This window comes from Heterodontus francisci, chromosome 4 (assembly GCF_036365525.1).
Source record: "Heterodontus francisci isolate sHetFra1 chromosome 4, sHetFra1.hap1, whole genome shotgun sequence".
Taxonomy (NCBI): Eukaryota; Metazoa; Chordata; class Chondrichthyes; order Heterodontiformes; family Heterodontidae; genus Heterodontus; species Heterodontus francisci.
In genome coordinates, this window is record NC_090374.1 from 49,022,293 (window position 1) to 49,166,471 (window position 144,179).

Consider the following 144,179-nt stretch of genomic DNA (forward strand, 5'->3'; position numbering starts at 1 on the left):
CATCATAATTTCCTTTCCCCCAGCTATAATTCTTGCCCTGCGGTATATACCTGTCCCTGCCCATCGCTAAGGTAAACCTAACCGAATTGTGATCACTATCACCAAAGTGCTCACCTACATCTAAATCTAACACCTGGCCGGGTTCATTACCCAGTACCAAATCCAATGTGGCATCGCCCCTGGTTGGCCTGTCTACATACTGTGTCAGAAAACCCTCCTGCACACACTGGACAAAAACTGACCCATCTAAAGTACTCGAACTATAGTATTTCCAGTCAATATTTGGAAAGTTAAAGTCCCCCATAACCACTACCCTGTTACTCTCGCTACTGTCGAGAATCATCTTCGCTATCCTTTCCTCTACATCTCTGGAACTATTCGGAGGTCTATAGAAAACTCCCAACAGGGTGACCTCTCCTCTCCTGTTTCTAACCTCGGCCCATACTACCTCAGTAGACGAGTCCTCAAACGTCCTTTCTGCCGCCGTAATACTCTCCTTGATTAACAATGCCACACCCCCCCCTCTTTTACCATCTTCTCTGTTCTTACTGAAACATCTAAATCCCGAACCTGCAACATCCATTCCTGTCCCTGCTCTACCCATGTCTCCGAAATGGCCACAACATTGAAATCCCAGGTACCAACCCATGCTGCAAGCTCACCCACCTTATTCCAGATGCTCCTGGCGTTGAAGTAGACACACTTTAAACCAAGTTCTTGCTTGCCAGTGCCCTCTTGCGTCCTTGTAACCTTATCCCTGACCTCACTACTCTCAACACTGGAACTACAATTTAGGTTCCCATCCCCCTGCTGAATTAGTTTAACCCCCCCCCCCGAAGAGCACTAGCAAATCTCCCCCCTAGGATATTGGTACCCCTCTGGTCCAGGTGAAGACCATCCAGGTGAAGATGTTTGGAACATCTTCCAAACCCGTGACCTCTACCACCTAGAAGGACAAGGGCAGCAAACACCACCACTTGCAATTTCCCCTCCAAGCCACACACCATCCTGACTTGGAACTATACTGCTGTTCCTTCACGGTCGCTGGGTCAAGATCCTGGAAACTCCCTTCCTAATAGCACTGTTGGCGTATCTACATAACAAGGACTGCAGCAGTTCAAGAAGGCGGCTCACCACCACCTTCTTCAGGGCAATTGGGGATGGGCAATAACTGCTGGCCTAACCAGTGACGCCCACACCCCCAAACGAATAAGAAAAAAAAATGTGAATCAACACACAATTTTGCTGTCTAGTCAAAAATAAAGCTATTCTTCACAGAAAAAAATAAACAATTTCTCCCTCATTATGGGAAGAGTTAGAGCTAAATTATATCGTACCACCTTATGCATCCGTATACACTAGCCCATAAATGGAATGGAATTTAAGATCAATGTAGTAATTTTAGAAGCTGAGTTTCCAACCAAGGTTCCAGCTTAAAAACTGAATATGCATATTTGCTTTATGTTTTACAAAAGACTTTTAATCCTTCAAAATATTAGTACACAGAAAAACGAAATATTAGGTGATGGAACATATATTTACAAAAGTCAGCTTGTGGCAGAGTCTTCAGTCTGCTCCCTTACATATTCACTTTTGACGCATGATGTTTTCACTTCTGCTGCCTTTTGACTTGTAGTTTGCTGAAAAGTTTCAGAAAATCTCTCTCGTGCTTTGGCCCAATTCTTCTGTTTTTTGGATCTGAACATCTGTACATCTTCAATGGAAAGTGGTGCAGTGGCTCCCAAACCAGCTTGTGACTGATGAAGTTGAACTTGAATCTGTAAAATAGTTAACAGAAAGAAAAAAGTGCAGTGTTTAGGATTTAACGAAGAAATGACATGTTAAGGGTGCTGTATTAGATACATTTTTCCAATTTCCCTTGGAAAGCTGTAAAATCAAACCTAAATGTGTTTTGAAATTCAAAGTCAATTTTTTGTAAAAGGATAAATGTTTACAGAAGTTACATAGCCCACAATCCTGAAATGTTTAATCACGTCCTTTTGAAATATTCTAAAATGCTCGCACCTGGTCAAATATTTTGGAACATCTGTTGCTGGGGTGAATCACCAATGCCAAGCCCAATTCTGTCATCACCTGATGTGCACATGTAATTTCAAGCACAGTTTACTCAACTGATCAGTAAAGAGAATCCTGGCTGATCCACTTTCTCACCTCTATTCAAGGGGCATTAGTGCTAACTATGGCATCCCTAGTGCCACCCAAGCTGAGATCTTCTAACTCAGTTCAGAACATGGAACCTTCCTGGTCTTGCTGAGTATCACACCATCAGGTACTTCATCTGCTGAACCATCAGAGGGAGCTTACAAAGGCCGTTATACTCTCAGTGCTTAAATCATGTTGGCAGATGGTGTTAAAAACGCAAAATTTGGGTAACATGGCAACTATGATGCAAGTTGATTTTAAAGCATATTAGCCTGGCAATATCATCTCTATTTGCATGGGAGGAATGTTCAGAAAACCCCAGCTATTTCCAACTGAGTTCTCTATTAAAGACCAAGTGCACATTATAGATCACTCTTTGAAAATGTAAGGAACAATTCATCGGTTTAGTTTAAATGTTTAGTTTTAATTATCAGTTTACTTCCTATCATCTTTTTGATCCACAAAAGCTATTTCTAACAGTTTCCTATGCAGTAAGGTCAGGACAACTTACCGGCTCTTTAATTCCACAGCTCTCTTTGCCAAGTCCTTCTCCTTTCTTCCAGCCCATCTTTTCCAACATCTTTCGCCCTTTGTTGTTGTCACAGATTTCCCTAAAATCAATAGAAAGGACGTTTGAGGACTCGGCTACTGAGGTAGTATGGGCTGAGGTTAGAAACAGGAGAGGTGAGGTTACCCTGTTGGGAGTCTTTTATAGACCTCCGAATAGTTCCAGAGATGTAGAGGAAAGGATAGCGAAGATGATTCTCGACAGGGGCGAGAGTAACAGGGTAGTTGTTATGGGGGACTTTAACTTTCCAAATATCGACTGGAAATACTATAGTTCGAGTACTTTAGATGGGTCAGTTTTTGTCCAGTGTGTGCAGGAGGGTTTTCTGACACAGTATGTAGACAGGCCAACCAGGGGCGATGCCACATTGGATTTGGTACTGGGAAATGAACCCGGCCAGGTGTTAGATTTAGATGTAGGTGAGCACTTTGGTGATAGTGATCACAATTCGGTTAGGTTTACCTTAGCGATGGGCAGGGACAGGTATATACCGCAGGGCAAGAATTATAACTGGGGGAAAGGAAATTATGATGCGATTAGGCAAGATTTAGGATGTGTAGGATGGGGAAGGAAACTGCAGGGGATGGGAACAATCGAAATGTGGAGCTTATTCAAGGAGCAGCTACTGCGTGTCCTTGATAAGTATGTACCTGTGAGGCAGGAAGGAAGTTGTCGTGCGAGGGAGCCGTGGTTTACTAAAGAAGTTGAAGCGCTTGTCAAGAGGAAGAAGAAGGCTTATGTTAGGATGAGACGTGAAGGCTCAGTTAGGGCGCTTGAGAGCTACAAGCTAGCCAGGAAGGATCTAAAGGGAGAGCTAAGAAGAGCAAGGAGAGGACACGAGAAGTCATTGGTGGATCGGATCAGGGAAAACCCTAAGGCTTTCTATAGGTATATCAGGAATAAAAGAATGACTAGAGTTAGATTAGGGCCAATCAAGGATAGTAGTGGGAAGTTGTGTGTGGAATCAGAGGAGATAGGGGAAGTGTTAAATGAATATTTTGCGTCAGTATTTACAGTAGAGAAAGAAAATGTTGTTGAGAATACTGAGATTCAGGCTACGAGGCTAGATGGGATTGTGGTTCACAAGGAGGAGGTGTTAGCCATTTTGGAAAGTGTGAAAATAGATAAGTCCCCTGGGCCAGATGGGATTTATCCTAGGATTCTCTGGGAAGCTAGGGAGGAGATTGCAGAGCCTTTGTCCTTGATCTTTATGTCGTCATTGTCGACAGGAATAGTGCCGGAAGACTGGAGGATTGCAAATGTTGTCCCCTTGTTCAAGAAGGGGAGTAGAGACAGCCCTGGTAATTATAGACCTGTGAGCCTTACTTCGGTTGTGGGTAAAATGTTGGAAAAGGTTATAAGAGACAGGATTTATAATCATCTTGAAAAGAATAAGTACATTAGAGATAGTCAGCACGGTTTTGTGACGGGTAGGTCGTGCCTCACAAACCTTATTGAGTTTTTCGAGAAGGTGACCAAACAGGTGGATGAGGGTAAAGCAGTGGATGTGGTGTATATGGATTTCAGTAAGGCGTTTGATAAGGTTCCCCACGGTAGGCTATTGCAGAAAATACGCAAGTATGGGGTTGAAGGTGATTTAGAGCTTTGGATCAGAAATTGGCTAGCTGAAAGAAGACAGAGGGTGGTGGTTGATGGCAAATGTTCATCCTGGAGTTTAGTTACTAGTGGTGTACCGCAAGGATCTGTTTTAGGGCCACTGCTGTTTGTCATTTTTATAAATGACCTGGAAGAGGGTGTAGAAGGGTGGGTTAGTAAATTTGCAGATGACACTAAGGTCGGTGGAGTTGTGGATAGTGCCGAAGGATGTTGTCGGGTACAGAGAGACATAGATAGGCTGCAGAGCTGGGCTGAGAGATGGCAAATGGAGTTTAATGCGGAAAAGTGTGAGGTGATTCACTTTGGAAGGAGTAACAGGAATGCAGAGTACTGGGCTAATGGGAGGATTCTTGGTACTGTAGATGAACAGAGAGATCTTGGTGTCCAGGTGCATAAATCCCTGAAGGTTGCTAACCAGGTTAATAGGGCTGTTAAGAAGGCATATGGTGTGTTAGCTTTTATTAGTAGGGGGGTCGAGTTTCGGAGCCACGAGGTCATGCTGCAGCTGTACAAAACTCTGGTGAGACCGCACCTGGAGTATTGCGTGCAGTTCTGGTCACCGCATTATAGGAAGGATGTGGAAGCTATGGAAAGGGTGCAGAGGAGATTTACTAGGATGTTGCCTGGTATGGAGGGAAGGTCTTACGAGGAAAGGCTGAGGGACTTGAGGTTGTTTTCGTTGGAGAGAAGGAGGAGGAGAGGTGACTTAATAGAGACATATAAGATAATCAGAGGGTTAGATAGGGTGGATAGTGAGCGTCTTTTTCCTCGGATGGTGATGGCAAACACGAGGGGACATAGCTTCAAGTTGAGGGGTGATAGATATCGGACAGATGTGAGAGGTAGTTTCTTTACTCAGAGAGTAGTAAGGGCGTGGAACGCCCTGCCTGCAGCAGTAGTAGATTCGCCAACTTTAAGGGCATTTAAGTGGACATTGGATAGACATATGGATGAAAATGGAATAGTGTAGGTCAGATGGTTTCACAGGGCGGCGCAACATCGAGGGCCGAAGGGCCTGTACTGCGCTGTAATGTTCTAAATCTTAATATGTTAATACAACATTTACTGGCTTAGTGATTTCCATTGTGTCTTCAGACAGAAACTCAAGTACAAACTTGAACATGTCAAAAGATATATATAGCTTCAAGAATATGCACACAAGTACAGACATAGATGCATAAACTGCTGGCAATATTCAGCTGCACAACTTCCTAATACCCGAATTCCACAGGACAGACGAGAGTAGCTACTTTTAACAACAAGATAGCATTTGTATAGCACCAAATAGCCCCAACAAAAACTTTAGTGACTGAAGTCATACCTGGCATGCAGGAAGATACTTTGAAGTTGCCAAGGCCAATCATGCAGACCCAGAATATTAAGACAGTATTCTTCAAATGGTATCCTCAGCCCAATCATCTTAAACTGCTTCAAGCTGCTTAAACTACCTATCCTCCAACTTGCTCACTGACAATTACATGGTGTTCGACTCCATTCATGGCTCCAGATAATGAAGGGCCTACTGCAGGGGTTGGGACATCAAAGTTTGAGCTGACAAATGTAGAGCAGGGCGGAGGTTAGGTACTATGTGATAAATGTCTCATCTCCTGACCCCTCAAAGTCTCTCCACCATCTGCAATACTCAATGGGTACAACCCAACCACAAAGCTCAACATTATCCAGGACAAAGTATTCTGTTTCAAAAACAAGAAATGCTGGATTCACTCAGCAGGTCTGGCAGCATCTGTGGAAAGAGAAGCAGAGTTAACGTTTCGGGTCAGTGACCCTTCTTCGGAACTCGTTTCTATTTGGTATTCTGTTTGGTTGGTGCCCTGCCATCATTGGGGCACTGGCTGCAATATGTACACTCTACAGGATGTACTCCAGCAACTCACACAGCTTTAAGTAATTCCCAACTCTGTGACTTCTTAATGCCAAGGAGGAAAATAGCAGATGGACGTAAAAAAAAATCCCTATGCACAATTTGAACAAAAGCAGGGAGATTTCCAGTCTCCTGACCAACAGCTATCCTTTAACCAACAGTGCTAAAACAGATTATCTGGTCATCACCTCATTGCTCTTAGTGGGACCTTTCTGCATGCATGCTGGGGGCTGCCATGTTTCTCTGCAACAGTAACTACGCTTTAAAACTAACTTCATTGTCTGTAAAGCATTTTGTGACATCCTAAGGGCGTAGGGATGGGATACAGAGTGGAAGCACAGTAGGGGGTGATGTACAATCAAATATAGAAGAGAAGCTAAGTCAATTTGGAGGGCAGGGTAAATGTGGACCTGTTAAGGCTCAAGCAAATAATGCAAGGCTGGTTTGTATTTATTTTAATGCAAGGAGTCTTACTAGTAAGACAGATGAATTGAGGGCGTCGATTAACACATGGGAATATGATATTATTGCTATTACTGAGACATGGTTGAACAAAGAACAAAGAAAATTACAGCACAGGAACAGGCCCTTCGGCCCTCCAAGCCTGCGCCGATCCAGATCCTCTACCTAAACATGCCGCCTATTTTCTAAGGGTCTGTATCTCTTTGGTTCTTGCCCATTCATGTATCTGTCTAGATACATCTTAAAAGACGCTATCGTGTTCGCATCTACCACCTCCGCTGGCAACGCGTTCCAGGCACCCACCACCCTCTGCGTAAAGAACTTTCCACGCATATCCCCCCTAAACTTTTCCCCTCTCACTTGAGGGAAGGGCAGGCCTGGTAGCTTAATATCCCAGGGTATAGAATCTTCAGATGTGATATGGGAGGGGGCAAAAGAGGAGGTGGCACTGCACTGTTGATTAAGGAGTCAGTAACTACAGTAAGGAGGGATGATATCTTAGAAGGTTCCTCTAATGAGGCTATATGGGTAGAACTTAAAAAGGGGGCAATCACTTGGCTGGGAGTGTACTACAGGCCTCCAAAGAGTCAGGGAGAGACAGAGGAGCAGATATGTAGGCAAATCTCAGAGGGGTACAAAAATAATAGGGTAATAGTAGTAGGGGATTTCAACTTCCCCTATATTAGAGAGGACTGTATTAGTGCAAAAGGCTTAAAGGGGGCTGAATTCTTCGTGCATTCAGGAGAGCTTTTTGAGCCAGCACGTAGAGAGTTCTACAAGAGGAGGGGCGGTACTGGACTTAATCCCAGGGAATGAAGCCAGACAAGTGGTAGAAGTGCAGTGGGGGAGCATTTCGGGGATCGTGACCATAACTAAGATTTAAGGTAGTTTATGGAAAAGGACAGAGGGACCGGAAATAAGAGTACCGAATTGGGGGAAGGCAGATTTCAATATGATAAAACAGGATCTGGCCAAAGTGGACAGTGAGCAGCTTCTTATAGAAAAGTCTACATCAGACCAGTGGGAGTCATTCAGAAAGGAAATAGTGAGGTTTCAGGTCCAACATATTCCCGTAAAGGTGAACAGTAGGACCAACAAGTCAAGGGAACCCTGGATGTCAAGGGATATAGAGGATTGGATAAGGAAAAAAAAGGAGGCTTATGGCAGATTCAGAGCACTGAAAACAGCGGAGGCCCTAGAGGAGTATAGAAAGTGTAGGGGGGAGTACTTAAAGTAATCAGGACAGCGAAGGGGGGCATGAAAAATCACTGGCAGACAAGATAAAGGAAAATCCCAAGGCGTTTTGTAAGTATTTTAAGGGCAAGAGGATAACCAGGGAAAAAGTGGGGCTCATTAAGGATCAAAGAGGCAATCTGTGTGTGTGGAGCCGGAGGACATTAGGTGAGGTTCTGATTGATTACTTTTCATCTGTGTTCACTATGGAGAAGGACGATGTAGGTGTAGTGATCAGGGAGGGGGATTGTGATATACTTGATCAAATTAGCATTGAAAAGGAAGTATTCGCGGGCTTAAAGGTGGATAAATCCCCAGGCCCAGATGAGATGTATCCCAGGCTGTGTGAGGCAAGGGAGGAGATAGCAGGGGCTCTGACACAAATTTTCAAATCCTCTCTGGCTACAGGAGAGGTACCAGAGGATTGGAGGACAGCGAATGTAGTACCATTATTCAAAAAGGGTAGCAGGGATAAACTATGTAATTATAGACCTGTGAGTCTAATGTCAGTGGTAGGGAAATTATTAGAAAAAATTCTGAGAGACAGGATTAATCTCCACTTGGAGAGGCAGGGATTAATCAGGGATAGTCAGCATGGCTTTATCAGGGGGAGATCGTGTCTTAACAAGTTTGACTGAATTTTCCGAGGAGGTGACTAGATGTGTAGATGAGGGTAAAGCAGTTGAAGTAGTCTACATGGATTTCAGTAAGGCTTTTGATAAGGTCCCGGATGGAAGACTGGTCAAGAAGGTAAGAGCCCATGGGATCCAGGGCAATTTGGCAAATTGGATCCAAAATTGGCTTAGTGGCAGGAAGCAGAGGGGGAATGGTCGAGGATTGTTTTTGCAAATGGACGCCTGTGACCAGTGGGGTACCGCAGGGATCGGTGCTGGGACCCTTACTGTTCATAGTGTACATTAATGATTTAGACATGAATATAGGAGGTATGATCAGCAAGTTTGCAGACAACATAAAAATTGGTGATGTCGTAAATAGTGAGCAGGAAAGTCTTAGATTACAGGGCGATAAAGTTGGGCTGGTAGGATGGGCGAAGCAGTGGCAGATGGAATTTAATCCTGAGAAGTATGAGGTGATGCACTTTGTGAGGACTAACGAGGCAAGGGAATATATAATGGATGGTAGAACCCTAGGGAGTACAGAGGGACCTTGGGGTGCTTGTCCATAGATCACTGAAGGCAGCAGCACAGTTCGAGAAGGTAGTTAGGAAGGCTTACGGGATACTTGCTTTTATTAGCCGAGGCATAGAATGTAACAGTAGGGAGGTTATGATGGAGCTGTATAAAGTGCTGGCTAGGCCACAGCTGGAGTACAGTGTACAGTTCTGGTCACCACACTATAGGAAGGATGTGATTGCACTGGAGAGGGTGCAGAGGAGATTCACCAGGATGTTGCATGGGCTGGAGCATTTCAGTTATGAAGAGAGACTAGATAGGCTGGGGTTGTTTTCCTTGGAGCGGAGAAGGCTGAGGGGGGACCTGATTGTGGTATACAAAATTATGAGGGGCATTGATAGGATAGATAGGAAGAAACTTTTTCACTTAGCGGAGGGGTCAATAACCAGGGGGCATAGATTTAAGGTAAGGGACAGGAGGTTTAGAGGGGAGTTGAGGAAAAATTCTTTCACCCAGAGGGTGGTTGGAATCTGGAACACATTGCCTGAAGGGGTGGTAGAGGCAGGAACCCTCACAACATTTAAGAAGTATTAGATGAGCACTTGATACACCATAGCATACAAGGCTACGGGCCAAATGCAGAAAAATAGGATTAGATTGGATGGGTGCTTGATGGTTGGCGCAGGCGCATTGGGCCGAAGGGCCTGTTACTGTGCTGTAAAACTCTATGACTCTAAAATGGTGCTACATAAATACAAGTTCTTTCTTACTATGATGAGATGATGTACGTTTCTATATAATGATAAGCTACTTTGGGCTAAATCTCATTCTCTCGTGTCCTGGACAACCACATGTACAGGAAGTGTTGTCAGCTGGAGGAGCTCGAGCTCCTGATTTCACAGTGCGAGTGGCAGCTGGAATCACTGTGGTGCATCTGCAAGGCTGAGAGCTACGTGGATTGCACATTTCTAGAGGTTGGTCACCCCACAGTTTAAGGGTGTACAGGCAGACATGGAATGGGTAACTGCCAGACAGTCAAGGAGGACCAGGCAGGTAGTGCAGGAGTACCCTGAGTGCATCTCGCTTTCCAAATGGTATTCAGTTCTGAATGTTGGCGAGGGTGATGATTCCTCTGGGGAGTGCAGCCACAGGCAAACCCACAGCAACATGGGTGGCACAGCTGTACAGGGAGGCAGAAGGAAGAACGGGAAAGCAATAGTAATAGGGGATTCTATAGTGAGGGTAACAGACAAGTGTTTCTGTGGCTGCAAAGGTGATTCCAGGATGGTATGTTGCCTCCCTGATGCCAGTGTCAGGGATGTAACTGAGCGGCTGCAGAGCACTGTGGGTGGGGGGTGAACAGCTAGAAGTCATGGTCCATATTGGCACCAACAACATAGGCAGAGAGATAAGGTCCTACATTCAGATTTTAGGGAGCTAAGAAGAGATTAGCAAGCAGGACCTCAAAAGGTAGTAATCTCCAGATTACTCTCAGTGCCACGCATGAGTGAGTATAGAAATAGGAGGATAGACCATTTGGAGAGATGGTGCTGGAGGGACGGCATTAGATTCCTGGGACATTTGGACCACTTCTGGGGAAGGTGGGACCACTGCAAGCCAGATGGGCTGCACCTCAACAGAGCCAGGACCAATGCCCTTGCAGGAAAGTGTGCTAGTGCTGTTGGGGAGGGTTTAAACTAATTTGGTGGGGGGGGGGGGGGGGATGCGAACCAGGATGTATTAGAAAGGAGAAACAAGGTGCATGAAGGATTGGGAGAGACAGGCAGCACCAGAGTCATAAATAGTAAGGTAGTAGGTGAGGTCAGACTAAGAAGGAATTCAATAAGCTCTAAATTAGGTTTACAGTGCATGTATATTGTCAATTGCAGCAGCTTGAGCTCCGGGTTTTGGAACTTGAGCGGCAGCTGGCGACACTGTGGTGCATTCGTGAGGATGAGAGCTATGTGGATAGCACATTTTTAGATGTGTTCACCCCACAGCTTAAGAGTAGGCGGGGAAAGAAGGAATGGGTGACTGTCAGGCAGTCAAAAAGAATCAGACAGGTGGTGCAGGAGACCCCGCATGCATCTCACTCTCCAACAAGTATTCAGTTCTGAATACTGAGGAAAGTGATGCTTCACCTGGGGAGTGCAGCCAGAGCCATATCCATAGCACCACGGGTGGCTCAGCTGCACAGTGGGGTACAGGGAAGACTGGAAGAGCCAGAGTGACAGGTGATTCAATAGTTAGGGGAACTCACAGGCATTTCGGTGGCCTGAGATGCGAATCCAGGATGGTGTGTTGCCTCCCTGGTGCCAGGGTCAAGGATGTCACTAAGCAGCTGCACAGCATCCTGAAGGGGGAGGGTAAACAGCCAGCAGTCGTGGTCCACATCGGAACCAACAACATGGGTAGAAAGGGGGATGTGGTCCTGCAGTCAGAATTTAGGGAGTTAGGCAAGTAATTAGTGAGCAGGACCTCAAAAGTAGTCATCTCCGGATTACTCCCAGTGCCATGCGCAAGTGAGTAAAGAAATAGAAGAACAAGACAGATGAATGCATGGCTGGAAAGATGGTGCAGGAGGGAGGGCTTTCGATTCCTGGGACATTGGGATCGGCTCTGGTGTAGATGGGACCTGTACAGGCAGGACGGGTTGCACCAGAACAGAGCCGGGACTGAGTTCCTTGCGGGACGTTTTGCTAGTGCTGTTGGGGAGGGTTTAAACTAGTTTGGCAGGGGCATGGGGACCTGAGGGTAGACTCAGTTGGGACAAAATCAGAAATGAAAATCGAAGGTAGAAAATTAATCGACGAGTCTGGAAGACAGAGGAAACAAAGTTGAGAACATAAAGTTTGGCAGTGCTCAAGGGTATCTATTTCAATGCAAGGAGTAGAGCAAATAAAGCAGATGAGCTGAGGGCACAGGTAAGACACGTGGCAGTATGATATCATAGCTATTGTAGAAACATGGCTTAAGGAGGGACAGGAATGACAGCTCAACAGTCCTGGTTACAGGGTTTTCAGATAAGGGAAGGGGGATAAGAAAGGAGGGGGGTTGGCAATTTTGGTCAAGGAAACTTTTACAGCTGTGAGGAGGGATGATATGTTCGAAGGCTCATCAAATGAGGCCATATGGATTGAGCTAAGGAACAAAAAAGGGGCAATCACACTGCTGGGTACTGTAGACCCCCAAACAGTCAGAGGGAAATAGAAGAGCAGATATGTAGGCAAATCTCTGAGAATTGCAAGAACAATAGGGTAGTAATAGTAGGGGATTTTAACTGGGACAGTTTAGTGTGAAAGGAATTGAGGGAGCAGAGTTCTTGCAGTGCATTCAGGAGAACTTTTTTGGCCAGTATGTAGCAAGTCCAGCAAGAGTGGGTGCAGTTTTATACTTAGTTTTAGGAAATGAAGATGGGCAGGTGCAAGGAATGGCAGTGAGAGAGCACTTTGGTGGCAGTGACCATAATTCAGTCAGTTTTAACATAATTATGGAAAAGGACAAAGATAGAACAGGAGCTGAAGCAATTGAGGCAAGGTCAATTTTACTAAACTGAGGAGTGATTTAGTGAAAGTGGACTGGAAACAGCTACTTGAAGGTAAAACAGTGTCAGAGCAGTGGGAGGCATTCAAAGGGGAGATTCAAGGGTTTCAGAGTAAACATGTTCCCACAAAGAAAAAGGGTGAGACAGCCAAATCTTGAGCCCCATGGACGTCAAGGAGCTTACAGGGTAAGATAAGGCAGCAAAGGAAAGCTTATGTCCGACACCAAGAACTCAATACTACAGAAAGCCAAGAGAAATATAGAAAGTGGAGGGATGAAATCAAAAAGGAAATTAGGAAAGCAAAGGGAGGGCATGAAAGAATATTGGCAAGCAAAATCAAGGTGAACCCAAAGATGTTTTATCAATACATTAAGAGTAAGGGGATAACTAAGTAGATAGTAGGGCCCATAAAATACTAAAAAGGTAAGCTATGTGTGGGGGTGGGGGGGGGGGGGGGTGGAGAGATGTTGGTATGATTCTGAATACTTTGCGTCTGTCTTCACAAAAGAGGGGGACGGTGCAGATACTGTAGTTAAGGAGGAGCAGTGTGAAGTATTGGATGTGATAAACATAGGGAAAGAGGAAGTATTAATGGGATTAGCATCCTTGAAAGTTGATAAATCACCAGGGCCGGATGAAATGTACACTAGGCTGTTAAAAGAAGTGACAGGAAATAGCAGGAGGTCTGACCATCATTTTCCAGTCCTCATTGGATACAGGTGTGGCGCCAGAGGATTGGAGAACTGCTAACGTTGTACCTCTGTTCAAAAAGGGAGCGAGGGATAGACTGAATAATTACAGGCCAGTCAGTCGAACCGCAGTAGTGGGCAAATTATTGGAATCTATTCTGAGAGACAGGATAAACTGTCACTCAGAAAGGCACAGGTTAATCGAGGATAGTCTGCATGGATTTGTTAAGGGAAGATCTTGTTTGACCAACTTGATCAATTTTTTTGAAGTAACAAGGAAGATAGATGAGGGTAGTGCAGCTGATGTGGTCTACATGAATTTTAGCAAGGCTTTTGACAAGGTCCCGCATGGCAGGCTGGAAATCTTATGGGATCCAGGGAAATGCAGCAAAGTGGCTACAAAATTGGCTCAGTGGCAGGAAACAAAGGGTGACAGGTGTTTTTGCGACTCGAGGGCTGTTTCCAGTGGCGTTCCGTAGGGCTCAGTACTGGGTCCCCTACTTTTTGTGGTATATATTAATGATTTGGACGTAAATGTAGGGGGCATGATCAAGAAGTTTGCAGACAACACAAAGATTGGCCATGTGGTAAATAGCGAGGAGGATAGCTGTAGGCTGCAGGAAGATATTGATGATCTGGTCAGATGGGCAGAAAAGTGGCAAACGGAATTCAACCTGCAGAAGTGTGAGGTGATGCATTTGAGGAGGTCAAACAAGGCAAAGGAATACACGATTAATGGGAGAATACTGAGAAGTGTAGAGGAAGTGAGGGAACTTGGGAATGAATGTCCATAGATCCCTGAAGGTAGCAGGACAGATCGATAAGGTGGTTAAGGCGGCATATGGAATCTTTTCCTTTATTAGCCGAGGTATAGAATATAAGAGCAGGGAGGTTATGCTGGAAAGTATAACTCATTGGTTAGGCCACAACTTGAGTACTGTACGCAGTTCTGGTCAGCTCATTACAGAAAGGATGTAATTGCACTGGAGAGGGTGCAGAGGAGATTTATGAGGATGTTGCCAGGACTGAAAAAATGCAGCTATGAGTTATGACTGGATAGGCTGGGGTTGTTCTCCTTGGAGCAGAGAAGGCTGAGGGGAGATCTGATTGAAATGTACAAAATTTTGAGGGGCCTGGATAGAGTGGAGGTGAAGGGTCTATTCACCTTAGCAGAGAGGTCAGTGATGAGGGGGCATAGATTTAAAGTGATTGGTGGAAAAATTAGAGGGAAAATGAGGAAAAACTTTTTCACCCAAAGGTTGTTGGGGTCTGGAACTCACTGCCTGAAAGGGTAGTTGAGGCAGAAACCCTCAACTCATTCAAAAGGGGACTGGATATGCACTTCAAGTGCTGTAATTTGCAGGGCTATGGACCAAATGCTGGAAGGTGGGATTAGAATAGGTGGATCGTTTTTTGGCTGGCACAGACACAATGGGCCAAGTGGTCTCCTTCTGTGCCTTAAACTTTCTCTGATTCTATGTAAACGCACGAAGCGTGGTAAATAAGGCTGTTGAGGTGCAGGCGCAGATAGCCACATGGGATATGATTTCATGGCGATAATGGAGATCTGGCTCAAGAAAGGGCAGGACTGGATACAAGGTGTTCAGCAAAGTTAAGGAAGGAAAGATGAGAGGGGCAGCAGTATTGATTGAGAATATTATAGTGCTGGAGAGAGAGGATGTCCTGGAGGGGTCAAGGACAGAATCTATTTGGTTAGAGCTAAGAAACTTTAAAGGTATCATTACACTACCAGGTGTATTCTACAGGTCATCAAATAGTGGAAAAGATATAGAAAACAAATTTGCAGGCAATTCCAGAGAGATGCAAAACTATAATAGTTATAATGGGGAAGTTTAATTATCCTAATATAGACTGGGATAGTAATAGTATAAAGGGCAGAGAGTGGGGTAGAGTTTCTGACGTCTGTTCAGGAGAATTTTCTAGATCAGTATATTTCTGACCCAATGAGGAAGGAGGCATTGCAGGATCTGGTTCTGGGGAATGAGGTGGGTCAAGTGGATCAAGTCTCATTAGAGGAACTTTTAGGGAACACTGATCATTGTATAAGGTTTAGGTTAGTTATGGAAAAGAACAAGGCGAAATCTAGAGTAAAAGTTCTAATTGGAAGAGGCTATTGGAATCAAAGACTGGCAGTCAAAACTGAAGGAACAATGGGTTGACTTTAAAGTGGAGATGGTTCAGGTACATTCCCACAAGAGGGAAAAGATAGGACAACCAAAGCTGGAGCTCCCTGCATGACGAAAAAGAGAGAGATTGAGATGAAGCAGAAAAGGGGCGTGTTATGATAATTTGATAATTAAAGTGAGAACGAAGCTGAATATTGAAAGTTCAGAGGGGAAGTGAAATAGGAAATAAGAGAGGCAAAGAGAGTATGAGAAGAGACTGGCAGCTAACATAAAAGGGTAGTAAGAGGAGTGGGGCCAATTAGGGACCAAAAAGGGGATCTACGCATGGAAGCGGAGGACATGACTGAGGTACTAATTGAGTACTTTGGATCTGTCTTTGCTAAGAAAGAAGATGCTGCCCAAGACACAGTAAAAGAGGAGGTGGTTGAGACACTAGATGGGCTAAAAACTGATAAAGGTGCAGACAGTAGTAATGGAGAAACTGTTTCCACTGGCTGTATTCACAACCCGAGGACATCAATCTAAGATGATTGGCAAATGACCCAACGAAGATATGAGGAAAGACTTTTAAACGCGAGTGGTTCGGATCTGGAATGTTCTGCCCGAGAGTGTGATGGAGGAAGATTCAATCGTGGCTTTCAAAGAGGGTTTAGATAAGTAGCTGAAAAGAAAACTTTGCAGGGCTACAGGAAAAGGGTAGGGGAGTGGGACGACGTGACTTGCTTTTGCAGAGAGCTGGCATGGACACGATGGGCTGAATGGTCTCCTGCACTGTAACCATTCTATGAAATCCAGTGTAATGTTGCCTTCCAACCAATGGCTCACTTGTGTTTCAGACACTGCATGTCGTAAAGCTGCTCAATTATTTATTGCAGACGTTTCAGCGTTCTTGTTCTTTTTGGGTCCTCAATGCAGCCACTTGCAAACAATAAACTAAAAGTGCAATCTAGAATAATGCCTAATAAAGGTGAAAGGCCACCTGAGTAAATAGGGCATGAATTTCTTAAAGGGATAATATCCTTAGTGAAAGCAAAATACTGCAGCTACTGGAAATCTGAAATAAAAACAAAGTGCTGGAAATACTCAGCAGGTCAGGCAGCATCTGTGGAGAGAGAAGCAGAGTTAAAGTTTCAAGTCTATGAAATTCTGATGAAAGATCACAGACCTGAAATGTTAGCTCTGCTTCTTTTTCCACTGATGCTGCCTGACCTGCTGAGCATTTCCAGCACTTTCTGTTTTTAATACCCTTAGTGACTTTTTTATCGATGGCATGATGGAAACATTCTACCTGAAGCCCCAGCTTTCAAAAAAAAAGGTCAAAAATCATTCTTGGTAGGCAATTTACATTCTGTACTGCAACTGGACTGAGGAGGGGGTAAAAGAGGAGGGGGCATTGCAATATTAGTTAAGGAGTCAGTTACTGCAGTAAGGAGAGATGATATCTTGGAGGGGGCATCAAATGAAGCTTTATGGGTAGAGTTTAGGAATAAAAAAGGGACAGCCACATTGCTAGGTGTTTATTATAGACCCCCAGATAGTCAGCGGGAAATTGAGGAGCAAATATGTGCGCAATTCGCAGAGGTGTGTAAAAATAATAATAGGGTAATTATATTAGGTGATTTCAACTTTCCCAACATTAATTGTAATAGTCATCGTGTTAAGGGCTTAGATGGAGTGGAGTTCTTAAAATGTATAGAGGAGAACTTTTTAGCTCAATATGTAGAGGATCCAACAAGGGAGGGTGCAGTGCTGGACCTAATTCTGGGGAATGAAGCCGGATTGGTGGTTGATGTGTTGGTGGGGGCGCATTTTGGTGATAGCGACCACAACATGGTACAATTTAAGCTGGTTATGGAGAAAGAAATAAACAAATTGCAAAAAAAAGGTTTTGGATTGGGGGAGAGCAAATTTTAGTAAAATAAGGCCAAGGTAGACTGGAAAGAGTTACTTGTCGGGAAATCTAAAGAAGAGCAGTGGGGGGCATTCAAAAAGGAAATGGGGAGGGTACAGGCCCAACATGTTCCCTCTAGGGTAATAGGTAGGAGCAACAAGCCCAGAGAACCATGGATGACCAGAAACATTCAGGGTACGATGAGAAGGAAAAGAGAGGCTTTTAGCAAATACAAGGAGAGCAAGTCAACGGAAGCATTACTGGAGTACAGAAAGTGTAGGATGGAGCTTAAGAAAGCAATTAGGAGAGCAAAGAGAGGATATGAGAAAGCTCTGGCTGGTAAAAGTAGGGAAAATCCCAAGATATTCTATAAGTATATCAAGGGAAGAGGATAACCAGGGAAAGAGTAGGACCCATTAGGGACCAAGGGGAAATCTGTGGGTGGAGCCAGAGGACATTGGTAGGGTGTTGAACGAATACTTCACATCTGTCTTCACCCAAGAGAATGAGGATGTAGATATGGAACTCAGAGAGAGAGACTGTGAGGTTCTTGAGCAAATTGTCATAGGGAGTGACAAGGTATTGGAGGTTTTGGCAGGCTTAAAAGTGGACAAATCTCCAGGTCCGGACGATTTGTGTCCCAGGATGCTGTGGGAGGCGAGGGTGGAGATTGCAGGGGCTCTGACCCAAATTTTTAATTCCTCTCTGGCCACCGGGGAGGTGCCAGAGGACTGGAGAACAGCTAATGTGGTCCCACTATTTAAGAAAGGTTGGAGAGATAAGCCAGGGAACTACAGACCAGTGAGTCTCACGTCAGTGGTAGGGAAACTATTGGAGAAAATTCTGAAGGAGAGAATCTATCTCCACTTGGAGAGGCAAAATTTGATTAGGAATAGTCAGCATGGCTTTGTCAGAGGCAGGTCATGCCTAACAAATTTGATTGAACTTTTTGAGCATGTGACCAGGTGTGTAGATGAGGGTAGTGCAGTTGATGTAGTTTACATGGATTTCAGCAAAGCCTTTGACAAGGTCCCACATGGGAGACATATCAAGAAAGCAAATGCACATGGGATACAGGGTAACTTGACAAGGTGGATTCAAAATTGGCTTAGCCGTAGGAGACAGAGAGTGATGACAGATGGCAGTTTTAGTGACTGGAAGCCAGTGTCCAGTGGCGTACCACAGGGATCTGTGCTAGGTCCCCTACTGTTTGTCATTTATATAAACGACATAGATGACTATGTGGGGGGTAGGATCAGTAAGTTCGCGGATGACACAAAGATTGGCCAAGTGGTTAACAGTGAGATTGAGTGTCTTGGGTTACAGGAAGATATAGACGGGATGGTCAAATGGGCAGAAAAGTGGCAGATGGAATTTAATCCTGAAAAGTGTGAGGTGATACACTTTGGAAGGAGTAATGTGACACAGAAGTATTCAATGAATGGCCTGACACTGGGAAGTTCCGAGGAACAAAGGGACCTTGGCGTGTTTGTCCATAGATCTCTGAAGGCAGAAGGGCAAGTTAATAGGGTGGTGAAAAAGGCATATGGGACACTTGCCTTTATCAATCGAGGCAAAGATTACAAAAGCAGGGAGGTCATGTTGGAGTTGGATAGAACTTTGGTAAGGCCACAGCTGGAGTACTGTGTGCAGTTCTGGTCGCCACATTATAGGAAGGACGTGATTGCACTGGAGGAGGTGCAGAGGTGATTCACCAGGATGTTGCCTGGGATGGAACATTTAAGCTATGAAGAGAGGTTGGATAGGCTTGGGTTGTTTTTGCTGGAGCAGAGAAGATTGAGGGGTGACCTTATCGAGGTGTAAAAGATTATGAGGGGCATGGACAGGGTGGATAGGGAGCAGCTGTTCCCCTTAGCTGAAGTGTCAGTTACTAGGGGACACAAGTTTAAGGTGAGGGGCAGGAGGTTTAAGGGGGATTTGAGGAAGAACTTTTTTATGGCATGTCATAACATTCAAGGCTATGGGCCAAGTGCTGGCAAATGGGATTAGGTAGACAGGTCAGGTGTCTTGAATGCATCGGTGCAGACTCGATGGGCCGAAGGGCCTCTTCTGCACTGTATTATTCTGTGATTCTGTGAACAAGGACTTACTCGGCAATTTCTGAAAGTTCTGATTTTCAGTGTTGATTCACAACCCTGTGTTCATTTTTGTACTTACACATTGACTGAAGCTGGAGCATCATCTCTTCTGTGCATGCCATCACTTCCAACCACCTGTCTGCGTTTTGCAGCTCGATCTTTGTACATTGAGTTCTTTAATGCTTCATCTCCTTCATATGCGCTATTCTAAATAAAAGGTGGCAGTTTTACGAGCTGCTTGAAAATTAACACAAATATAACATTTCCTAAAGACTGGGTATCACAGATTCTCTATTGCAGGTACAATTACAATAAACACCTAGTATATTTTAGGGAACTAAACTGAAAGCATTGTCAGTATCTTTTACACAAATTTCAATTGTGAACTGGTCAGTCAGTTTTAATTTACTTCACAGAGCTTATATTATACCAATTCTTGATCTCCCAGGAAGTCCAGACCAAGGGCACTAATCAGGCTAAGCAGGATTCGTGGACAAGGAGATAACTGAACCAATGGGAGAGGTCAAAGAAAGCAAGAGGAAGTGGAGAGGGAAGGGGGATGGGCAAGATATGATGAGAGACAGAGAAGATGGTACAGAGGAGGACAAAGAGTGAGGGTCATAAGGATACAGCGAGAAAGGAGGACAAGAAAAGGGTGTGAGGCACAGTAAATGGGAGCCAAAGTTACAAAAGGAACATAGACTGGGCTGGAATTTGTGTCGGAAGCGCGGCTCTCGGAGCCGGGCCGAAAAGGCAGTGGAAACCCCGCCTCGGCCTTCTCGTGCTGCCCCCCACCCCTCCCCCCTCCACACGGAGCGATCCTCCAGTGATTTTACTTCTATGTTTCACAAGCCGGGATTCCAACCCTATTAAAGACGGGAATCCCGCTTCCAAGAGCTGCTGGCCAATCAGAGGGCCGGCAACTCAGCAGTATCAGCACAGCGCTGGAACTCTGGACCTCAGGAAAGTGAGGCGAGGTCGCCAGGGCCAGTCCAGAAGGCCCCAGCGAGGGGCCATAGGTTGCCCACAAAGGAGGAACCTTCGTAAGTTCCTGGTAAGTTCCCAGCGGTGGTGGGAAGAGGCCCTTAATAGGCCATTTAAAGGCTTCAGTTGGCCTCTAGGTGGGAAGGCCTTCATCGGCTTATTCTGCCCCCGGTAAGATTACTTGGCGATGGACCCTCCACCCCCATCGTGATTCTCCACCCTCCAGACCCCCACCTCCACCAATGTGGGGAAGTGTGAGGTCTCCACTTAGGATCCAAGAAAGACAAATCAGAATACTTTCTTAATGGAGATGGGCTAGGAGCTGTGAAAGAGCAAAATATACACAAATCACTAAGATCTAGTGCAAAGGTGCAAGAGGTAATCATAAAGGTTAATGAAATCTTGGCCTATATCTCAAGTGGCGGGGGGCGGGCTGGAATACAAACAGGAGGAAGTTATACATCAGTTGTACAGAGCCTTGTTCCGACCCCATCTACTGTACTGTGTCCTGTTTTGGGCACCGTACCTCAGGTAGGATATAATGACCATGGAGGGATACAGCTCAGAGGAGCTGGGGTGGAGGAGAGAGAAATGTGGAGAATGAACTGGCTCATTAAAGGTGGAGAACTGCTGCACATGGGTGAGAAAGTCTGCACAAGCTGGTAATTGCATACCTGCAGCCAAAAATCAGGTGGGCTCAAAAACTGGGTAATCTCCAATTTCACAGAAGGTAGTTTTCAGGGGCAGTACTGTGGGGCTGTCATTTAAATTAAGGTACTGTCCATTGCACTCAATTAGTCACAATGCTCTATTTAAAGTATAACATACAGGTGCAGTATCTTTGAAATTTTGACATCACCCACTTTTTTAATAGCACTTTTTCTTTTAATTTGACTATTACATGATCTTTTCAATGTTTGGCAGAAAGACTTCAATTATGTGACTGTAAGATAAGCAAAGTTTTACAACTGAGCTGATGGAAACAATTCAGCAAAAACGCACCTGCAACCCATATTTGACCTGAATCTGTTTTAACTCTTGACGTCGTAACTTATCTTTGTCCTGCTTGCTCAGCACTGGAACAACTAAATAAAACCAAAAAAAAAGTAGCAATTTAATAAGAAATACTACTGATTTGGACAGTACAAGGCTGCAAGAAACAATTAGGTTCTGCACTAAGGCTGTTGCAATCCGAAACAGAATTAAACAATCATGCATTATAATGCAAACAAGCTCAAAATATTTGATGCTTGATATCAACTGTAACAATAGTAATTTTAGACTGTATCGTAATTTAAATTTGTGCCATTATTTTAACCTGTACCATTAGTAATGTTGACCTGCACTATCAATAAGCCTACAACTGTATTATTTTTGTCCTGTACTAATAATTTAATCTTCCACCATTCGTAACTTTAACTTCGACTAATAACTTAAGTCTACTCCAGTAGTAATTTTATGCTGTAACAATAATTTCACCATCGCTAATGCATAAAGATAAAAATTACAATGTGGAAACAGGCCATTTGCACCTACCACTTTGGTAAATGGCAGAGAACAAACACCAACACAGACAAGGAGTAGTTGAGGTTAATTACATTTAAGTGGAAGCTAGATAAGCACATGAGGAAGAAAGGAACAGGAGGATATGTTGATGGGGTTAGATGAAGATGGGGTTAAGGAGGCTAGTGTAGAGCATAAACATCAGCATGAACTAGCTGGGCTGAATGGCTTGTTTCTGTAATGTAAACACTTTATCAATCTACACCTAAATGTTGACAGTTTTTAGCTCAGCCACTACCCACAGAAGTGAACTGAATAGCCACACAACTCCACGTATAAGCTGCTCCTTGCTTTGTTCTAAATCTCTTGCATAAGGTCTTGCATCTATGCTTTCTCAGTCTTGACCCTTCACCTACAGGACACAGTCATTTTAACCAGCACCATGAATAATTTTGGATTGCAGCATCAGTAATTTTAACCTGTACCAGTTTGGAGTAGAATAGCAAAATCTAGACAAAATTGCATTGTCTTCCTCCATCCAATTTTTTTTTTGACTAGAGTCTTATAATGACCAACAAGGCAATACATCTCAACTAAATTATATTCAAATACACGTCAACAGATAATCATGCGTAATATCATAGGTAGCACTATTTTTTTTTATACTTTCATGGGATGTGGGCGTCGCAGGCCAGGCCAGCATTTATTGCCCATCCCTAATTGCCCTTGAACTGAGTGGCTTGCTAGGCCATTTCGAGGGCATGTAAGAGTCAACCACATTGCTGTGGATCTGGAGTCACATGTAGGCCAGACCAGGTAAGGACAGCAGATTTCCTTCCCTAAAGGACATTAGTGAACCAGATGGGTTTTTACAACAATCGACAATGGTTTCATGGCCATCATTAGACTAGCTTTAAATTCCAGATTTATTAATTGAATTCAAATTCCACCTTCTGCTGTGGTGGGATTCGAAGCCATGTCCCCAGAGCAATACCTGGGTCTCTGGGTTACTAGTCCAGTGATGATACCAGTATGCCACTGCCTCCAAATTGCAATATTTGCAACGAGGGAACCTCATTAATCATGACCTGATCTGTAGCTAGAGAAACCTTGGTATTTGTAAGATAACTTAAAAGAATAACATAAGTAACACCGAAAGGTTGTAATCCACTTTTTCATTTTCCTCCACATGCCGCAGTAATTTTCCCAGTGCAGTATGTCTCAAGGAAAGAGGACAAGGGTCAAAATAAAAAGCCAGAATAACTCTGCCTAAAACAGTGATATTTTACATAGGATAACATTACATAGGATATACGACAGATAGACCAGTTGACACAACCAGTCCATACTGGCATTCGAGCCTTTTTTTAAAAATCATTCATGGGATGTGAGCATCCAGCATTTGTTGCCCATCTCTAATTGCCTTTGACAAGGTGGTGGTGAGCTGCCTTCTTGAACTGCTGCAGTCCTTGGGGTGTAGGTACACCTACAGTGCTGTTAAGAAAGGAGTTCCTTTTCTTTGACTTTGTAGCAAAGAACAAAAGAACAAAGAACAGTACAGCACAGGAGCAGGCCATTCGGCCCTCCAAGCCTGCGCCAATCTTGATGCCTGTCTAAACTAAAACCTTCTGCACTTCCGGGAACCGTATCCCTCTATTCCCATCCTATTGCTACAATTGTACAGGGCATTGGTGAGAACACATCTAGAGTATTGTGTACAGTTTTGGTCTCCCTACTTAAGGAAGGATAGAAACATAGAAAATAGGAGCAGGAGTAGGCCATTCAGCCCTTCGAGCCTGCTCTGCCATTCATTTTGATCATAGCTGATCATCCAACTCAGTAACCTGTTCCCGCTTTCCCCCATATCCTTTGATCCCTTTCGCCCCAAGAGCTATATCTAACTCCTTCTTGAAAACATACAATGTTTTGGCCTCAACTGCTTTCTGTGGTAGCGATTTCCACAGGCTCACTATTCTCTGGTTAAAGAAATTTCTCATCTCAGTCCTGAAAGGTTTACCTCGTATCCTTAGACTATGACCCCTGGTTCTGGACTCCCCCACCATTGTGAACATCCTTCCTGCATCTACCCTGTCAAGTCCTGTTAGAATTTTATGCGTTGCTATGAGATTCCCCCCTCACTCTTCTGAACTCCAGCGAATATAATCCTAACCGACTCAATCTCTCCTCATACGTCAGTCCCGCCATCCCAGGAATCAGTCTGGTAAACCTTCGCTGCACTCCCTCTATAGCAAGAACATCCTTCCTCAGATAAGGAGACCAAAACTGCACACAGTATCCCAGGTGCGGCCTCACCAAGGCTCTGTATAATTGCAGCAAGACATCCCTGCTTCTGTACTCGAATCCTCTCGCTATGCAGGCCAACATACCATTTGCCTTTTTTACTGCCTGTTGCACCTGCATGCTTACCCTCAGCGACTGGTGTACGAGAACGCCCAGGTCTCGTTGCATATTCCCCTCTCTGTTTATAGCCGTTCAGATAATAATCTGCCTTCTTGTTTTTGCTACCAAAGTGGATAACCTCACATTTATCCACATTATACTACACCTGCCATGCATTTGCCCACTCACTCAGCTTGTCCAAATCACCCTGAAGCCTCTCTGCATCCTCCTCACAACTCACTCTCCCACCCAGTTTTGTGTCATTTGCAAATTTGGAGATATTACATTTAGTTCCCTCATCTAAATCATGAATGTATATTGTGAATAGCTGGGGTCCTGGCACCGATCCCTGCGGTACCCCGCTAGTCACTGCCTGCCATTTGGAAAAAGACCTGTTTATTCCTACTCTTTGTTTCCTGTTTGCCAACCAATTTTCTATCCATCGCAATACACTAATTAATGCAATAATGACGTAGTTCAGAGAAGGTTCACTCGACTGATTCCTGGGATGAGCGGGTTATCTTATGAGGAAAGGTGGACAGGTTGGGTCTGTATTTATTGGAGTTCAGAAGACTGAGAGGTGATCTTATTGAAACATAAGATCCTGAGGCGGCTTGACAGGGTGGATATTGAAAGGATGTTTCCCCTTGTGGGAGAGACTAGAACTAGAACAGTTTAAAAATAAGGGATCTCTCATTTAAGACAGAAACGAGGAGAAATGTTTTCTCTCAGAGGGTTGTGAATCTATGGAACTCTCTTGCCCGGAGAGTGGTGGAGACAGAGTCATTGAATGTTTTTAAGGCAGAGGTGGATATATTCTTGACAAACAAGGGAGTCAAAGGGTATCGGGGGGCGGTAGGCAGGAAAGTGGAGTTGTGTCTACAAACAGATCAGCCATGATCTTACAGAATGGCGGAATAGGCTCGAGGGGCCGAGTAGCCTACTCCTGTTCCTAATTCATATGTTCATATAATATTGTTGCTCATTTTATTTTCCCATGTTCTATTCTCAGCCCATCAAAATCATCTTTTCTCCAATCTATTAACCTGGTTTTCGTCATACTTATGTCCTTCTCTATTATATTCTAAAAGCATATTATAATTTGGCCGCTATTACCTAGATGTTCCCCTACTTTTTTTTACTTCTCTTACCTGCTCTGGTTCATTCCCCATTACTAGATCCAATAGAGAATCTTCCCTCATTGGGCTTTTAACATATTGGATTAGAAAGGAGTCCTGTATACCTTGTAGGAAATCCGATCCCTTATCCCTTTTATCTACTTCTTCTGTCCAATTAATATCAGGGTAGTTGAAATTCCCTTGATTATTATTCTTTTTTTTTACTCAATTCTGCCAATGTCTGCATATTTCTTCCTCCACCTCTCTTCCACGATTAGGTGGCCTGTAGACTACACCTATTAGTGTGATTGATCCTTTATCATCTTTTAGCTTTATCTATATGGATTCTATTTTTCTCTTGCTGATAGCTGCGTTCCTTTTTTTCTACTGCCATAATGTTATCCCGAATAATACGCCACCTCCTCTTTTTCCCTATCCATCTTTTCTAAATATGTTATACCCTGCAATGTTTAACTCCCAGTCCTAATTTTACTGTAGCCATGTCTCAGTAATACCTCCCAACGCATGATTGCCTCCATCTCCCCTGTTTTACTATGGACACACTGTACATTGCTGTACAGATATTTTAACTCATTTTTAATAGGACTTCCTCTCACTTTGTTTAATCATCTTTTTAGACTCCTGTTCTATAAATCTATTTGTTCCCTTGCCATCAATGTCCTCCCTTATTTTATTCTTTCCTATGCTTTCCTTCCCTGTTTTACTTACATGTAGGCTGCTTACGTTTCTTGTACATTCACCCCCCACTTCTATCTTACTAGTTTAAGGTCTTTGCCACCTCCCTATTTACCCTTTCAGCTGGGACACAGGTCCCATACGGTTCAAGTGCGGCCTGTCCCTTCGGTACAACACCTTCCTGTCCCAGAACTGGTGCCAGTATCCCATTAAAAGGAACCCCTCTTTTCCACACCAGCCCTTTAACCATCTGTTAATTCTCCTGATCTGTCTGTTCCTATGCCAATTTGCACATGGCTTGGGCAATAATCCAGAGATTATTACCTTTGGTGTCCAGCTTTTTAATTTAGAGCCTGATACTCTTTTGGCAGAACCTCCTCCCTGTTCCTACCTATGTTGTTTGCTCCAACATAGATCACAACAACTGGGTTTATCCCCTCCCTTTCCAAGTTCCTCTCCAGCTGCTGTGAGACATCCCTCACCCTGGCAGCAGGTACTTAACACACCCTTTGGGACTCTCATTCTTGCCTGCAGAGGACACAATCTATATCTCTAATTAGAGAGTTTCCTATTACTACCACATTTCTATTCTGTTCTCCCTCACACCGACCCCCACACCAACAACTTGGACAGCCTTCTGAGCCACGGTGCCTTGGTCTGCATTATGGTTGTCCTCCCTGCAGTCTTCCCTCTTATTCTCATAGGTAGCGAGTACATCGTACATGTTGGACAGGACCAGTGTCTGTGGATCCTCTTTCTCAACCTCTCCTAAATCCCCATTACCCGGCTCCCTAACAGTCACACCCTCCCTTTCTTAAATCTGTGTTTTTCTCTGGAGTGTATTCTGGATAAAGCTGTTCAGAAATTCCTCTCCCTCCATTATGTGTCAGAGTCTGTCCAAATCGCACTCCAGCTCAATGACTCTAAGCTGGAGTGAGTCAAGGTGGAGAAACTTTGAGGCAGTCTGCAGTTCAACGCAAAGTATCATTCTGTGGTTGAGTTCTGAGAATGCAGGATTTATATTGTCACAACTAGGGAGGAGATGGTTGTGAGGAGACATTACAGGAGCTGTAAAACACTGCTTAGAATATATTTTGTGACCACTGAAGTCTTTTAACTGTCCACCCTGAATATTTACTGCTTCTATTTTTATTTTATTTATTTTTTTATTTAGAGATACAGCACTGAAACAGGCCCTTCGGCCCACCAAGTCTGTGCCGACCAGCAACCACCCATCTATACTAATCCTACATTAATCCCATATTCCGACCACATCCCCACCTTCCCTCAATTCCCCTACCACCTACCTATACTAGGGGCAATTTATAATGGCCAATTTACCTATTAACCTGCAAGTCTTTGGCATGTGGGAGGAAACCGGCGAAAACCCACGAAGACACAGGGAGAACTTGCAAACTCCGCACAGGCAGTACCCAGAATCGAACCCGGGTCTCTGGAGCTGTGAGGCTGCGGTGCTAACCACTGCGCCGCCCATATGTTGGGGCAAGTGCTCCAACAGGTAGGCTAGATTCAGAAAGGGGGCAGAGGATATTTGAGGTACAGGCCTGATGTGGAAGCCCGAAGGAAAACGTAAAGAAGGGCAGTGGAGTGGAGGCTCACAGTCGAAACACAATGATATTTGAACAGGTTGGATAAATCATGCTGCATGAGGAAGTTTTAATACAAACATTGAAACTTTCATCAGCTGACTCTAGAGAGAATATTTATAATTCACTTGGCACTTGCCTTTCCTCCTTAGCTTGAGATTCTGCTGCGAAAGGTAAACACATTCCTGACCTGCCACCCACTGGCTTTGTTATTCAACTGCATGCTTAGATACATGCTAACTCTCAGGGCTAAAATACAGGACCAGAAGAGGTCTGTAACTAATGTGTGATTAGTTGTTGAACAATAAAAATACGAACTGCGGTACACTTAAAGGTACAAGAGGTATTACAGGTAAATACTGCCACTTTTTTTTATAATTAATTTTGCACAACAGGCAATAATAGAGAAAGGAGTGTTGAGATGACATCACACAAATCAATTAGTCGAGCAGTACGTCAATGCCACTTCAAACCCGTGACATGTCACTACCTGTAATTGGGCAGTCCAGCACAACACCCTACAGCTACAACTGATTGCAGCATACAAGTAGAAGACAGGAATAGTTGTTCAGCTCCTTCTGTTGCTGTCCAAATGAAAGTTTTATTCTTAAGTATGCAGCAATAGAGAGCTTAAGATAAATCTGACTTAAAGGGATGACCCAACCTGAAACTCTCATTCCTGCTGGTTTTCCAACCTAAAATTCACAATTCCTGCCAGTTCAGTTGACAGGCAAACATGAATAATATTAGTGTATATAATCAGGGCTTAAACATATATTACTGTTTTTGATGCATAGTTTCAAAACAAGAGTGGATATATACAAATCAGTAACAGCAGGATAACAAATTTACCATATTCAAATACCTGTGGATTCTTTTTTATTGAGGCGCAGGTGTGCTTTAACCTGACCTGGCTCACAGCCATTGCATGTGTCAGTTCCTGGATGAATATGGAAAGACAGTACCGTCTCCCCAAATTTCACTTCATCACCATGCTCCAACCTATGGGGATCACATTTATTTTTTGGCTGAAAAATTAAACATGAAATTGATGGCTAACAAACAGATATTAATTACATTTTGTACTTTTTGCAATTAAAATTAAATAGTGGAGCTTCAGATTACTCTAATTAAATGAATACTAAATACAGATTTAATTGAAAAAGGTGTCATTTGGAATAATTTCTACAAACCAGAAATAAACTAAGTGATGATGTTTGATCATGCAAGAATGAAACTAAATCACTTATCACAGAACCATACTTCTGCAAATCATAGTATTAATTTACAGGATAAAATCAAGAAACACTTCCAAAAATCTGCATGTTAGTTAAATGAATGGTTTTGTGTTGCACTGGCCCCTGTGTAACACTCCCTTCCACCACCACCCCCACCCACCCCCACCACCCCCAACACTGTCTCCAAGTCTACTGGATTACATTTTTATCATGGGCATCAATCTGTTGCTTACATTTGGCCAATTGATACCATTCAGAATACTCCAGTTAACAATGGAATATGGTAGGTTTAACTTGATAAAGGTCACATCAGCTGCCCAAGACTTGGAGCAGTATAACACATGATGGATGATATTCAATAACATAGCAGGCTGTGGCTGCGCAGCTTCAAGGAAGTTAGAATGCCCCGAAGGTCAACCTCAGAAGTCAAAACTTTAGCTTCTGCCCATTTCCGAAGATCAGACTATTTTTGCCTATTATTGTTGAGTTAGAATTTTAAATCATTTTGTCCAGAATGTTCCCTGAAGTGACCTCAAAATTCTGCTCACATAACAAAGTGGAATCCAGTTGCTATCACTGTGGTCACTAGAGCAGAGATCTGAGGATTGGGTGAGAAAGGATTGAAGCACTTGGTCGAGAGTTCTACATCTAATTGTGAGCACTGATATGGGAATGCTAAAATGAACAAAAAAAACCCATGAAGAATAGAACCAGAACATATTGTGCGGGTGAATCTTTTTTATATAAATACAGTGATGCTGATAGTGAAGAGCTGGACTCTCGACTCAAAACAATGTTAGACTGCCACACAGAACAGTTATCTGAGAATAAAACAAACTTCATCTCATTTTCTGATCACACTTCTACACCAGGTGCTGAGAAAGGCCAGTAAAAAGATCTTACTATCTGATTGCAGCAACAATCTTACCATGAGGATTCTGTTCCCATTGACCACAGTCCCATTCTGGCTCCCCTGGTCAACCAGCATGTATTCCTGCAGATCCTGGTCAAAGTATACTTCAGCATGGAACTAAACAGGATGAAAATCAGGACATGAGAAAAAGAAAATAACACAGCAAAGACCAACATACCAATATAATAAAAACATATTGAGGAATTAGTCTGTGGTGGCATGGAATGATAGGATGCAAAGCTATACCTGCAATTTCCAGCATTGTTGGGCTTCATCTCCCCATGCTGGTGAGAAGAATATCAAATGGGGGCAAAACATTTTCCCATAGGGACACAAAACAAGAATTTACAGGTGAGATTCCCAAGGCTACCTTATGTACGCCTACATTAATCACTCAGATCAAGAGAGCCATTTGTAGATGAGGTCGGAGTGAGGAATTAAGAAATCAGGAAATAAACATACTCCCGTTTTGAGGCTTAAAAAGTTCACAATCTGTGTCTTATACCATATTTAATAGATGAATGCTAATCAAGATACCAAGTGGTAGGTAATTTAATATCTCAACAGGTAGTTTGGAAATATTACATTTTATAATGCAGAACATTACAACTTCTTTGCTTTTAGAATAAAACTAGTTAGAGTTATATCTGTCACAAGTCTCTAGTAACAGTCTTTTTAATGCCATTCTGTTTTCACTTTTTACAGTTTAATGTGATTACATAACTAACCTTACTAACTCCAATTTCAGCTATTCTGATTGCATGGCCCATATCTTTCTCTCTGTGAAATAAAAAGAATCACACTTAAAGTAAAATAGAATGCACAATACATATTATTTACTGAGCTTCCATGTCCCATCCACAGTGGCATACTGCAAACTGGAAAAAATAAAACTGTGAGATTCTGAAAGAGAATGCTGTTTAACAAGTAAATACCTGGAGGATCTTTAGCAACCCTTTGCCATTTTGTAACAGTGTAGACAATATTAGCATAGTATCAAGACATTGATCCAAATTTGATGGAAGCGGTCGTTAACAGTGCTATCAAGTGGCACTTGCTCAGCAATAACCTACTCACCAACGCTCAGTTTGGGTTCTGCCAGGGCCACTCAGCTCCTGACCTCATTACAGCCTTGGTTCAAACATGGACAAAAGAGCTGAACTCCAGAGGTGACAGTGACTGCCCTTCACATCAAGACAGCACTTGACTGAGTATGTCATCAAGGAGCCCTAGCAAAACTGGAGTCAATGGGAATCAGGGGGAAAACACTCCGCTGGTTGGAGTCATACCTAGCACAAAATAAGATGGCTGTGGCTGTTGGAGGTCAATCATCTCAGTCCTAGGACATCACTGTAAGAGTTCCTCAGGGAAGTGTCCTAGGCCCAACCATCTTCAGCTGTTTCATCAATGACCTTCCCTCCATCACAAGGTCAGAAGTGGGGATGTTCGCTGATGATTGCACAATGTTCAGCACCACTCACAACTCCTCAGATACTGAAGCAGCTCAAGTCTATATGCAGCAAGACCTGGACAACATCCAGGCTTGGGCTGATAAGTGACAATTAACATTCGTGCCACACAAGTGCAGGCAATGACCATCTCAAACAAGAGAGAATCTAACCATCTCCCTTTGATGTTCAATGGCATTACCATCACTGAATCCCCCACAATCAACATCGTGGGGGTCACCATTGACCAGAAACTGAACTGGACCAGCCACATAAATGGCCCGGCTACAAGAGCAAGTCAGAGGCTGGGAATTCTGCAGTGAGTAACTCACCTCCCGTCTCCCCAATGCCTGACCACCATCTACAAGGCATAAGTCAGGAGTGTGATGGAATACTCTCCACTAGCTTGGATGGGTGCAGCTCCAACACTCAGAAAGCTCGACACCATCCAGGACAAAGCAGCCTGCGTAATTGGCACCCCATTCACCACTTTCAACATTCACTCCCTCCACTACCAACGCACAGTGGCAACAGTGTGTACCATATACAAGATGCACTGCAGCAACTCACCAAGACTCCTTTGACAGCGCCTTCCAAACCCGCGACCTCTACCATCTAGAAGGACAAGGGCAGCAGATGCATGGGAACATCACCACCTACAAGTTCCCCTCCAAGCCACACACCATCCTGACTTGGAACTATACTGCTGTTCTTTCACTGTTGCTGGGTCAAAATCCCTTCCTAACAGCACTGTTGGTGTACCTACACCCCAAAGACTGCAGCGGTTCAAGGCAGCTCACCACCACCTTCCCAAAGGCAATTTGGGATGGGCAATAAATGCTGGCCTAGCCAGCGACACCTACACCACTCAAACGAATAGAAAAAAAAGAAAAATGCCTCCACCCCAATAATCTGCATTTTCCACCTTACTGTTCTTTTGCAAATTGGAATTTTATTTGCTCAACACAAATTTGAACTTAATCAAGAATGATAAATGAATAATCAATACTATTGTGTAACATGAAGTTAGGAGGTAGAATTATGCTTTCTAATACTGGCCATAAAGTAAATTTAAGTACAGTACTCATTATTCATCGACTACTCTTATACTTACTGTGTACAGTATATCGGGGTAAGGTAACTGTACTTGTTGTGATGCAGGTACCTTTGAGACTTCATGGGAAAAACCCAAAACCGCAGCTGTACTGCTGTTCACCTGTGCTCCTTTTGGCCATAAAACTAAATTATGAGAAGTTTCTAATTCTATTTTTTGGGCAAAAAAGACCAACTACTTATACATGTAGAAAAAATAGGTACCATGTTTGGCTAAATTACAGCATTAAAAAATCTGTGGTCTCTTGCAAATACTTCAGATTGTTCAGTCAGTGCATGAGCCATACAATATGTTAATGCCAATGGGAGACCAAAGAAGATGTTAAACAGTAACATCCAGTGCTTTGGCTGGGATCGTGAAATTTAAGAATTATACAATGCCTGTCTTCATCACGATACGTGCAAGAACATAGTTAATGCACAGTTCTTAAATATGGATCATCACAACAGTTCCTTCCCTTAACACACTATAGATGTCAGGATGAGGTACTTTGGTCCAACGACACCAAAGATTCCAATGACTTCCTTTTGAGGCTGTGTACATTATATAAGGAAGATATGCTGCATTCACTCCACTTCATCCAATTAGAATTGTTAAACATTAAGTGGTGTCTAAAAGTCTCAAATTGTTTAACAGTATATAAACCAAGTGGTGCCTACAGGATCTATCCTCTTGTGAAATTTATCTTTGGCAAGCCCCACAGAAAGGATACAGGCAATACTATAAATATGTCAGAGACTTGTTTAAAATGGACAAACTAAAATCCCATTTTCTTGAAGGAACGAAACCTACTGAATTTGTTGCTTTTACATACTTATGCTGGGCATCCAAACCACAAGACCTCTTCTATTCATGCTGCATTTAAGGTCTTGTCCCAAAGTTGCAATTCAATTCTCTTGATGGCAGCAGCAGTAGGAAAAGGTAGGCATAACAGGGCAAATATATGCACAAAAATTGATGAGCACCTGGTGCTCGAAATCAGAGAAGACTGAAGAACAGGAAATGGGCAGCTTTGTCTATGGAGGACGAACATATGAGGAAGAAAATAATGAACATAGGAAATGTGAAGTTCTTACTCATTTGTTTATATTATACCAGAGTACTATAATAGCAGAGGTAGGAAACTTTGCAGACCGTAATGATGTGCTCTCAATCATAACATTTATTTTAAATGGTGGTTGAATCAACTTTACTCACAGTTCTGGAAGAAAACAAGTTGCATCTTCCACCAGACGTGTTAAAAAGAAACAAATAAAATCATTGCTGATAACTATGCCTTTAAGAGTTCTACATACGGTTGCATCACAACAATGACAACTCTTCAAAAGTACTTATTTGGGTGTAAAGTGCCTTGGGATGTCCTCAGGTCGTGAAAGGCGTTATATAAATGCAAGTCTTTGTTTTTTCCTTTTGCATGTGGAAAACAACCAGGCAGACGTACTAGCATCAGAGATTTGTGGTACTACAGGGACCTCTCAGGTACAACCTGTTCCAGAAGTGGAGAGTCCAAAAAGCTTACAAATTTGGAAAACTGGAACTGGAACTGATGTAAATGTGTTGGAAGCAGTTCAAAAAGGATGTAATAAAAACAAGAAATGCTGGAAATACTCAGCAGGTCTGGCAGCGTCTGTGGAGAGAGAAGCAGAGTTAACGTTTCAGGTCAGTGAGCCTTCTTCAGAACTGTTCTGAAGAAGGGTCACTGACCTGAAACGTTAACTCTGCTTCTCTCTCCACAGATACTGCCAGACCTGCTGAGTATTTCCAGCATTTCTTGTTTTTATTTCAGATTTCCAGCATCTGCAGTATTTTGCTTTTATTTATCAAAAAGGATGTAAATGCATTGTAAGCAGTTCAAAGAAGGTTTACTGGACTGATACCTGGAATGGGCGGGCTATCTTATGAGGAGAGACTGGACAGGCTAGACTTGTAGCCGCTGGAATTTAGAAGAGGCAACTTGACTGAAACATATAAGATTCTGAAGGATCTTGACAGGGTAGATGTGGAAAAGATGTTTCCCCCTGTGGGAGAATCTAAAATCAGGGGTCACTGTTTAAAAATAAGGGGCTGCCCATTTATGACAGAGATGAGGAGAATTTTTTTCTCTCAGAGGGTTGAGAGTTTTTGGAACTGTCTTCCTCAGAAGGCAGTGGAAGCAGAGTCTTTGAATATGTTTAGGGGGTGAAAGGTTATCGGGGGTAGGTGGTAATGTGGAGAAATCAGTTCAGCCATGAACTTATTGAATGGCAGAGCAGGCTCAAGGGGCCGAGTGGCCTACTCCTGCTCCTAATTCATATGATCGTATGTATCTACTCTTCTTTCTATAAAATATTTTGTCAGGACATGATGAAATCAAACTTGGAGGTGTGGCAGAGTGAGGATAATACCAATCGATTGCAACAGGACATGGACAAGCCATCAGATTGGGAAGACAAGTGGCAGATGAAATTTACATTTAATACAGAGAAGTGAGAGGTGATGCATTTTGGCAGAAGGGATAGGGAGAGGCAATATATACTTAATGGCACAGTTCTAAAGAGTGTGCAGGAACAGAGGAACCTGGGGGTGCATGTGCATAGATCTTTGAAGCTGGCAGGACATATTGATAGAGTAGTCAGCAAAGCATATGGAATCTTGGGCTTCATAAACAGAGATAGTAAGTACAAAAACAGAGAAGTTATGCTGAACCTTTATAAAGCTCTGATTAAGCCACAAATAGAGTACTGCATCCAGTTCTGGTCACCACATTTTAGGAAGGATATGAGGGTCCTTGAGAGGGTACAAAGGAGATTTACCAGAATGGTTCCAGGGATGAGGGATTTTAGCTACAAGGATAGGTTGGAGAAGCTGGGGTTGTTCTCCTTGGAACAAAAGAGTTTGAGGAGAAATTTGATAAAGATGTAGGAGATTCTGACAGGTTTAGATAGACGAAGAAAAGCTGTTCCCATTAGCTGATGGCACAAGGACTAGGGGACACAGGTATAAAGTTTTGGGCAAGAGATGCAGAGGGAATGTGAGGAAGAACATTTTTACACAGCAAGTGGTAATGATCTGGAACTTGTTGCCTACGCAGGTGGTGAAAGCAGACACAATCAATGATTTCAAAAGGAAATTGGATGGGCACCTGTGGGAAATAAATTTGCAAGGCTATGGACAAAGAGAGGGGGAATGGGACTGACTGAATTGCTCCACAGAGATCCAGCATGGACTTGATGGGCTGAATGGCCTCCTTTTGTGCCATAATGACTCTGACACCACTACCTTAGTAAGTGCTGACAATTTTGATAAATCTTAGCAAAAGAAAAGCCACAAATGTGTTTTTCTATTTTTATCACAAGATCACAGAACAGGACAATAATTAAACTGAAGAAAATACTCCCTCCTCCAACAAAAAGTTGCAGAAACACCACATCAAGGCACCAAATAAAATTTCATACAGTCTAACCTAACAACTGAACTTCTTTTAACTATCCTTGTTTAACTGTGTTAGCAGTACAATTCTGTCTGATACCTTCCAATGGTAGCTGACTTCACTGCAGTGATGATGAAGAGTGTACCAGGTTCCAGGACTGGTGATCGCACCACCATCACACGAACACACGGAGGCCACGGCTGACCTATACATTAGAAAGTAATATACAATAGGACAGAAATTATTTATCTTGGCTGTATGTAAGGGGCAATCAAAGTTAAGCCAGTCATGGTAAGCTTTATGAAGGTGCAACATACACATTTCTGCTTAAATCATTAAGATAGTTTGTCATTTTCGGGGACACGGGTTCAAATTCCACCACGGCAGCCGGTGGAATTTAAATTTAATTCATTAATAAAATTCAATTAATTAATTAACAAAGCTGGGATTGATAGCTAGTCTCAGTAATGGTGACCACGAAATGAGCATCCACTGTCATCAAAACCCATCTGGTTCACTAATATAAAAGCAAAATAGTACGGATGCTGGAAATCTGAAACAAAAATGAAAAGTGCTGGAAATACTCAGCAGGTCTGGCAGCATCTGTGGAGAGAGAAGCAGAGTTAACATTTCAGGTCAGTGACCCTCCATCAGAACTGGCAAAGGTTAGAAATGTAATAGGTTTTAAGCAAATAAAGCGGGGGTGGGGGAAAAGAGAACAAAAGGGAAGGTGTTGACAGAACAGAGGGCCAGAGATTAACTGACAATGTGGTCATGGGGCAAAGGCAAAGAGTGTGCTAATGGTGTGGTGAAAGACAAAGCATTAGTGCAGAAAGGGTGTTAAATGACAGAATAATGAACAGCCCTAGCCAAAAGCACAAACATGAAAAAACCAGCAGGCAGGCACATGTAAAAAACAAATGATGAAACAAAATAAAATAAAGTAAAAATAAAAACGGGCCAGTTATGCTCTGAAATTACTGAACTCATTGTTCAGTCCAGTAGGCTGTAGCAATCCTAATCGGTATATGAGGTGCTGTTCCTCGAACTTGGGTTGATGTTCACTGGAACACTGCAGCAAGCCCAGGACAGAGATGTGGGCATGAGAGCAGGGGAGTGTGTTGAAATGGCAAACGATCAGAAGCTCAGGGTCATGTTTTAGGACTGAGCGGAGGTGTTCCGCAAAGCGATCACCCGATCTGCGTTTGGTCTCTCCAATGTAGAGGAGTCCGCATTGTGAGCAACGAATACAGTAAACTAAATTGAAAGTACAAGTAAATCGCTGCTTCACCTGAAATGAGTGTTGGTGCCTTGGATATTGAGGAGAGAGGAGGTAAAAGGGCAGACACTACTCCTCCTGCGATTGCATGGGGAGGTGCTGTGGTAAGGGGACGAGGTTTCGGGGCTAATGGAGGAGGGGACCAGGGTGGCATGGAGGGAACCATCACTTCGGAATGCTAACAGGGGAGGAAGATGCGTTTGGTGGTGGCATCATGTTGGAGGTGGCGGCACAGTGGCGCAGTGGTTAGCACCGCAGCCTCACAGCTCCAGCGACCCGGGTTCAATTCTGGGTACTGCCTGTGTGGAGTTTGCAAGTTCTCCCTGTGTCTGCGTGGATTTCCTCTGGGTGCTCCGGTTTCCTCCCACATGCCAAAGACTTGCAGGTTGATAGGTTAATTGGCCATTATAAATTGCCCCTAGTATAGGTAGGTGGTAGGGAAATATAGGGACAGGTGGGGATGTGGTAGGAATATGGGATTAGTGTAGGATTAGTATAAATGGGTGGTTGATGGTCGGCACAGTCTCGGTGGGCCGAAGGGCCTGTTTCAGTGCTGTATCTCTAACTAACTAACTAAAAAAATAATCCTTTGGATGTGAGGCTGGTAGATGCTACCAGACTTGCTGAGTATTTCCAGCACTTCCTGTTTTTATTTTTGGTTCACTAATGTCCTTTTCAGAAGGAAATCTGCCATCCTGACCTGGTCTGGCCGACTTGTGACTTCAAACACACAGCAATGTGGTCGACTCTTAATTGCCCTCTGAAATGGCCCAGCAAGCCATTTAGTTATATAAAACCACTACACAAAAGTTGAAAAGGAACATAACCAGACAGAATAACCGACATCGACCAAGGCACTGGAAATGATGTCAAACCCAGCCCTGTTGACCCTGTAAAGTTCTCCTTACGAATATCTGGGAGCTTGTGCCAAAATTGGGACAGCTGTCCCACAGACGAGACAAGCAACAGCCTGACAAAGTCATACTCACGGAAATATACCTTATATCTAATGTCCCACAGACAGGACAGACTCACCAGAGGTGGCGGCACAGTGGTATATAGTCGGGAGGGAGTTGTCCTGGGAGTCCTCAACATTGACTCTGGACCCCATGATGTCTCATGGCATCAGGTCAAACATGGGCAAGGAAACCTCCTGCTGATTACCACCGACTGCACTCCCTCAGTTGATGAATCAGTGCTCCTCCATGTTGAATACCACTTGGACGAAGTACTAAGGGTGGCAAGGGCACAGAATGTATCCTGGGTGGGGGACGTCAATGTCCATCACCAAGAGTGGCTTGGTAGCACCACTACCGACCAAGTCCTAAAGGACATATCTTCCAGACTGGGCCTGCTGCAGGTGGCGAGGGAATCAAAAAGGAAAAACCTACTAGATCTTGTCCTCACCAATCTACCTGTTGCAGATGCATCTGTCCATGACAGTATTGGTCCGAGTGACCACCGCACAACCCTTGTGAAAACAAAGTCCTGTCTTCACACGGACGATACTGTCCATTGTGTTATGTGTCTAATGGGACAAATGGGATAGATTCAGAACAAATCTGGCATCCGAAACTCAGCATCCATGAGGTGCTGTGGACCATCAGCAGCAGAAGTGTATTCAACCACAATCTGTAACCTCACGACCTGGCATATTCTTCACTCTAGCATTACCATCAAGCCAAGGGATCAATAAAGAGTGCAAGAGAGCATGCCAGGAACAGCACCAGGCATACCTAAAAATGAGATGTCTACCTGGTGAAGCTACAACACAGGACTACAAATGAACTAGGAACAGAAGTAGGCCATTTGGCCCCTCAAGCCTGCTTCGCCATTCCATAAGATCATGGCTGATCATTTTGTTGATGATCGAGAGTAGACAGATGGGGCAGTAACTGGCCAGGTTGGATTAGTCCTACTTTTTGTGTACAGGACATACTTGGGCAATTTTCCACATTGTTGAGTAGATGCCAGTGTTGCAGCTGTACTGGAACAGCTTGGCTAGGGGTGCAGCCAGTTCTGGAACACAAATCTTCAGTACTATTACCAGAATGTTGGTAGTACCACTACTAACCGAGCTGGCCGAGTCCTAAAGGACATATCTGCTAGACTGGGTATGCGGCAGGTGGTGAGGGAACCAACAAGAGGGGAAAACATACTTGCCCTCGTCCTCACCAATCTGCCTGCCGCAGATGCATCTGTCCATGACAGTAGCGGTAGGAGTGACCACCGCACAGTCATTGTGGAGACTAAGTCCTGGCTTCACATTGAGGATACCCTCCTTCGTGTTGTGTGGCACTACCACCGCGCTAAATGGGATAGATTTTGAACAGATCTAGCAATGCAAAACTGGGCATCCATGAGGCGCTGTGGGCCATCAGCAGCAGCAGAATTGTACTGAACCACAACCTGTAACCCCATGGCCCGGCATATCCCCCACTCCACCATTACCATCAAGCCAGGAGACCAAACCTGGTTCAATGAAGAGTGCAGGAGGGCATGCCAGGAGCAGCACCAGGCATACCTCAAAATGAGGTGTCAACCTGGTGAAGCTACAACGCAAGACTATCTGTGTGCCAAATTGCATAAGCAGCATGCGATAGAAATGCTAAGCAATCCCATAACCAACAGATCAGATCTAAGCTCTGCAGTCCTGCCACATCCAGCCGTGAATGGTGGTGGACAATTAAACAACTAACTGGAGGAGGTGGCTCCACAAATATCCCCATCCTCAATGAGGGGGGAGCCCAACATATCAGTGCGAAAGATAAGGCTGAAGCATTTGCAACAATCTTCAGCCAGAAGTGCCGGGTTGATGATCCATCTCGGCCTCCTCCTGAAGTCCCCAGCATCACAGATGCCAGGCTTCAGCCAATTCAATTCACTCCGCGTGATATCAAGAAACGACTGAAGGCACTGGGTACTGCAAAGGCTATGGGCCCTGACAATATTCCGGCAATAGTACTGAAGACCTGTGCTCCAGAACTTGCGGTGCCCCGAGCCAAGCTGTTCCAGTATAGCTTTCTTTTGGGCCTCCTTATCGCAAGAGACAATGGATACGCGCCTGGAGGTGGTCAGTGGTTTGTGAAGCAGCGCCTGGAGTGGCTATAAAGGCCAATTTAGAGTCTAGAGTGACAGGCTTTTCCACAGGTGCTGCAGAGAAATTTGTTTGTCGGGGCTGTTGCACAGTTGGCTCTTCCCTTGCGCCTCTGTCTTTTTTCCTGCCAACTACTAAGTCTCTTCGACTCGCCACATTTTAGCCCCGTCTTTATGGCTGCCCGCCAGCTCTGGCGAACGCTGGCAACTGACTCCCACGACTTGTGATCAATGTCACAGGATTTCATGTCGCGTTTGCAGACGTCTTTATAGCGGAGACATGGACAGCCGGGGGTCTGATACCAGTGGCGAGCTCGCTGTACAATGTGTCTTTGGGGATCCTGCCATCTTCCATGCGGCTCACATGGCCAAGCCATCTCAAGCGCCGCTGACTCAGTAGTGTGTACAAGCTGGGGATGTTGGCCGCCTCGAGGACTTCGGTGTTGGAGATACGGTCCTGCCACCTGATGCCAAGTATTCTCCGGAGGCAGCGAAGATGGAATGAATTGAGACGTCGCTCTCGGCTGACATACGTTGTCCAGGCCTCGCTGCCATAGAGCAAGGTACTGAGGACACAGGCCTGATACACTCGGACTTTTGTGTTCCGTGTCAGTGCGCCATTTTCCCACACTCTCTTGGCCAGTCTGGACATAGCAGTGGAAGCCTTTCCCATGCGCTTGTTGATTTCTGCATCTAGAGACAGGTTACTGGTGATAGTTGAGCCTAGGTAGGTGAACTCTTGAACCACTTCCAGAGCGTGGTCACCAATATTGATGGATGGGGCATTTCTGACGTCCTGCCCCATGATGTTCGTTTCCTTGAGGCTGATCGTTAGGCCAAATTCATTGCAGGCAGCCGCAAACCTGTCGATGAGACTCTGCAGACACTCTTCAGTGTGAGATGTTAAAGCAGCATCGTCAGCAAAGAGGAGTTCCCTGATGAGGACTTTCCGTACTTTGGACTTCGCTCTTAGGCGGGCAAGGTTGAACAACCTGCCCCCTGATCTTGTGTGGAGGAAAATTCCTTCTTCAGAGGACTTGAACGCATGTGAAAGCAGCAGAGAGAAGAAAATCCCAAAAAGTGTGGGTGCGAGAACACAGCCCTGTTTCACACCACTCAGGATAGGAAAGGGCTCTGAGGAGGAGCCACCATGTTGAATTGTGCCTTTCATATTGTCATGGAATGAGGTGATGATACTTAGTTGCTTTGGTGGGCATCCAATCTTTTCTAGTAGTCTGAAGAGACCATGTCTGCTGACGAGGTCAAAGGCTTTGGTGAGATCAATGAAAGCAATGTAGAGGGGCATCTGTTGTTCACGGCATTTCTCCTGTATCTGACAAAGGGAGAACAGCATGTCAACGGTCGATCTCTCTGCACGAAAGCCACACTGTGCCTCAGGGTAGACGCGCTCGGCCAGCTTCTGGAGCCCGTTCAGAGCGACTCGAGCAAAGACTTTCCCCACTATGCTGAGCAGGGAGATTCCACGGTAGTTGTTGCAGTCACCGCGGTCACCTTTGTTTTTATAGAGGGTGATGATATTGGCATCGCGCATGTCCTGGGGTACTGCTCCCTCGTCCCAGCACAGGCATAGCAGTTCATGTAGTGCTGAGAGTATAGCAGGATTGGCACTCTTGATTATTTCAGGGGTAATGCTGTCCTTCCCAGGGGCTTTTCCACTGGCGAGAGAATCAATGGCATCACTGAGTTCTGATTTGGTTGGCTGTATGTCCAGCTCATCCATGACTGGTAGAGGCTGGGCTGCATTGAGGGCAGTCTCAGTGACAGCATTCTCCCTGGAGTACAGTTCTAGGTAGTGCTCAACCCAGCGGTCCATTTGTTTGTGTTGGTCAGTGATTATGTCCCCTGATTTAGATTTGAGGGGGGCGATCTTCTTGATGGTTGGCCCAAGAGCTCTCTTCATGCCATCATACATTCCTCTGATGTTTCCGGTGTCTGAGGCCAGCTGAATATGGCTGCATAGGTGTTGCCAGTAGTCGTTTGCGCAGCGCCTGGCTGTTCTTTGTGCAGTGCTTCTGGCTGCTTTAAGTGCTGCGGATGTTAACTCACTGGGGGCTTTCTTGTAGTTCAACAGTGCAATGCGCTTAGCGGCTATGACAGGTTCCAGCTCTTCATTATGAGATTGAAACCAGTCTGCATTTCTCTTCGCACTTTTGCCGTAGGTGGTCAAAGCTGACTCATAGATAGCGTCTCTGATGTGGGCCCACTTGGTCTCAGCATCCCCTGTGGGAGTGTTTTGAAGGGCTGTTACAAGTGAATTTAGAAATTTTTGTAGCAGCTGTGGGTGAGAAATTCTGCTAGTGTTGATTCGCGGGTGGCCCTTCTGCTTGGAATGATGCAACTTCTTTGGTCTGAGTCTAACCTTGCTGCACACCAGGGAGTGGTCGGTGTCGCAGTCTGCACTGTGGAAGCTGCGTGTGATTTGAACACTGTTTAAGGCGGCTCGCCTTGTGACAATGAGGTCTAGCTGGTGCCAACGACGCGATCTTGGGTGCCTCCATGAAACCTGGTGACAGGGTTTAGTGTGAAAGAACGAGTTGGTGATGCAGAGGTTATGATAGGTACACAACTCAAGCAGTCTCTGCCCGTTCTCATTCATCCTTCCAACGCCATAGCGCCCAAGGCAGGAGGGCCATGAGTCATGGTTGGCCCCAACCCTGGCATTAAAGTCCCCCAGCAGGAATAGGTATTCGGTGTTGGGGATGTTGCTAATGATGTTATGGAGTTGTTCATAGAACTGGTCTTTAGCTTCAGGAGGGGAGCAGAGTGTTGGAGCATAATATAGCTGCAACACTGGCATCTACCCTGCAATGTGGAAAATTGCCCAGGTATGTCCTGTACACAAAAAGCAGGACAAGTCCAACTTGGCCAATTACCGCCCCATCAGCCTACTCTCAATCATTAGTAAAGTGATGGAAGGTGGCATCAACAGTGCCATCAAGCACCACTTGCTTAGCAATAACCTGCTCAGTGATGCTCGGTTTGGGTTTCGCCAGGGCCACTCAGCTCCTGACTCATTACAGCCTTGGTTCAAACATGGACAAAAGAGCTGAACTCAGGAGGTGAGGTGAGAGTGACTGCCCTTGACATCAAGGCAGCATTTGACCGAGTATGGCATCAAGGAGCCCTAGCAAAACTGAGGTCGATGGGAATCGGGGGAAAACCCTCCGCTGGTTGGAGTCATACCTAGTGCAAAGGAAGATGGTTGTGGTTGTTGGAGGTCAATCATCTCAGCTCCTGGACATCACTGCAAGAGTTCCTCAGGGTAGTGTCCTAGGCCCAACCATCTTCAGCTGCTTCATCAATGACCTTTCTTCAATCATAAGGTCAGAGTGGGGATGTTCGCTGATGATTGCACAATGTTCAGCACCATTCGCAACTCCTCAGATACTGAAGCAGTCTGTGTAGAAATTGCAGCAAGACTTGGACAATATCCAGGCTTGGGCTGATAAGTGGCAAGTAACATTCGCGCCACACAAGTGCCGAGCAATGGCCATCTCCAACAAGAGAGAATCTAACCATCTCCCCATGATATTCAATGGCATTACCATCGTTGAATCCACCACTATCAACATCCTTGGGGCTATCACTGACCAGAAACTGAACTGGAGTAGCCATATAAATACCATGGCTACAACAGCAGGTCAGAGGCTAGGAATCCTGCGGCAAGTAACTCACTTCCTGACTCCTCAAAGCCTGTCCACCATCTACAAGGCACAAGTCAGGAGTGTGATGGAATACTCTCCACTTGCCTGGATGGGTGCAGCTCCAACAACACTCAAAAAGCTCGACACCATCCAGGACAAAGCTGCCTGCTTGACTGGCACCCCATCCACAAACATTCACTCCCTCCACCACCGACGCACAGTGGCAGCAGCGTGTACCATCTACAAGATGCACTTCAGCAATGCACCAAGGGTCCTTAGACAGCACTTTCCAAACCCGCGACCTCTACCAACTAGAAGGACAAGGGCATCAAATGTATGGGAACACCACCACCTGCAAGTTCCCCTCCAAGTCACACACCAACCTGACTTGGAACTATATCGCTGTTCCTTCACTGTCACTGGATCAAAATCCTGGAACTCCCTTCCTAACAGTACTGTGGGTATACCTACCCCACATTGAGTGCAGCGGTTCAAGAAGGCAGCTCACCATCACCTTCTCAAGAGTAATTAGGGATGGGCAATAAATGCTGGCCTGGCCAGCAACACCCACATCCCATGAATGAATAAAAAAAATGTTGTCAGGCCAATAGTCTTTGCAGTATCCAGTGCCTTCAGCAGTTTTATAATATCACGTGGAGTGACTTGAATTCACTTAAGACTGGCATCTGTGACGCTGGTTACCTCAGGAGGAGGCAGAGATGGATCATCCACTCGGCACTTCTGGCTGAAGATGGTTCCAAATACTTCAGCCTTGTCTTCCTTCTTTTTTTTTTACAGACTACATCTAATCAAGAGTAAATTAAATTAAGTTCCAAAAAGCAAACTGCTTCAGCAGATGCTCTGTACTGTTAAAGGCATCAATCTAAATTAGGCTGGTGTTGGTCAACAGAATGAGTCTATATTTTTTGTTGTGGCAAGTGCATAGCATTAGCTTGAAACTTTCCCAAAATCTACAGATGCTGTACATATTAGTGCCAGATATGCTTGCAACTGTTACTGAATATTAGTTTTAAAAGATATTGTTGAAGTAAATTGACAGCAAATAAAGCACAGTATAAGCAAACATACATCTCAATTATAATTGGTCCATTACGTGTTGAACAGTTAAACAGATGACATTTATTCAGTGTAGATTTGTTATAATTTATTAAATTTGTTTGATTTTGTAATGAAGAAAGGCAATTGGAATACCATAGTTCTAACTTTTAAAAACTCTACAACTTCACTGCTTCTCTTAATTTAATAAAAAGTTCAAACAGGTGACATGAAGGACAAAAGACTGAGGGTTTTTGTGTAGTGTATACAAAATGTTTACGATGAAGAGAACAAAGAACAAAGAAAATTACAGCACAGGAACAGGCCCTTCGGCCCTCCAAGCCTACGCCGATCCAAATCCTCTATCTAAACCCGTCGCCTATTTTCTAAGGGTCTGTATCTCTTTGCTTCCTGCCCATTCATGTATCTGTCTAGATACATCTTAAAAGACGCTATCCTGCCCGCGTCTACCACCTCCGCTGGCAATGCGTTCCAGGCATCCACCACCCTCTGCGTAAAGAACTTTCCACGCATATCCCCCCTAAACTTTTCCCCTTTCACTTTGAACTCGTGTCCCCTTGTAATTGAATCCCCCACTCTGGGAAAAAGCTTCTTGCTATCCACCCTGTCTATACCTCTCATGATTTTGTACACCTCAATCAGGTCCCCCCTCAACCTCCGTCTTTCTAATGAAAATAATCCTAATCTACTCAACCTCTCTTCATAGCTAGCGCCCTCCATACCAGGCAACATCCTGGTGAACCTCCTCTGCACCCTCTCCAAAGCATCCACATCCTTTTGGTAATGTGGCGACCAGAACTGCACGCAGTATTCCAAATGTGGCCGAACCAAAGTCCTATACAACTGTAACATGACCTGCCAACTCTTGTACTCAATACCCCGTCCGATGAAGGAAAGCATGCCGGATGCCTTCTTGACCACTCTATTGACCTGCGTTGCCACCTTCAGGGAACAATGGACCTGAACACCCAAATCTCTCTGTACATCAATTTTCCCCAGGACTTTTCCATTTACTGTATAGTTCACGCTTGAATTGGATCTTCCAAAATGCATCACCTCGCATTTGCCCTGATTGAACTCCATCTGCCATTTCTCTGCCCAACTCTCCAGTCTATCTATATTCTGCTGTATTCTCTGACAGTCCCCTTCACTATGCACAAGAACAGCTCAATTACCATGACCCTGATATTTATGGGGAGGCAAAAAATGATTGAAGAACTGGCAAGGCTGGGGAAGCCAAGGTCCTGCCAAACTTAACAAATCCTCTAACATTTTTTAAGCACTGTTTCTGCCTGGCAGCCAACCAAATGGACAGCCTGGCTGGTGAATGAGAAACCATCAACAGGAGGTCACAGTCGGGGACTCTTGGGGCTGGGCCCCGCAATCAGGAGGCGGAGGAGGCTTGCAATCAGGGGTGTTGAAGGGAGATCGACAACCGGAGATGTTTTTGGGGGGAGGGGGGTGGGGGAGGCTGGCGCTCAAGAGGTGCTTGGGGAGCACCCCTACTCCCCCTGGCCCACAAGCATTGTTGAAAGAGGCACCTACCTTGTGGACCTGGCAGCTCGCACCTCATTTACAGTGCTACGTTTCCTGATCCCTGGGAAACCTGTGCAGCAATGGTAAATTTTAAATCAGGCTCCCAACTGCACTGTGGGCGCCCAATTTAAATGTTAATGAAGTGTCCCACCTCTACACGGCAGGACACTCAAATGTCTTGATAGCGGATGCCACAAAAAAGGCAGAGGCCACATGCACGGCATGTTGGGGATGCATTTCCCGTATTTCATTCTTCAACATCCCCTAATCTAACCCTCTCCCACCCGAGGTGGGGAGCTGGGTATGGAGGTGGTAATAGAGCCCCATATGTTTACTAAGAGGAATACCATTCAACAGGTAAATTATTCATGGGATCCCCACTGAGTATTCAATTTATTCAATATATAAAGAAAAGACAAAATTTGGAAATACATTTCCTGCTCTCATAAGGTCTATTATAACTTTTGGTGGGGCTCCTTTATTATCCACATAACAAAGGCAGGTTCACCCTCCTTGGAGACATTTGGACAGGCTGCAGTATTCGAAATTTATTGAGTACGTCAGGTGGAATTATTTGGGTTATTGTAGCTATTAACATCAGATGTAACACTGGATAAATGTTGTGTTGTACCGAAAACTTTTATAGTTTCATAACTGAGGTACAATAACAAGGAGGTTTTGAAAGTAATTGAAAGATTTGAAAGCTGGATTGTACTGGGTCTGTAAAAAGGCTGCAAATGCCCTGCCCCAGTGCATAATCCTAGGTGTTACGTAGTGATATACCACTTTGTACTGATTTTTAAAAATATTTGTTCTTTGGATGTGACAAGGCAGTATATATCATTGTATATGCCCTGAGGCACGAAGACAATCACGTACCCTGAGGAACAAAGAATCGACCACGTATGGCGGAACTGGAGTCACACGTAGGCCAGACTGAGGCACTAGTGAGTGAACCAGTCAGGTTTTTACATGAATCCAACACTGTTCAGTCATTATTTTCAGGTCCTGGTCCACAAATCATCAAATTTATTGCATTAAGTTTCTCAACTTGCATGCTGGGATTTGAACTCATGTCCAGTACTATAATAAGAATATTGTACCCTCCATCACAGAATGAATATTCTGTAGTAGTGTGAACACAGCCAGTTATACTGACTACTTGCACCACTATTTAGTGTTGGTGGTGAATATGACAAAGTGCATGCTGAAATGCAAGTTACAGGCTCCCTATAATGCTCCTTTATTTTCTCCTGATTTAAAGGCTTGCTGCACTCAGTATATAAGAATATTTAAGCTTTCAAAAAACAAAATCTCATGCATTATACTGCAATTGGCCAAAATAACAACGATTAGCGGTGTCTTGCATCACATAATATTTGGAACTAACATGAACAGCAATGTATTATGATGAACAGATTCAATGGCCCTGCTTTTAAAGACAAGGGTGGAGGCGGCAGGGGTACTTGATCACTGCCCCTGAAGCCAGCGGTGTGCCCCAGGAGTCTGGAACCAATCTTAATGTCTGGGCTTCATTTGAATAAATTTTCGCTGACTCCTCCTACTGCACCCGACTAGATTCACTAGCTGGCTGGCAGGTGGGACCAGGAATTCAGCTTCAGGAAGCTGCTACTGAGGATCCGTGGCGATGGCCCCTGGCTGTCAGTTGAGTGATGAGTGGGGGGCACTAGCTATGATTAAGGGGGGGCTCAGAAAGTCCAAGACTTCCTTGCAAGGGCAGTTTCTGCTAGGTGGGGAGTGTTAAAATCAGGGCCTATGTCTTGATAGACTTATGTATTCAATATATTAGAAATTAGAACTGGAGCTGCAAAGTGAAGGCTATTTCTTCACTAAGATAATAGGAGACTTTACTTGTTTTGCTTACAGGAAATAGGGCACAGCTTTGTTCATAAATTAACAAATGAAGGCATTCTCTGATGGGATGCAGTATAATTAAATATTTATATGCATTTGGCATAGTACTGTGTAATTTCCGATTATTGTGTTAAGGGGGTTCTATGAAAACTCACAAAAACCCTGGAAGTAATTACATGGAATTACAGAACGTACAGTACAGAAATATAGCATTTGGCCTAATTGGGCCAAGCTGGTGTCTATGCTATACACAAGCTTCCTCCCTTTCTAATTATCTCCATCACACCCTGCCCCCTCTATTTCTTTCTCCCTCATGTGTACATCAAGCGTTCCCTTAAATGTTTGAGTGTACTTATAACATGGCTGCTCTTGTCCTCCTTCCTGCTAGAGGTCGCAGGTAAGGGAGGTGCTGCTGAAGTAATCTTGGTAAGGTTGCTGCAATGCATCTTGTAGATAGTACATACTGTAGCCACAGTGTGCTGAGGTTGCAGTGGTGGATTTGAGCCCAGTGGTAGGGGCGTTTAATGTTTTGCTTCTGTGAACATCTTATTTGGAAATAAATATGGGTAGTAGTTCATCCTGGATGAAGTGCCTTAGCATTGGGAACAATTTCAAACTTGGCAAATATATTTACATGCAATTCACATGATTGAGTTTAATTGTTTGACCATAACTATGCTACTTCGGAGTTGGGGGAATAAAAGATCTAGACTTCAATTCAGTAAGACAGGAACTGTTTGCAGAAACAGTAAAACAAAGAAAAAAAAGTGCAGAAACATTTGAGAGGAATTTCATGTTATCTAGAAATGTATTTATCAAGAGAGTAACATTTAACTAAAGAAAACAAGAGGAGGGACGTATACAGAGTTTTTTCATTGCCTTATGCCTCTAAGTAGAGCACAAAGAATATAGCACACTACACAATAAATGGAAAGAGCTCAGCACCACCCTAATCTTAAGTACAAAAGAGTTAGAGAAATTGGAAGGGTATGTCATTTATGTGCTATCCCAGTACATGAGGAGAGCCAAAAAGAACATGATCAAGAAATAAAGGCAGACCTTAGACCCTCCAAGAAGGAAGGAAGGAGATGCACTGAGTTATGAGATGAACCTCCCGATAGCGTCACTAGGAGTTAAAGACCTTGAAAAGATACAGGCAATTACCACCATGTCTGAACTAATGAACATCTCTGATGTTCAACAATTGCTATGCATGGACCTGCTAAGAAAGTGTAACTATATCTAACAGAGAAAACAAAACTATTCAGGCATCTGCTACGTAAAAATGGGTTGAAATTGAGAGTAGTCCCAACAACAAACTTTTGAGCAATCAAAAAAAAGCTAACCAGTTCATCTCCACTGAGACTTCATGATCTTGAAAGATAGATCTGTGTATCAACAGAATTTTTTTTTTAATAATTAGTTCATATGATGTGTGTGTTGCTGGCAAGGCCAACATTTATTCTCCATTGCTAATTGTCCTAGAAAAGGTGGTGCTGAGCCACCTTCGTGAACCCTTGCAGTCCATGTATGAAGGTACTCCCACAGTACTGTTAAGAACATAATAAATAGGAGGAGCTTCACCATTCAATATGATCAAGGCTGATCTTGGGCTTCAACTCCACTTTCCTCCCCGTTCCCCAGATCCCTTGATTCCGAGACACCAAAAATCTGTCTATCTCAGCCTTAAATATATTCAATAATGGCACATCCACAACCGTCTGGGGTAGAGATTCACAACCATTTGAGTGAAGAAATTTCTCATCTCAATCCTAAATGATCGGCCTGTTATCCTGAAACTGTGCCCCCATGCTCCAGATTCCCCAGCCGGGGAAACAACGTCACAGTATCTACGTGTTAAGCCCCTTCATAATCTTGAATGCTTCAATGAGCTCACCTCTCATTCTTCTAAACTCCAGAGAATACAGACCCAATTTACTCAGCCTCACATCATAGGACAACACTCTCATCCCAGGGACCAATTTAGTGAACCTTCACTGCACTGCCTCCAATGCAAGTATACCCTTCCTTAAATATGGAGGCCACAATTTTTTTGCACACAGTATTTCAGGTGCGGTTTCACAAATCACAATTGTAGCAAGGCTTCTTTATTCTTGTAATCCAATCCCCTTGCAATAAAGGCCAACATGCCATTTGCTTTTCTGCTTGCAGTACCTGCATGCTTTTTGTGCTCCTTGTACGAGTCAACCCAAGTCTCTCTGATCAATATTTACAAGTTTAACGCCTTTTAAAAAAAATTGTTTTTCTATTCTTATGACCAAAGCGTGGAACCTTACATCTTCCCACATTACACTCCGTCTGCCACCTTGTTGCCACTCACTTAACCTGTTTATATCTCTTTGCAGCCTGTGTCCTCCTCACAGCTTGCATTCCCACCGAGCTTTGTATCAGCAAACTTAGATACATTAGTCATTAATTTAGATTGTAAATAGCTGAGACCCGAGCACTGATCCTTGCAGCTCTCCACTATTCACTGCCTGCTAACTTGAAAATTCCCCTTTATGCCCACTCTTTGCTTCCTGTCTGTTAACCAATCCTCCATCCATGCTAATACATTATCCCCAACTCCGTGGGCCCTTATTTTGTGTATTAACCTTTTGTGTGGCACCTTATCGAATGCCATTTGGAAATCCAAATGCACATCTACTAGTTCCCCTTTATTTCCCATACTAGTTACATTCTCAAAGAACACTAATAAGTTTGTCAAACATGATTTCCCTTTCATAAAACTACATTGACTAGCTCTAATCATGCAATGCTTTAAGTGCATTACGACTTCCTTAATAATAGATTCCAGCACTTTCCCAATGATTTTTCTCTCTCCCTCCTTTCTTGAATAGCGGTGTTACATTTGCCAACTTCCAATCTGCTGGGATAGTTCCAGAATTTAGAGAATTTTGGAAAACCATAGCCAGCATCCACTATCTCTGCAGCTATCTCTTTTAGAACCCTAGGATGTAGGCCATCAGGTCATGGGGATTTGTTGGATTTTAGTCCCTTGCGTTTCTCCAGTACTTTTTGTCTGCTGATGTTACTTAATTTTCTCTCTCATTAGCCCTTAGGTTACCCTCTATTTCTGATATGTAACCTGCGTCTTCTACTGTGAAGACAGCACAAAATAATTGTTCAATGTCTCTGCCATTTCCTTATACCCCATGATAATTTCTCCTGTCTCTGCTTCTAAGGGACCAATGTTTACTTTAGTTACTCTCTCCCTTGTTATATACTTGTAAAAGCTCTTAGGTAGGGAGTTTCAGGATTTTGATCCAGTGATGATTCAGGAACGGCAATATATTTCCAAGTCAGGATGGTGTGTGATTTGGAGGGGATCTTGCAGGTGGTGGTGTACTCATGCACCTGTTGCCTTCTAGGTGGTAGAGTTCAGAGGTTTGGGAAATGCAGTTGCAAAAGCCTTGGTGGGTTGCTGCAATGTCATTTTGTGCAGTAGTCGAAAGAGTGCGTGTTTAAGGTGGTGGATGGGTGTCAATCAAATGGGTTGTTTGGTCTTGAATGGTGTTGAGCTTCTTGAGTGTTGTTTGAGCTACACTCATCTAGGTAAGTGGATTATATTCTATCATACTCCTGACTTGGGCCTTGTAGATGATGTTACCACCGAAGCAGGAGGAGTGCACTGTCTTTTCCAGTTCCACTTCACCAAGGTTACAACATATATTTAAATGTTTAGCCAGTTACCGATACAATCATATACTCTGCTCCTTATCCCAGGATAAAATACACCAACCTTTAATGAGCAACAAAATTATCAGTTTATTATAAGACAAGACTTATCCAGGAAAGAAGCAAAGCATTAATACACAGATTGAAATAACAACGTTCCCTTTTTAAATACCCAACATGCGCACACACATGTACAGGTACAAGAAAAAAAAATTCTCTTTTACAAAAAAGAATACGTTAGCCAAATACTTGTTAATTCTTGATGGAAAAAGATGAGATATGTTGTTTCCCAAACTGGCATACAGCCTGGCATCTGAGTACAGGTAGACAGGTCATTGGGTTCTTTTCTGAAGCAGTTCTTTTCAGGAGGCATCGAGAATTAATCTTTCCAGGAGAAATGTGGCATCAGGGTTTCAGACATTACACTCGATATGCAGGGTTTCAGAGAGACAGGAGGGCGACGCGAGCTGGGTACTTCTCTCTTGGCAGGTTGATCTCCAACTAACTCAAAACAGCCCACAACCCAACCAGAAAGTCAAAACAGTATCCCAAAAGCAACCTCCATGCCATCATATATCTTGACATGTCACTTCTTTTGTAAAGATCTTCCCCAATTCACCAAGGTTTCTGTTCTTTATTAAGCTTAAGGCAGGTGACTGCCAGTAAAAAGTTTTTGCAAAAACCTCTCAGTGACCCGTCAAAAAGACACATCCATGGAATCTTTTCACTTATCCCAAATAAACCAATGTCCATAATTCTAAAATACGAATCCTAAATTTTTTTTTAATAAAAATAGAAGCACTTTGATAACACCTCCATCCTTGGAGGAATGAAACACCATTTTCAAATGCATTACAAAGTATGGAAAAACAGACGATGAAAAAAATATTAAAACACATTTACACACTCACTCATTCACTCTCTACCTGTAACTAACACAGTTCAGCTTTGTACCATCTTTGCACTCAGATAACTCAAAGCAAAGTTAAATCTGAGACAAAGCATCCGCAATTATATCATGTTGCCCCGTAATGTGGATAAGTTTTAAGTGATAAGGTAAACTCCATCAGAATAGTCTGGCATTCTGGTTTTTGAACTTTTCCACAAAGGCTAGGGGGTTATGATAAGTATATACCAGTGTCTCTCTGTTGTCATGGTGGACATAGACTTCAAAATGCTTAAGAGCTAGTAATAAGCCCAGGGTTTCTTTTGCCACTGTCCAGCATCTCTTTTGGTGTTGATTGAGCTTTTTGGAAAAGTATCCCACTGGCCATTCTATGCCCGATTTATCATTTTGTAATATGACTGCACCAGCCCCCAGGTCACTAGCATCAATTGCTACCTTGAAGAGCTTAGTGAAATTTGGAGCAGCCAACACTGGTTCATTAATCAAAATTGCTTTTAGCCTCTCAAAAGATGTTCGGCACTCCCCTGACCACACTACCTTGATTTTCTTTTTTTGAAGCAAATCTGTTAGTGGAGTAGCTATAGTACTAAAATTTGGTACAAACTTGCAGTAGAAACCATACCCCCCCAAAAACCTCATGATTTCTTGCTTAGTCTGAAGGGTAGGGAACTCCACCAATGCTTGCATTTTTGCTGTTCTTGACAACACTTGTCCTTGCCCTACTACATGCCTGAAGTAGGTTAGTCTCGCTTTTGCAAATTCACTTTTGACAACATTTATCACTAAATCAGCCAATTGTAATTTTCTAAACAGAGCTTATAGTTGGTCCAAGCAGTCCTTCCAAGTGTCGTTGTATACCAGATAAATCAGACAGTTAGGAACATTGGCTACCACTTGGTTCATTAGTCTCTGAAAAGTGGCTGGGGCATATTGCAGCCCGAATGGCATCACTTGGCATTGGAAAAGACTGTCAGGTTTGACATAGGCCGATATTTATTTACCTCAGGGTGTTAGAGGAACCTGCCAGTCTCCCTTTAACAAATCTATTTTTGTAAGAAACATGGCACTGCCCACTCTGTCAATACAGACTTCCAAGAAAGGAATTGGGTAGGAGTCTGCCTTTGTTACTGCATTAACTTTTCTGTAGTCTATGCAGAATATCGTTGAACTGTCAGGTTTAGGGGAGCACTGGGGAACTCCAGCTGCTTTGACTGGTTTCAATTAGATGGTTTTCCAACATGTATTGAATTTCTGCTTTCACCTGGGTCTGTTTCTCTGGACTTAAGCGATAAGGATGCCGTTTTATAGGAAAAAGGATTCCCCTACATCCACATAACGTATGGCTAAGGTTGTCCATCCTGGTTTGTCCCTACATAATCCTCTAAATGCTGTGAGTAGCCTTATGTTTTTTCGTTGTTCTGCATCTAAATATGAAAGCATAGTGTCCAATCTCCCTAACAATTCAGTATTAGCTAACCGGATAGTCGGAGGTGCAAATTGCGAATTGTCTCGGCCTCCTTCTGCCTCATCCTCGCTATCCCTTTCATCCTTCACTGTCCTTACTACTTGACATATCTGTGCTTGTTATCCTCCTCCCGGCGATGATATTGTTTCAACATATTGAAATAATTTAGCCAATTCCTTTTCCAGCCATCTGGGGTGTAAATCAAATAATTTACTTTACCAATTCTTTTGACCACTTTATATGGACCACTGAACTGTGCTTTCAGTGGTTCATCCTGTAATGGCAGTAATATTAACACCTCATCCCCTGGTTGAAATGTTCGGGTTTTGGCATGCTTGTCTGCCCATTTCTTCATGGTTGTTTGGGAAACTTTAAGGTGTTACCAAGTCGCTTCAGGAAAACGGATACATAATCGAACACGGAAGATTCGTCCCTCTGTTCTAAAAACATTTCTTTGATTAGTTTTAGAGGACCTCTTATCTCATGTCGATAAACTAACTCAAAAGGACTAAAACTGGTAGACACATTAGGTTAATCCCTAGTGGAAAACAAAAGAAATTCCAGCCCTTTATCCCAATCATAGGGATATTTATGACATCGCTTTAAGGGTCTGATGGTACTGTTCTAAAGCCCCTAGTCACTGTGGGTGGTATGCTGAAGACTTTAACAGTGTTATATCCAAATTACCCTTAACTTTCCAAAAAAATTTAGACATAAAATTGGAACCTTAATCTGACTGAATCTCAATTGGTAATCCATAACTAGTGAAGAACTGGGTTAACATCTCTACCATGATAAAAGCAACATATTGCAGATGCTGGAAATCTGAAATAAAAACAAAAAGTGCTGGAAATACTCAGTAGGTCTGGCAGCATCTGTGGAGAAAGAAGCTGAGTTAATGTTTCAGTTCTGATGAAAGGTCACGGACCTGAAAGGTTAACTTTGCTTCTGTCTCCACAGATGTTGCCAGACCTGCTGAGTACTTCCAGCACTTTTTGTTTTTATTAACTTCTCTACCATTACTTTAGCAGAAATTGTTCTCAAGGGAATGGTCTCTGGGAATCTAGAATTGATGTCCTGTTTGTGTTTTCGGTAAAGATAATATACAGTCTATCAACACCCTACTAAATGGTTCACCAAAAACTGGTATGGGAATTAGAGGTGCCCGTTTTATGGCAGGTTGTGGTTTTCCCACAATCTGGCACGATTGGCATATTTTACAAAACTGCACCATGTCCTTGGAAAGACCTGGAACAGTAAAAATGTCAACCTATACATGATTGGGTCTTCTGGATCCCCATATGCCCCGCCATAGGAATTTCATGGGTGAGCCTTAATACTTCCCGGTGATACTGAGGCGGTACCACCATTTGGTGAATTACCGTCCGCAGGTCTGTGAGGAGGTCTCACCAAAATCCCATTTTTAATATAGTAGCCTTCTGGAACTCCCTTTGTCTCAACTTCAGTTAGAGCCGGTTGTGCCACTTCATTTAACTCTGGATCTGTTGCTGAGCCTTGATCCGAGAAGACTTATTGAACATTTCCTTTGGATTATCCATATCCTCAAAGAAAGTTTCAGATACTCGGCGATCTGTGGTGCCAATTTTACCTCTGACAATGGAACTTGTTTAGCCATTGCTCGGATCACTACACATGAAGGAAAAATTCCTGAAACATTTTCCTGCAACTGTTCTGTCGCTTTAACTTCTGTTATGACCAGGTCAGAAAGAGGTCTAGGGTTCCTCTCAGCTTTCACCTGGTCTTACTGTAACAGGGTTTAATTTTAAACACACTGTTTTTAGCTCCCCCATGGTGAATCCTTGTTCACTGCTTTCCAATTATCAGGCAAAGAAACCAGCACAAACAGGCTTTCTTAGGTTTAAAGAAGAAAAGTTGTAAGTTATTAAACTTAAACTCTAATTTGGTTAACGCCTATGGATACATGCCACGCCCCACACCAGCATGTATACGCGATACACACATGCAAATAGAGACAGAAAAGAGAAGAAAAATAGGGCGGCACAGTGGTTAGCACCGCAGCCTCACAGCTCCAGTGACCCGGGTTCAATTCTGGGTACTGCCTGTGTGGAGTTTGCAAGTTCTCCCTGTGTCTGCGTGGGTTTCCTCCGGGTGCTCCGGTTTCCTCCCACATGCCAAAGACTTGCAGGTTGATAGGTAAATTGGCCATTATAAATTGCCCCGAGTATAGGTAGGTGGTAGGGAATATAGGGACAGGTGGGGATTGTGGTAGGAATATGGGATTAGTGTAGGATTAGTATAAATGGGTGGTTGATGGTCGGCACAGACTCGGTGGGCCGAAGGGCCTGTTTCAGTGCTGTATCTCTAAACTAAACTAATAAAGCGGAATGGTTTGAGGCAATATCTGAAGAGTTGTTGTTACAGTTCTTTGAGCTCACTGTAGCATCCTTGATTGCAGGTAGATCTTGCTTTTCGTTGGGGCTCAGCATTCTTCTTGAACCTTGTTCACTGTAGGAGACTTTTCTCTCTTGGGGTTCATGTGTCTTCAGTGGATTCAGAGGCTTGTGAGAGACAGGAGCAGACAGGAGAGAGAGATCTTCTCAGTCCAGCAGCAAACAGATTTCTGCCCAAACTGTTAGTACAAATTCAAAAAACTCAGGTTGCCCAGCAGGTTAGTCATGTGACTAGCTGGTTTGACCATGTCAGTTTGTGCATTCGGCCATCTTAGCAGTCAACCTGGAATGCAAGCTCCCCCACCTTCAACGTCTGGTGATCAAAAGTCCATTGTGGGTTGAATGTGTCAGGGAATGGCTGCTTTGTCCTTCCAAACACTATGTTAATATGCAAATATCTTTTCCAGCCACGGCTGATCTGTTTAACAAGTCCTTTCTTAACTCCAGTAACAGTTTAAAATTAATGTTCATGACAAAATTCATGTGCCTCATTCTTGGCAGGTGGGGGCCTAGCATGACACTTCGCTGGTCTTTCTATGACTACTGGAGAAGCTACTACCTTTGCTCCGGCCAAATCATTCTCCAGGAGTAGGTCAATTCCGTCTACAAGCAAATTATGGACAACTCCAACAGTTATCATTCCAGACATTAGGTCACACTCCAGGTGCACCCGATACAAGGATACAGGTATATAACTTCCCACCGATACCATTCACTCAAACCTTGGCATTCAGTGCACTCTCTGGTCGAAAAGTTATGCCTTTTCCCAGCAAGAGAGTTTGGGTTTCTCCTATATTCCCAAGTATAACTACTTAGGTTTACCTGCCTCACTTAAGGGATAAGGAGTCACCTTTCCTTTTGAAAAGCATTCCCTGTAACTCTCAGGTATCTTGTTCATGTCCCCCACACTCACAGCAGTTTTTGTACTTGGCCTTACAGCTGCAGTCAGAGCTACAGCTTGCTATGTAGTACTCTCGGTCAGGGCCCCTTTCTCTGCATTAGCCTTGTGTACCCCAATAAGTCTCATGGGTTTACCCTGCAACTTCCAGCATTATGCACGAAGGTATCCGACCTCGTGGCAATGGTAACACTTAGGCTTTTGGACCTCGCTTCCACCCTCAGCATCTTCCTTTCTGGCCTGAGGAAGAGAGCCCGGGGTGCTCCCAGCTGTCCCTTCTTGTCCCCAACTACTTGCCTTCCTTTCACCCTCCCACCTTCTATCCTTCTCGGGTTTGTGGGGGTGACAGACAAAGGGTTTGGGCTTGTAAACAAGCTCGTAAGCAATCAGCAATCTCAACTGTCGTCCGGCTGTTGAAACCTTCTGGTTCTCTACATGGGTTCTTACTAACAGAGGGAATGAATTTTTAAATTCTTCCAGAATTATTTCCCCAAGGTCTCATACGTGACATCTACCTTTAGTGCCCACATCCAATGATCAAAGTAAATTTGTTTCACCCTCTCAAAGTCTACCCAGGCTGTCTCCGGAGGTTCTGTAATTTCTGCCAGTAAGCTTCAGGGACTAACTCAAAAGCAGCAAGAGGAGCCTTTTTTACCATCTCATAATCTGCAGAAGCCTCCTCAGAAAGAATAGCATAAACTTCATAAACTCTGCCCATCAACCTGCTTTGCATAAGCAGTGTCCAGCTTTCCTTCAGCCATTTCATCTGTCTAGCTATCTTTTCAAAAGAAATGAAAAATGCCTCTAAATCCCTTTCCTCAAACTTCAGGAGGGCTTGCACAAATTTAAACAGCACTCCACTGGGTCCTGGGCTGGAATCAGATCTTTCCTCACCAGAATTTTCTTGGAGTCAAGGCCACTTCCTTTGTCTTAGTTCCAGCATTTTAAATTCGAATTCCCTTCATTCTATTTCCTGAGGCTCTGCTTGCTCCCTTTGAAATTGTAGTTCAAGTTTTCTTTATATTTCTTTTTCCTGTTCAAGCTTTTTCATTTCCAATTGCAACTGAATCCTAGCTAATTCAACTGAACTACCATCTGGATCGCCTTTTCCTTCTTCCAATTTCAAATACTGTGCTATTACTTCAATTATGTCTGCTTTCTTAGCTCCTGGTTTTAACTCTAACCCCAATTTTGCTACTAATGCTATTTAGCTTAACCTTGGCTAAGTTTTTCAAATCACTCAGGGATAAGTCCTCCTTCTCCAGAAAGGTCGTAGCAACTAACAAATCCATTCCGGTAAACTTTACTCTAATGCACAAGAAGCCTGGTTTTTCCTTTTCCTCTTTTCAATTATTATTACCCTACTTACAATTGCACGACATCGGCTTTGGATTATCCAGAACAGAGCCCCCAAATATATGTTACGACCGAGGCGGGAGGAGTACACTGTCTTTTCTAGTTCCACTTCTCCACAGGTGACAACATATATTTAAATATTTACTCCGTTACCGATACAGTTGATCATATGCTCTACTCTTCATAAAAAAAATACACCACCAGGTTTCTTAAATAAACAAAATTATCAGATTATAAAACAAGACTTATCCAAGAAAGTAGCAAAGTATTAACACAGATTGAAATATGAAAGTTCCGTTTTTTTTAATACCCAACATGCACGCGTGTGCGCACACACACACACAGGTTCAAGAAAAATAAAGAAATTTTCTCTGCAGAGTTCTTTTACAGAAAAAAGACCAAACAAAATACTCTGGCCAAATACCTGTTCATTTTTGATGAAAAAGGATGAGATACATTGTGTCCCAAAATGGCATACAGCCTGGTATTCGAGTCCACATAGACAGGTCACTGGGATCTTTTCTGAAGCAGTTCTTTTAAGGTGGCGGAGAGAATTAATCTGGCAGGCTTTCCAGGAGAAATGTGGCATCAGGGGTTTAAGATATCACACTCGATACGCAGGGTTTCACAGAGACAGGAGGGAGGCGGCGAGCTGGGTACTTCTCTCTTGGCAGGTTGATCTCCAACTAACTCGAAATAGTCCACAACCCAACCAGAAAGTCAAAACAATACCTCAAAAGCAACCTCCTAACCATCTTAAATCTTGACAAGTCATTCCTCTTGTAAACATCTTCCCCAAGTCAACCAAGGTTTCCGTTGTTTATTGAGCTTAAGGCAGGTGACTTCCAGTAAAGGCTGTTTTCAAACAAGACCTTTCAGTGACCCTCATTAAATCCATGAAATCTTTTGACTTATCCCAAATAAACCAACGTCCATAATTCTAAAATACGAATCCTCAAAAAAATATTTTTAAAAATAGAAGCACTTTCATAAAAATGGTGGAAAGAGGTTGGTGAGTCAGGAGTTGAGTCACTCGCATACCCAGCCTCTGACCTGCTCCTGTAGCCAAGTATTTACATGGCTGGTCCAATTTCATCATATGATTTGGTGATAAACTGTTGCTGAAACCACAATGGCTAACATACAGCAAGGATATGCACAAGTATACAGAGGCTTTAGCCAGAATATAGAGAAGCAGAGTTAATGTTTCAGGCTTGTGACCTTTCATCAGAACTGGCAAAGGTTAGAAATGTAATAGATTTTAAGCAAGTGAAGTGGGGGTGAACTCCGATGCAGGCCCGGGGAACAGCGCCTCGTTTTCCGATTGCGAACGCTGCAGCCTACCGGACTCAACATTGAAAATAATGGTTTTGGAGCATGACTGGCCTTTTTCATTATTGTTTTGTTTTATTTTCGGCCATGTGCCTGTCTTAAACTTGATTTTCCATGTTTGTGTTTTTGGACGGAGCGGTCTGTTGGTCTATCATTGACACACTCTCTGGACTCATGCCTTATATTTCACCGCACCATTTGCACTCCCTTTACCTTTGTCCTGACATCTTTGTCGTTTGATCTCTCCTGCCCTCTGCCCTGTCGCACGGCTTCCCTTTTGTTCTCTTTTCCCCCCTTCCCCCCCCACCCCCCCCCGCCCCCACTTCGCTTGCTTGGAGCCTATTGCATTTCTGGCCTTTGCCGGTTCTGGTGGACGGTCACGGACCTGAAGCATTGACTCTGCTTCTCTCTCAACAGATGCTGCCAAACCTGCTGAGTATTTCCAGCACTGTCTGTTTTTATTTCAGATTTCCAGCATCCATAGCATTTTGCTTTTAACAAAGCTGTGGGATTGGCTCCCTGCATTTACTTAAGCAGGAGAACTTAACCTGTTGGTGGCTTCATAGAGCTGCAGCTTTATGAGTGTAAAATGCTATCCATCGCTTGAATAGTATGCTGTTTACAGCAAACTGAGAGAGGCATGAGAATCTACCATCAGCCACACTCCTCTAGGACACAAGGTTCACTTAAATGGGATTGGCTGTACAGTTACTCAGAGCATGATGGTTCCAGCCAAACACTTCCATTGTTTTATTCCTAACAGGTGCATTGACCAGTTTCTTTACTGACGCCAAGTAACTTGCAAGAATTTACCATGAACGGTACTAGACTGGTGAAAACATCAAGTAATACAACTGCCCAAGTGGGATTTGCAGCTCCTTGTGTTTATTTTATTTTCAGAAAATAGCTAAAGGTTCTGGTCTTAACAAACAGAATTCAATGATATTTGGCAGCCGCAGCAGTGTGAACAGCCCTTGTTTGGAGAGTCTGAGGTTTTGCGATGGTGTCTGCCTGCAGTGCAGTAAGGAAATGAGAGTCACTTCAGCTCTCAGCTCTTTCCAGGGGCTCAGGTGATAAAGGAAACAACTTGTAAAGAAGGCAAAACAAAATTAATAACTATTTGTTTGCATACTTCCTTTTAAAACCTTCCAAAATTGGCATTTTTCACATGTGAACCCTTGCACAGTATTTCTCTACCCGAGATCAGCAGAGATTAGTTAAGACATTGAACCTGGGATCACCTTGGTCTGTATAACTCTGTACAACTGAAGTGTCCAACCTACAACCCTGAAGGGATGTCCTAGTAATCCAACTCCTGAGGCGCAAGCACCTCATTCCTGCAGTGCTGGCCATCTTTATGTCTTTGACACCATAGGTTTGTGCCATGGAGACTGAGGGCCATATATAATGTTTAAATCCTTGCTCAGTTTCATTTATGATCATCTCAAGTTGGTGACTCTAACATACGTCTCGGCATTTGGATCAGGATTTATCCTAATGAGCCAATAGGGCTAATTAATGGCGCTTTCCAAACTCCACAACCAACATTTTACAAACAGGAGGTAGGAAAGTAGCAAGCGACATTAGAAGGCAGGTGAAACCAAGGTGAGCATCAACGAGGTTTAGAATGCAGAATCATATCAAGAAGATAAGGTTAAGGGCACTTTACCTGAATGCACAAAGCATTTGCAACAAGGCAGGTGATGAATTAAAGGCACAAATAGAGGTAGATGGGTATGATCTAATTGCCATTATGGACACGTGGCTACAGGGTGACCAAGACTGGGAACTGAATATTCAAGGATATACGACATTTAGGAAGGACAGGTAAAAGGGAAAAGGAGGTGGCGTTGCACTGATAGTAAGGGATAGGATCAGTACATTAGTAAAGGAGGATCTCAGATCGGAAGAACAAAATGTGGAATCTGTTTGGGTGAAGCTAAGAAACAGCAAGGGGCAGCAAACATTGGGAGGAGATTTTTATAGGCCACTAAATAGTAGTGGTAGTGGGGTATGGTATTAATCAGGAGATTAGAGAAGCATGTAGCATGGGTAATACAGTAATTATGGGTGATTTCAATCTCCACATAGACTAGGTAAACCTAATGAGCACTAATGCTGTGGAGAACGAGTTTCTGGAGTGTATTAGGGATGGTTTTCTAGAGCAGTATGTTGAGGAACCAACTAGAGAGCAGGCTATTTTAGATCTAGTATTATGTAATGAGAAAGGGATAATTGATAATCTTGTTGTAAAAGAACCTTTAGGGATGAGTGACCATACTATGATAAAATGTTATATTATGATTGAAAGTGAGGTAGTTCAATCTGAGGCCAGGGTGTTAAATTTGAACAAAGGCAATTATGAAGGTATGAGGGGCAAATTGGCTGAGGTGGATTGGGAAAATACATTAAAAGGTATGATAGTGCATAGACAATGGAAAGTCTTCAAAGAATTATTACATAGTTTACAGCAACTATGCATTCCTTCAAGGCACAAAACCCCCAAAAGTAAAGGCAGTCAACTGTGGCTAACAAAGGAAGTTAAGGATTGTATAAGATTAAAAGAAAAGGCCTATAAAGTTGCCAGAAATAGTAGTAAACCTGAGGATTTGGAGGATTTTTGAATACAGCAAAGGAGGACCAAGAAACTGATAAAAAGAGAATAGAATTTGAATGTAAACTAGCAAAAAACACAATGGCGCAGTGGTTAGCACTGTAGCCTCACAGCTCCAGTGACCCAGGTTCAATTCTGGGTACTGCCTGTGTGGAGTTTGCAAGTTCTCCCTGTGACCGTGTGGGTTTCCACTGGGTGCTCCGGTTTCCTCCCACAGCCAAAGACTTGCAGGTTAATAGGTAAATTGACCATTGTAAATTGCCCCAAGTGTAGGTAGGTGGTAGGAGAATTGAAGGAAGGTGGGGATGTGGTAGGGAATATGGAATTAATGTGGGATTAGTATAAATGGGTGGTTGTGGGTCGGCACAGTCGGTGGGCCGAAGGGCCTGTTTCAGTGCTGTGTCTCTAAATAAATAAAAAAAATTTTAAATGTGAAAGATTCAGCTACCATCTAATGGAGAAAATTTTCTAACCTGAGAATGATCACAAACCAATCATATTAATATTGAAATCTAAAAACATGGATGCACTGTGAAATAGATATTCTGCTTACACTTCAAGATGTTTACATCTACAGTTTTTAAAATTTTAAGAAAAACCCTTACAATAGCCAATAGTCTATTATAACCTCCAGTATAAGTGATTAAGACAGCTCAATTTCCTTGAAGATTTGTATGCTTATGTGAACCCTACTGTCCAGAACCTACCAGGAAATGAAAATTGCCCAGAACAAATGAAGATTCAAGTACGGTAAATGAAGCATGCAGTCTGATTCCGATTGTGGATTACTTCATGGAAGGCTGCCCAGAAAAGAATGAACTAGACTGTGAAAACAGAAGTATCACTACAAGATGGATTGGTCTAGAAACAGAGCATCCAGGGATTCCTTCATCAAAATGACGCAGATGCTCGGAGAAGTACTCACTGTGCATCGAAGTATTGGGAAATATTGAGAAAATATTTGATAAGCCATCGTGGTTTGCCTTGAATACAACTTAAATTTGTACAGAACTGTTTTGAAATCCTTTGAGGTAAGCTGACATCTGATTGGGCTCATGAACCCATCTGCTTAATCTGGCACAAAGCTGGGAATGATCTACCCAAATGGAAAGGTACCACTTTCTTTCATTGTAAAATACTTCTTGCATTTCATAGATAAACACAGTTGACTCACACCATGCCACGTGACTTTGCAGATAGGATTGCTGACTCCATTTGGACCTTTTCCTGGAGGTTTCATCAAATGATCTCCTACCTCCAACCAGTCAAACAGCCTTTTTTCCATCTCCAATATTTGAACACCTTTGTTTAATGGTTGTAAAAAGAAAATGAAAATAAAACTTTCTTTGATGCCCAAATGATTTTTTTCTCCTCAGTTACTCAGAGTAATGTTCAGGAGATTAAACTTGAATTTCAGAAGACTCCAGCACAATTCTAGAGGGTTGACAACCCTAATTATGGAACACCTGAAATCAATATTAGTATATTATGTATTACCAGATCATAATTTTCTGGTCTGAATTTTATTATGTTTCCAAAGCAATAGTGATTTGCTCACATGACAAGTAACAGAAAGGTAGAGATAGTAGTGCAAACTACAAAGAACGTGCTCAGAAAGTTGACTCAAACTGGCTTTTCTTTTTAAACATAGATCTGTCGCACTGACAAACAGATACAGCCATGTAGAAGAGTTAATGGGCATGAAGTTAAGAATTACTCGACCAGTGCTTCCAGAAACTCTCAACCCTGCATGGCCATAACAAGCAAGTTTCAGAAAAAGGGAGAAAGCACAAAAGACATGTCAAATTGGAGACTTCAATTCATTACAGAGCAAGAAGTAACAATAAAGATCAAATGTGGATAGCAGATACAAGTACAGTGAAATACAAGTCAGCTACACTTTGATCATTTGTTGAGACACAATGGTTCAGTGAAACTGAAGAAGCATCGTTTTGTGCTTGTGACAGAATTAGAGACTGTTAGAAGTCAACACTCCTTGCAAAGGGGCAGTAAAATCAACCGAGATCACCAGTATACAGCCACACTAAGTGCATGAGGTTGTTCTAAGAGACTGCCTTAACAACCTGCAAGACTGAATAATTTTCAAGCACAAAACAAATATGTAGACTTATCTGTACATATATTCAGTGAACATGCAAGGATATGGGCAAAGAACCAGCAACCTTGGTAATACATTTAATATTTTGAATTTTAGAACACTGGAAATAAATTTTTAAAAACACAATAATTGTGTTTGTTTAAATATTGTTTCAGATAAAGGCAGGCAGCTAGCATGTTATTTAAATTACAGGCCTGTCCTAATTTTTTATGCTAATTCAGAGGGGCCAGGATACATGGGGCGGCACTGCCTACTCCAGACAGTAGAGTAAGGAACAAACTAGCTTAGAGCTGCATCTGCCAAATAGGTGGAAAACCACTATTTAAAAATTCACTTTTTCATTACTATGTGATTAAAAGAACCCACACTGCCCAAGCATGCATCAAAATCTGTATAATTGCGTGATTTTTGCATTTGTTATATAAATCCAAACTGTATTACTGAATACAACATAAAGTAAAATCTTACTCACCTTCTTCTTTCTCACTTTCATCGTCTTCATCTTCACTTGACTCTTCTTCTAACTCTTCACCTATACAATGATCTTCTTTGTCTGAGTCTGTAATTTCTCCTTCTTCTGGTTCACTTCCAAATCCGGCCTCTTCCTTCTCTTCCAATTTCACTTCAACAACCTCTTCATCTTGGATATGTATGTCTACATTTGGACTCAGTTCATTGGATGAATCCTGATCAACATTCTCCATTTTTTTTCTCTTTCGTTTGTTTGCTGGTTCTTCTGACGATACCTCGCTCTCTTCTGGGTTGCAGGAACTGCAATTACTTGAAGCTTTCGGTATTTCAGCTTCAGTATCCTTAGAGGAAATAATACAAATATCAAATCTCAAGAGCCTGTCTTGAAAGTGTTTTACGGCATTTGTCAATGACAAATGGAACTTCAAAACTTTCATATGTCCCTGATCTTTGGATTCTTTATGTGCAGCAGTGAAAATTTTAAGAAAGTGATGTGAAGTGTTTTGTGTACAATGTAAAAAAAAATCTCTTTAGGCCTGTATCAGTAGCCCAATCATTGCATATCTTCAACTGCTGCTATTTGGATTACGGGATTATATGTGATAAGATTTCAAAAATAAAGATTGATACACACCACTAATATCGGCACCACATCCACCATAAACATTCACTCCCTTCACCACTGACATGCAGTGGCAGCAGTGTGTACCATTTACAAGATGCACTGCAGCAACTTGCCAAGCCTCCATCGAGAGCACCTTCCAAATCCACGACCTCTACCATCTAGAAGGAGCGCAACTGGCACATGGGTACACCATTGACAAGTTCTCCTCCAAATCGCACACCATCCTGACTTGGAACTATATCGCCGTTCCTTCACTGTTGATGGGTAAAAATCCTAGAACTCCCTCCTTAACTGCACTGTGGGTGTTCCTACACCACATGGACTGCAGCGGTTCAGGAAGGTGGCTCACCACCACCTTCTCAAGGGCAACTAGGGATGGGCAATAAATGCTTGCCTTGCCAGCGACACCAACATCCCATGAAATTAATTCAAAGAATTGAAAACCACATGATTGACAGTGAAATCGAACACAAAAGAAATTTTCATCAGCATAAAAGTCGCAAGAAAAAATACAGCTCAGTGATGTTCGAAAACCTTTATTGCTAATTATTGGATTAACTAGGTTCTTTAAAAAAATTAATCTAACAAGTATTACTATTGGCTTTTTATAGGTCAGAAAGCTTGGGGTGTAAGTTCATGGGTTATGCATGCTTCATCAGCCAATTACATGATTATATGACCCAATTTGTTTGCTTGACTGTTCTAGAAGTATTCTTAGAACAGTGAGCATTTGCTGCGTGTGTGGAAAGAATAGTGAATGGTTAAATATCAGGATGCATTGAATTCATGAAAATAAACCAAGAAAATTATGTGGTATTTTCTATTAATATACCCAAACAATAATACACAGATAAAAATGAAATATTCAGCAATATTGATGACACTGCCTGACTTGCTGTGCACTTCCAGCATTGTTTTTATGCACAGATACATGTTCTGTATAGATCTCACTTTCATTCTGATTTATTTAAAATTAAAAGGCAATTTGATTTGTAATACAGATCTGCTTAGACGTGCAGTTGGAGGGATCAAGGCTAGTGTTGACCACAAGAGCATTACCATTAGCCTCAGTTTGTGATACAATGGCAATATAAGGTAACTGACAACTTTAAAAAGTGTGAATATATAATTTAAACAGATTTTTCTTTTTAATAGAAACAAAATTTAGGGACACCACATGACAGCTTGATCTGGCCTTTTTAAACCTTGGTAACCCACTGATATCTAATTTTAAACAAGGGTAGCACAGCTAATAACTTAATTACAGTATATAGTACAAGATGGACCAGGACCTACAAATGAAGAGAATGAGGACGATGTAAGAATGAAAGGATGCAGTGGAAGGTACTAGTCTGGTCTGGTCCAACTTGAATAAGTGCTTTCCTTCCTCAATAATATAATTCCTTCAGCTACTTCAGTGATGATTAGGTACCACCATGTAAATAATTTATTAGACAATATCTAACAGAGCTAAAGCAAAATACTGCAGATACCGGTTTCCTCCCACATGCCAAAGACTTGCACGTTGATAGGTAAATTGGCCATTATAAATTGCCCCTAGTATAGGTAGGTAGTAGGGAAATATAGGGACAGGTGGGGATGTGGTAGGAATATGGAATTAGTGTAGGATTGGGGGTGGTTGATGGTCGGCACAGACCGAAGGGCCTGTTTCAGTGCTGTATCTCTAAATAAAATTAAAAAAAATACCAGAAATCAAATAAAAAATGCTGGAAACACTCAGGAGGCCCAATCACTATGTGTTAAGTTTAAACTCAAGGTGGTTTTCTGTGAAAGACCTGTTGTCCAATAAATATTGCCCACCCCCTCCATCCAGCTGAAACTCCACTGTGCAATATATCACTTAGATTCTCCTCCTCCATAAAGTGCGATCTGAACAATTTTTAAGACCATTGAGCTTTATATAATTTATAGTCCATTTTGTTTTTAAAACCACCTCAGTGAGGGCTCCAAATTATTCTCTGGAGAGGCCTTTAATAATTCTGCCTCTTTGCCACAAAGTATTTTCATTTCATGAGGCCATGTTATTTGCATGAATTAAATTTTTAGTTTTTTTTGTACCACACCAAGATTTCAATGCTGAACTTAAAATAAAGGACAGCAAACAATCAATAATCAATGGATAATCAAAGACAGCATTAGATACCTCTTCAAGACATCTCTTGATTAAGTATTATAATATTAAAAGGTTCACTATATTTGGGTCTTATTTGACATATATAATTTATGGCTTAGCTTCATCATTACCCACTGTAGGACACTGCAGCAGAAACCTATTTTTTTGGCATTAATCTACCTGTTGCTGATTCTGACCATCCCAAAGAAGAAATCTTCAATTTAGCCATTGATTGTGTCATTTGCAGCACCTGGGGACAGGAGGAACAGAATCTAATGAGTAGTTGGACAATAAAAATGGCCCTGGCAGAGCATTAGTGTATTAACGCTCATTGCCACAGAACAGTGCAACACGGATCCCAATCCAGCTAAATTAAAAAATAATAAAAAGGGACAAGTCACATCTCGACAGGCCTGGCATCTCCTGGTACCCGGCTACAGGAAGCACTGGTGTGGGCTGGAAGTTATGCATCTATCCTTACCTGCAAAAATGCCATACCAAGCAAACCAAGAAAATGGGATAAAGCTATGGGGAAAAAGATGGAAATGTACCCACAAATAACCCCCTTAAAAATTAAAAAGATGAACGGTCATTGCCATTCAAATTTCTGTTTAATATTAATGATTTTATGTGGCATGCACATAAATCATGTACATAAGTCATTGGCCGCTCTTTTACCCACTATGACTCATGGCAAAATATTGCCCCATCAAGGTGTTTTTGAAGACTGATAGGTGAAGAACTGAAATATATTTTTACTAGTTCCTGCTGGCCATAAAGTTGTAAAGTTCAAAAAATCATTCTGCAAAACAGAATTGTAACCTTGTTCAATGGAGGTTTGAAGAGTGATTTGGTTACAGTTGATTATGCAACAGGATACATTGCTCTGGCTCACCTAATTTTGTCCTCACTTGGAGTACAACAGCTCTGTATTCTGCACTATATCCTCAGGTCTGGAAATAGCATTATGATGAGTTGTCACCTGATATCTACAAAGAAGTTGGAAAAGCTAGCAGAAAATGTTGCAGACAGGCAGCTTTAATAAACAATGTCGATGGAAGAAAATGGAGTGCACATTGTGCCATCTAGGTAATGCAGGGTGACAGGTGTAAACCACATTCATCCGCAATCCTTAAAGGTTGCTTTAGATTGGGGAGGGTATAGAAAGAATGAAGGGAACTAATAATGATCTTGAAAAATCAGTGACAAAGTCACCAATGTCTCAGAACTACCCTTTTCTGGCTGAGGAAGAGGACTGGCTGAGACACACATACCCTTGGGTATATCAGAGCACTGTTGTTGTTTCTATACACAAGGGGGGGGGGGGGGATCTACTAGGAAAGAAAACTACCAAGGAATCTTGCGATATTGGTTCTTAATGCGGTTCTTCAGACTGTTCCAGCTTTGAAGACTTGCAGCACAATCAGAATGGAAAACGCTGGCTTTCTCTTGCATTAGGAATGTGTAGGACGGGTTATAGCTTTATGCAAGATACCAGAACATCACAAAGCTCAGGGAAAATCATCAAACCCTGATTTCCTAATTTTTTAATAATGCTTTCCTTTTAATAATGTTTGGTATTGCGTGGTACTGTGGCTTTACATGGCTTAAAAGGGAGGGTCTCAAAGATCGCAACTGCAAACTGTTGATTCATATTTGTACCTGGGTGCTTTGGTTTTCTTCAAATGGAAAATTGTAAGTGTATCACACAGATCAGTGTTGTCCAATACGCTCACCACCTGTGGCAAATCGGCCACAGACATGTGGCGAATTGATGCTGTTCATTTTTACAGCCACACATATAGAGTTGTGTTAAAGTTGCAGCAGTGGGTATGAGCATGAGTGTCACTTGCTAGACAGCTATTTGTTGTCCATCCCTAATTGAGCAAGGAAGAATCAACCATGTTGCTGTTAGACAGGAGTCACATAATTGGTTAGATCCTATGTTTATCAGAATATAGTTCAGTTGTCGGGTTTCTCGTGACCTGGGAGCTGAGGGGCCACTTCCTTAATGAAACAAGAAAAACAATCCGTTTGTTACCTTTTATGTTTCTGCTGTCAGGCTGCCTCTAAAGGACAATACATTTAGATCTGTGGGATCGCTCTGTGACAGCAAGGCCAGACATTGAAAGGACACCAGTCCGATTGCTCTTGAAATTTTCCTGGGGAATCTAGTAACATAGGGGATGCTAACAAAAGAACTTGTTTTTTCTTTAGCTGGTAGTTGGCGGTTTTTGCAAAACAGTTGAGATGCGTGAGCGACGGACAGTGCTGCATGGCTGCCAATGAGGGTGGCTATGTGCAAAATGGCAAGCTGGGGCGGTGCAGCAAGATCCAAAGTGTTCTGCCTTGATAGTCATGGATCTGTTGAAAAGAGTGATTGAAAGGAATAGGGCACTATTGGCGTAAAAGGAGATATTACAGGAGGTTGGCCATGAGGCAAAGGTCTATTAAATGTCCAGAGGCTGTGTTTGGAAATGGCAAACAACAGAGGGTAAGGAAGGCTAGAGTCACAGAGCTGAAGCCATGAAACTCCAGAAGACTTGTGGACTCCCAGGGCAACTCCCTCCCTACTGTGATGCCACCTCTGGGGTGGCAGGGATGGTGCTGGTGATGTCTGGGACATTGTCTGCAAGGTATGATTCCTTGAGTATGACGATGTCAGTCTGTTGCTTGACTAGTCTGTGGGACAGCTCTCCCAATTTTGGCACAAGCCCCAAGAGGTAAGTAAAGAGGACTTTGTAGGGTTGACAGGCCTGGCTGGGTTTGCCGTTGTCATTTCTGGTGCCGAGGTCGTGCCGGGTGGTCCGTCCGGTTTCATTCCTCCTCTTAGAATTGGTATTGATTTGACACAACTTACTGGCTTGCTAGGCAATTTCAGAGGGCAGTTAAGAGTCAACCACATTTCTGTGGGTCTGGACTCACATGTAGGCCAGATTTCCTTCCCTAAAGGACAAAAGAAATAAACTGGAGCACACGGTCAGAAACAGAACACTTTAATTAACAGTTTGGCACCACCCTGAGAGCATATACAGCAGGCTTGCTTTGATTGCAAAACCCTTTTGAAGCTGTACTCCTGGCTCTGGCGGTGTGTCAGTCTTGGTTGCTGTTTAAAACTTCAAAATTTCAAAAGACTGTGCATTTGTTTTATTAATATTGCATATATTTTGTATTGTGTGGCAAATATGGTGACCTGATCGCCACAAGTTTGACTAGCATTGAAATCCTATTGGACAACACTGGCAAAGAATGTGTGTCCCAACAGTTCTCTTCCACTGTTCAGAATTCCTAGGCAAGTAAAGGAGGGGATTCTTTCAGCCCACATATGAGAGCTAGGAACAAGCTGTGAGATGGATTTGTTGCAAAACAGGAGATGGCTACAGTGCGCGAGGACTCCTGTTCACATTATACTGCCACTCGGTATTCTGGAATAGTCAACCTCACAGCAAACATGTCTATTTGCCAAAACACTTCACAGAAGACCTGAATTAACCAGCTGATGTACAGTAAATCTGATACAAGGAATTGGACTTGAAGGTTATTTTCAAGGTGGCTGGTACATTTTATCCTCTCCTTTTTAGGTCCTTGCACCACACCAGAAGCAGGTCTGTCATACAGCTGACAAGGAAACACTGAAGTTTAGAACAACTGCTGCTGGAAGGCACGAGCTGGAGACAATTCAAGGGAGTGTGGTGTGCATTCATGCTGTGTTCAGGGGTATAATGACAATGCACTTACACATTTTATCATAAGCCATATTGCTCACCATGCCGTTTCTGAGGAGTTTCTAATATCTGCAGTCTGTCTAGCACGTGCATAATTTTAAGGGGAAGCGGTGGCATAGTGGCAGTGCCACTAGACTAGTAACTCACAGCCAAGGCGAATGCTCTGGAGCATGGATTCGAATCCCACCAAGGCAGATGGTGGAATCTGAATTCAATTAATAAATCTGGAATTAAAAGGCTAGTCGATTGTTGTAAAAACCCATCTGGGTCACTATTGTCTTTTAGGGACGGAAACCTGGCCTACATGTGACTCCAGACCCACAGAAATGTGGTTGACTCTTAACTGCCCTCTGAAATGGCCTAGCAAGCCAGTAAGTTGTGTCAAACCGATACCAATTCTAAGAGGAGGAATGAAACCGGACGGACCACCCGGCACGACCTCGGCACCAGAAATGACAATGGCAAACCCAGCCCTGTCGACCCGACAAAGTCCTCTTTACTTACATCTTGGGGCTTGTGCCAAAATTGGGAGAGCTGTCCCACAGACTAGTCAAGCAACAGCCTGACATAGTCATACTCAAGGAATTGGGTGGCACAGTGGCGCAGTGGTTAGCACCGCAGCCTCACAGCTCCAGGGACCTGGGTTCGATTCTGGGTACTGCCTGTGCGGAGTTTGCAAGTTCTCCCTGTGACCGCGTGGGTTTTCGCTGGGTGCTCTGGTTTCCTCCCACAGCCAAAGACTTACAGGTGATAGGTAAATTGGACGTTGTAAATTGCCCCTAGTGTAGGTAGAGAATATGGGATTACTGTAGGGTTAGTATAAATGGGTGGTTGTTGGTCGGCACAGACTTGGTGGGCCGAAGGGCCTGTTTCAGTGCTGTATCTCTAAAAAAAAAAATACCTTGCAGACAATGTCCCAGACACCACCAGCACCATCCCTGCTAGAGGTGGCATCACAGTAGGGAGGGAGTTGCCCTGGGAGTCCATAAGTCACCTGGAGTTTCATGGCATCAGGTCAAACATGGACAAGGAAACCTCCTGCTGCTTACCACCTACCACCCCCACCACCCCCCCCCCCCCTCAACTGATGAATCAGTACTTCTCCATGTTGAACACCTACTGGAAGCAGCACTGAGCGTAGCAAAGGCACAAAAATGTACTCTGGACTTCAATGTCCATCACCAAGAGTGGCCCGATAGCACCACTACTGACCAAGCTGGATACAACTGCTAGACTGGGTCTGCAGCAGGCGGTGAGGGAACCAACAAGAGGGAAAAACATACTTGACCTCGTCCTCACCAAACTACCTGTCGCAGATGCATCTGTCCATCACAGTATTGGTAAGAGTGACCACCGCAATTCCTTGTGGAGACAAAGTCCCATCTTCAAAATGAGGGCACCCACCTTCATGTTCTGTTGCACTACCACACTGCTAAATGTTAAGAGATTTCGAACAGATCTAGCAAATCAAAACTAGACATCCATGAAGTGCTGTGGGCTATCAGCAGCAGCAGTATTGTATTCAATCACAATCCCCTTACCTTAGGAAGGATATTACTGCCATAGAGGGAGTGCAATGAAGATTCACCAGACTTGTTCCTGGGATGGCTGCACTGTCCTATGAAGAGAAACTGGGGAAACTGGGCCTGTATTCTCGAGAGTTTTGAAGAATGAGAGGTGATCTCATTTAAACCTACAAAATACTTAAAGGGATAGACAGGGTAGATGAAGCTAAGATGTTTCCCCTGGTTGGGGAGTCTAGGACCAGGGGACACTTTCAGAAAAAGGGGGAAGCCACTTAGGACAGAGATGAGGAGAAATTTCTTTACTCAGAGGGTTGTGAATCTTTGGAATTCTCTACCCTAGAGGGCTATGGAAGCTCTGTCATTGAGTATGCTTAAAACAGAGATTGACAGATTTCTAAGTACCAATGACAAAGGGATATGGGGATAGTGTGGGAAAAAGGCATTGAAGTGGATGATCAACCATGATCATACTAAATGGCAGAGCAGGCTCGATGGGCTCAATGGCCTACTCCTGTTCCTGTGTTCCGAATCTGTAACCTCATGGTCTGGCATATCTCACACTCCACCATTACCATCAAGCTGGGGGATCAACCCTGGTTCAATGAAGACAGCAGGAGGGCATGCCAGGAGCAGCACCAGGCACACCTAAAAATCAGGTGTCTGCCTGGTGAATCTACAACACAGGACTACTTGCAAGCCAAACAGCGGAAGCAGCATGCAACAGACAGGGCTAAGCGATCCCATAACCAAAGGATCAGATCTAAGCTCTACAGTCCTGCACATCCAGTCGCGAACGGTAGTGGACAATTAAACAACTGACAGGAGGAGAAGGCTCCACAAACATCCCCATCCTCAATGATGAGGAAGCCCAGCACATCAGTGCAAAAGACATGGCTGAAGCATTTGCATCCTTCAGCCAGAAGTACTGAGTGAATAATCCATCTTGGCCTCCTCCCGAGATCCCCAGCATCACAGACGCCAGTTTTCAGCCAACCCGATTCACTTCAGATGATATCAAGAAATGGCTGAAGGCACTAAATACTGCAAAGGCTATGGGCCTTGACAACATTTCAGCAATAGTATTGAAGACCTGTGCTCCAGAACTAGCTGCATCCCTAGCCAAGCTGTTCCAGAACAGCTACAACACTGACATCACCCTGACAATGTGGAAAATTGCCCAGGTATGTCCTGTGCACAAAAAGCAGGACAAATCCAACCCTACCAATTAGCGCCCTATGAGTCTACTCTCGATCATCAGCAAAGTGATGGAAGGGGTCGTTAACATAGTCATCAAGCGGAGGTTGCTCAGCAATAAACTGCTCACTATGCTCAGTTCGGGTTCTGCCAAGGCCACTCAGCTCCTGACCTCATTACAGCCTTGGTCCAAACATTGACAAAACAGCTGAACTCCAGAGGTGAGGTGACGATGACTGCCCTTGACATAAAGGCAGCATCTGACAGAGTATGGCACAAAGAAGACCTAGCAAAGCTGGAGTCAATGAGAATTGGGCGGGAAACTCTCCGTTCGTTGGAGTCATACCTAGTAGAAAGGATGATGGTTGTGGTTGTTGGAGGTCAATCACCTCAGTCCCAGGACATCACTGCAGGAGTTGCTCAGGATAGTGTCCCAGGCCCCAGCATCTTCAGCTGCTTCATCTAAGACCTTCCCTGCATCACAAGGTCAGAAGCAGGAATGTTCACTGGTGATTGCAATGTTCAGCACCATTTGTGACTCCTCAGATAGTGAAGCAGCCCATGTCCATATGCAGCAAGACCTGGACAACATCCAGGCATGGGCTCATAGGTGACAAGTAACATTCGCGCCTCAGAGTGGTGCGAATCAAACAAGAGAGAATCTAACCATCGCCCCTTCACATTCAATGGCATTACCATCATTGAGTTCTTCTTTCTTCTTCTTTGGCCTCCTTGTCTCGAGAGACAATGGGTAAGCGCCTGGAGGTGGTCAGTGGTTTGTGCAGCAGCGCCTGGTGTGGCTATAAAGGCCAATTCTTGAGTGACAGACTCTTCCACAGGTGCTGCAGATAAAATTGGTTGTCGGGGCTGTTACACAGTTGGCTCTCTCCTTGCGCTTCTGTCTTTTGTCCTGCCAACTGCTAAGTCTCTTCGACTCGCCATGCTTTAGCCCCACTTTTATGGTTGCCCGCCAGCTCTGGCGATCACTGGCAACTGACTCCCACGACTTGTGATCAATGTCACAGGACTTCAAGTCGCGTTTGCAGACGTCTTTAAAGCGGAGCCATGGACGGTCAGTGGGTCTGGTACCAGTGACGAGCTCGCTGTACAATGTGTCCTTGGGGATCCTGCCATCTTCCATGCGGCTCACATGGCCAAGCCATCTCAGGCGCCGCTGGCTTAGCAGGGTGTATATGCTGGGGATGTTGGCCGCCTCAAGGACTTCTGTGTTGGAGATACGGTCCTGTCACCTGATGCCAATGATTCTCCGGAAGCAGCGAAGATGGAATGAATTGAGACGTCGCTCTTGGCTGACGTACGTTGTCCAGACCTCGCTGCCGTAGAGCAAGGTACTGAGGACACAGGCTTGATACACTTAGACTTTTGTGTTCTGTGTCAGTGTGCCATTTTCCCACACTCTCTTGGCCAGTCTGGACATAGCAGAGGAAGCCTTTCCCATGCACTTGTTTAATTCTGCATCGAGACACAGATTACTGGTGATAGTTCAGCCTAGGTAGTACCCCACTATCAACATCCTGAGATCACCACTGACCAGAAACTAAACTGGACCAGCCACATAAATGCTGCGCCTACAATAAAGTTCAGAGGTTGTGAATTCTGCAGTGAGTAACTCACCTCCTGTCCCCCCAGTGCCTGTTCATCTACAAGGCACAAGTCAGGCGTGTGATAGAATATTCTCCACTTGCCTGTATAAGTGCAGCTCCAACAACACTCAAGAAGCTCAACACCATCCAGGACAAAGCAGCCCACTTGATTAGCACCCCATCCACCACCTTCAATATTCACTTCCTCCACCACCAACGCACAGTGGCGACAGTGTGTACCATATACAAGATGCACTGCAGCAATTCACCAAGGTTCCTGCACCTTCCAAACCCATGAACTCAAGCACCTAGAAGGACAAGGGCAGCAGACGCATGCGAGCACCACCACCTGCAAGTTCCGCTCTAAGCCACACACCATTCTGACTTGGAACTATATCGCTGTTCCTTCACTATCACTGGGTCAAAATCCTGGAACTCCCTTCCTAACAACACTGTGAGTGTACCTACACCCCAAGGACTCTTGCAGTTCAAGAAGGCAGCTCACCACCACCTTCTCAAGGACAATTACGGGTGGGCAATAAATGCTGGCTTAGCTAGCAATGCCCACATCCCCCGAACAAATTTTTAAAAATCTAGTGACAACTAGTGGCACTGTTCCTTGGTAACGGTAAGCAGAGTACAAAAGCAAAATATTGTGGATACTGGAAATGTGAAATAAAAACAGAAAATGCTGGAAACACTCAGCAGGTCTGGCAGCATCTGTGGAGAGAAAAACCAAGTTAACCTTGCTGGTCTAGGTCAGAGACCTGAAACATTAACGCTGTTTCTCTCTCCACAGATGCTGCCAGACCTGCTGAGTGTTTCCAGCATTTACTATTTTTAAGCAGAGTACAATCCTGCACATGGTGTTCCCCCTAGCTGGGCCATCTGAAACCTAACGATAAATCTCTGGAAATACAATCAGAAAAGTTGGGATTCAAATAGAAATTTATGACAAATTCCAATTCTTCTAAACCAAGTGGATGCTGAAGTGTGAAAAATGACAAACAAAATTTCTCAAAATTGTGCTAATGTGGCTTTGTTAAATCCAGAGAATTCAATGAAAAAGCTTTTCAGAAAATGTTAAAAACTATTAACATTTTCTGTGTTAAGATACCAGTGAGACATCACTACTGTTGATGAGAGGGTTGAACATTGAAGGCAGAATGAGGCTACTAAAAAATGTAGAGGAAGCCACCTGGATCTTAAGAGCCTGATCAGTTTGACCTCTTAAAAGGACAATTTCTTAAAGTTCACAAATAGTCGCTTGGTGGTATAGAACTTGAGTATTGCTGAATAGAGATGTTGTCAAAGCTTTTCATGTTGCATTCATCAGGACATAGCAAGAATGCCAAATTTCAAAAGGAGAAACAATTTATACTGCATGAAAAAAGGGTGCTGACTGGTTGTCAAGTTGACTCTGGTCGAGGTGTTGCCATGAGAATGCACCAGGGAACTATTGGCCATCACACTTTTGTTTACTTCAAAAAAGGAACAAAGCCTGGACCTGTTCCTTTTGCCTGCAGAGGACAGGTCCCTGCATATGAATACATGTAGCTTCTAGCAAGCATAAAATGAGCCACACTGTGATCCTGACTGAATCTTCAAGTGGTCGTTAGTGTAATTCTAAGCACACTTGCGACTGTTCAGCAAGCGCTGTCCAATTGCAGAATCACATTTAACGTTGGACATTATATTCTGAGTTTTGCAAACACGGGCTGGTTGTGTAGTCAATACTCTGCCTTTTGCGTACAGCCAAAGGGACGTGCTGTTTGATACGATCTGCTCGTCGTTGGGACGTACGGCCTCACACCGGCACTGAAATTCATGTACCACATTACTTATTTGTGCAGTAGGCAGAAGATCTTTTTGTCTTGACGGCAGCATCCTGTTGGTGGAAAATACCCACTCGTGTTGGTACCACACAGTAGCAGTGTGAAACAACTAGCTTTACCTGTTTCTCAAAATTTTGAGATACTCTTCCAGGATAATGTTACGCAGACTGGGTACTTTTCAGGTCGGAAGTGGTAGCCTAAGTCCATTCGTATGCGCGGTACACATCGAGCAATGATCCGATCAGGGCAGCCATTATCGTGCAGGATAGCTTTGATGCGCCCCATTTCAGCATCAAGCTTGCTCTATGAGCAAATGGCTTGGGCCCTATTTACGAGATTGCCGATAAGGCCAATCTTATAGTGCATGGAACGGCAGAAATCCCAATGCACGTATTGACTAGTGAAAGTAGGCTGCGCTAGACAGTAGTAGAGAACCCATTAGCAGATTTCTCAACTAGCAGGTCGAGGAAAGGGTGCTCACTGGACTGCTCCATTTCAAGGGTGAATCTGAAGGCGGATGAAGCTTCATATATTCATATGTAGGAACCTGTCCTCTGCAGGCAAAAGGAACATGCCTAGGCTTTGCACCTTTTTTTTTTAAGTAAATCAAAGCGTGATGGACAATAGTTCCCTGGTACATTCTCCATGGCAACGCCTTGACCAGAATCGACTTGCCAACCAATCATCACCCTTTTCTCATGTCATATAAATTGTTGCTCCCTTTAAAATTTGACATTCTTGCACCTGCACTGATGAGTGCAAGATGAAAAGCTTTGACAGTATGTCTCTTTTTTCAGCAATAATTTTAGAGTTTCTTCCTCTCCCCTCTTTCCAATAAGACTATATCGTGCTGTATGAGCAGATTGAATCACACTTTAATTTTAATTTCAGCTGCAGTAAGGATAACTAAATATAACATACCTTCTTCTCTTCCTTTGACCCAAGCTTTTCCACTCCTTTTCGTTTTTTCTTAACCTTCTTCTCCCTATCTGTTGTGCAGTATGCCAGTAGATCCACTCGAGAATGAAACTGATACAGGCCACTCTCAGCATCATAATAATAGTAAATTCCAGTGTTTGGGTCATAGTAGAGTTGATTTGTCTTAATGAAAACAAATGTTTAGTTACTAATTCTTAACTTATGATCGATCTTTTTAAGATTGTACACTAGACGCTAGAAAATTGCGAGAAAGGGCAGCTTCATATAATGTACTGGCGTGTTAATATGGCCTTAGAGTGATAATAGGCAAATCTATATCTGGAAGCATACATACAGAAGCTCGTGATCTTAAAATGGAGAATTTTGCTAAGAATGGAGAGAAAAATCATCAAGCAGAGGCAAGATACTTCTCATTGATGGAGAACAGCGGATGTGTAAACTCTAGCCATACCTGCACATCTCAAGTGGGATTGGCAGAGAGCAAACAACCTATTTGTTCTTTTTGGTTGGAAAGGAACCAGAGATAGTAAAGGCCTGCTCGGGTCAGGAAAAAAAACCTGACCCGAACCCCACAAAACCACATGGACCCGAGCCCGACCCATAGAAACATAGAAAATAGGAGCAGGAGTAGGCCATTCAGCCCTTCGAGCCTGCTCCGCCATTCATTATGATCATGACTGATCATCCAACTCAGTAGCCTGTTCCCGCTTTTGTCCCATACCCTTTGATCCCTTTAGACCCAAGAGCTATATCTAACTCGGCCCGAGTCCCTCCATTTTTTCCCGAGCCCAACCCGACCACCGGAACATTCACTTTACCTACCTTCCGATTCCGAATCTGCAGGAAGCTGCAGCATGAGCGCGATAATGTCATAGAGACGCTCACTCGCTCACTGTGCAGACTCAGAGTTTCCCTCCCTGACATCCCAGACTCCCAGCTCAGGTAGGCTTTTCAACTTGTGAACTTACTAAACTCAACTTCCCAGCAGAGCAAAACGTAATACTTACTGTGTGTCCCTGACCCAGACCCGGCCCGACCCTGAAAGCTGGACCCAGAAGAGCGACCCGACCCGAACCCGACACACGTCATTGGGTCCTGTCGGGTTCGGGCCGGGTAGCATGCCTTTAAGAGATAGTAAGAGAGAAAAATCTGAAGCAAAGGTAATGTTTAAAGAACTCACATTAATTTAACAATACATCCCTTTTTATTTCCTTTTTATCCTCACCCTACCTCTCCTGAAAGTGCTGACCCCATTGCTGGGTAGTTTCAAGATGACCATCATTCATGATCTTTCACACAGAGAGCAGGCTATTAAGAATGTTAGGCATCGCAGCCTAACCTGCTTCTGTCACCTGACTTTCAGGCACATGCACTTCCAACAGTGCCTGGTGGATTAACGGTCAGGCACAGGACTCTAGCCAATTTTTCCCCCTCTAACCCCAACTGCAGTGCCTCTGTCCTAACTGATAGCAGCTTAGTTAACACAGACTATGAGCCAAATTGACAATCGATCCTAGGGTCTTTCTAGTCTATATGGATCAGCTACTCACTCGGGAAACTCACTGGGCTATCACAGAAGTGCAATAATGCATTACTAAACATTTTCAGCACTACCAGTGCATCTTTTTTAAAAATTACCAATGCATCTAAATTTGGAATTACAAATGGTATGGTGAATTTGCCAGCAATCTGCTTCATTTAATAGTGGTGTTCAATATTATGAGGGGTTTTGACAGAGTAGATGTAGGGAGAAACCATTTAAATATTTAACATAATTGCCAAAAAAGCCACAGAGAGATATGGAGAAATGTTTTTACTCAGAAAATGATGATCTGGAATGCAAGGGAGTTGGACTAATTGGTAGCTCTTTCAGAGAACAGGCAAGATTGGCCAAATGGCCTCCTTTTGTGCTGTGTGATTCTAAACACAAGTTCATACAAGATCTGAACAGTAATTTTGCAAGGGCACCTATTTTGCTTGAGAGTTAAGTTGAGTCAAAGACTGCCTGGATTCAGGGACTGATTCCAACTTATAAAAACTTGTAGCTATAAAACAATATCGACACAGAAATCAAGTTATAGAACCACAGAAAAATTACAGCACAGGAGGAGGCCATTCAGCCCGTCATGTCCGTGCCTGCTGAAAAAACTAGCTGCCCAATCGAATCCCACCTTCCAGCACCTGGTCCATAGCCTTGATAGTTACAGCACTTCAGGTGCATGTCCAGGTACCTTTTAAAAGAATTGAGGGTTTCTGCCTCCACCACCGTTTCTGGCAGTGAATTCCAAACACCCACCACCCTCGGTGAAAAGGTTTTTCCTCATGTTCCCCCTAATCCTTCTACCAATTACCTTAAATCTGTGCCCCCTGGTAACTGACCTCTCCAATAGGAGCAGGTCCTTCCTGTCTACTCTATCTCGGCCCCTCATAATTTTGCATACTTCTATTAAGTCATCCCTCAGCCTCCTCTGTTCTAAGGAAAACAACCCTAGCCTTTTCAATATAATAAAAGCAAAATACTGCGGATGCTGGAAATCTGAAATAAAAACAAGAAATGCTGGAAATACTCAGCAGGTCTGGCAGCATCTGCAGAGAGAGAAGCAGAGTTAACATTTCAGGTCAGTGACCCTTCTTCAGAACTTGCAGATATTAGTAATGTGAAAGGTTTTAAGCAAGTAAAGTAGGGGTGGGGCAAGAGATAACAAAGGAGAAGGTGCAGATAGGACAAGGTCACAGAGCCTATCTATCCAATCTTTCCTTATAGCTGCAACTTTCGAGCCTTGGCAACATTCTTGTAAATCTCCTCTGTACTCTCTCCAGAGCAATTATGTCCTTTCTGTAATGTGGTGACCAGAACTGTACGCAATACTCCCAACTGTGACCTAACCAGCGTTTTATACAGTTCCAGCATTACATCCCTGCTTTTGAATTCTATACCTTGGCCAATAAAGGAAAGCATTCCATATGACTTCTTCACCATTCTAGATACCTGTCCTGCCACCTTCAGGGACCTGTGAACATGCAGTCCAGGGTCTCTCACTTCTTCTACCCCTCTCAATATCCTCCCGTTTATTATGTATTCCCTCGCTTTATTTGCCCTCCCCAAATGCATTACCTCACACTTATCCGGATTATATTTAATTTAAAAATAAGTGCATGCAGCTTTAACGAATTAAAATCATAGGAACTTCAGCACAGAGAGAGACTATTTGGTTCATCATGCCTGTGCCAGCGCGATACCAGAGCTGTTTATTCTATTCCAATCTCATTTCCTGCTCTTTTCCTATACCTTTCAATGCTTTTGTTTTGGAAAAGTTTCTTTAAGTTTAGCTTAGCTGCTGTGATTGACTCTGCTTAAATGGCCACTTATAATATTACATTCCATATTTTAAGAACCCACTGTATAAAAAACTTAATTCGCACCCCTGCAATTTGATTCTAATTTCCCAAATTCAGACAACAGATATAATCTATTAACTTTTTCAAACCCTCTCAATTTTGAGCAGCTCCAATCGATCCCTCCCTTAGCTTTCTTTGAAGTGAATGCAACCTTTATTTGTCAGGTACATTATAACTAAAACTTCTCATCCCCATATCATCCTATAAAGCTAAACTGTATCTTTCCAACATCCTTTTTTTTTTAATAACATAGTCCCCACAATTGGCCATACAACTCAAACCGAGCCTAACCAATGCCTTGTACAGATACATCAACATCCCTTCACTTTGTAATTTAATAACTATTATAAAACCTAGTCCACTATCAGTTCAGTTATTTAAAAAAAATCAAACAGTGGTTTATTAAAAATGAAACAAAGCACATTTAGGGACAGGATGCAGCAATGCAAGTTACCGAATCATAGTAGAAGCCAGTACTGTAATCATAATACATCCCACTGCTTTCATCATAGGTGAAGCCAGTCTGTGACATAGCAGCTTCTGCAGTAGCACGCAAACTGTCTGCGAGTGATGTATTCTCCAAGTCCTGGAGAGGGAAAGAAAATTGTTTTAGATCACATAAATGTATGTACTGAAGCATTTCAACTTTTCAACCACCAAGCTTGGCGAACTTCTGCATTTTAATTTCATAGAGTCATAGATTTATACAGCACAGAAACCGGCCCTTTGGCCCATCAGGTCCGTGCTGGCCATCAAGCATCTATTGTAATCCCATTTTCCAGCACTTGGCCTTGTATGCTATGGCATTTCAAGTGCACAACTAGATACTACTTAAATGTTGAGGGTTCCTGCCTCTACCACCCCTTCAGGCAGTGTGTTCCAGATTCCACCCACCCACTGGGTGAAAAAATTTTTCCTCAAATCCTCGCTAAATCTCTTGCTCCTTACCTTAAATCTATGCCTCCTGGTTATTGACCCCTCCGCTAAGCGAAAAAGTTACTTCCTATCTATGCCCCTCATAATTTTGTATACCTCAATCTGGTCTCCCCTCAGCCTTCTCTGCTCTAAGAAAAACAACCCTAGCCTATCCAGTCTCTCTTCATAGCTGAAATGCTCCAGCCCAGGCAACATCCTGGTGAATCTCCTCTGCATCCTCTCCAGTGCAATCACATCCTTCCTATAGTGTGGCGATCACAATTGTACACAGTACTCCAACTGTGGCCCAACTAGCATTTTATACAGCTCCATGATAACCTCCCTGCTCTAATATTCTATGCCTCGGCTAATAAAGGCAAGTATCCCATATGCCTTCCTAACCACCTTATCTGCCTCTGCTGCTGCCTTCAGTGATCTATGGACAAGTACACCAAAGTCCCTCTGACCCTCTGTACTTCCTAGGGTCCTACCATCCATTGAATATTTGCTTGTCTTGTTAGTCCTCCCAAAATGCATCACCTCACACTTTTCAGGATTAAATTCCATTTGCCACTGCTCTGCCCATCTTACCAGCCCGTTTATATCATCCTGTAATCTAAGGCTTTCCTGCTCACTATTTACGACACCAATTTTTGTGTCATCTGCAAACTTAACTCTTCAAAACTCCTATATTCACGTCTAAATCATTAATGTACACTACAAACAGCAAGCGTCCCAGCACCGATCCCTGCAGTACTGGTCACAGGTTTCCAATCACAAAAACAACCCTCGACCATCACACTCTGCCTCCTGCCAATTTGCCAAATAGCCCTGGATCCCAAGGGCACTTACCTTCTTAACCAATCTCCCATGTGGGACCTTATCAATTTTAACTGCATCATAGTGCCAGTTAAAGCATAGAAGGTAGTCATTCGACCCGTCGAGTCTATGCCAACTCTCCATGGAGCAATCCAATTAGTCCCACTCCCCTGCCCGATCCCCATAGCCCTGCCAGTTTATTTCCCTAAAGTGCCCATCCAATTTCCTTTTTAAATCATTGACTGTCTCCATTTCCACCACCCTCTCGGGCAGCAGATTTCAGGTCATTACCAGTTGCTGCATAAAAAAATTCCTCACGTTCCTTCTGAATCTCTTGCCCAAAACCTTAAATCTGTGTCCCCTGGTCCTTGTACGAGTTAATGGGAACAGTTTTTCCTTGTTTTTTTTTGTTCATTTGTGGGATGTGGGCACCACTGGCTAAGCCAGCATTTATTGCCCATCCCTAATTGCCCTTAAGATGATGGTGAGCTGCCTTCTTGAACCTCTGGAGTCCTTGGGGTGTAGGTATGCACACAGTGCTGTTAGGAAGGGAGTTCCAGGATTTTGACCCAGTGATAGTGAAGGAACGTCGATATAGTTCCAAGTCAGAATGGTGTGTGGCTTGGAGCAGAACCTGCAGGTGGTGGTGTTCCCATGCATCTGCTGCACTTGTCTTTCTAGGTGGTACACGTCGCGGGTGCGGAAGGTGCTGTCACAGGAGTCTTGGTGAGTTGTTGCAGTGCATCTTGTAGATGGTACACACTGCTGCCACTGTTCGTCGGTGGTGGAGGGAGTGAATGTTGAAGGTGGTAAATGGGGTGTCAATCAAGAAGGTTGCTTTCTCCTGGATGGTATCAAGCTTCTTGAGTGTTATTGGGGCTGCACTTATCCAGGCAAGTGGAGAGTATTCCATCACACTCCTGACTTGTGCCTTGTAGGTGATGGACAGGCACTGGAGAGTCAGGAGGTGGATTACTCACCGCAGAATTCCAAGCCTTTGATCTGCTCTTGTAGCCACAGCATTTATGTGGCTGGTCCAGTTCAGCTTCCGGTCAATGGTAACCCCCAGGATGTTCAGCAATGTTAATGACATTGAACATCAAGGGGAGATGGTTAGATTCTCTCTTGTTGGAGATGGTCAGTGCCTGGCACTTGTGTGGTGCGAATGTTACTTGCCATTTAACAGCCCAAGCCTGGATGTTGTCCAGGTCTTGCTGCATATGGACATGGGCTACTTCAGTATCTGAGGAGTCACAAATGGTGAACATTGTGCAATCAGCATAAGTCCCCACTTCTGACCTTATGATGGAGGGAAGATCATTGATGAACCAGCTGAAGTTGGTTGGGCAGAGGACACTACCCGGAGGAACTCCTGCAGTGATGTCCTGGGACTGAGATGACTGACCTCCAACAATCACAACTATCTTCCTTTGTGCTACGTATGAACCAACGGAGAATTATCCCTGATTCGCACTGACTCCAGTTTTGCTAGGGCTCCTTGATGCCATACTCGGTCAAATGCTGCCTTGATGTCAAGGGCAGTCACTCTCAGCTCACCTCTTTTGTGCATATGATGCTAGTTACCTCAGGAGGAGGCCGAGATGGATCATCCAATCGGCACTTCTGGCTGAAGATGGAAGCAAATGCTTCAGCCTCATCTTTTGTACTCATGTGCTGGGCTCCCCCATCGTTGAGGATGGGGATATTTGTGCAGCTTGCTCCTCTTGTTAGTTGTTTAACTTATCTAAGCCTGTCAGAATCTTGTACACCTTTACTAAATCCCGGCTCAATCTCCTTTACTCCAGGGAGAACAACCTAACCTTGTAACTAAAATCACTCAACAATGGTACCATTTTGTTAAATCGCCTCTGGACCCCCACATCTTTCCTAAAGTGTGGATGTAACACTCTAGTTGGGGCCTACAGGTTCAGCATAACCTCCCTGCTTTTGTACTCCATGCCTCTAGTTATGAAGCCCAAGGTTGGGGAAGACGGTGGCGTAGTGGTAATGTCACTGAACTAGTAATCCAGAGACATAAGCTAATGTCCAGGGGACATGGGTTCAAATCCCACCATGGCAGCTGGTGGAATTTAAATTCAATTAATAAATAAATTCATATAATTAATAAAATAGAATTGAAAGCTAGTCTCGGTAATGGTGTCATGAAACTATCGATTGTCATTAAATCCATCTGGTTCACTAATGTCCTTTAGGGAAGGAGATCTGCCATCCTTACCTGGTCTGGCCTACATGTGCCTCCAGACCCACAGCAAAGTGGCAAAGTCCAAGAATGACTTGTTACTTTGTTACGGTAATCCCTGTAAAACCATTAAGTGCAACTTACATTTCTTAACTGCCCTCTGAAATGGCCTAGCAAGCCATTCAGTTCAAGGGCAATTAGGGCTGGGCAACAAATGTTGGCCTTGAAAGCGATGCCCACATCCCATGAAAATTTTTTTAAAAGGTCACATATGCTTTCCTAATCACTCTCTCAAGATATCCTGCCACCTTCAAAGATCTATGCACATGCACCCCAGGTCCCTCTGTTCGTGCACACTCTTTAGAACCACAACATCAAGTCTATATTGCCTCTCCCTATGCCTTCTGCTAAAATGCATCAACTCACTTTTCTGTATTAAATTCCATCTGCCACTCGTCTGCCCAGTCTTCCAGCCTATCTATGTCCTGTTGCAGGTGATTTGTATCATCCTCACTGTTTGCCACTCTTCCAAGTTTGGTATCATCAGCAAATTTTGAAATTAGAGTCATAGAGAGATACAGCACCGAAACAGGCCCTTTGGCCCACTGAGTCTGTGCCGACCATCAACCACCCATTTATACTAATCCTATATTAATCCCATTTTTCCCTCTCACAGCCCCACAATTCTCCTACCATTACCTACACTAGGGGCATTTTTTTTTTACAATGGCCAATTTATTATTTTTTATTTACTTAGAGATATAGCACTGAAACAGGCCCTTCGGCCCACCGAGTCTGCGCCGACCAACAACCACCCATTTATACTAATCCTACATTAACCCCATATTCCCTACCACATCCCCACCATTCTCCTACCTACACTAGGGGCAATTTACAATGGCTAATTGACCTATCAACCTGCAAGTCTTTGGCATGTGGGAGGAAACTGGATCACCCGGTGGAAACCTACGCAGTCACAAGGAGAACTTGCCAACTCCACACAGGCAGTACCCAGAACTGAACCCGGGTCGCTGGAGCTGGAAGGCTGCGGTGCTAGCCACTGTGCCATCCAATTCTACTCTGTATTCCAAGATCCAAGTCATTTATATATAGCAAAAAAAAAGCAGTGGTCCTAGCACTGACTCTTGGGGAACACAATCTACCATCCTCCAATCTGAAAAACAACCATTTACCACGACTCGCTGTTTTCTGTCCTTGTGCCAATTTTAATCCGACTGGACACTGATCTTCCTATGCCATGAGTCTCAATTTTGTTAACCAGACTTTTATGTGGTACTTCATGAAACGCTTTCTTAAAATTCATATAGCCAACATTCACCACATTCCCTTCACCATCGTTCTCTGTTACATCATCAAAAAATTCAATAAGATCAGTCAAGCAGGATCTGCCTTTTACAAATCCATGCTGGCTTTTCCGAATTAACTAAAACCCCTCCAAGTGCCTGTTGACTTTTTTCCATGATTATTGTTTCTAAAACCTTACCCACCACTGACGTTAAACTAACTGGCCTGTGATCAGGATTTCATTTTGGGCATAGTACAGTCACATAATTAAGAACAAAAATAATTACAGCACAGGAACAGGCCCTTCGGCCCTCCAAGCCTGCGCCGATCCTGATCCTCTATCTAAACATGACGCCTATTTTCTAAGGTTCTGTATCTCTTTTCTTCCTGCCCATTCATGTATCTGTCTAGATACATCTTAAAAGACGCCATCGTGCCCGCATCTACCACCTCCGCTGGCAACGCGTTCCAGGCACCCACCACCCTCTGCGTAAAGAACTTTCCACGCATATCCCCCCTAAACTTTTCCCCTCTCACTTTGAACTCGTGTCCTCTAGTAATTGAATCCCCCACTCTGGGGAAAAAGCTTCTTGCTATCCACCCTGTCTATACCTCTCATGATTTTGTACACCTCAATCAGGTCCCCGCTCAACCTCCGTCTTTCTAATGAAAATAATCCTAATCTACTCAACCTCTCTTCATAGCTAGCGCCCTCCATACCAGGCAACATCCTGGTGAACCTCCTCTGCACCCTCTACAAAGCATCCACATCCTTTTGGTAATGTGGCGACCAGAACTGTACGCAGTATTCCAAATGTGGCCGAACCAAAGTCCTATACAACTGTAACATGACCTGCCAACTCTTGTACTCAATACCCCGTCCGATGAAGGAAAGCATGCCGTATGCCTTCTTGACCACTCTATTTACCTGTGTTGCCACCTTCAGGGAACAGTGGACCTGAACACCCAAATCTCCCTGGACATCAATTTTCCCCAGGACTTTTCCATTTACTGTATAGTTCACTCTTGAATTGGATCTTCCAAGATGCATCACCTCGCATTTGCCCTGATTGAACTCCATCTGCCATTTCTCTGCCCAACTCTCCAATCTATCTATATTCTGCTGTATTCTCTGACAGTCCCCTTCACTATCTGCTACTCCACCAATCTTAGTGTCATCTGCAAACTTGCTAATCAGTCCACCTATACTTTCCTCCAAATCATTAATGTATATCACAAACAACAGTGGTCCCAGCACAGATCCCTGTGGAACACCACTGGTCACACGTCTCCATTTTGAGAAACTCCCTTCTACTGCTACTCTCTGTCTCCTGTTGCCCAGCCAGTTCTTTACCCATCTAGCTAGTACACCTTGGACCCCAAGCGCCTTCACTTTCTCCATCAGCCTGCCATGGGGAACCTTATCAAACGCCTTACTGAAGTCCATGTATATGACATCGACAGCCCTTCCCTCATCAATCAACTTTGTCACTTCCTCAAAGAATTCTATTAAGTTGGTAAGACATGACCTTCCCTGCACAAAACCATGTTGCCTATCACTGATAAGCCCATTTTCTTCCAACTGGGAATAGATCCTATCCCTCAGTATCTTCTCCAGCAGCTTCCCTACCACTGACGTCAGGCTCACCGGTCTATAATTACCTGGATTATCCCTGCTACCCTTCTTAAACAAGGGGACAACATTAGCAATTCTCCAGTCCTCCGGGACCTCACCCGTGTTTAAGGATGCTGCAAAGATATCTGTTAAGGCCCCAGCTATTTCCTCTCTCGCTTCCCTCAGTAACCTGGGATAGATCCCATCCGGACCTGGGGACTTGTCCACCTTAATGCCCTTTAGAATACCCAACACTTCCTCCCTCCTTATGCCGACTTGACCTAGTGTAATCAAACATCTGTTCCTAACCTCAACATCCGTCATGTCCCTCTCCTCGGTGAATACCGATGCAAAGTACTCGTTTAGAATCTCACCCATTTTCTCTGAGTCCAAGCATAACATTCCTCCTTTGTCCTTTAGTGGGCCAATCCTTTCTCTAGTTACCCTCTTTCTCCTTATATATGAATAAAAGGCTTTGGGATTTTCTTTAACCCTGTTTGCTAAAGATACTACAACAATCACCTGCCAAAGGAGGAAACATTAGGAGGGATGACTCAAACTGTGGGCAAAGAGGTGGTTTTTGAGGAGGAGGGCGAGGTGGAGAAGTAGAGGAGTTTAGGGAGAGAAGTGTGGAGGGTCCAGGCAGCTGATGGCATAACTACCAACAGTGGGGCAAAGAGTGGAGAGTTTGGAGAGCAGGGCGTAGGGCTGCAGAAGATAGGAAGGGGCAATGTCATGATTTAAAAAGAATGAGAATTTTAAATGGGAGAGGGACAGGAAGACAATATAGGTCAGAGAAGACAAGGGTGATGGGTGAGAGGGATCTTTATGGGATAAGACATGGGTAGCAGAGTTTTGAAAAGGGCTGATGACCATTTTGAAAGGGAGGGGAACCATACCTGAGGAGAGGAATCCATTTACTGTAACAGTTACAGTACATTTGTGACATCTGAGATACGGGATGCAGATGTGGAAACATTTGCTTAAAAACTATATAGATTATTCAATTATCTCTGTGCCATAATTACAAGAATGTTCCCTGTAGCAGTATGACAGGTGGTCAAATATTGCATTGACTGCAAGTGCACTCTAAAGACAATTCTGGCATTGCAGAAAGTAGCCCTACAAAATACCATCCACAAGATGCACTGTAGCAACTCACCGAGGCTCCTTCATCATCACCTTCCAAACCCGCGACCTCTACCACCAAGTGCAGCAGGTGCATGGGAACACTACCACCTGCAAGTCTCCCTCCAAGCCACACACCATCCTGACTTAAGAACATAGCAGGAGTAGGCCATTGAGCCCATCGTGCCTGCTCCGCCATTCAATACGATCATGGCTGATCATCCACTTCAAAGCCTTTTTACCACACTATCTCCATATCCCCTTATGTCATTGGTATTTAGAAATCTGTCAACCCTACCAATTACTGCCCTATGAGTCTACTCTCGATCATCAGCAAACTGATGGAAGGGGTTGTTGACAGTGCTATCAAGCAGCACTTGCTCAGCAATAACCTGCTCACTGATGCTTAGTTTGGGTTCCGCCAGGGCCACTCAGCTCCTGACCTCATTACAGCCTTGTGTGTAGCAAGAAAATGGGGAAGGTAGGCCCAAGAATGACAGTATGAGTAAGTCTCATTAAAACCCAAATAGTAATTAACTTGAATAGATCTCTCAATGAATTTCCCATCTGATTTGACCTTCGACCTCTAAATGCACAGTTTGCTCATTAGAAATGGTAACTCAGCAGCTTCCTTGTTGCTCACTTAGGTGCACTCATTCTTAAAGCTGGGACTGACTTTTTTTAGAAAGTTGTTTTATTGATGTGTCATACAGGTGTTTCCACTTCATTGCTTTTGCGACAGTTTTATTACTCTGTTTACTACTAACCTTTTGCACAGACCTCCAGCCACAGTATTGTTCCAGCTGCCAGCTGTCAAAATTAGCTAACTACACTGATTAGAATTGAAGTTCTTTTGGTCCTGCCAACTGCTGTCAAGGATTTGGAGGAGCAAGAGAAACTCAGACAGAGAGAAGGCAGGCAGGCCTCCTCCTGAGGTCCCCAGAATCAGAGAAGCCAGTCTTCAAAAGCCAATCTAATTCACTACACGTGATATCAAATAATGGCTTACGGTACTGGATACTGCAAATGTTATCGGCCCTGAAAACATACCAGCAACACTGAAGACTTGTGCACCAGAACTAGCTGCGCCCCTAGTCAAGCAGTTCCAGTACAGCTACAACACTGGCATTGTAGAAAATTGCCCATGTATATCCTGTGCACAAAAAGTGCACAACCCTACCAATTACTGCCCTATGAGTCTACTCTCGATCATCAGCAAACCGATGGAAGGGGTTGTTGACAGTGCTATCAAGCAGCACTTGCTCAGCAATAACCTGCTCACTGATGCTTAGTTTGGGTTCCGCCAGGGCCACTCAGCTCCTGACCTCATTACAGCCTTGGTCCAAACATCAACAAAAGAGCTGAACTCTGGAGGTGAGGTGACGGTGACTGCCATTGACATCAAGGCAGCATTTGACAGAGTATGGCACAAAAGAGACATAACAAAACTGGAGTCAATGGGAATCAGGGAGAAAACTCTGCTAGTTGGAGTCATATTCAGCACAAAGGAAGATGTTTGTGGTTGTTGTAGGTCATTCATCTCAGTCCTAGGACATCACTGCACGAGTTCCTCAGGGTAGTGTTCGAGGCCCAAACATCTTCAGCTGCTTCATCAATGACCTTCCCTCCATCATAAGGTCAGAAGTGGGGATGTCCACTGATATTTGCACAGTGTTCAGTACCATTCAGATACTGAAGCAGCCCATGGCCAGATGTTGCAAGACCTGGACAACATCTAGGCGTGGGCTGATAAGTGGCAAGTAACATTCGCAACACACGTGTCAGGCAATGACCATCTCAAACAAGAGAGAATCTAACCATCTCCCCTTGAGGTTCAATGGTATTATCATCACTGAATACCCTATCAACATCCTGCGGATCACCACTGACCAGAAACTGAACTGGACCAGCTACATAACTGCTGTGGCTAAAACAGCAAATCTGAGACTGGGAATTCTGCAGCAAGTAACTCACCTCCTGTCCCCCCAATGCCTGCCCACCATCTACAAGGCACAAGTCAGGAGTGTAATGGAATACTCTCTCCACTTGCCTGGATGGGTGCAGCTCTAACAACACTCAAGAAGCTCAACACCATCCAAGTCAAAGCAATCTGCTTGATTGGCACCCCATCCACCATCTTCAACATTCACTCCCTCCATCACCAACGCACAGTGGGTGCAGTGTGTACCATCCACAAGATGCACTGTAGCAACTCACCGAGGCTCCTTCGTCATCACCTTCCAAACCCACGACCTCTACCACCAAGTGCAGCAGGTGCATGGGAACACTACCACCTGCAAGTCCCCCTCCAAGCCATACACCATCCTGACTTAAGAACATAGCAGGAGTAGGCCATTGAGCCCATCGTGCCTGCTCCGCCATTCAATACGATCATGGCTGATCATCCACTTCAAAGCCTTTTTACCACACTATCTCCATATCCCCTTATGTCATTGGTATTTAGAAATCTGTCAATCTCTACGTTAAACATACTCAATGACTGAGCTTCCACAGCCCGCTGGGAAAAAGAATTCCGAAGATTCACAACTCTCTGAGTAAAGAAATTTCTCCTCATTTCACTCCCAAGTGGCTTCCCCCTTATTTTGAAATTGTGTCCCCTGGTTCTAGACTCCCCAACCAGGGGAAACATCTTACCTGCATCTACCCTGTCTATCCCTTTAAGTATTTTGTAGGTTTCAATGAGATCACCTCTCATTCTTCAAAACTCTAGAGAATACAGGCCCAATTTCCCCAATCTATCTTCACAGGACAGTCCCACCATCCTGGGAACAAGTCTGGTGAACCATCGTTGCACTCCCTCTATGGCAATAGTATCCTTCCTAAGGTAAGGGGACCAAAATTGCACACAGTACTCCAGGTGCGGTCTAACCAAGGTTCTATACAATTGAAACAAGACTTCACTACTCCTGTACTCAAATCCTCTTGCGATAAAGGCTAATATACCATTAGCCTTCTTAGTTGCTTGCTGCACCTGCATGCTCGTTTTCAGTGACTTATTGACAAGGACACCCAGGTCCCTTTGTACATCTACACGTTCCAAACTCTCAATATTTAAAAAAATTCTCTACACATCTGTTCCTCCTACCAAAGTGGATACCTCATACTTATCCACATTATATTCCATCTGCCACGTTCTTGCCCACTCACTAAGTCTGTCCAAATCTCCTTGAAGCGCTTTGCATCTTCCTTACAACACATTGCCACCTAGCTTTGTGTTATCCACGAACTTGAAAATATTACATTTGGTCCCCACATCCAAATCATTGTTATGTATTGTGTACAGCTGGGGCCCAAGTACTGATCCTTACTACCACTAGTCACAGCTTGCCAATACGAGAATGACCCGTTTACTCCTACTCTGTTTTCTGCCTGTTAACCAATCTTTAATCCATGCCAGTATATTACTTCCTATCCCATGTGCTTTAAATTTTGCTAAACAACCTCCTGTGGGGGACTTTATCAAAAGCCTTCTGAAAATCCAAGTATACTATGTCCACTGACTCCCCTTTATCAATTCTGTTAGTCACATCCTCAAAACATTCCAACAGGTTCGTCAAACATGATTTCCCATTCATAAGTCCATGTTGACTATGCCCAATCAGATCATTTTCATCCAAGTGTCCAGTTATCACATCCTTTAGAATAGATTCCAGCATTTTCTCTACTGCTGATGTACGGCTAACAGGTCTGTAGTTCCCAGCTTTCTCTCACTCCATTCTTAAATTTGCTACCTTCCAATCTGCAGGAACTATTCCAGAATCTATAGAATTTTGGAAGATGCAGCAACTATCTCCATCTTTCAACACTCTGGGATGTAGAGTATCAGGTCCTGGGGACTTAACTTCCAGTTCCATTAATTTCTCCAATACAACCTTCTTAATACTAATTTTCTTCAATTCCTCATTCTCCCTAATCCCTCGGATCTCTAATTCTGGGTGATTTCTTCTATCTTCTTCAGTGAAGGCAGACACAAAGTAATCATTTAGCTTCTCTATTTCTCTATTCCCTATAATAAATTCTCCTGACTCTGTCTGTAATAAACCCACATTTGTCTTAGTTGGAGGTTGTATTTACTTGAGTGGCTACCTCTTATGTTGTTTTGCATACTGGCTTTGTGGAAAGGTTTGCCTCAGCCCAGCCTCAAAGATGGCCACCTTCCTTTAAAGTACCTCCTCCAGCAGCATATCTAAACTCTCATCATTGAAGGGGAGCATTTCCATCTCCTCCAGGAATCATCAGTCGTGTACCACAATAGTCAGCCTCCAGGACATCGAATAGGAGTCCCATAAAAACTGTTGCACCCATTCCTCAACTACCTTGCTACCATAGGATTCCCTGTGCAGTTGGAAAATACAAGGGGCATAATTGAATTAAATGACCTTACTAAACCTGGAGAGGTCTGCTAGTCACATCGTCAACGCAAGAATACACGCAATCTATCTGTTGGCTGAGGGAGGAACTTTGACCAGAACTCCAGGAGAATGCCCCTGCTCTATTTCAAATTGTGCAATGGGATTTTTTTTTTTATGTCCACCTGTAAAAGCAGATGGGGTCTTGGTCTAACATCTCATCTAAAAGATGACACCTCTGACAGTGTTGCACTCTGTCAGTATTAATCCAGATATGTCATCTTAGATTACGTACTCAAGTATCTGGATTGGGGCTTGAACCCATGACGTACTAATTCAGGGCAACAGGAGTATGTAGACTAAAGAAGCACCTCACCTTCACAACACTTCTCCAACTGAGTTCAGCTACTCTGTGGAGAATCATTAGCAACAGTTTGTCTATGAACATTCCTAAAGTCAGCTTGACTTTTTTTTTAAGAACTTAGGTATAGGTCAGGAGTTAGGTTCATATGAAATTATTAGAATAACAGTTTTTTAAGAGAGAGGTTATGATGCTCAGCTTTTTCTATTCTTATATTTAATTAAAAACTTTTCGCCTCCCCCATTTAATAGTGGATTTTCTGAAATATATAGGAAGATTGGTTTTAAATAGTTTATTTCTAACATCTATAAACACAATACTGTATTTAATCTACGCCATCAGTACGTTTGGCATATCTTCACCCTTGTACTGTTGATTATGTATTACATTCAAGTATTAATACTTCGGTAAGATCAGAAAATATTATTTTGGAGCAATATTTCTAACTTCACTCTGGGTTAATTTATAACAAATTATACCTACCTCTGCATTTTCAGCAATGTTATGGTCTCTCTCTGGGAGTGTTGGTTTATCAGGATACTCCGTGTACTGATAGCTGTCTGTCTGGGCCTCTTCTGTGTATTGATAGCAGGCTGTTTGAGCCTGTTCTGTGTACTGGTAGCTCTCTGTCTGTGCTTGTGTTTGAAATTGATCACAGGCCTGTATTATATCCTGAACTTTTTGACAGGCTCCATGAATTTCAAGCCTCGACACATCGTTTCTGCCATTCTGATCACTGTTCAAGTGATAACGAAAATCTTCAGCTTCATTATGGTAACAGTCTAGGAAACAGAAAGACAAAGTAATGAGATTTAAGCACTTTATCATTTCGACAACAGCTAGTTTACTTGTAAATCATTTTATCATATCTTTCCCTAAAGGGTTCATGCTATGATTTTCTTTAGAAAAGTGCTAATATTGCAAAAATATCTGGAGTTGCTAGGAGCAACTGTTAATTAATTCTGGGAATTACCTCCAGTAGTTCTAGAAATAGATCAAACTATTACCAGCTCATAATAAAACAATCAGAAAGGTTGCAGACAGAAAACTGTCTCCTGGCAGTCTATTAGTCAGTCCAGTTTTTATTTTTCCCAGACAATTCTTAACATCTACCTTTGTAGTGATGGGTAATGCAAAGATCTGTCTGAACTCCCAGATCAACTGTGTCCTTTTCTTTCTTTTCTCTTTCATGGATTTTTTCGCTGAGATCTTTAACCTGTAAATATAGGACAAGTTTCACTTCTTTGCATACTGTAGATCACAAAACTATTTTTACATCACATATGATCAGGAATACCAGTTGGCAATATAATATTTAATTGTATTTAAAGTTATGGTGTTATAGAATTTGTAGCAGGGAGACAGGCCATTCAGCTCAACTGGTCAATGCTGATGTTTATGCACTGCACAAGTCTCCTCCCATTCTAACTCTCAGTATATCCTTCTATTCCTTTCTCCTTCACGTGATTAGCTAGCTTCTCAAACGCAGCTATGGTATTCATTTCAATTACTTTATGCGGTAGCATGTTCTACAACCATTCTCCTCATAAAGTTGTTCCTCCTGAGTTCCTTATTGGATTTATTAGTGACCATTATTTATATGATCCCTAGATTTGAACTCCCCCACATCATCTTCATATCTACCCTATGAAGCCCCTTCAGAATATTAAAGAACAACCCCTCACCCTTCCCGTTTCTTGATTTAAATGTACATACGGACAAAAGACCACGGTGTCCATCTATTTGGACCCAAAGTTCAAAAGCACCATATACACCGTCTCCTTTATGCCTTTCAATTGCTTCTTTCATCAAAAGACTACCCAACTACTTCTCCATTGTCATCCTGCATAGTGTTAATTAAATGCAGGATCATCCTCCCTCATACTATGAAATTCCATTCCCAAAATACCTCAACAATAATGATCATTAATGCATGAAAAAATGCATCACTAATCTATTATTTAGTAATATATCTATCTACTAAAAAGGGTACGATAATATGCAGTTCCTGCTTTGTGACTTTGCATTACATTTTGTGTGTCAAACTCTGAGCTCATGTTCTGGCATCACGCTTCTTGGTTGTTTCAGATTTCATATTGCTGAACAGCAACAAATCTCAACTCACTCTAAGCAGTGAGAAAAATCTACCAATAAAGAAATGCAGAAATTGAACTAATCAAACCACTAAAGTTGTTTTTGACGAACATGCTTTTTTGGCTGCTGTTTTTTGCTTAACTAGCCTACCACACGAGTGAAGATTTTTTGAAAATAAAATCTGTAATATAATAAATTTATTTACATCTATCCCTTCTCCCCAAAAATACCAGACCATAACTATACCCTTCGAAGTCCCACATTCCATCTTTCCCCAACAGTATGGCATCCTAATCTCCTCAATTCTCACGGGATCCAAGACCTCTGCCTCCAACAGTCCCAGATCCTTGCACCCTCCTCGCACTACTTTCATACATGTAACTTACCGTACTGCTGCTGCATCTTGCAATTCCCTCCATCAATGGTACCAGACTACCTCAGACACCTTAACCCACTGTTCCCATCTTCTGGAATCCCCATCCAATGCTGACACTCATCACCATCGGTAATCCCTCGTGTCGAGGATGATTCTTCCTTGCAGATGGCTGGGTGGAAGTGAGATGTCAGTGTTGGCTGTGGATTCGCAGATGGCTCGAGTCCTATCTTAGCCTTGCAGGCTCTCCCACAGCGAGGACAAGAGTTGTCAGCTGGTAGAGGTGGTGGCAGATTGGTGGCTTGAGCAGCCACCCTCTCTTTCCATCTCTCTTACCGTTCTCAGTGACTGCTCTTGTTGGTTGGAAGGTCTTGCACCATTTTTGATGATGGATCGTCATGTTGGTCACAACTGGGCTTCTGCTTTCCATATATTGATGTTAATAGAGCAGATTTTCATGAAGGCTTTGAGATTGTCTTTGAAACATTTTCTTTGGCTCCTGTGTGAATGGGCTCCCAGGCATAGCTGAGTAGAGCACCTGTTTGGGCAGTCTTGAGTCAGACATTCTGACAACATGTCCCAACTATCTCAGCTTATGAGAGATTATCATGGCCTCAATACTTGACGTGTGTGTCTTGGAGGAAGTTTATGTTTGGTCTTTTGTCCTCCCACTTGCTTCACAAGATCCTTCTAAGACATCGCTGATGTTGTTCTAGGGCCTTGTTATGGCGCCCCTAAGTTGTCCAAGCTTCAGCACTGTAGAGAAGCATGGGGAGAACGACTGCCCAATAGACTTTGAGTTTAGCGTCAGGTCTGATATCATGATTCCCAAAAACACGAGTACATAACTTACCATAGTCTGAGCTAGCACACTGGATTCAATGCTGTACCTCTTCATCAACGTCAGCTTTTTGGGATAGTCTCAATTAAAGGCGTTGGATGAGTTACATTTCGTGTGGATTGGTAGAGGACTATGTCTTCCTAGTGTAGTAAGCAAGTAGGCTTCAGTGAATGCACCAACTTCAGAGTGAGCACTAACTTGTGCGCCGTCAGCATACTGTAGTCTATTATAGAAGTGGTTGATGGTTGAGGTTGAAGAGTTTACTATCAGTGCGATAAGTTATTACCACACCTGGGGAAGCCTGTCAGTAGCTTTGCTACAAGAAAGATAGAAAATAGTGTTGGTGCAATGACGCCCCTGTTTTGACAGGGAAGGGCTCTGCCATGGAGCCACTGCATAGTACTGTTATTTGCATATTGTCACATAGGAAGGCGACAGATGATGTTTGTGAACTCATATCGCTGCAGCACCTTCCAAAGGCAGGCCGATTCACCAAGTCAAAGGCTTTTCTGAGATCGAAGAAAGCCAAGTACAAAAGGGATGTTCTGCTCTCTGCACTTTTCCTGAAGTTGCTGTCGACTGTTCCTCTGGCAGAAGCCGCTCTGGGACTCTGGAAGAATCGCCTCTGCAACTGGGGAGAGACGATTAAGAAGCATCCTAGCTAGGACTTTGCCAATAGCTGAGAGCAGTGATATGTCCCTGTAGTTGCTACAGTTTGACTTGTCTCTTTTCTTGAAGACTGTGATTATCATGGCATTTCCAAGATCTGCAAGATCCAATGCTCGAGGAAGTAATAACTGCCGTCAACCACATGAAAAAGAACAAAACTTCTGGTCCTGACAATATCCCTGCGGAAGTACTGAAGCACAGAGGAGATATAATGATCTCTCGGATACATGCCTTATTTGTGAAGCTCTGGCAGAATGAAAAAATTCCAAGTGACCCCAACACCTTGCGAGCATACCACCCTATAGCTGTCACACTCCAAGATCACATTCCTACACTTCTACACTCAACATGGTGGTCCCAGTAATTACATTCCCATAATAACACTGTCATCACTTCTAGACCCAAGAACCCTATCACTACTGCTGCATTTCCATAAACCTCCACACACCCATCACCATCTTCTCACTGCTCCCAGATTCCATCTCAATGCTACCAAACCATATAACCTCTCCCCACTTGGAACATCATTCCTACCATCCTGAACTTTAAAAAGGCAGGATATAAAACTGAGTACATAGATAAACAAACATATTTGTAAACTTAATCACATAATTTAAGCTCCAAAATACCACTATCATTCATATAATGCTTTGCAATCTCTCTTATTCGACCACTGTACATAGCAGAAAACAGCGAATTCACTGAGCAATGCCACAGGAGATCTGTTTATTTAAAAATGTTGTCAAAATGTAGTCATTTTTTGTACTAAAAGATTTACCTATCCAGATATTTGAATTAAGTAATGTAAATAACACAGCAAAGTAGGAATTCAATGCTAATTATTGAATTATCAAATTCAAAATGATAATTATAGTATGACGTTGTAAGAAATGGGACCTTTAATAAATGATACTTATATTATCTGAAAAGGAAGAATGTACAGGGTTACAGGAGAAGGCATTAGGGGAATTGCTCATGCAGAGAGCTCGTACAGACACTGAATGGCCTCCTTCTGCACTGTAACAATTCTATGATTCTGTAATACAAATAGTTCTCTCTCTCATTAAGGAGGATTGTATAGCAGGCAGCTAGGACTGCATAGGCCTGTTATTTCTGCCAAGGACATGACTCGAGCACAAGACATTCCTAAAGCTGATAAGATGGAGCCTCGTACCCACTCTAGACAAGCGTCTGGCAGACGTTTACAAACAATACCAAGCACAAGATAAGGTGAAAGGTGAAGGGGGGGGTGGGGGGGCACAGCAATGGATAAGCGGGAGGTCACCACCCCTGACACCTCAAGTACCTGTCCTGTATTCGCTGGTTAGAAGGGTCTGAACAAGTGATTGACACAGGGTGAACTACAGTCCCCAAAAACAAGGTACATAAATGGATGATCGGTGGAGCAAAGACAGCAGCCCCTGTCTGGCAGAGGATAGAGAGCTTCCTGACACCTTGGCTAACTGGAGGAGGTGACAAGACAGAGGAAGGGAGAGACAGAAGACTGCCCTTCCAGCTGCAAAATCATCTATTTAGTTTATGCATCATATCTAGACTGTTGCTTCTTTAAAATTACTTATCGGTTCTCAACCACCTATTTTGGGTAATCTGTGACTCCTGAACCTAAATCTTACAATGTTGATGTTATCCAATTAACAGATTATGATCAGCTGCATATATAAAACAATTATCATTTGACATGCTTTGTTCAAGCTTTTAATTTTGTTACATCTATTTTTAATCTAACATACATACGTTTTGTAGTATATATCTTTTCAGACAATATTAAGCTTACCTGCTTGAGTAGGTCTTCATTGTAGCTCTCTGTGCTCTTGTATAGGATTTCTGTGTGATTTAGTTCTTTCTGTAACACGAGAATCTGATTTTTACAGGACATTAATTCTTCCTGCAGATTTCTGACTTTCTGCCTTAGATTATGAAGCTCAGAGTCAAGATCTGAGTGTAGATTCCCATCTGTAGTTGTCATCTTAAAAGTCTAACCTGTGCCAAATCAGAGCAGAGCATACTTTTAGTCATAGCAAAGCATGATATGGACTTAATTCCTACACCAGATCTGTTAGCATTGGGTTTTACAATTACAATGATCAGATTTTAATGAAAATGGAATCAGAAATACAATAAACATAGGTGATTAGTACATAAAACAGTGTAGAAAAAAATCCTACAGGTAAATTCTCTTTCTAAATATTCTACTATCCTTGCAAACCTATTTTTGAATTAGAAAGCTGGTACAGAAGGCACCAGTCAGAAATAATTTGATTTCACAAAAAAAAAACACATTTGGTACCACTTTAAAAACTGAAGGGCAATTTCAAAAGTACATGGAGGCATCACAATTCTAAGCTTCAAGACAGATATTTTCTATGATATCTAATTAGCTATTAATTTCGAATTTTGAACAGCATAGGCTTGTGGTGACTGCAGACAGTACAGATTGCATTCTCTTGGGGAATTTCATAATATAAGTAGTTCACTAATTTGCACATTAATAAGGGATCAAGAAAGAATGCTTTTATAATGAAATAAATGGTTACCAGATCTTTATCCAATGATACATCAGCGCATTGAAACGAGTTGCTCTTTCACACATCCTTCAGACATGAAGGCTCCAATTTTAGAGGGAGGATGGGTACAGTGCATGTATACCCCGAAGTGGGTGGAGCACCCCAGAACGTAGAGGCCTATTTGATTTCAACAGCTAGGCCTCATTTCCATAAGCTTTTTCAGTGACCCACACAAAGACAGCCAGAACTACTTTCTGACTACAGGTAGGAGCGGGAATTCTGCAAATCGAGGTCATGACCAGTGACCCACGGGATGGGTCCAAACAGTCAAATAAGTAGGTGAGGGGGGCTCTGGACACAATTGGGAGAGGATATGATGAGGGAGGCCCAAGGCTTTTTTGTGGAGTCCTCCAGTTCTTCTTGACGCACAATGACAGCTAAAAATATTAAAAGATTTACCTACCAGGGCATCGTTTAGCCCATGATCCACCTCCCTATAAACATGGCCTGATGGCATCACTGCTCTCCCTACTCAGGCCTCCAACTAAAATTTCAGATTTACATATTTAAAGCAGGACCTTGCTGCCATCCCACACACCTTCTTAAAAGTGCAGGTTATCAGGACTCAACATCAAATTTTTGATTCCATCCCATCCTACCCAACTTACTTTACCTCATGCTTTCCAACATCATTAATTAATTTGAGACAAGAAATGTGGTAAATATAGCATGCTTGGGAGAAACAGGCTTTGGACCTGTGGTTCCCAAAGCTCTCCATTACTGGGGTTTACCTCACACCATGTCTGGGTCTGCTGTGGACTAATTGAAATAGATTTACTGAAATCATTAGTCAACAAATTCATTATCATTGTATCATGCTACTACCAGAATGGTAGAAAGTGAATAAGATGGACTTTCTTTTTAAAAAGTCTAGCAATTCCTAGGTTACTATTAACCTTCTCCTTTATCATTCTGCTCCTCAAAAAAAAGGCTTCAATGTCTTCATTCTAATGACAGCCATTTGGAAGAAGATTGGGCATAGAAATAAAGTGGACATCTCTTCCTTGGCCATATTAACCATCCTGCATTGCAAATCATTCAAAGTGATACTGCTCAAAAACAGACAGTGACGCAAGCCAGAAGTACTAGGAGTTCACCTCATGGGATCATTGTCTGATAAGAATATGCTATTGTAGGAGATTAGTCTGGACAACTGGAATGCAGGAACAAGCAGATAGGTTCCCAGATTGTGTGAACAGCATTCCACGTAAGGCATTAACATCAGACCACCAGAACAATGGAGGAACAGATACTGGTACATAGACTATCAGCGAGATTATATTAACCATCTGGAATGAGCTTAATTTCATCTCATATGCCTTTGAAATGCAAGGCAAGAAACAAGTTAACTTGATCAGTAGTGAAACAAACAAGATGGCCATTATCTGTTGAACAGAGATGCTAACTACAACTTTGATGGTTCAGGAGGGGTAAATGTGTTACTAGGGTGATCGATTCTCCAGGCAGCAAGCAGTATGTATAACTTCCTGGTTCTCTGGATTTAAAAGCAGAACCAAATTTGCAGTTTAAGTTGCAAGGGCACCACTAGCAACCAGGCCAGAGAGCAGCTAAAGAAGGAAAGCGCAGCTTGACTGGGCAACTGGGTACAATACAACATGTTGTTTGCCTGAGTGGAGCAGGTAGAATCAATTCTTGCACTGTTCTGTTATCAGAATGTATGTATTAATCTTTTATTTGTTGACAATGAAATATCCACTATAAACCATACTGCTGTCAGTCTCGAAACGTTCGGCCTTTCCTCTGCAAATTACAAAACTACACTTATTTCCAATCATTGTCTCCTAAATCCACATCCTCTGTTCTCCTTGCACAGTATGCAGGCTTCCTGTACCACATGGATCAATTATAAAGAACAAACTTAATATAGCGCCTTTCACAACCTCGGGCCATCCCAAAGAGCTTTACAGCCAATGGGAGTAGTTATGAACTGTCGTCACTCTTGTAATGCAGCTTCACGTTTAAACCCATGCATGGCCTAACCCCACTTTATCTAAGCAACCTCCTGCAGCCACATAGATCTTGCAGGTAAAACTTGGGGCACAAGCTAACTCATTTCTCTCTGCTTCACAACTGGCACTTGTCATTTCACCCATTATATTGCTGTCCTTGGGAATTCACTCTCAAAATGTGTGCATTTCAAAAGCCTGCTAAAATCCTTCTGTGACTTTTCCTGCCTCTCTGTCTTGATTCATTTTCCTTTTCTCTTTGCATCTCCTGCTCAGTATTCAGTTTTTCTGTAAAGCAGTTGTTGTTTTCTACAAGGGACTACTATGTAAATATTAAGTTGTTGTAAATAGCGCAAGGACAAACAACTGGACTGGGACAAATGTCCTCACTGGCAGGTTCACTGTGATGAGGGAAGGTTTAAACTAAATTGGCAGGGGAAAGAGCACCAGCATAAAAGTAGAAAAGAGGAATAAGGTGCATAAAGGAAAGTGTTGGATAGTACTTGAGAAGGAAATAGCACCATATTAGTTTGGATCAAACAAAGGAGGACTATGAGGAATATTAAGACAGGTTTACAATGCATGTAAATAAACGCACAAAGTGTGGTGAATAAGACTGATGAACCACAAGCACAAATAGCCATGTGGGAATATGATGTGGTGGCAAAAACAGAAACGTGACTTAAAAATGAAGACTGGGCACTTAATATTCAAGGATACAAAGTGTTCAGAAAAGATAGGGAAAGAAAAAAGATGGGCTGGCAGTACTGATTAGGGAAGACATTGTAGTGCTGGAAGGAGAGGATGTCCTTGAAGAGGCAAAGACAGAATCCATTTGGTTAGAACAAGAAGCAAAAAGCGGGTGCTAATGCAACTGGGGATATTTAAAAGGGATCCAAATAGTGAGAGATATATATAGAGGAGCAAATCTGCAGGGAAATCACAGAGATATGCAAGAACTATACAGTGGTGATGTTCAGGGACTTTAACCAAATATCAATTGGGATAATCTTAGAGTAAAGGGAAAGGGGATTAATTTATGAAATGTATTCAGGTGAACTTCCTTGACCAGTATGTTCTTGGTCCAACTAGGAAGTAGACATTGCTAGATCTGGTGCTGGGGAATGAGGTGAACCAAGTATCTGTAGAGGAACACTTGAGTAAGAACAATCATTGTATCATAAGGTTTAGATTAGCAATGGAGAAGAGAAGAGCAAGGAACAATCTAATGTAGAACTTATATAATGGAAGAGGGCTAACTTCAATGGGATGAGAGGGGATCTCACCAGAGTAAAATGCAACCAAAGACTAACAGCAAAAACTGTAATGGAGCAATGGGTAATCTTTTAAGGTGGAGATGTTTCAGGTAGATTCCAACAAGGGCAAAAATAAGGAACCAAAGCCAGGGCTCGTTGGATGACAAGGGAGCGAGAGATTATGATGAAACAAAAAGGTGTATGATGTATGTCAGGTGAATTCAAGTGAGAACTAGGCCAAATACAATAAGTTGAGGGGTGAAGTGAAGAGGAAAATACGACTGGCAAAGAGAGAATATGAGAATAGAATGGCAGTTAACATAAGAGAACCCAAAAATCTTCTACCAGCATGTCAATAGTAAGAGGGTTGTAAGAGGTAGGAGGGAGCCCATTAGGGACAAAGAGGGTGATATATGCTTAGAGGCTCAGGGCAAGGCTAGAATACTTAATGAGTATTTTGTATTGTTTTTCACTCAGGAAAAGGATGCTGAAAAAAATATCAGAAGTGGAGATCGTAGAGATAATGGACGTACTGAAAAGGCTGGCTATACTTAGAGTGGATAAGTCACCTGATTCGGATGGCTTGCAACCCAGGATGATAAAGTGAAAGTGCTATAATGGAAGGGCTTGCCATATTCTTCCAACGCTCCCTAGCTACAGGGGAGGTGCCAGAGGATTGGAGAGTGGCAAATGTGATACCCTTATTCAAGAAAGGGTGCAAGGACATTCCTAGCAACTACAGGCCAGTCAGTTTAACGTCAGTTTAGTTTAGTTTAGAGATACAGCACTGAAACAGGCCCTTCGGCCCACCAAGCCTGTGCCGACCATCAACCACCCATTTATACTAATCCTACACTAATCCCATATTCCTACCACATCCCCACCTGTCCCTATATTTCCCTACCACCTACCTATACTAGGGGCAATTTATAATGGCCAATTAACCTATCAACCTGCAAGTCTTTGGCATGTGGGAGGAAACCCACGCAGACACAGGGAGAACTTGCAAACTCTACACAGGCAGTACCCAGAATTGAACTGGTGGGTGAGGTTTTAGAAACAATAATCAACAGGCACTTGGAAAGGTTTGAGTTAATTAGGGTGAGCCAGCACGGATTTGTAAAAGGCAGACTGTGCTTGACTACTCTAATTCAGTAATCTAATGAAGTAACAGAGAAGGTTGATGAAGGGAAAGCAATTGATATTGTCTATAGGGATTTTAAGGAAGCCTTTGACCAAGTGACACATAAAAGGCTGGTTACCAAAAGTGAGGCTCATGGAATAGGAGGGTCAGTGTCAGCTTGGATAAAAAAAATTGATTTAACGACAGAAAACAGCGAGCTGTGGTAAATGGTTACTTTTCAGACTGGAAGATGGTAGATTGCGATGTTCCACAATATAGAGTAAAATTCCAAAATTTGCCGATGATACCAAACTTGGAGGCTTGGCAGACAGTGAGGATGATACCAATTGACTGCACCAGGAATTAGATAGGCTAGCAGAATGGGCAGACAAGTGTCATTATGATTATGACAAAGCTGTACTTATATAGTGTCTTATCACATGACATCCCAAAGCGCTCTCCAGTCAATTAGTCATGAAGTGCAGACGCATTTGATGCAGGCAATTTGTGTACGGCCAAGTCACACAAACAACAAATGAGATGAATGCCCAGGTAATCTGTTTTTAGCTGTGTTGGTTGAGAGAACAATATTGATCAAGAAAGCCAGAACTCCCTGCTATTCTTTAAATAATGCAATGTGATATTTTATTTCCACCTGAACAGGCAGATGGAGCCTCGATTAATGCCCTATCTGAAAAAACTCAACATGAAGCTCTTCTTCAGTAACGCTCTGAAATGTCTGCCTAGATTTCATGTTCAAAACTCTGAAGTGGGGCTTGATCATAAAACTGTTTGACTCAAAGGCAAGAATGATACCAGTTAAGTCAAGCATACAGCTAGTGGGCCCAGAATGTCTGTGAGAATTCTTCATTTTGGTTGGTTGAAGAGACTGCCCTTCTCTCACATGCCACTGTTCCTCTGTAGAGGGCACTGTGGTGGAACAGATGCCAAGACAAATCTGCGAAAAGTCTGTGGACTGCTGTCAGTAAGATGAATGGAGAGTGCTGTTCCTTCAGCACTGAGAGCAAATTCTAGGCCACTGAAGTCCAAGTATTCTAGTAAATCTATGCTGCACTCCCTCCAAAGCCAATATATCCATTCAGGATTGAAATTATAAAACAGTTCTATGTGCAGATTGGTGGAAGCTTGGAACTCTTCCACAAATGTCAATTTATGAATGAATAACAAAATGATAGATTGTTAATTTTAAACTGAAATTGATCATTTTTGTTAACTAAAGGTACTAATGGATATAGGTAGGTATATGGAGTTAGGTCACAGATTAGCATGATCTCATTGAATGGTGGAACAGACTAAAGGGGCTAAATGGCCTTTGCCTGTTCCTGTTATCCCAGCATTGGTCCATTAATCTCAGATCTTGCGAACACCCTCAGATCAGTGTTTCTAAAACCTACCCATCCAGTGTTCTTGGAACTCTTGTATCCTGGGCCCACAGAGCTCCCACACGGTGACTACACCTTAAACTATTGGTGCACCTTGACATCCATCCGGGTTCTCTTTGAAGTGTTGTAGCTCCAATACTGATCAAGTCAGTGGCCATGGTAATCAATATAACCCTCTAATTTTTGAAGTGCGCGGCCGATTTGTTTAAGTACATGGCCCCTTCAAATTTTTTGCTGTTTGCGCAAGCGCGGTAACTTAAGGGGGCCGACTTCTGCACGGGAACATTTGGATTGCTACACAGCTTAGAAGGAACATTGGTGGCAATGCTACTCGGCATAACACGTCTGTTCTTATAAACTGGTAAAACCTGACTGCTTCATTAGCTACTTTGTCAGAGAAGCTACAAGAGGTATTACTCATCTTGATCTGGTATTCACATATGACATAGATAACAGAGGAAAATGGAAGTCTTCGCACTCTTGGAGATGGCAAACACAATGTCCAAGTTCACCATGACTTGATATTCAGAAATACTAAACACAAGGAGCCAAATATATAAATTGTAATAAAGGGGCTATTTCAAAGAGATTAAGGATCTGTCACAAAAATTGATTGGGGGAGGTTATTCGACAATACTCTGTTAGAGTGGATCACTTGAAAGGCATAATGCAGAGCATACAGGAGAGGGAGTCAGAACCCGCAAGTACAAACTATGAAGTCAAATTAAGCAGGGTTTAAAATGGATGTCCAACCCAAACCTGCCCCTTTTCCTTCCAGTAGGTTAGGTTAAAATTATCTCCTCAGGCATCTCTGTTGAAAGGAGGTAGCTGAGAGGAGATTCTATAGAGTTATATGACACGGATCTGTTAAGTGCAAATTGTGTTTTACAAGTTCTTTGATGAAGTAATGGACAGGGTTGGTAAATGTAGTGCAGTTGATGTTGTGTATAGATATATATTTGAAAGTCCAAAGTACCACATAATAGATTTGTCAGCAAAATTAAAGGGGCAGCGTGGATACAAAACTGGCTAAGGGACGGAAAGTAGTGATGAATGGTTCTTTTACAGACTGGAGGGAAGTAGACAGTGGTACTTCCCAGGAGTTGGCTCTTTGAGATGTATATTAATGACCTGGACTTGGGTATACAGGGCATAATTTCAAAGTTCACAGATGACACAAAACTCAGAATGTAGTAAACAGGAAGAGCATAGTAACAGACTGAAGAATGACAGACATACTGGCTGATGAAATTTAACAATTGCGAAATAACTTTGGTAGGAAGAATGAGCACAGGCAATATGAACTGAATGGTCCAATTTTAAGGGGGTGCAGGAAGAGAGATTTGGGGGGGTCTATGTACAAAATCGTTGAAGGTGGCAGGACAAGTTGAGGTGGCTATTAAAAAAGCAGAGTACAAAAACAAAGTTACACTTTATAAAACAATGACCAGTCCTCAGTTGGAGCAGTGTGTTCAATTCTGGGCACCACACATTAGGAAGGATGTCAAGGCCTTGGAAAGGATGCACAGGAGATTTACTAGAATGGTACCAGGGATAAAGGACTTTAGTTACGTGGAGAGACTGAAGAGGCTGGGGTTGTTCTTCTGAAAGCAATAAGGGTCGAGGAGAATTGATAGGTGCTCAAAATCATGAACAGTTTTGATAAAGAGAAACTGTTCCCAGGGGCAGAAGGATCTATAACTAGAGGACACATATTTAAGGTGATTGGCAACAGAACCAAAGGCACATAAGGAAATTTTTTTTTTTATAAATACAGCGAGTTGTGACCTGGAATGCACTGCCTCAAAGGGTGATGGAAGTAAATTCAATAGTATCAAAAGCTAATTGAATATAGAGCTAGGAAAGTGAGATTAATTGGATATCTCAAAGAGCCAGCATTGGCACGATGGGCCAAATGCCCTCCTTCCATGCTGTATCATTCTCTGAGAGGCACAGAAACACTGAATCCAGAAATTTACTCTTTTTGTGACAGGAGGTCAAGAGGATTGATAAAGTTATTCACAAAGAGTGATCAATACTCCCAGACATTGTATGGAATTGAAAATGCCAGAATCATTTAGGAAACAATAGGATGTCACAATGGAAGACATTAGGGTGCTTCTGGATGGATGACCTAAGATGGGCTGAGTAGTCTTTATCTGTACCTCTCTTGTGGTCATTGTGCAAGTGAGGACAATGATAATGAAGACTAGAGACCAAAATATCAGCAGAAAAATCAGCAGAAAAAGTAGCACTCAATAATAGCATTTGATACAATTACTCTTCAGCAGAATTTTCATACCAAATTTATGCTACTTTTGATATAGGTTTGCCATAGAAACCTTAGTAATGCTAAAGACATTCAAATAGACGGCATCAATAAAGGACAGTGTTGTAAAGAGACCCATAGTTGAATATAGTCACGTCTACATCATTCCCTTTTGTTTTTTTTGAATAAGTCAAAACATTCTTACATAAGACATGAGAATTTATCAGATGGTAGCCTTGCAAGGTCTGGCAATGGTTGCTGAAAACTGAAATCAACCTTGCTGTAGCTTTTACAAATATCAGATTTTTGAAGCAAAGAACTTTATTTTCACATGGAAGCTATTTGTTTGTGTTTTGTGGTATAAAATGTGGTGGTTTTCTTTACTGTTATGTGTCAGACTTGGCTCAGTGGCAAAACTCAAGTCAGAAGACCATGGGTTCAAACCATATTTCAGAGACTCATGCACAGTACAGACACTTCAGTGCAGTAGAGCAAGTGCTGCTTTAATGGAGGTTCCATCTCTGATGAGAAGTTAAACTGAGGCCCCGACTTTACTATCAGGTCACTCTTTGCCAGAGAAAAGCAGAACTCTCCCATTGTCTAGGCCAAGAACTATTTCTCAAACACAGCCAAAAAAAGTCATTTATCTCACTACTGATTGCAGGATCTTTCTGTTCACTAGTCGATTACAATGTTTCCCTACATTAAAAGTGATTATACTTCAAAGATATTTTGACAATGTTGCACTTTGGGACTTCCTGAGGTCATGAACGGTACTACATATATTATTTTCCTTCTTTTCTCTTACATTTCAAAGTACTAATTTCAAGGTCTGAAAAACACTTCTACGTTGTCTATTAGAAAAAAATATCCCATAGTCATTGCTTTTGCTTAAGTTCAAAGAACTGAGAAACGGGTTAAATTTGCCTCTCTGTAGCCTAGGGAGTGCGACTAATTGCATTGCTATCAAAGGGGAAGGCACGAAGGCCTAAATGGTCTCCTTTTGTGTTGTATGATGTTATGCATATGAATTCGAGTTACCATGCATACACACTGATTTTTTTTAAACCCTCGCATGTCACAGTATATAATATACATAAATGCCAGGAACCTGAAATGTACATCAAGAGAAAGAAAAAAAGACAGGTAAATAACCACCCCCAAAACAGATGCTGAAAATAAGGACAGAAAATGCTAGAAATACACAGTACCCATAAGAAGAAAGACAGGTTAACATTCCGGGTAGAAACACTCGATCAGTTAAACCTCAGCTCAGGTCTAAGCAAGGACCAATAGAAGGAACATTCCCCCGTTTCCTGCCGTTACAGCTGCGAGCGAACTAGCTGCAGGTCTTCAGTTCCAGTTTCTTCCTTTCCTCTGCAACTCACATTATGGGAAGGGCGGGGGCTCAGTGTCGGAGCCTGAACCGGCGCCCAGATCGCTTCCCCCTCCCTCTGGCTTACCATGAAATCAACGATTAACAGGCCCAGCTCCCAGTCTCCGCGCCTCAAGCTCAAGATTGACCCTGGCCTCACATGACCCTAAAAAAGCAAATAAATGACATTACTACTCGGCACCCACTACATCGTTCTCACAAATTTATTTCGCGTTCCGTGAAACTCAAAAGCAATTGCTGCAAAGCTGCTGTACTTCGCATTAACACCACCCGCCGCCATCTTAGTATCTACTTGCCGTACGTCACCACCGCCTCTTCTTCAACGAGGTAACGTCATACGCACGCTGCACCGCGTCAATCGAAGGCAACGGACACGCGCGTTACCGTAACGTCAAACGCACAGCACGTCGTAGCAATATCGAGGCTGATGTAAATCAGGCGCGCGCGCGCGCGCCTTGGCTGCATTGGCCCTGCCCTGCAGGGCATCGTGTACCTTTCCACACTGGGAAATTGTATCAAAAAATGTGACAAGTTACAGAGCCCTGCAGAAAAATAGAAAGTAGAAGATGCTGGAAGTGGAAACACAGAGCAATTTATTTAGCGTCTGCAAATAGCAGAGACAGGTTGACATACACATCTGGAGCTCTGTGTACAGTTTTGGTCCATCTCCTTACCTAGGGAAACATGAACTTGCCTCAGAGGGAGTGCAACAAAGCTTCTTCACTAGACTGGTTCCTGGGATGAGGGCTTTGTTCTATGAGGAGAGATTGAGTAGACTGTGCCTATATTTCTTGGAATTTAGAGGCGATCTCATTGAAACATATAAACTTGTTGAGGGGCTTGATGGTGGGAGGATGTTTCCCCTGGCTGGGAAGTTGAGAACTAGGGTCACAGCCTCAGAATAAGAGGTCAGCCATTTAGGACTGAGAGGAAGAGAAATTCCTTCACTCATAGGGTCGTGAATCGTTGGAATTCTCTACGCCAGACAGCTGTGGATGTTCAGTCGTTAAGTATACTCAAGACAGAGATCAATAGAGTTTTGAGGACTAGGGGAATTAAAGGATATGATATTTTTTTTTATTCATTCATCTGATTTGGGTGTCATTGGCTAAGCCAGCATTTTTTTCCCATCCCTAATTGCCCTTGAGAAGGTGCTGGTGAGCTGCCTTCTTGAACCGCTACAGTCCATGTGAGGTAGTGTTGTTGGAGCTGCACCCATCCAGGCAAGTGGAGACTATTTCCATCACAGTCCTAACTTGTGCATTGTAGATGGTGCACAGGCATTGGGTAGTCAGAAGGTGAGTTAATCACTGCAGAATTCACAGCTTCTGACCTACTCTTGTAGTCACAGTATTTATGTGGCTGGTTCAGTACAGTTTCTGGTCACTGGTAACCCACAGGATGTTGATAGTGGGAGATTCAGCGATGGTAATACTGTAGAATGTCAAGGGGAGATGGTTCGATTCTCTCATATTGGAGATGGTCATTGCCTGGCACTTGTGTGGCATGAATGTTACTTGCCACTTATCAGCCAAGCCAGGATATTGTCCAGGTTTTACTGCATCTGGATGCGGGTTGCTTCACTATCTGAGGAGTCGCGAATGGTGCTGAACATCCCCACTTCTGACCTTATGATGGAAGGAAGGTAATTGATGAAGCAGCTGAAGAAGGTTGGGCCTAGGACACTACGCTGAGGAACTCCTGCAATGATGTCCTGGGACTGAGATGATTGATCTCCAACAACCGCAATCATCTTCCTTTGTGCTAGGTATGACTCCAACCAGCGGAGAGTTTTCCCCCTGATTCCCATTGACTCCAGTTTTGCTAGAGCTCCTTGATGCCATACTCGGTCAAATGCTGCCTTGATGTCAAGGGCAGTCACTCTCACCTTACCTGTAGCATCTTATTGAATGCCTTTTGCAAATTCATGTATACGACATGAACTGACTCCGTTTATCTACCCTAGTAATTACATCCTCAAAAATCTCTAATAAATTTGTCAAATAGAATTCCCTTTAATAAATCCATGTTGACTCTGTCTGATCATAATAATATTTGCTAAATATATTGTTAAGACTTCCCCAATAATAGAGTAATAGATTCCAGGATTTTCTCAACGACTGCTGTCAGGCTAACTGGCCTGTAGTTCCCAGTTTTCTCTCTTCCTCCTTTCTTGAATAGCAGTGTTACATTTGTTGACTTTCAATTCACAGGTACTGCTTTAGAATCTAGGGAATTTTGGAAAATCATAACCAATGCATTCATTATCTGCAGCTACCTCTTTTAGAAATCTAGCGATTTTTTTTAATTCATTGGATGTAGGTCTCACCGGCTAGGCCAGCATTTATTGCCCATCCCTAATTGTCTAAAGGACATTAGTGAACCAGATGGGTTTTTACAACAATCGACATGATTGCCATTAGACTAACTTTTTTAAAATTCCCAATTTATTATTTGAATTCAAATTTCACCGTCTGCCATGGCAGGATTCAAGCCCATACCCCCAGAGCAGTAGCCTGTGCTCCTGGATTACTAGTCCAGTGACATTACCGCTATGCCACTGCCTCCCTCCTAATGTATGCCATCAGGTCCTGGGAATTTGTCAGTTTTTAGTCCCTTAAGTTTCTCCAAAACCTTTTCTCTGCTGATGTTAATTACTTTAAGTTCCTCACTCTTATTAGCCCCATGGTTACTGTAGGCAACAGCAGCGTGGGATGGTCTGCACATTAATGGCACTAGACCCCTATGAGTTGGGTAATTGTGAAACCTCTGATGAGGAAGGACATGAAAGGGACGGACAAATGACTGACCACCCGACAGGGAGACCAGGAAAGACAGCACCTATGCAGCAGGCTAGATACCAACCACCCACCGCAGATGCACCCGCAGGGGCATTGGGTGCCTTGGATAGGCAGTTTATTATTCCATATACTTCAGAGGAATTACAGAGGATTGCTAGTAACATAAAAAATGGGGAAGAGGGAAGAGCCCTACGGACATGTCCTGGAAATTGACCAAATTGCAGGATTACATGGATTTGATGATAATGAAAAGAACAAATTGTTCCTATTTATGACAGCTCTGGAATCTACCGGGCTCTTCTTGGGGAAGCGACAATGGAAGGGAGTACATGGGAAACGATGAAAACTAGGATGGTGGAGGCCATGGGTCTGGCAAAGGGAAACCCCTTCGAGATGCTAGAGCAAACCCAGCAGCGACCAGATGAGAGCCCAAGTGCATTTACAGACAGGTTGTGGTCTGTTTAGATCGAGACAACCTACAGGGACAGCCCCTTAATCATTGGCTCTGGACCTTAGTTACTCATGCTCTACCATACATAAGGAGGGATTTGAGGATTTTGACCTGGGGCATCAGCCTACCACCGAGGAGGCGGTGGTACGGAAAATGACCCTTCGATTTGAGAAAAGACTGAGGGAGAAAATGGCAAGAGGGTATAGGGAGATGGAGAAGGTGGAGGAGATAAAGGAGGGGAAACAGTGGAACCAGGAGGAACTCCGAAAGGGAAACAACGGCCCAAAGTGTTTTCATTGTGGGTTTCCAGGCTACCTTTGAAAAGATCGTAAACAGCCTCCAAAAAAGGAAGTACCCTCAGAAAAAGGAAAGATCAAGGACAGGGGGTCAGGACCTAGAGGAATGGATAGCAGCGGTAGTTGAGGCTGCATTAGAGGCAAGGAAAGGACAGATCGCAGCTGTTACTGGGAAATCCTTATCTTCCTTCCCACACCCACCGCCTCTCATTCACCAATGATGGGACCTCTACTGGCCCGAATACTTGTGTCCACTCAAGTATGATTCTTACGGGTGACCTTATGTGTATAGCAAGGTAGGGGGACAGGGCGGAAATTATTTAGTGGACACAGGAGCCTCTCACACTGTTATTCATTGTGAAACTCTGTTTAACAGTCCTTGGTCATGGGGGACCGTATGTCCTGGAGGGACTTACCGGGGATGGCTCACTGGGGACAGTGTCTGTTCCTCTGGAGGTTGAGGTGGGACCACTACAGACTCAGTGGATGTGTATACAATTCAAATGGTCAGACATGGGTGTTGGAGTATTGGGATCAGATTGGATGAAGGCCCACGATGTAGTATATCTTTGCAATCACTGCTTGTGGAGGGGAATGGAAGGGGAGGAAACAATCTTGATTATTCCTCAAGTAAAACATAAGCAGAAGGGACAGATAGCTAGTTTACGGTCATACGGTTTACCCAACTTAGTGGAGTCAGTCTCTCCCGAACTTCAGGAGATAATAACACAGAATGGGGAAGCTTTTGCTGGACACAAGAATAACTATGGTCGAGTTAAAGGGGTGGAGGTTAGAATTGACAGAGACACCTGTCACCACCTCAAAGGCAGTACAACTTCCCATGGGAAGCGGAGGCAGATCTGACTACTATAGTTGATTCCTTAGTAGGGCAAGGGGTATTGAGACCAATAACCATGCATGTCAATTCACCTATTTGGCCAGTTCGTAAACCAGATGGGTCATGGAGGCTGACAGTGGTTTATCAGGTCTTAAATAAAAACATTCCTGCCTGCGCACCCACAGTAGCTGCAGTGGCAGACTTGGTAGCAGTCACACCCCAACAGCAACAGTGTTCTCCGTGCTGGACATTTCAAATGGGTTTTGGGAAGATCAATACAAATTTGCCTGTACCTTTAATGGTCAACAGTGTACATGGATGTGCCTTCCACAGGGTTTTCACAAGTCCCTCCATCTTTCATCAATGTATGGCAACGATTTGAACGTTTTCAACCGACCTGAGTGCTTGATTCAATATGTGGATGACTTACTACTATTCACAGAGAGTGAGCAAGAATATGCTGTCCTCTTGACAGAGCTTTTACATTTGCTAGAGAAAGCGGGACTAAAAGTGAACCTTAAGAAAGCGCAGATAGGGGCACGAGAGGTCCAGTTTCTGGGCTTGAGCCTTAGATCGAGCAAATTAGCTAAATTAGCCCCCCATCTCAGTAACTACACTTTGGTTTTTCCTTGGACTAACAGGTTATTGTAGAGAGTTTATTGAAGATTATGGGGGAAAGTCAGCTGCTCTGCTAACCCTGTTGAAAAAGGGAGAGCCGTGGAACTGGCCACCCCAATGTGAAGAGGCCTGTGAAAGACTAATAGGACCTGCAGTGGACACCGGCACTGGGAATGATTCGTCAGAAAAAGGAACTCGCTTTGGAAGTAGCAGCTAGTAATAGCAGCCTTCGTGCAGTACTGATGCAGGAGATTGACCAGTGGCATTCGCCTCCTGAGTAATAACTGAAGTAGAGAAAGCATACTCGACATGCGAGCGCCACCTTTTGGCCATCTTCTGGGCTGTAACGCATTTGCAGTTTACACCGGAACTCTGACTAAAACCTTGTTAACCCATCATACCCCAACAAGGTTATTACTAGAGGGAAATATTAAAGGTGGAACAGTATCTAGTACCAGTATTGTTCGACTCCCTGCTTTTACAGGGCACAAACCTGAAGGTGTAGTCACTACAAGATCCTCAGTCAACAGCAAATCTGTTATACAAAGGAGAACCACACAAGTGTTCAGTTGAGGGTATCTGGGAAATGAGGGAAGGCTCTAAAGCAGGAATACACCCAACTGGGCAAGATATCTATGTAGATGGATCAAGTTCAGTAGTGACAGGTAAACGGCCATCAGATTGTGGGATTTACGACCCAGAAAATCACAAGTGGTTGGATGTACAACTTCCTAACCACTTGAGCGCTCAGCAGGCAGAATTAACAGCTGTAGCCTATGTGGTCACGAATCCGGGAGAGTTTCCACCACCTTATACCATTTGCTCAGACTCAGTGTTCACATGCAATGCATTGATCGAGTTCTCGGCAATATGGGAAAGACGGGGATACGCCACAGCAGATGGTAAGCCACTGACCATCAAAAGCCTGTTCCATGCTATTTTGCAAGCAATCTAACAAAGGCCAGAGCAGTATTACATTCATAAAGTGAAGGCCCATTCTAAATCAGAACCCAAATGGGAAGAGAATTGTAAAACCGATGAGCTGGCCAAGAAAGGGGCGAAAACGGGAGTACCATGGGATCCCCTTGCAGGGGGATGGGCACAAGGTTTTACTGGACATGGGACCAAGGGAATACCATTGCCCCTAAATCTAACCAAAGCCCAGAATCAAGATCCAGTATTGAAGCTATAAATAAAGGGGAGTCCATAGATGGGCCATTTGGGAGGCCCCGAAATGAACATAAAACAGGAGATTCTATTCAAAGGTGATAGATGGATAATGCCAGAGGCATGTCGCTGGGAAATTGTGGAATTGATCCACGGAGGTCCAGGAGCGGGCCACCCAGCATCAGAAACCACTTGGGAAAGGTCACAGCATGTTGGATGGTGGCCTGGGATGAAAAAGGATGTAGAGGATATGTATCAATGACGTTTGATCTGTGCTGCGAATAATAATCCTGACCCAAAAAAGAGGAAGGCACCTATGGGACAAAGTAGGAGAGATGAGGGTCGGTGGCAAGGGATCCAAATTGATTTTATACGACCTTTGCCTCGAACAAAGAAGGGGAACAAGTACTGTCTGGTGCTAGTGGATAACTTCACCAAATGAGTAGAGGCCTTCCCCTGTAAATCTGCAACTGCACTGTGGACGGCTAAGACAAGGCGAGAAGTGTTTACAAGGTGGGGTTAACCTCAAATTGTGGAATCCCGCTAAGGAAGTCAGTTTACCAGTCAAGTAATACAACTGCTGGGAATTGAGGGGAAGTGGCATGTGCCTTACAACCCACAATCATCTGGGATAGTGGAGCGTAGGAATCGCACTATTAAAACAGCATTGAGGAAAGACTTAATGGCCCAAAGGGGAAATGGGATGAAATTCTACCGCTGATACTTATGAATATCGGCAGGAAAGTCGAAGGGAACCCCACATTACTCTCCGCACGAGTTGGTCACAGAAAGATCTATGAGAACCCCGTAAACCTGTGCCCACTCTAACTGAGAGACAGATGAAGGAGGTTAGTAAGGAACAGTTTGTGGTAAATCTCCTACAAACCTTGCAAAACCTCCACTATGAGGCTGCAGGACACATAGGGAGCATGCATCGTACGAATAAATTGCTCCGAGAACCGGCTAAACCACAAGTGTGGGATATCAGTCAGCAGATTATGGTGCGAAATTATGCAAGGATTGGTCTGTTTGAACCCTTATACAAAGGACCATGTGGCGTTGTAGATAAAACTAGCCCAATGGTGTATGCAGTCTAACTTCCTAAGTGGGTTAAGTGGTTTCATATTAATCAAATTAAACTATTTGAAAGGGGGCATTTGCCGAAAGGGAAAGCAGCAAGCATCAGGCCCACAGACCCGATAGTATGGGATCCAGAAGAACCACCTCTAAGGGGACGCCACAGGAGAAGTTCCAGGGGACAAAGCGCTGGCAAAGGTATGCATTACAGAGACAGGGCTTAATGGGAGAGGACTCGGATAATTCACTCCCGCATAGAAGCGAAAGGGTTATTAGAGGCCGTAGAAGAGAGAAGCAATGTTGTTAACCCTTAACTATTAGCCTGTGTGCGAAAATGTTTTCGCCCACAGAGCTCAACGTAGTTTTGTTTTGCGTTTAAGAAAATCCGGATTGATGACCAGTCAAGATGTGGACCCAAACATTAATCTGTTAATACCCATCTCCACTCTGGAAAAGGTGACACCAGTGTATTTTGGTAATACAGGTTGGAAGGGGACTTCTTTGTTTGGTCCAACCTTAGCGACCATGATTTCGTCTTTACCGAACCCCAAGTAGTTCCTGGGGAACTGGGGAGGATACACATGTGGGAATGCCATGGAGAAATTAAAGGGGACTGTCGGGTATGGTGAGTTAAGGAAGGAAAAGGAGTGTGTTTAATCTGTGAGTTTCAATGGAAGGCATTTATGTCGGAGTCTGAAACTACTCTGCCCCTTAGACATTCTACATTTGTCGCTTTAAGACAAGTTAAGGAAGGTAGTGAATGGAAAAAGGTGGGAGGTTATCGCCCAGAAGACAACCTGAGAATAACGATGACAGGCCCACTTGATAATTATATCCAGTTATGTTGGTCCAAGTGGCAGGGTAAATTCCATTCAGGAACCTATATGTTTCTTCGGGGGGATGATGTCCCACCAGGGCCAACAAAAAGAGTGCCCCCCGAGACAAAGTGTATACCAGACCTATCCTTAGATGGAGAACAAACCAAAGGAAGGAGATTCCTATCTTATGGACCAAACTCGTCCTTTCTAGTATGTAATTTGTGTCTTCTACTGTGAAGAAAGGCGCAAAATATTTATTCATTGTCTGCCATTTCCTCCTTCCCCGTGATAATTTTCATGCGTCTACCTCTAAGGGATGAACGTTTACTATAATGACTCTTCTTTTTACATGCTTCTTATATATATTCCTGGCGAGTTTACTCTCATTCTATTTTTTCCCTTTTTATCAAAATTTTGGTCGCCATTTTTTTGGTTTTTAACTCTCCCAAACCTCAGGCTTACAGCTATTCTTTGCAACATTATAAGCCTCTCCTTTTAACCTAATACTATCCTGAGCTTCCCTAGTAAGCCATGGATGGATCATTTTTGCTGAGTTTTGTTTTTAATGGAACCTAGTTTTGTTGAATATTTTGAATTGTTTCTTTAAATGTTTCCCATTACTTATTTACCACATTCCTTTTAGTCTATTTACCCAATCAACCTTAGCCAGCTCTCCCATCATACCTTTGTTTAAGTTTAAGATTTTCATTCTGGACTCGAGTATGTCACTCTCAAACTTAATATGAAATTCCATTGTATTATGATCCTTTTTTCCAGAGGATCTTTTACTATGAAATGACTAATTACTAATTACTAAGTTTGCAGATGACATGAAAATTGGTGGTGTCGTAAATAGTGAGGAGGAAAGCCTTTGATTACAGAATGATATAGATGGGCTGGTAAGATGGGCGGAGCAGTGGCAAATGGAATTTAATCCTGAGAAGTGTGAAGTGATGCATTTTGGGAGGACTAACAAGGCAAGGGAATATACAATGGATGGTAGGACCCTAGGAAGTACAGAGGGTCAGAGGGACCTTGGTGTACTTGTTTATAGATCACTGAAGGCAGCAGCACAGGTAGATAAGGTGATTAGGAAGGCATATGGGATACTTGCCTTTATTAGCTTGAGGCATAGAATGTAAGAACAGGGAGGTTATGATGGAGCTGTTATAAAACACTAGTTAGTTCACAGCTGGAGTACTGTGTACAGTTTTGGGCACCACACTACAGGAAGGATGTGATTGCACTGGAGAGGGTGCAGAGGAGATTCACCAGGATGTTGCCTGGGCTGGGGCATTTCAGCTATGACGAGAGACTGAAAAGGCTAGGGTTATTTTCCTTAGAGCAGAGAAGGCTGAGGGGGGACATGATTGAGGTATACAAAATTATGAGGGGCATTGATAGATTAGATAGGAAGAAACTTTTTCCCTTAGCGGAGGGGTCAATAACCAGGGGGCATAGATTTAAGGTAAGGGACAGGAGGTTTAGGGGGGATTTGAGGACATTTCTTTTCACCCAGAGGGTGGTTGGAATCTGGAACGCACTGCCTGAAGAGGTGGTAGAGGCAGGAACCCTCACAACATTTAAGAGTATTTAGATAAGCACTTGAAATGCAATAGCATAGAAGTCTACGGGCCAAATGCTGGAAAATGGGATTAGAATAGTTAGGTGCTTGATGGCCAGCACAGACACGATAGGCCGAAGGGCCTGTTTCTGTGCTGTATAACTCTATGACTCTATGACCCTGTTCAGTACACAATACTAGATCTAGGATAGCTTGACAATGTATTATTCCATGAAACCATCGCAAAAACATTCTACCAACTCATCTTCCAGACTACCTTTGCCAATTTGATGTGTCCAGTCCATATGAAGGTTAAAGTCCTCCATGATCATTACGTTACCTTTGTTACAAGCTCCAATTATTTCTTGCTTAAGGAAGCGAGGAGGCAACTAGTACTGTCCCTTTCTCACCAGGCTCTCAGTGATTGCGATACCAATCAATGCAACCCAATTCCCCATTCACCCAACAATCCCACACCTTGGGCTGAATTTTACAGATGCTCTGACATCGGGCGTCATGGCGGGGGAGGCCGGAAAATGCCTCTGGGTGAGGACCGCCACGCGTCCTAATGTTGGGAGGGCCCCGCCCGATATTGTCGGCGGCTGCAAGGCCTCATGGGGGGCCCCCCGCTGCTCGGCGATGGGACCACCATTTAAGTATTTTAATTAATTAAAATCAATGAATTAATTATACATACGGTCCTGTTATCTGTCCTGGTGCGTTCTTCGTGCCGCTGGCCGGCACTCCCGTGCCTTTGGATTCCTGTCCAGGCGGAACACTGGTTGGGTGGGGGAGGAGGTAAGTTTCTCAGTGTGGAGGGGGGAGGTGGAAACGGGGTTGAAGAGGCATCATTGGCGTAGGGGATGGTGGGAAGGGTTTTAGATAAAAGTTTATGCACTTTGTGGGGAGTGGGAAAGGTTCGATGGTTAAGGTAAGTGTTTTGGGCAAGTAATTAATTTTATGGTTCTTGGGGGGGGGGGTGGGGGGAGAGGGGCAAAATAAATGTATTTAATTTTTTTATTAAGTGTTTCTTTAAATATTTAAATTGAACAGTAGGGCTCGAAGCCCTTTAAAAATGGTGCGTCATCGGCGGGGGTTGAGGGGGAGGTTGCTGTCTGCCCTGGCTATTTAATTGAGACGCCATGCTTAGGATCATGGCAGCTTTGCGACCTGTGGCCCACACGGGTGGCTGCCACTGTTTTTGGCCACTGCCAATTTCAGTGGCGGGAGTATAAATTTCAGCCCCTTATCTTCTCTCCATTATTGACCACTACTGCATCTTCAAAAATAAAAGCAACCACAAAATAAAAATTCAAAACCAAATTTATCAATCAAACCATGCCATATTGCATACAAACTAATCACTAATCACCCTTGTGTATTCCCTCAATACCCGTCTTCTGTGCACCTTTGCCTGTCCGAGTGTGCCTACACAGTGCTACCCCAGTAGCTGCAGCATGGCTGGTGGAATGTGCTGACTTTCAGTGTGAGAGACTGAAGCTGACCTTGCAGGACGCCCTTGAGCAGCTCTAGGTCTAGAGAGCCTGGCTTCAGACTGCACCACTTCGGCATGTGCATCAGCAAGGTGGGATGGTTGGCTGACAGGCAACAGCAAGGACACTGGTGGAGTGACAGTGATGGGAGAATGAGAGGACAGTGTGGTCATGCACCACAGAGCCACTGCCGTTCCCCTGAGGCAGTGCCTTGGCAATCCTAGTAATGTGTTGGAGGACAGATTGCTGGACTGTTGTAACACCCTGCAAGCCCCACTGAACACTTGTATCTGCAGCTATAAAGGCATTATGCTGAGCTTGTATGACAGAAAGCTGAGCTCGCAAGAGAGCAGTCTGAGCTTGTGTGGCAGTTAGTTGCCCTTACATGATTTCAGTGTCTGAGCTTCCACTGCAGGACCCGAAATTGGGTGGCTCCTGTTTATGCCGCAGTGGGAGCAAGAGATGCATGATTAAATCATATGAAGTTTATAAATCAGAAAAGATAACGGAAGAGGGGAAAGTGGGATGTGAGAAGGAGGATTAGGTATGAGGATACCATCATATTCAATGGTTTCAGTGTCGCCACTGGCCACAGCCTTGGTCATGGTCACTTCAATGGTGGCAGCCACATTCTCCTCTGTTGGGTTAAGGGCATGTCGTCTTGCCTGTCCGCCACAGGTTAGTTGCTGCTACTTCTGGTTTTCGGCCACCTTACCTGCAAGAAAGAGGGAAATGTGTCAGTGAGTGTGGTGCAACATCTTTGGGTGATGTCATGGTTGAAAAGCTGGCAACGTGTGCAACCTGAGATGTGGTAGTGAGACCTACAGTAGTGCAAAGTGTGTGAGGGTGAGGTGAAGCTATGAATGTTAGGTATGAGTTGTGCTCGATAGAGAATGTTGGTAGGTGACTGATGAGGGTGCGGTACATTGAGCAGACTGTGAAGTTAGTGATGCAGTGGTGGGATATGTCATTTGAAGATACATTCACTGTCCCTGACCACTTGTATGAAGTCATTGAACTTCTTGTGGCACTGCATACAGGTCCTCAGGGATAGACTCCTGCGTTGGCAAAGTTTTTCTGGTGGGCCTCCTAGCCCCTTGTGGATAGATGACATCTCTCCTCCTCTCCACTTCCTGCACCAAGACCTCCAGAGCAGCATCGGAATCTTGGAGCCCACTCTGCCATATTGTGCTATTCTTCTGTCTTTCCCAGGTCAGAATCAGTTATAGAATGACTTCCAGCATCTGCTTCAGCCACAATGCACCTCTCCTTTAGGAGGTGCAGACTGGTTTTAAGTATTGCAGGCTAACTTTAACTCATGTTAATGTCTCGCGATTTAGTGACCCCCCCCCCCCCACCCAACCCCGCACCCCCACCCCCCAGCTCATGCGTGCAGCCTGTTATGCCCAATAAAGAAATCTCATATTCCTAACTTTTAAGATACAAACTATATTCAATGTGGACTCTTTGAAATTGACTTTTCCTTTAAAAAAGCGGACAATGTTCTGCAAAGATGGCCACCAAAGGTCAGATGACCTGGCCTGAGTATTCACACACTGCCTTACTGTATTCAAAAGACAAAAGCATACATTTCAGATCAGAGGTGTCAACTACACCCATCCTGAAACCATCAAGAGACATTCTTGAATTGAATGGGTTTCCTCTGAGACAAAGAAGGTGAAGTAGCCACATCATAACAGGTACCCATCCAGCCATGGATTCCACATGTTGGTCCATTGTGTGGTCACACCAAGGGAGAAGACCATGTGTTGTCTAACAGAAACACTAATTTGAAGGATTTTGACCTGAAAAGGTAACCCTCTGGAAAGAGGGGAAAGATCACAACAACATCACAGAAAGTAGTCCAGTGAGAGGCTTTGGAAAGAGATCCAGCCAAAACAAAGGCTGCTAATTCTGCCTTTCAACTTGCTGCGGCAGAGAACTGAAAATGACCATCACCTCCAGTCTGAAGTCTTAACCACCAGAAATCTACAACACCTAAACAAATTCATGACTACAAACACCCAGGCCTGCATCTTTTAAACAGACTGTCCTCCTTTAGAAGATTCAACAGGTTTACCTTGAGCCATGAACACCTACCTTGCTCAAGAAGGGGAGTAGAGACAGCCCTGGTAATTATAGACCTGTGAGCCTTACTTCAGTTGTGGGTAAAATGTTGGAAAAGGTTATAAGAGACAGGATTTATAATCATCTTGAAAAGAATAAGTTCATTAGCGATAGTCAGCACGGTTTTATGACGGGTAGGTCGTGCCTCACAAACCTTATTGAGTTTTTCGAGAAGGTGACCAAACAGGTGGATGAGGGTAAAGCAGTGGATGTGGTGTATATGGATTTCAGTAAGGCGTTTGATAAGGTTCCCCATGGTAGGCTATTGCAGAAAATACGGAAGTATGGGGTTGAAGGTGATTTAGAGCTTTGGATCAGAAATTGGCTAGCTGAAAGAAGACAGAGGGTGGTGGTTGATGGCAAATGTTCATCCTGGAGTTTAGTTACTAGTGGTGTACCGCAAGGATCTGTTTTGGGGCCACTGCTGTTTGTCATTTTTATAAATGACCTGGAAGAGGGTGTAGAAGGGTGGGTTAGTAAATTTGCAGATGACACGAAGGTCGGTGGAGTTGTGGATAGTGCCGAAGGATGTTGTAGGGTACAGAGGGACATAGATAGGCTGCAGAGCTGGGCTGAGAGATGGCAAATGGAGTTTAATGCGGAAAAGTGTGAGGTGATTCACTTTGGAAGGAGTAACAGGAATGCAGAGTACTGGGCTAATGGGAAGATTCTTGGTAGTGTAGATGAACAGAGAGATCTTGGTGTCCAGGTGCATAAATCCCTGAAGGTTGCTACCCAGGTTAATAGGGCTGTTAAGAAGGCATATGGTGTGTTAGCTTTTATTAGTAGGGGGATCGAGTTTCGGAGCCACGATGTCATGCTGCAGCTGTACAAAACTCTGGTGAGACCGCACCTGGAGTATTGCGTGCAGTTCTGGTCACCGCATTATAGGAAGGATGTGGAAGCTATGGAAAGGGTGCAGAGGAGATTTACTAGGATGTTGCCTGGTATGGAGGGAAGGTCTTACGAGGAAAGGCTGAGGGACTTGAGGTTGTTTTCGTTGGAGAGAAGGAGGAGGAGAGGTGACTTATTAGAGACATATAAGATAATCAGAGGGTTAGATAGGGTGGATAGTGAGAGTCTTTTTCCTCGGATGGTGATGGCAAACACGAGGGGACATAGCTTTAAGTTGAGGGGTGATAGATATCGAACAGATGTGAGAGGTAGTTTCTTTACTCAGAGAGTAGTAGGGGCGTGGAACGCCCTGCCTGCAACAGTAGTAGACTCGCCAACTTTAAGGGCATTTAAGTGGTCATTAGATAGACATATGGATGAAAATGGAATAGTGTAGGTCAGATGGTTTCACAGGTCGGCGCAACATCGAGGGCCGAAGGGCCTGTACTGCGCTGTAACATTCTAATCTAATCTCACTTTAAACCACTTACTCTCTATCTATCTATTCTTGTGTATGCGTGTGTCAGTGAATATGTGCATGAGTGAGGTTGCAACCATTTCAGGAATTGTGTAGAAATAAATAGTTATTTTTTTTAACCTATATGAAAACCTATCATTTGTCTGTTTATTTGACCCTTAAAAAAGTACTCAGGGACTAACTCATCATTTTGAACAAAACAGAAATGTGGTCAGTTGGAAGGTGAACAGTGGGAACCACCCACACCCCTTACCACCTGTCCGTAACAAGCTGTTCAAAAGTGTACTTAGTGTTTGCTGCACAATACAATCATTTAAATTGAGAGGCAGCACGGAGTTTGCATGCTGCCTGCATCTCTCCTCCTCTCCACCTCCTGCAACAGGCACTGGATAATCCAACATTGCATTCCTTGTGCCTCTTTATGTGCCCTGTCAAATTTTGTGACCCTTAATTTTATACATCACTTAAGGGGCTTTATGTTTGACCATCCAACTTTAACATAAAAATCTCTCCCCCTCTTTCTTGAACAAATCAAATCTTCGTCCCACTCAATGCCGGAGCCTTGTGATGTGGCAGGAAATGCATACAAGAATCAAACCACAGCAACTCACGGGATGACTGCCGAGGAGTGCATGAAGTTTGAATCCCTAGTGATTTTCACTTGCAACTCCAAACAAGAGAACACTGGATCCAAAAAAAATGTCTAGCTGCATAACACACAGATGCTTGATATGTATGTATATAAATTGTTTTCTCAAAAATAGCCACTGTTTCCAATCATGTGACTTTTCAACACTGCTTCAAATAGAATCCCCCCACACCCAGTGTTCCCATTAATATTTACCCATCCCTCTGTTTGTTGGGGTGTGTAAGATGCACCTATTGTACAGGCTTCCAAGAAAGGGGTCCAGACTGTTTGACATATGTTATAAGCTGTGAGTGTCATAAGTACCTCATTTACATGTTTGTTGTGGTAGGACTTGGTTTTTGCCATAGTTGGAGGATGCATTATATTGCTGCCACCAGTGAGACTTTTTCTAATCTAAGCATCTCAGATGGATCTCACACCCTTTGGGACAGCCCCAGTAGATCGGGGTGGTTCTGAAAGAACATCAAAATTGGATATAACCTTAGATCAGTTCCCAAAATGTTTGAATTCAGGGCAGGACTAGAAAATGTGTAGAAATATGCCACTCTGTGCACATCCATTCCAGCATTGTTTCAAACTGATGATGTGGGACTGAATCTACGAAGTTTATGTGGGTTGTGATTAGGTGTGCATGTTTGAGTTGATCCTTACCTATTCTACTGTGAGTTAAGGTTGCTGGGGTTTGTTCACAGATTTCCTTCTATTTTCTGTTATGTGGAGGCCTAGATCTCATTTCCATGTTCCTTCTGTACTTTCTGTTGGTTCTGTCAATGTGGAGGTGAACAGAGTGTGCAAGTCAAGAGGTATCAGTGAGTAACTAACATTTGCTGAAGTTCGCAATGCCATTGGTCCTGGGGAAAGTGTTTGATGTGAAAGTTCCTGGATATGTCCAGCTGAATAAAATGGTAATCTTCCTCTAATTGATGAAAGGGCAAGGGCCTTCTGAAAAAGCTGGCTGAATCTTCATGTGGCTCGTGTAGCAGGGAGCTCCTTGTAGCATCAAAGTGGGAAGAGTGTTGACAACTCTTTGAAATTTTCAGTTGTGCTTATGATCCTTCCAGTTTGATAGTGTTAGAACAACTGCAAGATTCTTCTTTGTTGCCTCTAATCTCCAACCACAGTGAATGAAAGGCAGATTAGACAGATGAGGGGTTGTGGGGGAATACGTTGGGAAGTTTCAGCCTCCATACGCAGCTAGGAATTCTGCTGTAAGACACTATTTCAATCCCTAATACCTCACCACCCAATAATAACATACACATTTTGGAGACCAATCCTTTCTTGAGCTTGGGTATTTGTAGACATTCATGGCATTTCATTTAATACCCTTATACCCCTTCATAATTACAATTTGGGCTAGATTCAAAACCAAAGACCTCAAAAGTAAAATCATTGTATTTCTATCCAGTCCACTCATTGTGGACCATTTAACATTATTTAGCTATCGCTGTGGGCTCTTTTCAACAATCTTAACTTTTGAAACAGTGTTAATAGCTATTTCAGTCCAGGCTGATTGATAATCTTGAGCTGCGGGTCATATTTCATGCAGCTAAAATTTGCTCGACAACACTTCACAACTCATCAATCAGTAGCTCCATCTCTGTCTCCCTGAAGCATTGTATTTGCAGTAGCATTTTTCACAGCAATTTTGTATCATAACGTTTACTTAAAAGGTCATGACACTAATTACTATCTGGTTAAGATTATTAACTGACTGACTCATGACTACAATTTGATTGATTATTAAAGTTTATTATGATTTAATTTATCAAAGTCCTGTGTAGAGAAAAAAATCAATTTTCAACATCAAAATTCCTTGAATTTACCAAAATCATGACTAACACGCTTCTACTACCTGCTGGGGGTAAAATCCAACCTTTGGTATATTTTTTGCTCTGTATTATTTCACACAAAAATGTACTATCATTTAAAATTACAAGAATCCAAAAAATGTAAGTATTCATAATCAATAATATTCAAAAACAAAAAAAGTCCATCATACAAATAGTCAACATTCAAAATAAATAATTTTCTTTGGCCCCAGAGATTCATTGATGTTTTTGTCATATCACTCAAAATTATAGAAATAGCTTTTATATCAGGCTGTCCAAATTATTTTTTATTTATTTTTATTTGGAGATACAGCACTGAAACAGGCCCTTCGAGTCTGTGCCAACCAACAACCACCCATTTATACTAACCCTACAGTAATCCCATATTCCCTACACTAGAGGCAATTTACAATGGCCAATTTACCTATCAACCTGCAAGTCTTTGGCTGTGGGAGGAAACCGGAGCACCCGGCGAAAACCCACGCGGTCACAGGGAGAACTTGCAAACTTCGCACAGGCGGTACCCAGAATCGAACCCGGGTCCCTGGAGCTGTGAGGCTGCGGTGCTAACCACTGGCCCCTGTGCCGCCCATATGGCCGATGACCCCTCATACAACCCACAAGGAACAATCCATTGTCAGTGTTGTTGTTAGTATTGTATAAGGAGGTAAAGGGTTAATACTGAAGACAGTAAGAGCAACCCCTCCCACTGTAAGAGTGATGATGTAACAGTCACATGGTATGGGCTTGAGGAGAAGAAGAGATGGCAGCACAGAGGATGCTAGCTTAGGGGGTTTGTGGAGAGTGTATATAGTAAATGTGAATAATAAAGAGTTGTTAGTTGACTTTATCTGCAGTCTAAGACTTTCTCCAGAAAACCCTAGCAATGCTACAAATACAACGATAACACACAGCATGGTAGCAACAGTAAAACATCAGTAAAACAGCAGTAAAGCTGTGGTGAACAACAGAGGCACAGTTAGAGAACTATTTACCTGCTAAAGAGTCTGTGAAGAGCTCTGGAGCTGTGGTTAGTCAGAGCACAGCTGCACCACAGAAGTGTGGTGGTCTGCAAGTAGGATCCAGCGATTGGGTGAGTCACCATACTGACAGCCTTGGATCAGGTTAAAAGTCCTTTAAAAAGCTTGAAATAATTCTCTAAAGGCATTATGCTCTGAAAGAGAAAGAAATTGGGGAAATCCCAAACCTTCACTCAGGTTAAACGTGAGGGGGAAGAGCAGGAAACCCCTGAAAAGCATGGGAACTCCCGAAAAGTACAGGAACCCCTTGAAAACAGCAGGGACACCTCCTTCAAAGCAACCAATCTTGAAAAAAACAATTTCTAAAAGAAAGGGGAACACCCTAAAAAAGCCTATTAAAACAGCAGAACTCCTGAAAACAGTGGGGATACCTCCATTACAGCAAGCAAACCCTGAAAAAAACAAACAGAATTTCTTAAAGAAAAGGGAACACTCTAAAAGATCTTTTAATGAAAGCAATATAGCTAAAAAATTTGGAATGCTTCCACGATCAACAAGGACCCAATCAGGTAAAAAATTGATCCTCATTGAGGAAAAGGTTCCTAAGGCTTAAGATTGCTTCTCAACTCTATAACAAATCAGAAATGAAACAAGTAAACACCCTTTTATATTCAGTAGGTGTGATTGCAGATGATGTAATTGTCTGACAAGGGATCAACGAGGCTTCCAATTAATTTGAAGAGGTACTTCAAGCCTTTGATAAATATTTCAATCTTGCAGCAATAAAATCTTGGAAAGAGCCAAATTTAATTAGCGGGCACAGAAGATTGGTGAATCTGTAGATTCCTATATTAATGATCTGCCTAGATTGGCAGAAGGTTGCGGATATGGCGAATTAAAGGCAGAACTAATTAGAGACTGGATAGTCATTGGCATAGCTGATGAAACTTTATTAGACCTTATGCAGTCCATGGAAGACCTTACACTAGAAAAGGTTTTTCAGATTGTAAGGAAGGCTGAAGTTTGTAAACAGAATAGGGCCACTCTATGAGCTGAAGACAAGCCGTGGATGAGAAGCAGTCCAATGTCAGTACAGTTTGTGAGGCCAAACTCAGAGAAACACTTTGTGGAAAAGAAAACACATACAGCTGAGAAGGTGCATGACACAGAGAACCATGCAAATTTTGTGGAGCCAGGAAGACCCACAGATGGGAGCAGTGTCCAGTAATTAAAGGCGAATATTTTAATTGTAAAAAAACTGGACATTATGGGAAAATGTGACAGACAAAAATTTCTTCGCTTAAGAGTACAAAGCAGAAGACCTTCACACAAAGAACAGTGATTCAGGTACATCAATATCCAGAAGAGAAAGAACCAGGAGATTTCCTGGGGGAAATTAGTAAACCAGATCAAGACTTATGGACAGCAGACATCTACGTGAATGGACACCTCACAAATTTTAAACTTGGCACAGGGGTGAGTATCACATCACTGTCTGACCAAGAGCAATGGCTGATGAGACATTGCCTACAACTGGCAGAAAAACAGTTGCAGAGTACAGGTGGGACACAAAAGTAAAGGGCAAACTCCAAGCAATTCTTCAGTAACAAGGGAGCCAACTGGTAGAGACCTTGTATGTCTTGCATAATCAAGAATTTTCCTTTCTGATAGGAATGCTTTTTAGAACTGCAGTAGGCGAAGTCAAGCAAACAAAGGCAAACAATTGCTTTCAAGCAGAATACCTGAAGCTTTTTACTGGGCTCGGAAGACTCAAGAAGGAGTACAGGATCACACTGAAGGAATGGGCCAGGCCAGTGTGTATCTTGACAGCAAGAAGAATACCTCATCCATTGTTGACCAAAGTCCAAGAACAATTGGAAGAGATAACAAGAAAGGGAATTATCTCCCTGGCAGCACAAGTAACAGAGTGGTGTTCGGCCATGGTTTCTGTCCTAAAGCAAAATGTAACTCTACATATTTGTGTGGATTTAACACAACTCAACAAAGCAGTAGTACGTGATATTCACCCAATGTGCACAGTTGTTGACAGTTTAGCAAAATTCTCTCAGAGCACCATGTTTACAAAACTCGATGTCAATAGTGAGTTTTGGCAGGTACCCCTAGATGAGACCTCAAGATTATTGATCACATTTATAATACCTTTTGCACAGTTTTGTTTCAATAGGTTACCATTTGGAACAACTTCCGCGCCAGAGATCTTTCAACAGTCTATGTCCAACATCCTAAAAGGGTTCAAAGGAGTTCTTTGTCACATGGATGACATCCTGAGACAGGGACAGTCAGTACAGGAACACGACCAAAGAGGTTCTACAGAGACTTCAAGAAGCAGGACTAACTCTAAATGAGAAGTGCGAATTTTCCAAGACTTTGATTTGTTTCTTGGGACACATAGTGAGCAGTGAAGGTATAATGGCAGATCCACAGAAGACCAAGGGCTACTGCAGAATTTCCTCCTCCGATTACCATTCAACAGGTCCAGAGATTCCTGGGAATGGTAAATCAATTAGCAAAGTTTCTACCTCATTTAGCACACATAACTGATCCACTGAGTCAACTCCTCAGAAAACTGCAAGCATGATGTGGGAATTACTAACAAGAACAAGCATTCCAGAAAATTAAAGACATGCTTATTTCTCCGGATGTCTTGGTACACTACAACCCCACACTACCTACGACAATAGCGGCAAACGCCTCCTTAGCTGGGTTGGGTGCAATTCTTTTTCTGGAGCAACCTGATGGTTCCCATAAACCATTATTCTACGCCTCAAGAGCTTTGTCAGAAACAGAGACACGCTATGCGTTTATAGAAAAAGAAGCTCTAGCCGTCACATGGGCACGTGAAAAATCTTCAGACTACATCTTTGGATTGCATGTTGTCATCAAGACAGACCATAAACCTTTGGTATCCTTGTTAGACAAAAAGGAAATTTCAAAAATGCCTCCACATTTACAAAGATTTCATCTGAGGTTGATGAGGTATATGTATGAGACAGTATACGCCCAAGGGAAGTTGCAATCGTCAGCTGATGCACCATCAAGGGTGACAGTAGACCATCCACACAGGAAAACGTGAATTTCATCTGCAACATAGAAACATATTCACAACATACAGCACAAAATTGGCCAGAAAGCACACAGACGTTGCGAGAAAGACGATAAGCCCAAAAAAGTAATGAAGAATGCATTCGCATTAGACAGTATTGTACACAGAGGTGACCACAAGAACGTCCAGGAGGGAGAACAATGAAGACATTCCATGAGTATAGGAAATACTTTACCATAATCTACGTTTTATTAGTTTACAATGACAGAATTGTTATTCCTAGTTCAATGAGATAAGATTTAATCTACACCAAGGCCATTTGGGTATAACCAAGTGCAGAGCGAGGGCACAATCTTCAGTATGGTGGTCTGCAATATCTAAGGACATTGAGTTCATGATCCAGAACTGTTAGACATGCGAGATACAGAGGCTAGAACAGCGTGAACCACTGTTAACTACCCAATTTCCAACTTGACCATGGCAAAGGCTAGGTATGGATTTATTCATGTTTAGTGGGAAGACATATATAACATCATTAATTACTTGACAAGGTGGATAGAAGTCTGAAGATTACATTCTATGTCCACCGAAGTAGTTATCAGGATTCTTCAAGAGTTCTTAGCGACACATGGGATTCCGGATGAAATATTATCAGACAATGGACCACAGTTTGCGAATGAATGTTTTACTCTGTTTACAGTGAAGATGGGCTTTCAGCACCTTCACAAGCTCACCAAGGCATCCACAGTCCAATGGTGAGGCAGAAAGAGGTGTGAGAACCATAAAGTCTTTACTAAAGACAAATGAAAATCTTCCAGTCAAACTCCTAATTTATCGTTCAATGCTGTTAATGTGTGGATTATCATCAGCAGAATTACTGATGGGCAGGACGTTAGAATACAGCTTCCAGTGTCGCCTCAGAAATTGATTTCTGGATTGAAGGCTCAAGACTATGAGAAAGTACAAGATAGGGAAACTCCTATAGAAGGAAACAAACCCAGAATTATAACAGATTTCAAGCGAGAAGCTTGCCCAAATTAAACAATGGTGAAAGAGGAGATACGTGACCCGGAAAGGGAAGGTACAGTAATCCATAAACATGAAGACTGTCAGTGATTGTATGTGATACACACGACTGAAGGAAACATTCAAAAAAAATCAGAGGAATATCATTCCTATTCCCCAAAAGCAACAGCCAATAATTCATTTGGAAGATCCAGAGGAAGATGAACAAACCTAATCCGAACAGAATGCTACACTCCATAGTAAAGTTCAACCAAGTCAGCAATCCAGACTTACAAAGAAGACAACTGATTGTCCCGAACAGACTACAACCTATTCGGGGAGAGTTGTCAAACCTCCTATCAGACTAAATCTATGAAGTCAAAGACTTGGGGTGGGAGAGAGGGTACAAAGAACAAAGAAAATTACAGCACAGGAACAGGCCCTTCGGCCCTCCAAGCCTACGCCGATCCAAATCCTCTATCTAAACCTGTCGCCTATTTTCTAAGGGTCTGTATCTCTTTTCTTCCTGCCCATTCATGTATCTGTCTAGATACATCTTAAAAGACGCTATCGTGCCCGCGTCTACCACCTCCGCTGGCAATGCGTTCCAGGCACCCACCACCCTCTGCGTAAAGAACTTTCCACGCATATCCCCCCTAAACTTTTCCCCTTTCACTTTGAACTCGTGTCACCCTGTAATTGAATCCCCCACTCTGGGAAAAAGCTTCTTGCTATCCACCCTGTCTATACCTCTCATGATTTTGTACACCTCTATCAGGTCCCGCCTCAACCTCCGTCTTTCTAATGAAAATAATCCTAATCTACTCAACCACTCTTCATAGCTAGTGCCCACCGTACCAGGCAACATCCTGGTGAGCCTCCTCTGCACCCTCTCCAAAGCATCTACATCCTTTTGGTAATGTGGCGACCAGAACTGCACGCAGTATTCCAAATGTGGCCGAACCAAAGTCCTATACAACTGTAACATGACCTGCCAACTCTTGTACTCAATACCCCATCCGATGAAGGAAAGCATGCCGGATGCCTTCTTGACCACTCTATTGACCTGCGTTGCCACCTTCAGGGAACAATGGACCTGAACACCCAAATCTCTCTGTACATCAATTTTCCCCAGGACTTTTCCATTTACTGTATAGTTCACTCTTGAATTGGATCTTCCAAAATGCATCACCTCGCATTTGCCCTGATTGAACTCCATCTGCCATTTCTCTGCCCAACTCTCCAGTCGATCTATATTCTGCTGTATTCTCTGACAGTCCCCTTCACTATCTGCTACTCCACCAATCTTAATGTCGTCTGCAAACTTGCTAATCAGACCACCTATACTTTCCTCCAAATCATTTATGTATATCACAAACAACAGTGGTCCCAGCACGGATCCCTGTGGAACACCACTGGTCACACGTCTCCATTTCGAGAAACTCCCTTCCACTGCTACTCTCTGTTTCCTGTTGCCCAGCCAGTTCTTTATCCATCTAGCTAGTACACCTTGGACCCCATGCGCCTTCACTTTCTCCATCAGTCTGCCATGGGGAACCTTATCAAACGCCTTACTGAAGTCCATGTATATGACATCTACAGCCCTTCCCTCATCAATCAACTTTGTCACTTCCTCAAAGATTTCTATTAAGTTGGTAAGACATGACCTTCCCTGCACAAAACCATGTTGCCTATCACTGATAAGCCCATTTTCTTCCAAATGGGAATAGATCCTATCCCTCAGTATCTTCTCCAGCAGCTTCCCTACCACTGACGTCAAGCTCACCGGTCTATAATTACCTGGATTATCCCTGCTACCCTTCTTAAACAAGGGGACAACATTAGCAATTCTCCAGTCCTCCGGGACCTCACCCGTGTTTAAGGATGTTGCAAAGATATCTGTTAAGGCCCCAGCTATTTCCTCTCTCGCTTCCCTCAGTAACCTGGGATAGATCCCATCCGGACCTGGGGGCTTGTCCACCTTAATGCCTTTTAGAATACCCAACACTTCCTCCCTCCTTATGCCGACTTGTCCGAGAGTAATCAAACATCTGTTCCTAACCTCAACATCCGTCATGTCCCTCTCCTCGGTGAATACCGATGCAAAGTACTCGTTTAGAATCTCACCCATTTTCTCTGACTCCACGCATAACTTTCCTCCTTTGTCCTTGAGTGGGCCAATCCTTTCTCTAGTTACCCTCTTGCTCCTTATATATGAATAAAAGGCTTTGGGATTTTCCTTAACCCTGTTTGCTAAAGATATTTCATGACCCCTTTTAGCCCTCTTAATTCCTCGTTTCAGATTGGTCCTACAATCCCGATATTCTTTCAAAGCTTCGTCTTTCTTCAGCCGCCTAGAGCTTATGTATGCTTCCTTTTTCCTCTGAGCTAGTCTCACAATTTCACCTTTCATCCATGGTTCCCTAATCTTGCCATTTCTACCCCTCATTTTCACAGGAACATTTCTCTCCTGCACGCTAATCAACCTCTCTTTAAAAGCCTCCCACATATCAAATGTGGATTTATCTTCAAACAGCTTCTCCCAATCTACATTCCCCAGCTCCTGTCGAATTTTGGTATAGTTGGCCTTCCCCCAATTTAGCACTCTTCCTTTAGGACCGCTCTCGTCTTTGTCCATGAGTATTCTAAAACTTACGGAATTGTGATCACTATTCCCAAAGTAGTCCCGTACTGAAACGTCAACCACCTGGCCCGGCTCATTCCCCAACACCAGGTCCAGTATGGCCCCTTCCCGAGTTGGACTATTTACATACTGCTCTAGAAAACCCTCCTGGATGCTCCTTACAAATTCTGCTCCATCTAGACCTCTAACACTAAGTGAATCCCAGTCAATGTTGGGAAAATTAAAATCTCCTATCACCACCACCCTGTTGCTCCTACATCTTTCCATAATCTGTTTACATATTTGTACCTCTATCTCACGCTCGCTGTTGGGAGGCCTGTAGTACAGCCCCAACATTGTTACCGCACCCTTCCTATTTCTGAGTTCTATAGTAAATAAGTCATGAATGTATATATGTTTGAGGAAATGTTAGTTAAAGACTTGGGGGAGATGTAGTATAAAGAGGTAAAGGGTGAATACTGAAGACGGTAAAAGTGACCCCTCCCACTGTAAGTGTGATGATATGACAGTCACATGGTATGGGCTTGAGGAGAAGAGATAGCAGCACAGAGGATGCTAGCTTAGGAGGCTTGTGGAGAGCGTATACAGTAAATGTAAATAATTGAGTTGTTAGTTGACTTTATCTAGGGTCTAAGACTTTCTCAAGAATGCCCTAGCAATTCTATAAATACAACAACAACGTACAACAGTTAGCAGCCAATTTTATATTATTCAGAGTGCCCTGTTTTCTACTTCCCACAACTACTTCAGATATTTAAATTACAGAGTGGATTGACTTCAAGATATCCCTTTATTATTGTGACGCTCAGTGCTGATCAAGAAAGAACCACCCACCCTTCTCATAGCAGAGGTATATCTGGGAATCAATCACTCATTTCAACCCTTTTTAAATAAATTGCCTTAATCTCCAAAAAGATTATTGTTCCTGGTGAAACTTTTCGGCTCATGTGAATAATTTTAAACTAACTTGAAGTATGGTGATGCTGTGCATTAACTTCACCACTAACTTCACAGTCTTACAAACAGTGTCAATACAACCCTTGCAATTGTTATGACTGAGGCAGGAGGAGAGCATTATCTTTCTCTAGTTCCACTTCTCCACAGGTCACAGCATATATAAATGTTTACCCAGTTACCGATACAGCAATACATACTCTATTTTTATTTCCGAATAAAATCCACCAACCAGGTTTCTTTAATAAGCAACAAAATTATCACTTCGGGTGACGTCGAGGACTAGTCTGGCAGGCTTTCCAGGAGAAATGCAGCATTAGGGGTTTCAGCTATCACACGCTTGATTTCTCAGAGAGGTGGAGAAAAGGATGAACTGGTTGCTTCTCTCTTAGCAGGCTGACCCTCAACTAACTCAAAATAAACCAAAACAAAACCAACTCTTGCCCACCATAAATCTTGACACGTCACTGGAGTTACCAAACTCCCCAGACTGTATACTTTTTAAAAAACATCGCTCTGGATTATAATCCAACCAATCTATTCTTCCACGCTCTGTAACCTATTTGTGTGTGTGAGAAAGTTGGAGCGTAGTTTATTATTTTACTTAGCTTGGTTTTAAGTACAATAAAGATAACCTCTTTGTTAAACTCATGAAAACCTGTCTGATTGGTTCTTTTATGATCATAGCATGTTAATGGTCAAACACTCACTGAATTGGTAAGCATATCCACCTTTTAAAAGAAATAAACCCTGTTGCGGTCAAACAAGGAGTAGAACAAGAGGGGTGCCTTTCGACCCCTCCTCACCGGATCATAACATTGTTTTTATTTCAGATTTCCAGTATCCGCAGTATTTTGTTTTTAAATTATTCCTGGTATCCTGGCCAATATTTATCTCTCAATAGGATGGGAATAGAGGGATACGGACCCTGGAAGTGCAGGAGGTTTTAGTTTAGGCAGGCATCAAGATCGGCGCAGGCTTGGAGGGCCGAATGGCCTGTTCCTGTGCTGTACTGTTCTTTGTTCTTTTGTTCTTTGTCACTTCTCTGTAAACAGCTGCTCCTAGTCACCAAGGCTCCTGTTGTTTGTTTAGCTTAAAACATGTGACATCCGGTAAGGGTTGTTTTTAAACAGAAAGCTCAAGTACTAAAGTCCTTCCAGTGACCTTTTTTCTAAAAATAAACAAAGTCCAGCCTCTATGGAACCACTTCAGTCCTCCAAATGAATCCATTTCCACAATTCTAAAACACAAGTCCTCAAAATATATTCAAAAATGACAGCACTTTCAAAACAAGAAGGTCAAAATAAATTAAACTTAAAATGCATTCATAGAAACAAGAGTAGACCATTTAGCCCCTAAGGCGTGTTCTGTTATACAATGAGGCCATATTGCCCCATATCGCTTAATACCTTTGGTTAACAAAAATCTTTCAATTTCAGATTTAAAATTAACAATTGAAATAGCATCAGCTGCCAACTGCAGAAGAGAACGTTAGAGGCCAAACTTCCATGCCAATACACATGCTAGAATTTTACTAGCTCTTTGGAGACAGGCTGGGAGGCGAGAAGAGTGTTAAAATGGAGGCTCGATGGCTCACAGCGGTGTCCACTGGCAGCAATGACTGCCCCTGGAGCCCTGACGCTGCTGCTGATGGGTGCATCCCTCCAAGGCCTTGGCACAGAAATAAAAGTTTCCACTTACCTGCAAGGGCACCTTAATATGTGGATGCCCTCTCTTTCCCCTTGCAGTCACAACAGCCAAGGTTGCAAAGGTACTGGCCAAGACAGGCTGCCATCCTCAGTTGGACAATGGTCTGGGCGGTGGACTCTTCATTGGCCACCACTGGTAAAGTAGCCTCTGCAGCCCCGCCGTCTGCTGGTGCTCATGAAAGACACTATATAAATGCTGACCACCTACTTATTAGTTCAATCATGTCCATTAATCTGGCTCCCAAATGATGCTTGCAAAAGGAGGGATGTCCATGAAAGATCAATGTCGAAGCTCTGAAGGATCCAATCAAAAGAGACTAATTCCAACAATGCCTTAGGGAAAAATTTTCAAACTTCCATCAAGAACATAAGAAGAGTATCCACAGTGCTTGGGATGTCCTTAAGCCCAATATCATCAATACCTGCAAAGATACACTTGGATTTTCTGTCAGGAAACATCAGAAATGGTTTAATGAAAATGATCAGAATATCAACAAACTGAATAATCGCAAGTGCAAGACTTTCTGTGCCTGGTGAATCACCCAAACTCAAAGCAAAAGAAACTGGCGTATCAACAAGCAAAGGCAGAGGTACAAAGGAGCACCCGCAACATGAAGAACAGGTGATGGGCAGACAAGGCAAAGGAAATTCAGCATCTCGCTGACATGAATGATATCCATGGCTTCTTCACTGCCACATAGACCATTTATGGCCCAAGTGCTCAAGGAAGAGCTCCTTTGAGGTCTAAGGATGGAGGAGATCTGATCAAGGAAAAGTAAGCTGTCAATGCCTGTTGGAGGGAGCATTTTGAAGACATTTTCAATCAAGAATCCATTATAGACAAGAGTGTTTACAACTCAATCCCACAACATCCAGTTTAAGACGAGCTTGGAACTCTGCCAATGCCTATGGAGGTGATGAGAGCCATCACACAAATGAAGAACAACAAAGCAGCAGGAGGTGATGGAATCCCCACTGAAATCATTAATATGGAGGAGAGAAAGTAACATTACAGCTCCACGCCCCCATCCTACAGATCAGAAATGAACAGGAAGTCCCAAATGATCTCAAGGATGCCATGATTGTGACAATCTTCAAGAAAGGGGACAAATGCAACCGTAGAAATTACAGAGGCATCTTCCTGCTCTCCATTACAGGTAAGATCATTATATGAACCCTTCTGAACCGACTCTACACTTGCTGAAGAGCTACTCCATAAATCTCACTGTGGGTTTAGGCCATCAAGAGGCACTGCTGACACGATTTTCGCCAAATACAAGAAAAAGGTCACTAACAACATCAATCTCTCTGCATTGCATTACAAAGGCCTTCAACTCTGTAAATTATGAGGCACTCTGGAAGATTTGTCTGACTAGAGACAAACTCCCTGCTGGAGTGCAGCTTATTTATGGAATGGACGGTAAACTATTTAATCTCAGATGATGCCAATCAAATACCAAGACCACCCGGAATTCAGTCATTGAGCTACAATACACTGATGATGCTGCAGTAAGTGCTGTGTCAGATCAGATCTTCAGAGAATCGTTGACGTAGCAACTGAGACATATGAGGAGATGGGACTTAAACTCAACATTCAGAAGACCAAAGTCCTCTATTAGCAAGCTCCAAATGCACACGTCCCAGACCCATTGATTAGGATTCATGATGAGTGCCTGGAAAATGTGGAACACATTCAGTATTTGGAAGTTATCTTTCTCAGAAGGCTGACATTGACAAAGACATCCACCATCGCCTGAAATCTGCTGGTGCAGCCTTTGGCCACCTAAGGAAGTGAGAGTTTGAAGATTGCGTCATCAAAACTGAAAGCAAGCTCTTTGTCTACCATGCGGTTGTGATCCCTACCTTTCAGCATGGGGCTGAAACATGGACAACATACAGGAAGCACCTCAAAGCACTGGAGTCATATCATCACTGCTGCCTGCTGAAGATTCTACATATCAAGTGGGAGGACAGGCGCACCAAAATCAGTGTTCTCTCACAAGCAGGCACCACAAGCATCGAGGCTATGACTATCCGCCATCAGCTTTGTTGGGTTGGTCATATAGTTTGGATGTCAGATACCAGGCTCCCAAAGCAGGTCGTCTTCTCCCAGCTCTGTCAGGACAGACGCACCAGAGGAGGCCAGAAGAAGTGCTTTGAGGACGTGCTGAAAGCCAACATGAAGAAATGCAATATTGACATCAACTTCTGGGAGACCATCTCCCTGGGTCAAACCAGATGGAGACAGCGTCTTTGGGAAGGATCCTAGCATTTTGAAACCCAACGACGACAAAATGAAGAGGAAAAGCCAGAGCAGCAAAAAGAACAAGTCATGACCCAAGCTAATAATAGATGACCAGACATCCCACATAGCAACAAATGCCCTACGTGCCGTAAAGTCTGTGGATCCAAAATCAGCCTCATCAGCCATCTTCAGATACACGGAAGACAATGATCCTCGCCTACCAGGGATAGCCAATACTATATAAATGCAAGTCTTCCTTTTTTTCCGAAGTATATGGTGAACCTTTGATCTTGTTATTATTCTACTGTTGGTGTAAACTCTCCAAGCCAAACTTGGAGCTGTTGCAGACAGTGAGGATGATACAAATCGACTGCAAAAGGACACAGATACGTTAGTAGAATGGGCCGACAAGGGGCAAATGAAATTTAATACAGAAAAGTGTGAGATGATGTATTTTGGCAGATGGGCTAGGGAGAGGCAATATAGACGTAATGGCACATTTCTAAAGAGTGTGCAGGGACTGACATGTGTATAGGTCTTTGAAGGTACAGGACATTGAGAGTGGTTAGCAATGCATATGGGATCTTGGGCTTCATAAATTGAGGTATTGAGTACAAAAGCAGGGAGGTTATGCTAAACCTTTATAAAACTCTGGTTAGGCCACAACTAGTGCATTGCTTCCAGTTCTGGTCACCACACATTAGTAAGGATGAGGGCCCTTGAGAAGGGGCAGAGGAGATTTACCAGAATGGTTCCAGGGATGAGGGATTTTAGCTACAAGGTTAGACTGAAGAACCTCGGATTGTTCTTCTTGGAGCAAAGGAGGTTGAGGGGAGATTTGGTAGAGATGGATGTACAAGATTATGACAGGTTTAGATAAGGTAGACAAGGAAGAACTGTTCCCTTTGGCTGATGATACAAGGACTAGGGGACACAGACTAAAGGTTTTGGGCAAGAGATGCAGGGGAGATGAGAGGAAGAGCTTTTTTATGCAGCAAGTAGCAGTGACCTTGGACTCACTGCCTACGAGGGTGGTGGAAGCGGAGACAATGAATGACTTCAAAAGGAAATTGGATGGGCACGAAGGAAATAAACCTGCAGGGATAGAGCAGGGTAATGGGTCTGATTGGATTGGTCTAAGGAGAGCCTGCATAGACTCGATGGGCCGAATATTCTCCTTCTGTGCCATAAATGACTCTATGATGCTATGGGGTGCATTTTATTGGCCCTGTAAGAGCGGCTTTGGTGGCATGCGGGTGATTTAATTAGGCGTGAGTTGTTTTTTCGGATTTCCGACGGCTTTCTTTAATTGCAATTAAGTCAGCGGTGTGTTTGCGGCGGTCCAGGGTTCCCCCGGCATGCTGGCGGATTGCAGTTTTTTTGCATTCATTTCCATACCATGAATACTCATTACCCTACACTTAGTTCAAATTAAATCCTACCTGCCAGATTCAGTCAGCGGCGAGCAGTATTCCCGTGCCACCCAGTTCACGTTCATTTAAACATGGCGTACACCTTTGTGCAGCTGTGTCTGTGGTCAGTGCTTTCATGTCTTGAACTTATCAACACAAGGAAGGCCAACATTGAAATGGATGTTTGGCTCCAGGCATAGCACCAGCATGGGCGATTCTTCTCTGGGATGGTGAGGAAGTCATGGGGTAGTGTGCATGGAGCAGCAGGGGAGAGTACTCGGGGAGGACAAAGGATAGGGTTATCAGGAGGAGCAGGAAAGGGAGGAGGGCAGCGTTCAGGATTTGTCGTGGTTGTTATTGCCGCTGAAGCTGGATGTGGTGGCTGTGGGGGTGATGGATTGATTTGAGCATTACAGTCGACAGATGGCCATGAGGGGCCTAACGGGAGGATGAGTGCTGTGAACGTCGGGGATCTGTAGGGTGAATTCAGGATTCTGGCAGAGGGACGATCACTGTCAATGGGGGGTAATTGGATTTTGTAGCGGGGGAGAGTTCGAGACTTGGGGTTGGGTATTCTACAGCATCATAGGGAGGGGAACGGGACTTGGCATTTAACGTTAAGGTGGATTTGAAAAGGATCAAGGGTCAGAGTTGGCATTTGGATGGTAACAGGAGTAGGAACAGGGATGGCATGAATAAATTGATAGTGACCCAATCCAAACTAATGAGGGATGTTCAATGGCAACAGAGGCAAGATGTAAGATTACATTGGATGGGTCAAGGGTGATGGGTGCAGGCTAGAAGGTGGCAGGAGGAGGTTGGAAGGTAGGGAAACTTGCCTTAAATTGTACACGCATCACTTTCTCAAACAATAAGGCAAACCACATGGCCACTCAGGGATTGCAAGTCGAGTGAGAGGAGACCAATAATGGTGGCTGGGATTTCCTTCGGGTGCAATTTTAAGGCACATAAAAGTGATCTGGTCATTGCCTCGATGGTTCAGCAGACTGGCAACAGGAGGCTGAATTGGAATGCTCTGCTCATTTGATTATTTGCAAAGCTGCAAAGACATGGGTCTCATACACCCAATTTGTCTCCTACCTGGGAAAGAAGAGCAGAGGGAGTGACTGAGGAGGGCTCTTTTCCCTCAACGGATGATGCCTGAACACCAGAAGCAGGCAGAACAAGAAGGTGAGGATGCTCAGAATGATACCATCCAGGAAAGGCCTTATTGAGGAAAGGCACTGGCACATCATCGCATCCTCACAACAAGGACAAATTACCTTCAAATGTCAGAGAGGCAATGCCAGAGACGCCTAAGGATGTCATGTGAAATGGTCACAGAAATTTGTGGAATCCTGCAGCATGACCGGCAACCGCTTGGGTTTGGTGGGAATCCCATACCAGTTGCCCTCAAGGTTACTGCTGCACTCCATTTTTTTGCTCGCGTGCCCTTCTGGGGATCCATGGTAAAGGCCTGCTCAGATCTGTATATGAAACCCGACCCAAGCCCGACAGAACAACATCCGACCGGAGCCCAACCCGGCCCGAGTCCTTTCACTTTTTCCCCCGCTCGATCCGACCACCGGAATAAAGTTGGTTATATTAAGGAGGTTGTGCTGTACCTTGGATGGAATTGCTCACTGCAGTCTAATGCAGAGCGTCTCCCGCCTTGACCTCCTGGCTGTCACTGTGTCCGACCCGGCCCAACCCA

The 144,179-nt window shown here is 43.3% G+C and overlaps 1 protein-coding gene across 3 annotated transcripts; it reads right to left on the reverse strand.

Moving 5' to 3' along the window:
* Nucleotides 1-1,453: 1,453 nt before the first annotated feature.
* aggf1 (angiogenic factor with G patch and FHA domains 1) lies at nt 1,454-111,674 on the reverse strand. 3 transcript variants are annotated; one of them, XM_068029487.1, is made up of 16 exons: nt 111,604-111,674; nt 111,417-111,494; nt 101,146-101,351; nt 96,487-96,589; nt 95,857-96,155; nt 83,115-83,246; nt 79,244-79,423; nt 65,681-66,020; nt 35,958-36,063; nt 30,616-30,667; nt 29,903-30,004; nt 28,602-28,764; nt 21,415-21,497; nt 19,508-19,635; nt 2,675-2,774; nt 1,454-1,778 (listed from the first exon to the last, which is right to left on the reverse strand). In XM_068029487.1, exons 3-16 carry the CDS (start codon nt 101,335-101,337, stop codon nt 1,548-1,550), a joined length of 2,211 nt encoding a protein of 736 aa, XP_067885588.1. In that variant the 5' UTR covers nt 101,338-101,351; nt 111,417-111,494; nt 111,604-111,674; the 3' UTR covers nt 1,454-1,547. The 3 variants fall into 3 exon arrangements, with proteins under 3 accessions (XP_067885588.1, XP_067885590.1, XP_067885589.1); XM_068029489.1 differs by having other exon boundaries at nt 111,642-111,665; XM_068029488.1 differs by having other exon boundaries at nt 111,417-111,639.
* Nucleotides 111,675-144,179: the final 32,505 nt, after the last annotated feature.

Bases quoted from the DNA above. Each gene is read 5' to 3' on its own strand.
- aggf1 (XM_068029487.1), bottom strand. From the start codon at position 101,337: ATGACAACTACAGATGGGAATCTACACTCAGATCTTGACTCTGAGCTT. The intron at 96,590-101,145 runs GTAAGCTTAATA...CTATATTTACAG, and splicing joins ATGAAGACCTACTCAAGCAG to GTTAAAGATCTCAGCGAAAA. The intron at 66,021-79,243 runs GTATGTTATATT...ATTTCCTCTAAG, and splicing joins GGTCAAAGGAAGAGAAGAAG to GATACTGAAGCTGAAATACC.